Source organism: Lepidochelys olivacea, assembly GCF_965140295.1.
Source record: "Lepidochelys olivacea isolate rLepOli2 genome assembly, chromosome: 1".
Classification (NCBI taxonomy): domain Eukaryota; kingdom Metazoa; phylum Chordata; order Testudines; family Cheloniidae; genus Lepidochelys; species Lepidochelys olivacea.
In genome coordinates this window covers 38,127,180-38,231,241 of record NC_140411.1, presented here as the reverse complement: position 1 = coordinate 38,231,241, position 104,062 = coordinate 38,127,180, and the positions used below count along the sequence as shown (strand labels likewise).

At 43.7% G+C, this 104,062-nt stretch overlaps 1 protein-coding gene across 1 annotated transcript; it reads left to right on the top strand.

The window, feature by feature from the left end:
* The first annotated feature begins 23,105 nt into the window (after positions 1 to 23,105).
* ALKBH8 (alkB homolog 8, tRNA methyltransferase) lies at positions 23,106 to 102,085 on the top strand. Its single transcript, XM_084632811.1, has 12 exons — positions 23,106 to 23,161; positions 27,850 to 28,039; positions 35,830 to 36,070; positions 37,477 to 37,608; positions 38,516 to 38,611; positions 39,993 to 40,097; positions 42,449 to 42,519; positions 72,869 to 72,975; positions 77,187 to 77,338; positions 80,244 to 80,509; positions 99,405 to 99,554; positions 101,383 to 102,085. The coding sequence occupies exons 1-12, from the start codon at positions 23,115 to 23,117 to the stop codon at positions 101,950 to 101,952; spliced, it is 2,127 nt and encodes a 708-aa protein (XP_084488937.1). The 5' UTR covers positions 23,106 to 23,114; the 3' UTR covers positions 101,953 to 102,085.
* The last annotated feature ends 1,977 nt before the right edge of the window (positions 102,086 to 104,062 follow it).

Below are 104,062 nucleotides of genomic sequence, written 5' to 3'. Positions count from 1 at the left end.
CCCCCTGTGGAGGCCTGGGGCCAGTCCCCTTGGCCCCCCCTGCAGAGGCCTGGGGCCCCGCACACACACCCAGAATTGCTGGGGATGGCCCTGGGCCTGACCCTCAATTACACTGCTACAATCCCTTTATACGCCCCGAGAAGACCCTGCACATGGAGCCTCCTCAGCCCTTGTACAGCTGGCATAAGGGTGCTATGCCAGCCTTGCTCCAAGCTCCTGCATCTAAGGGACATATCAGGAGTATGAAGGGGAAGGATGGGGAGCATACTTCACTACAGCGATTCTGTTCTTCTTGAAGCCTGTAGGAAGCTGTGGGAACCAGAATGCAAGTTAAACCAACTCAGTGCTGCTCTAATTTGCACTGGTCAACACAATGGCTCCTGAATGGTTCCATGAATCTACAGGGAGCACAAATGTGACTTAGAGCCACTTTCTCGCACAACCGACCCCCCGTTTTTTCCAACTCATGGACGAAAATAACTGAGAATCAGGTCCAGTCTGTCACATAGGCCATCTTCCAGCCCAAAGAACAGCCTAAATCTCCCAAGGCAGACCTGCCATTCTACAAAATCTGGTCCCTAACATAGCAGATGTTGATAGGTAAACAGGGCTACTAGGATGTTCATAAAACTCCCAATAAGAAACAGAACACCCCGGCCATCTGTATAAAATCTTGTGCGCAGGAAATTTGTGGAATGTCTGCCTACACCTATGCACTTAGAAATGGTAAAAACCGTAAAAATAAACAAACACATTCAGCAGAAAAATACAAGTTCCCAGTAGTTGAGTAATGTCACGCTCTCCCAGCAATGGCTCATGGAACCTGCTGGGAGTCATAAGGAAAGAGCAAGGTCACCCGCAAGATTAATTTCTTATTGGAAAGAAGGTGACAGGAGCAGCAACAAAAGCATATACCAGCACAACTAGCTCAGATGTTGTCAAGGTTCCTCCCCCACTCTGAACTCTAGGGTACAGATGTGGGGACCTGCATGAAAAACCTCCTAAGCTTATCTTTACCAGCTTAGGTCCAAACTTCCCCAAGGTACAAAGTATTACACCTTGGACTGGCCGCTACCACCACCAAACTAATACTGGTTACTGGGGAAGAGCTGTTTGGACGCGTCCTTCCCCCCAAAATACTTCCCAAAACCTTGCACCCCACTTCCTGGACAAGGTTTGGTAAAAAGCCTCACCAATTTGCCTAGGTGACTACAGACCCAGACCCTTGGATCTTAAGAACAGTGAACAATCCTCCCAACACTTGCACCCCGCCTTTCCTGGGAAATGTTGGATAAAAAGCCTCACCAATTTGCATAGGTGACCACAGACCCAAACCCTTGGATCTGAGAACAATGAAAAAGCATTCAGTGTTTTACAAGAAGACTTTTAATAAAAAATAGAAGTAAATAGAAATAAAGAAATCCCCCCTGTAAAATCAGGATGGTAGATATCTTACAGGGTAATTAGATTAAAAAACATAGAGAACCCCTCTAGGCAAAACCTTAAGTTACAAAAAGGATACATAGACAGAAATAGTTATTCTATTCAGCACAATTCTTTTCTCAGCCATTTAAAGAAATCATAATCTAACACATACCTAGCTAGATTACTTACTAAAAGTTCTAAGACTCCATTCCTGGTCTATCCCCGGTAAAGACCAGCATATAGCCAGACACAGACCCTTTGTTTCTCTCCCTCCTCCCAGCTTTTGAAAGTATCTTGTCTCCTCATTGGTCATTTTGGTCAGGTGCCAGCGAGGTTACCTTTAGCTTCTTAACCCTTTACAGGTGAGAGGAGCTTTCCCCTGGCCAGGAGGGATTTCAAAGGGGTTTACCCTTCCCTTTATATTTATGACAGATGTTAATGTAAATCAAAAGCCAAAGCTACTTATTATTTCGGATGGGAAATTTTTGTTGTTGCACATTTGACTGCTGGGGACAAGGTTGACACAAACTGTGTATAATATGCCCCTATGAAGAACTTATCATGATTTTAACACCTACAAGCAATGTTCCTTCCTCATTGCCAGTGCCACTCAGCTACCATTAAGACACTGAAGTTGCTATTCAATTAGTTTTCATGGGAAGCCAGCGCTTATATAGCTTTTATTTTCTCTTTGTCAGGTATAAAGTAGCATTTTACATTTTGTAACAAATACAGCTAGTAATTGAAATATTTTAGTTGTATAATCTGTTACTTCAGATATACTATAAGAAGAAAATATTTTGTCTAACACTGAAGTACTCATAAGAACTGCAATAGAAGAGGGAGAGGAAGCAAGAGTGACGCTAGATGAGTGTAAATGCCTTCCTTCCTGGAGGGAGCATACGTCCCTCTGGAGATACATTTTCTTACTTTAGTTTTTTAAGCAAAGTCAATAGCCCCGATTCTTAGTTCCATTCAAACCCTACCACCTTTGCACCTGCCCTCATTCTGGGAGCTGGCAGGGGATTGCCCATCACCTGGCATAAATTTGAGCAGCTTCAGGGCTGCTTTAATTTACACTCAGCTGCCTATGGCTTCGAGGGGGCATTTTGTCAGCAGAGAACAGTCAGAGCACAGCTGGTCACACCCTCTTACTCAGTCATTCCACTGACACATTCCCTGTGTCAAGAGCTGTTTGCCATCCAGATATCCTTATTCCCTAGTGACCAGATCTGCTGTCTTTATGTCATAAGTAACTTAAAGAATCTTAATGCAATAGGCAACTGGGCCCAGTTTTATCATACATTTAATAGAAGTGTGCTGCCACATACAATGAAACTGCTGATAGTGGAGAAGCAGCAGCGGAATAAAGACAGCTGAACCGACAGCTCGTGTCTTTATTATTGCAGCAGTTCCCTAACTGTGAAAGACAGATTAAATTAAGGTGATGATCAAACTTCCCAGATTGAGGGAATGTGCTGCTTTAGCAAGTCTGTCCTGGTATCCCAGCCTGTTGAAATATGTTTTCTCCCAGTTTCAATCTAAACAGACATCTGACCTCGGCCCATCTGCCAATGCACAGCTCCTCCTCCTCTACAGCCACCCAACCCAAGCTCCACGTCAGGATAAACTAGGTGCAACTGTGCTTGGTCCTGGCATGGGACCTTCTAGTCAACAGCTGAATGCAGATGTGTGATGAAATTAAGGCACCCCAAATCCAGATCCCCACCTGATTGTAAAAGACTATGCTTTAGTGAATCTCACACCAGAGTGTGTACAATAATTCACTTGACAATAGCACTCAGCACAGAGAGAGCTGAGCCACAAGTCGTTGTTTGAAGAGGAAGAAAGGACACCAGGGGTCACTGCAGAGGAGAATGTATGGTCTCCAGGAGGCTGGTAGGATGACCAGGCACCCCATAATAAGGACCCTAACCATCCGAAGCTTCAGTTTAAAGGGTTCAAAGTAAACCCAACTCCTAGCTTGGCCATATACCCTAGTGACTGGCACTTGAATATAACCAGCCCCCCGACTCCAGCAGTGAAAGACTTCTACATTCTCCCATAACAAGTCCTTTATATTAAGGTTCTTTACTATTTGCATAGGCAGCTAGAGCTTTAGTTTACACCCGGGTAGATTGATTTAAATCAAAGCAATTTAAAATCACTGCTTTAAATAATGATTTAAATCAGCAATCAGGAAACCTTGATTTGATCATCGATTTTAATCTTGTTTTGCATTTGTACTTTTTAGTTATTTTCCTAAAAAAAAAAAAAAAAAAAAATTCTCATTAGGTGGTAACCATTAAAACATATTATTTGCCACTAACTATATCTTTTCCATAAATTTGGTGCTCTATTTTGCTACCCAGGAGGACACATTATATCTGTGAACATTTATTTAAGCAAATATATATCTTTACTTACATTTATTCAGATTCTTACTTTACTTATTTATTTAGCATGTGCATATTCTTACTTTCATAGGCGCCGACTGGAGCACCCACGGAGAAAAATTAGCGGGTGCTCAGCACCCACCAGCAGCCAAGCTCTCCCCTCTTCCCCCTGCCCCCCAGCGTCTCTCCCACGCCAGTAGCCCCACTGATCACTTCTCCTCCCTCCCTCCTGTCGCAAACAGCTGTTTCGGGGTGTGCAGGTAGGCTCCAGGAGGGAGGGGGAAGAGTGGGGACGTGGAGCGCGTTGGGGAGGGGGTGGAAAGAGGCGGGGCGGGAGAAGACCAGGATCAGGTAGAGGTGGGGTGGGATAGGGAGTTGGAGGAAGGGGTGTAGTGGGGGCGGGGCCTGGGCGGGGGGGTCGAGCACCCCCCAGGTAGAGGGGAAGTCGGTGCCTATGCTTACTTTTACATGTTTTATTATGTTAGAAAATGGTGAGTTATTCATTTCTTGTTTACTAGATTATGATTTATATTTTACTTGTGATTTTTGTCAAGTCCTCTTTGAATGGAAATTCATATTCAATTAAAATGCACAAACCAATATGTTCGTTTTTTATTAAATAAAGCTAGCGCTGTCAAGTGATTAAAAAAATGAATTGTGATTAATCGCATGATTAAAATAATTAATCACGATTAATCGCACAGTTAAACAATAATAGAATACCATTTATTTAAATATTTTGGGATGTTTTCTACATTTTCAAATATATTGATTTCAATTACAACACAGAATATAAAGTGTACAGTGCTCACTTGATATTTTTTATTACAAATATTTTCACTGTAAAAATCAAAAGAAATAGTATATTTCAATTAACCCAATACAAGTACTGTAGTGCAATCTTGTTATAAACTTACAAATGTAGAATTATGTACAAAAAATAACTGCATTCAAAAATAAAACAATGTAAAACTTTAGAACCTACAAGTCCACTCAGTCCTACTTCAGCCAATCGCTCAGATAAACAAGTTCGGTTACAATTTGCAGGAGATAATGCTGCCTATGTCTTGTTTACAGTGTCACCGGAAAGTGAGAACAGGCGTATGCATGGCACTGTTGTAGCCAGCATCGCAAGATATTTATGTGCCAGATGCACTGAAGATTCATATGTCCCTTCAGGCTTCAACCACCGTTCCAGAAGACATGCATCCATGCTGATGATGGGTTCTGCTTGATAACGATCCAAAGGCAAATAGGCCCAATGGCCTATGATCGGATGTTAGATGGGGTGGGATCTGAGTTACTACAGAAAATTCTTTCCTGGGTATCTGGCTGGTGAATCTTGCCCATATGCCCAGGGTTTAGCTGATCACCATATTTGGGGTTGGGAAGGAATTTTCCTCCAGGGCAGATTGGAAGAGGCCCTGGAGGTTCAATCCTAGAATATCAGGGTTGGAAGGGACCCCAGAAGGTCATCTAGTCCAACCCCCTGCTCAAAGCAGGACCAATTCCCAGTTAAATCATCCCAGCCAGGGCTTTGTCAAGCCTGACCTTAAAAACCTCTAAGGAAGGAGATTCTACCACCTCCCTAGGTAACGCATTCCAGTGTTTCACCACCCTCTTAGTGAAAAAGTTTTTCCTAATATCCAATCTAAACCTCCCCCACTGCAACTTGAGACCATTACTCCTCGTTCTGTCATCTGCTACCATTGAGAACAGTCTAGAGCCATCCTCTTTGGAACCCCCTTTCAGGTAGTTGAAAGCAGCTATCAAATCCCCCCTCATTCTTCTCTTCTGCAGGCTAAACAATCCCAGCTCCCTCAGCGTCTCCTCATAACTCATGTGTTCCAGTCCCCTAATCATTTTTGTTGCCTTTCGCTGGACTCTCTCCAATTTATCCACATCCTTCTTGAAGTGTGGGGCCCAAAACTGGACACAGTACTCCAGATGAGGCCTCACCAATGTCGAATAGAGGGGAACGATCACGTCCCTCGATCTGCTCGCTATGCCCCTTCTTATACATCCCAAAATGCCATTGGCCTTCTTGGCAACAAGGGCACACTGCTGACTCATATCCAGCTTCTCGTCCACTGTCACCCCAGGTCCTTTTCCGCAGAACTGCTGCCTAGCCATTCGGTCCCTAGTCTGTAGCTGTGCATTGGGTTCTTCCGTCCTAAGTGCAGGACCCTGCACTTATCCTTATTGAACCTCATCAGATTTCTTTTGGCCCAATCCTCCAATTGGTCTAGGTCCTTCTGTATCCTATCCCTCCCCTCCAGCGTATCTACCACTCCTCCCAGTTTAGTATCATCCGCAAATTTGCTGAGAGTGCAATCCACACCATCCTCCAGATCATTTATGAAGATATTGAACAAAACTGGCCCCAGGACCGACCCTTGGGGTACTCCACTTGATACCGGCTGCCAACTAGATATGGAGCCATTGATCACTACCCGTTGAGCCCGACAATCTAGCCAGCTTTCTACCCACCTTGTAGTGCATTCATCCAGCCCATACTTCCTTAACTTGCTGACAAGAATACTGTGGGAGACCGTGTCAAAAGCTTTGCTAAAGTCAAGAAACAATACATCCACTGCTTTCCCTTCATCCACAGAACCAGTAATCTCATCATAAAAGGCGATTAGATTAGTCAGGCATGACCTTCCCTTGGTGAATCCATGCTGGCTGTTCCTGATCACTTTCCTCTCATGCAAGTGCTTCAGGATTGATTCTTTGAGGACCTGCTCCATGATTTTTCCAGGGACTGAGGTGAGGCTGACTGGCCTGTAGTTCCCAGGATCCTCCTTCTTCCCTTTTTTAAAGATTGGCACTACATTAGCCTTTTTCCAGTCATCCGGGACTTCCCCGGTTCGCCACGAGTTTTCAAAGATAATGGCCAATGGCTCTGCAATCACAGCCGCCAATTCCTTCAGCACTCTCGGATGCAACTCGTCCGGCCCCATGGACTTGTGCACGTCCAGCTTTTCTAAATAGTCCCTAACCGCCTCTATCTCCACAGAGGGCTGGCCATCTCTTCCCCATTTTGTGATGCCCAGCGCAGCAGTTTGGGAGCTGACCTTGTTAGTGAAAACAGAGGCAAAAAAAGCATTGAGTACATTAGCTTTTTCCACATCCTCTGTCACTAGGTTTTTCGCCTTCCTCTGTAGCATGGGGCACGGGTCACTTGCTGGAGGATTCTCTGCTCCTTGAAGTCTTTAAACCACGATTTGAGGACTTCAATAGCTCAGACATAGGTGAGAGATTTTTTGCAGGAGTGGGTGGGTGAGATTCTGTGGCCTGCATTGTGCGGGAGGTCGGACTAGATGATCATAATGGTCCCTTCTGACCTTGGTATCTATGAAAAAGCTGATCAGACCAACACATGTTCATTTTCATCATCTGGGTCAGATGCCACCAGCAGAAGGTTGATTTTCTTCTCTGATGGTTCGGGTTCTGTAGTTTCTGCATCTGAGTGTTGCTCTGTAAGACTTCTGAAAGCACGCTCCACACCTTGTCCCTCTCAGATTTTGGGAGGCACTTCAGATTCTTAAACCTTGGGTTGAGTGCTGCAGCTATCTTTAGAAATCTCACACTGGTAGAATCATAGAATCATAGAATATCAGGGTTGGAAGGGACCCCAGAAGGTCATCTAGTCCAACCCCCTGCTCGAAGCAGGGGCAGGTACCTTCTTTGTGTTTTGTCAAATCTGCTGTGAAAGTGTTCTTAAAATGAATGTGTGCTGGGTCATCATCCAAAACTGATATAACATGAAATATATAGCAGAATGTGGGTAAAACAGAACAGGAGACATACAATTCTCCCTCAAGGAGTTCAGTCACAAATGTAATTATAGCATTATTTTTTTAACAAGCTGTGACGATGTGACTCAGCAGGGAGGGGGGAGTGTTGACCTGGGAATGTGCCCTGGGGATGGGAGACCTGAGAGCCTGTCACCTGAGCCAGGAGGGGGAGGGGGAGGTGACACCTCTGCCCAGGAATGTGAACGGAGGCTGCAGCAGGGAACCTGCTGGGTGGAGTTAGTTTCAGTTTGGGGCTGGGTGGAGGAACACAGGGAACCCCAGGGCTGGGGTCTAAGCTCCCTGCTCCCCCAGAAGGACGTGACTGAGTGGTCCTGGTTGTACCCACAAGCTCTGTTTTGGACTGTGTTCCTGTTGTCCAATAAACCTTCTGTTTTACTGGCTGGCTGAGAGTCTCAGTGGATCCCAGGAAGAGGGGTGCAGGGCCTGGACTCCCCCACACTCCGTGACAACTGGTGGCAGCGGTGGGATCTACTGCACCCCGTGAACGGCGCTTCCTGCAGTAAGTGACTGGGGAGCAGTAAAAGGAAGGGGAATTGACGGGGACCAGGCGTGCTGAAGATCCAGAGAGAGACGGTTTCGGGGGGCGGTTAACCCCTGGGAATGTGTGACCAGAGAGAAAGATTTTTGCAGTAACAGGGTCCCCCGGGGGATTGCAGCGAGCGGTCCCAGGGGCGGAGGAGTCTGCAGCTCGACCCTGGCAAAGAGTCGGTGACCTCAAGAAGGACTGGCACACGAGGGGCTTTTCCTGGAAACCGTGGGAAGCTGCCCGGCCTGCGAGTGGCCAGCAGGGAGATGTACGCTAAACGCCTTAAGAGCGACCTGGTGGAGCTGTGCAGGCAGAGGGGGCTGCGCATCGGGAGGTCCACCAAGGAACAGCTGATTGCCCAGCTGGAGGAGAGGGATCGCTTGGATGACCCGATCCCTGTCCCTGAGGGAAGCTGCCCGGGGGACGCAGCGTGGGCCCTGGGGCCTGACCGGGCTGGGAGGGGTCAGACTGCTGCTGAGGACATCCCGAGACCCTTCCTACCTATGTCTGGTGGAGGGGTTGGGGGAAGCCCAGCGAATACCGAGGGCACCTTGACCCCGGCACCCAGCAGGGGATCCTCCCAGCGGAGCTCCCCATCCCTGGAGCGGAGGCGGCTGGAATGGGAGAGGGAGATGAAAATGAGGGAGCTGGAGGATCATGAAAAACAACGTCAACATGAGGAGAAACAACGTCAACATGAGCAGGAGGAGAAGGAGAAACAACGTCAACATGAGCAGGAGGAGAAGGAGAAACAACGACAGCATGAACTGGAGCTGGCCAGGCTGAAGAGCAGTGGGGCCCCGGCTGCGGTGAGTGCGGGGGGACCCAAGACTGCAAGGAACTTTGATAAGTGCTTCCTGGCCCAGCGGAAGGAGGGGGAGGACATAGATAGCTTCCTGACGGCCTTTGAGAATGCCTGTGAGCTGCACAGGGTTGACCCTGCAGACAGGCTCCAGTTTCTCACCCCCTTACTGGACCCCAAAGCCGTGGAGGTGTACAGCCGAATGACAGGGGCGGAGGCAGGGGACTATGAACTGTTCAAACAGGCCCTGCTCCGTGAGTTTGGGCTGACCCCTGAGATGTACCGGAGAAGGTTCCGGAGTCAGCGTAAAACGCCTGAGGTCACCTACCTACAACTGGTCAACCGGATGCAGGGGTATGCCCGCAAGTGGACAGCTGGGGCCCGAGCTAAAGAGGACCTGCTTGACCTAATTGTACTGGAGCAACTGTATGAACAGTGCCCTTCCGACCTGAGGCTGTGGTTGGTGGACAAAAAGCTCGAGAACCCCCAGCACGCAGGGCAGCTGGCCGACGAGTTTGTGAACAGTCGGTCAGGGGGTAGCCGGGAGGAGTCCCAAAAGAACAGGCCCCCCCCGATGCAGAGAGAGGGTCACCAGGGGGCCTCCCAGCGGGGAAATAGGGAGAACCCCCTCCCAAGGGGAACGCCTGGCGTCGGGCCCCTCCGACCCGCTCGAGGGGACCAACGTGACCTGAGCTGCTATCACTGTGGCCAGAGAGGCCACGTACGGACCCAGTGCCCCGGGCTCAGGGACAGACTGAGCAGACCCAACCTACCCAGGGTTAACTGGGTAGGGACCCAGCTGGACGAGGGGCAGACGACCCAGGGAAGGGGGCCTACCAGTTTACCACCGGCCCCGGAGGGAAGAGTACCCCAGGCCAGCTCCACCAGAGGGCTGGAGGCTCTGGACTCAGGGTGCTCAGTTTACAGGGTGGGCGCGGGGCTGTCCCTCCGGAGAGAGTGCCTTGTTCCCCTGGAGGTTGATGGGAGGAAGGTCAATGGATACTGGGATACGGGCGCGGAGGTGACGCTGGCCCGGCCCGAGGTGGTGGCCCCAGATCGGGTGGTGCCCAACACCTATCTGACCCTGACAGGGGTGGGCGGGACCCCATTTAAGGTGCCCGTGGCAAGGGTACACCTGAAATGGGGGGCCAAGGAGGGCCCCAAGGATGTGGGGGTACACCACCATTTGCCCACTGAAGTTTTGATGGGGGGAGACCTAGAGGACTGGCCAAGCAAGCCCCAGGCCGCCCTGGTTGTGACGCGTAGCCAGAGCCGGCGAGGGGCACTGCGCCCTGACCTCGGGGAGGGTATCACACCGGAGGCACAGGACCCTACCCTGGTGGGGAGGGAGGGCCGAGGGGCACGGCTCAGAGAGGCGGAGGCCTCTGACCTGGCCAGCGAGAGGGAACCGGGCCCCATCCCTTCCCCAGCCGCTGAGTTCCAGGCCGAGTTGAGGAAAGATCCCTCCTTGCGGAAGCTCAGGGACCTGGCCGACCTTGGTGTGGTACGGACCATGAGGAGAGGCTGCCAGGAGAGGTTCCTGTGGGAGAAGGTGTTCCTGTACCGAGAATGGGCTCCCACAAGGGAAGTAGAGTCCTGTGGGATCAGGAGGCAGCTGGTGGTCCCCCAGAAGTATCGCCGCAAGCTCCTGTACCTGGCCCATGACATCCCCCTCGCAGGGCACCAGGGAATCCGGCGCACCCGGCAGAGGTTGCTACAGAACTTTTACTGGCCCGGGGTCTTTACCACGGTCCGGCAGTATTGCCGATCCTGTGACCCCTGTCAGAGGGTGGGGAAGGCCCGAGACAAGGGGAAAGCGGCTTTGAGACCTTTGCCCATCATAGAGGAGCCTTTCCAGAAGGTGGCCATGGACATCATGGGGCCTCTCAGCAGGACGACCCGGTCGGGGAAGAAATACATTCTGGTGGTGGTAGATTTTGCCACCCGCTACCCCGAGGCAGTGCCCTTAGCTTCCATTGAAGCAGACACCGTGGCCGATGCGCTCCTGACCATTTTCAGCCGAGTGGGGTTCCCCAAGGAAGTCTTGACAGACCAAGGCTCCAACTTCATGTCGGCCCTGCTCCGGTGCTTGTGGGAGAAATGTGGGGTCCGGCACGACTGGGCCTCAGCTTATCACCCCCAGTCCAATGGGTTGGTGGAGAGGTTTAACGGGACGCTAAAGATGATGCTGAAAACCTTTATGAACCAGCACCCGCAGGACTGGGACAAGTACTTACCTCACCTGCTGTTCGCGTACAGGGAGGTGCCCCAGGAGTCTACCGGATTTTCGCCTTTCGAACTGTTATATGGCAGGAGGGTGAGGGGCCCCCTGGACCTGATGAGAGACGAGTGGGAGGGGAAGGCCACTCCCGATGGAGAGTCAGTGGTGGAGTATGTCCTGATCTTCCGAGAGAGACTGGCTGAACTCATGGGCCTGGCCAGGGAGAATCTGGCCAGAGCCCAGAGGAAGCAGAAGGTCTGGTATGACCGTACAGCACGGGCCCGTGCCTACGCCACCGGGGATCAGGTGATGGTTCTCATCCCAGTGAGAAAGAACAAACTACAGGCCGCCTGGGAGGGCCCTTTCAAGGTCGTCAAGCAGCTCAATGAGGTAAACTATGTGGTGGAGCTGTCGAACCGGGCGCACCACCGCCGGGTGTACCATGTGAATATGATGAAGCCATATTATGCCAGGGGGAATGTGGTGTTGGCCGTGTGTGGACAGTGGGAAGAGCAGGGAGATGACCCTTTAGTAGATCTATTCCCTGGGACCAGAGCTGGTTTCCCCCTGGAAACAATTCCCCTCTCGGATCAGCTAACCCCTGCCCAGCAAGCTGAGGTCAGGGAGGTGCTGCATCCGTACCGACAGCTGTTTTCCAACCAGCCTGGACGCACTAATCTGACTGTCCACCGGGTGCAGACAGGGTCACACCCTCCGATAAGATGCTCCCCCTTCCGAGTCACAGGGAAAACTGCTCAGGACCTGGAAAGAGAGGTCCGGGACATGCTGGCTTTGGGGGTGATCCAGCCATCTGCCAGCCCTTGGGCCTCGCCGGTGGTGCTGGTCCCCAAAAAGGACGGGTCGGTCCGGTTCTGTGTGGACTATCGGAAGCTCAATGCCATCACTGTATCTGATGCCTACCCCATGCCCAGGCCGGACGAGCTCCTAGACAAGCTGGGAGGAGCTCGGTACCTCACCACCATGGACCTTACAAAGGGCTACTGGCAAGTGCCGCTGGATGCAGATGCCTGACTGAAATCGGCCTTTATCACCCCTCTGGGGCTCTATGAGTTCCTGACCCTGCCTTTCGGCCTCAAGGGAGCGCCGGCCACCTTCCAGCGCCTAGTGGACCAGCTCCTGAGGGGGATGGAGAGTTTTGCCGTGGCGTATATTGATGACATCTGTGTCTTTAGCCAGACCTGGGAGGACCACGTATCCCAGGTTAGACAAGTGCTGGACCGACTCCAGGGGGCTGGGCTGACTGTAAAAGCGGAGAAGTGCAAGGTGGGGATGGCGGAAGTATCTTACCTGCGCCATGGGGTGGGGAGCGGCCGCCTAAAGCCGGAACCAGCCAAGGTGGAGGTGATCAGAGACTGGCCCGCTCCCCACACCAAAAAGCAGGTCCAAGCCTTTATTGGGATGGCAGGATACTACCGAAGATTTGTGCCCCACTTTAGCGCCATCGCCACCCCCATCACGGAGCTATGCAAGAAGGGGAAGCCAGACAAGGTGGTCTGGACCGAGCAGTGCCAGGAGGCTTTCCGGGCGCTGAAGAAGGCTCTGGTCAGTGGCCCAGTTCTGGCAAACCCAGACTTTGACAAGCCCTTTGTGGTGTTCACCGACGCCTCCGACACGGGACTGGGGGCGGTGTTAATGCAGGAGGATGAAAAGGGGGAGAGACACCCCATCGTGTACCTGAGCAAGAAGTTGCTGCCCCGGGAGCAACACTACGCGGCCATCGAGAAGGAGTGCCTGGCCATGGTGTGGGCCCTCAAGAAACTAGAGCCCTATCTCTTCGGGCGACACTTCACTGTCTACACCGACCACTCTCCCCTGACCTGGCTGCACCAGATGAAAGGAGCCAACGCCAAGCTCCTGAGATGGAGCCTGCTCCTGCAGGATTACGACATGGACGTGGTCCACGTGAAGGGAAGTGCCAACCTGATAGCGGATGCGCTGTCCCGGAGAGGGGGCCCCGAACTTCCCCAGGTCACTGGTCAGCGTGACCCCGCTCAGTTCAGTCTCGAAGGGGGGAGAGATGTGACGATGTGACTCAGCAGGGAGGGGGGAGTGTTGACCTGGGAATGTGCCCTGGGGATGGGAGACCTGAGAGCCTGTCACCTGAGCCAGGAGGGGGAGGGGGAGGTGACACCTCTGCCCAGGAATGTGAACGGAGGCTGCAGCAGGGAACCTGCTGGGTGGAGTTAGTTTCAGTTTGGGGCTGGGTGGAGGAACACAGGGAACCCCAGGGCTGGGGTCTAAGCTCCCTGCTCCCCCAGAAGGACGTGACTGAGTGGTCCTGGTTGTACCCACAAGCTCTGTTTTGGACTGTGTTCCTGTTGTCCAATAAACCTTCTGTTTTACTGGCTGGCTGAGAGTCTCAGTGGATCCCAGGAAGAGGGGTGCAGGGCCTGGACTCCCCCACACTCCGTGACACAAGCATCATCAGCATAGAAGCATGTCCTCTGGAACGGTGGCTGAAACATGAAGGGACATATGAATATTTAGGATATCTGGCACGTAAATACCTTGCAACGCCAGCTACAAAAGTGCCATGCGAATGCCTGTTCTCACTTTCAGGGGACATCGTAAATAAGAAGCAGTCAGCAGTATTTCCTGTGAATGTAAACAAACTTTTTGTCTTAGCAATTGGCTGAACAAGAAGTAGGACTGAGTGGACTTGTAGGCTCTAAAGTTTTGCATTGTTTTGTTTTTGAGTTATGTAACAAAAAAATCTACATTTGTAAATTACACTTTCACAATAAAGAGATTGCACTACAGTACTTGTTTGAGGTGAATTGAAAAATCCTATTTCTTTTGTTTACAAATATTTGCACTGTAACAATAATAAAAAAAATAATATAAAGTGAGAACTTTGTATTCTGTGTTGCAATATAAATCAATATATTTGAAAATGTAGAAAAACATTCTAAATATTTAATAAATTTCAATTGGTATTCTATTGTTTAACAGTGTGATTAATCACGATTACATTTTTTAATCACAGTTAATTTTTTTGAGTTGGGGACCTGCATGAAAAACCTCCTAAGCTTATCTTTACCAGCTTAGGTCAAAACTTCCCCAAGGTACAAAATATTCCACCCTTTGTCCTTGGATTGGCCGCTACCACCACCAAACAAATACTGGTTACTGGGGAAGAGCTGTTTGGAAACGTCTTTCCCCCCAAAATCTTGCACCCCACTTCCTGGACAAGGTTCGGTAAAAAGCCTCACCAATTTGCCTAGGTGACTACAGACCCAGACCCTTGGATCTTAAGAACAATCCTCCCAACACTTGCACCCTGCCTTTCCTGGGAAATGTTGGATAAAAGCCTCACCAATTTGCATAGGTGACCACAGACCCAAACCCTTGGATCTGAGAACAATGAAAAAAGCATTCAGTTTTCTTACAAGGAGACTTTTAATAGAAATAGAAGTAAAGAAATCCCCTCTGTAAAATCAGGATGGTAGATACCTTACAGGGTAATTAGATTCAAAACATAGAGAACCCCTCTAGGCAAAACCTTAAGTTACAAAAAAGATACACAGACAGAAATAGTTATTCTATTCAGCACAATTCTTTTTCTCAGCCATTTAAAGAAATCATAATCTAACGCATACCTAGCTAGATTACTTACTAAAAGTTCTAAGACTCCATTCCTGTTCTGTCCCCAGTAAAGCAGCATACAGACAGACCGAGACCCTTTGTTTCTCTCCCTCCTCCCAGCTTTTGAAAGTATCTTGTCTCCTCATTGGTCATTTTGGTCAGGTGCCAGCGAGTTTACCTTTAGCTTCTTAACCCTTTACAGGTGAGAGGAGTTTTCCTCTGGCCAGGAGGGATTTTAAAGGGGTTTACCCTTCCCTTTATATTTATGACAGTGTTCCATGACTGTTTTTATGATATATGAATACCCTCAAGGATTCCTCTGGGAAGTTATGGTTTACAAAGAGATGGAGGAAAACAGAATGTTTTCTCAGCAAATAGAGTAGTGAGGATCCTTGGGTAAGGTTGCATAGCTTTCGGACTGCCTACCAAATCCTAATTGTTTGTGACAGAAATGGGTTTTGTCAGGTTAGTGCAAGAATTTGACTGCAGGAATAGAAGAGAATAATATTATTGAAAACCAGCTATTTTGCAAAATAATACTTCATGTCTCACTTTCCATGTAGAATAATGAGCAAAAGGAGAATGTAAAGGACCTGTGGCATGCAAGCAAGCCTTTGAAGGAGAGAGAATCATTTTCAGTCTTTGGTCTGCCCAAGAAAACACTAGTGTTTTCCAAATAAGTTGCTTGCAACTAAAATATTTGATGATGGGTATAAGAATCTGGACAAGCTACTCATGTTGAGGATAGTGATTTTGAGGGAAATCATTAGTTCACACTAATTCTGTAAACATCTCCTGACCTTACTAAGAAGTGAACTAATATACATTAATAAACCTGCCAGCTCATTACTGGATGTCTTCCTCCAGCTTGGCTGAGTTGGAGAGAAAGGATCTTCTAGGTAGTGGAAAGTCATGTGTTACCCAGTTCCGCTCCCTGTCAGTAGAGGACTCAGTAACCCCTAGAGCAGAAGAAAAGGAAGTACTAACCTGAGACCATTGAGGACTAGGCTTAGGAGAGAGCTAGAGGTTGTGTGTGAACAGGAGCAGCTGGCTACAGTCAGCTTCCTGGGAGTGGGGCTAGCGCAGAGGCTCTCAAACTGGGATCGGGACCCCTCAGAGGGTCACAAGATTCTTACATGGGTGATCGCAAGCTGTCAGCCTCCACCCCAAACCCCGCTTTGCCTCCAGCATTTATAATGGTGTTAAATATATAAACAAGTGTTTTTAATTTAGAAGGGGGGGTCGTACTCAGAGGTTTGCTATGTGAAAGGGGTCACCAGTACAAAAGTTTGAGAACCACTGGGTTAGGGGTTGGGTTTGAAACTGTTGGGTTCAACTTCATTGTCACAGTAATTTGAAGTAATTGTGCCTAGGGAATTTGCACTTTTTAGTTTCTAGCAGCCTTAGGCTGTGTTTACGGGAACCCACCGAGGGCAAGGGCCTCGTGTTTGGAGCACTGCCAACACTTGTGGCCAAACTTGTGGCACACAGAGCGTGCCACCAAACATCTGGAGGGGACCCCATACCACAACACTCACAGCGCCTCCTGCAGTGGGGTTGGTGTTGTACGTTGGTCTAGATTGTGGGTTGCTTTTTGTGCACTTGTGCGGGGTGTAATGGGGAGTCAGAACCTCCTGTATGTCCCAGTGTGGGCTACCCAGACCCAAGATCTGGGTGGACAGTGGTAAGTGAATGCTACACACCTATTACTCCCCCCACTGCCGCAGGTGGGCAGAGAGAAAGGTGGGAGTGGGGCCAACACCCTTTATGGCCAGCCATCAAGCAGTGCTCGGGTTTCTCTCCGCATCTAATCTTAATTTAAATCTTAATCATAAATCTTAATTTATGCAATAATTAAATGGGTTTTTTGTTTGTTTGTTTTAAAATTAAGTTGTTTTTCAGAAAAGCTTTCAAACTGGGAGAACCAGAGAATACATATGGTTGGCCAGCTATTCAGTAAGAAACTTTTTAAACTTATCTAGAGATCAAAACTAACTTCAGCTGGCCCACTCTTCCATGGCACCAGTACTTTCAAGTTAGGAATTTTGTTTCTCAGCTTTCTAGGAAAGTTGTTTTATACACAAAGCTAACTTTAATAGAAGTGATGGTGTCAATTCAGAAAGAAAAAATATATAAATATTTTATATAAATCTTTGCAGACAACTTCCCAAATAAAAAATGTCTCTATATGATATGCTGGGAAAAGGATCTGGACAGACATATTATCTCAGAGAAATGGGATTTGTTTTGGAAAAGAGGACCAGCAACCTCAGTCTGTAGCACAATAAAAGAATATTTCTTTAAGATACTGTTTCAATGGAACCTCACACCAGTCAGCTTAAATATATGGAATGGGGATAAGTGTTGGAGAAAACATGGTGAGAGAGGGTATTTTATACATATATGGCGGACATTCCCAGTCATTAGAGAATATTGGGATGCAATTCATAACCAAATATCACAAATTATTGAATATTTATTACCAAATTAACCTTTGGTAATTCTCCGAGAGCTTTCTAGCCAAAGTGGTCACGCAAAAGGAAATGAAGAATTAATCTCTCATCTGCTAGTAGCTGCTAAGCTACTGATGGTCTCTCATTGGAAAAAAAAATAAATAGTTTCAACTCCAGAGAAAGTATTCAAAGAATGTGGGAGATTGTCATGAAAAAATTAATGCACCAATCACATACCCAGCAAAGTAGACCAAAGAGAAATAGATATTTAGATATGTGGTTACCATTTATTCAATACTCAGACAAAGTACTTTCACCTACCCAAAAATCAGCACACCTGCCCATTTTATTTTTTAATATGAACATTTGATAGATATGCCTTGTTTGTAAAATATGTGAAATCAGAGACTTCACTCAATTTAATAAAATCACCAGAAAGAGCGTGTCATGGATAGTGTAAGGATGTTCACACTGCAATGTGGTAACACCCGATTAAACAAAGAGCTCAGATGACTACATTCCTGTACAATGGTTCTATAAACAAAAGTTCACTGTTGTAATGGTTGTTGTTTTGTGTTTATATTGCAAGGATTTGTAAACTTGTTAAAACTTCTAAATAAATAAATTGTTAAAACAAAAAAGCCTTCAGTATGAAAGTCTAGTACTGAAGAGCACGAACGCATAATCAACTTGACATGCAGCACAGAGCTCCCTTCATATCTTCCTGAAGAATAAGAGCCTTTGGCGTTGTAGCGATTCGTTATGGAGAATTTTACTATCCTGACTGGCAGCTGTAACATATTTTGAATTTAGGTCAACAAACATTTGTCAAAGCTCCTAACTACTGTATGAACATTTTCCTGAAACAATCTGCCTCTGTTTTGTCATTTATAGTAATACTCTTCAGCACTATTCTTTTTGGGTTGTTCTAAGCAAGTCTCAGGTCTTTTCTTATTTCTGATAATGGATTTCATTTCAGATGGCAAAAATGGTTGGCCTATATGCTACCTTCTTGTGTGTTTCTCTTTGACTGGGTTTGAAAATGACAGCAGGTATAGTGGGGTCGCATTGGGCTGAATTATGGCTTGGAGTGCCCACCCAGGCAGGGGAGTTAGAACCCCTTGCCACCCTTGTGTGGACTACCCATTGGGCCAAGAGCACAGATGTTAGTGGTGTTGCATGCTTCTTTAGTCTCTTATGAAGTGGGCAGGGTGTGACAGGGAATGGACAAGGCCCCCTGCCAAGGCACCTGCTAATGCAGCAGAGCCAGGGTGAAGAGTGTCATAATTTTCTGCTGACACATCAACAGCAATTTACTTCCCACCCCTAGAGCAAGGGGGAAACAAGAAGGAAATTGTGCCTCAGAAGGGAAATGTTTGCAGTTTTTCAATGAACTTCTAGAACAAAAAACAGATCATTTTTTGGTAGAATACCATTTTTGGTTTAAAAAAAAATACTGAAAAATGAACCAAAACCCCAAAATATTTACTGAAAACTGATTTTTTTTTTACCAGAACATTTTCAGCTTTTGAAAAACTGGAAAATTTTGACAAAAATGAATCTCTCTCTCTCTCTCTCTCTCACACACACACACATATACTTACAAATTGTTTTGGTTGAAAAGCCATTTTTTGTTGAAAATATCTTTAAATGAACTTTCGGCCAGCTCTAATCCCCAGTATTTTGTGAGAGATTTTGTGTGTTAGTCAGTGATAATGTAGGTGGACATATGCAGTTGCCTGTTTGTGGGTGATCACTAGGAATCTGGTGTCTGAAGGAGTGTCTGTGTTCATGGGTGTGGGTGTTACTATAAAAAAAGGGGCTGTGTGGTACCTCAGGGGTTAACTCTGTATCTCCTGGTATATGTGGTTCTGCGTTGAGTACGATATGGCATTAGTAATCCTAAGTAGTTTTTTGTATAGTTTTCATTCATGTGGAAAAAATTCTGCCATTTTTTACCAAGAGGTTCTTGATATGTTTGCAAAGAAGACACTGAGACACTTAATGCCAAATATGCACAATTTTGTGACCAATGTCAATCTTAAATAGACACTCCTAGGACAAACTATACAATACCGCTGTCTTCCTGTTGGCAAATGATCCACAGGAGGATGAAAAGCCATCTTCATCCAAAAGATGACAGAGAAAATGCCCAGAGCAACCAGCTGCTCCTCTGCAAGAATCTAGCTGTTTACACACTGCACAAATCCCAATCATCCTGTTTCTCCCAGCAGTACCTACCAGTCATGCATTTTAATGATCAGATTATGAATAAAAGGGTGTGTCACACAGCAAAGCAGGAGAAATGTGCTCCTGTTAATTCTCTCTGATCCAGAATTCAGAGATGCAAAGCAGGTGGCTAGAACCATGAAACCGAAACAACCTCTGGGCAGCAGGTATTTCCCACTTGCTGGAGATTGGCAGTGAAATGCCATCTTAAGTCATTAGAATCACCTTGTGAGTCATTTTTCAGATTTCAGCGATTCCATGCTGTAGCTCTCAGAGAAAATTCTACCCAAGAGAGTAGCTGTCAGCATTGCGTTTGGATGTTCTTCCCCCACTATTAACTTCAACTTACAAAGTGCAGTGAAAGGTTAACTAACCCTCACAACACCCTGTGAGGTAGGTGGTTATCATCATCCCACTTTTACGCATGGGAAAACTGAAGCCGAGAGGTCAGTGCTGGAATTTACGAACATTCATATGGGACGAGTGGCCTGCTTAGGTCCATAGGGGCATTAAGGGAATTTTCAGAAAAGCTCGTTAGTTGTGCACAAATCCTTGTGGTGCTCCACAGGGTGAGTGCTCCCTTAGGTTGGATTTGGGACATGGATAAGAGGCTGGCTGTTCATCTAGGATTTTCCAATCAGTACAAGTTCAAAGAAACTGTTTTAGCTAATAGAAAAGGAGTACTCGTGGCACCTTAGCGACTAAGGACATTTGTTAAAGACAAAAGACGTTTGTTAGTCTCTAAGGTGCCACAAGTCCTCCTTTTCTTTTTGCGAATACAGACTAACAGGGCTGCTACTCTGAAACCTGTTTTAGCTAATGTGTAATGGAGAAAGTGTTCTACTGGTTTGTGTGTGCTATACTGCCCTCTGCTGGCACGTCATTCCCCTCTGTAATGATCTGAGCTACTGAAGTGGATCCAGATGAAGTCTGATCTTTTGAAGGTGAAGATTCTGTGTGTGAATTCTATCTTTCAGCACTGTTCCATACCATAGATACAGATTTACTCCCACATTTACTGTTCCTCACACCCTTGGTGCTGTCTTACTTACATACACTATTCCTGTCAGAAATATTGAAAATGTAAGATGTTACCAACCATGCAGTTTATGAATATAAATTAATCCTCCACAGTTTAAAGCATGTGTTACATTTTTCTTGTGTCCCTCATTTTGGAATGCATTCTCCATTGAACAGCATGCAGTTGGCATTGGCCAGCAGAAGATCATATGAAATAGCAGGCCGATGCCTGAATGGATGAGCCTTTCCTAGATCACAGCAATTCTGGTATATAGCCATTGTCACCCCTTCTCTCCACATCCCCACCGGAGTTCCCTCTGCTGCAGCCAGCCTGTCTGGAGAGTCCAACTCCAGGAGTCAGGTACTGCTGGAAAGAGTAGGAAACACTCAGCCCTGCTACCACATTGCACTTCTCTCCTCTTCTCTGGCACAGTGCTGGAGGGAAGAGCTGCATAAAGGAATTTGGGTATGGGGAGACAAAACAGGTGATTAATTTTTTGGGGGGAGGCAGAGAGAAAATGGGGACAACAGAGAATTCTGGGAAGAGGAAAGGTAGAAGGCAAAGGTAGGCTGAAGGGAGAACAGAAATCAGGAGGAAGTGGACGGAGGAGTTTTTCTAAGAGGGATGGGACTAGGGATGTAAAATGTTAACTGGTTAACCGATAAGCATTAGGCTTACTGGTTAACTGACCTTAGCCATTAACCCCAGCCAGCCCAATGCTTACTGGTTAACTGGTTAACCAACCTTAACCATTAACCCTGGCCACACTGGCTGGCCCTCAGCCCTGCTGGCTGGACCCTGGCCCTGGCCGCACTGCTCCGGCTGGACCCCAGACCTGGCTGTGCCAGCTGGATCCCAGCTCTGGCCACGCCATGCCAGACCCTGGCTGCACTAGCCAGACTCTGGTCCCAGATCATAATGCCTGGAGATGGGATCCAGTCACAGCGTCATGGGACCGCCGTGGGTTGAGCGCACGGTGGGTTCACTCTCCAACCCCACCACGCTTAGAGAATCCCCTCCACCCTGCACTGGGAGAAGTATATATTTGCCTAGGCCAAGGCCAAGTGGTAGATTAATCCAGCCCTGGACGTGGTGACCCATCTAGAATCTTCCCATGATACACTGCTGGGTTGCCACCACCCACTTTTTGAGTAACACTTTAGAGGACAAAATGAGGAAAGGAAAAAGAGAACAGGAGGAGAAAAGAAAAGGTGAAAGGAAAGCACAGATGATTATGAAGAACATAAAATCCAAGAGGAAGGGAAAGATATAGAGAGAAGAGGGCAGAAATAAAGTTCCATTCAGACCATGTGAGACTAAAAATAAGAAGCTAAAATCTGATTCCTTCTGTGCCTTTTTATGCTGCTCCAAAGGGAGAAAGTGGGGTATCCAGTTAAGAAGGGTAGTGAAAGGAGAGGGATATCTCACTCACCTTTCCCTGCTTTCCCTCCAAACTCCTTCTGCTTTCACTTCCCTTACCCTGCCCCCCACCACTCCAGGCACCGTCGCCACAGCCTTGCTTTTCATGATGAAAATGTGGTCCCCAAATACATATCAAAACAGACAACACTGTGTTTGGGGATTTATATAATTACCATCTCTAAGGCACCTACCACCTTAGTATCTAGATGCCATAGACAACGAAGAGGAAAGAATCCTAGCTTCTGCGTGCAAAGATACTGAGTTTTCTGTCCCTGTCTTTCTCCGTTTATAGATGCTATCCAGATCAGTGAGGAACACATGCTCAAAATAAGAATTAACAAGGCTACATATTAGGATTCAGAACCTAGTGGGAAGTATATTTGGTTTTCTTTGGGGAAAAACAGAAGACTTTTCTGGTTCGAAATCAAACCTGCACTCTTAGGTGTTCAGTTTCTAAGCTAAAGATCTAAAGGCTAAGGTGTAGACTAGTGGTTTTTTCAACCTGTCGTTTGTGGACGCCTGGGGGTCCACAGACTATGTCTAAAATTTCCAAAGGGGTCTGCACATATGAAAAAAGGTTGAAAACCACAGGTGTAGGCCAGTGGTTCTCAACCAGGGGTCCGCGGCCCCCTTGTGCGGGGTCACAAGCAGGTTTCAGGGGGTCCACCAAAATAAACCAGAGAGCAGGGCCAGCGTTAAGAGTCACTGGGGGCGGGCCCAGGAAAGAAAGCCAGAGCCCGAGTCCCACTGTACGGGTCTGAAGCCAAAGCCTGAGCAACTTAGCTTCGCGGGGGGGGGGGGGGTGGCTTTGGCATGGGGCGCCTGGCAATTGCCCAGCCTACTATCCCGTAACTCCACCCCTGGCTTTTAATCCATTGCAGAATCAATGCAGAAAACCAGTTATTGTGGCCCAGGCAGGCTGTGGAGGTTTTATAGCATGCTGGGGGGCTGCAGAAAGAAAAAGGCTGAGACCCCTGGCATAGGTCGGCAGCAAAACCTGCCTCAGCCACGGCCACGGCCACGTCAGGGCGGGGGGGGGAGGGCGTGATACCGCACTGCCTCAGGGGTGCTGCAGGGCGAGCACGCGCAGGAGGAGACGTTGAAACCACACAGCTACATGGGGACGAGGGGGTTAACCGGGAAGGGACGCTGCCCGCCACGGGCATGACGGGAGCTGTAGGCAGTGAGGCTCATGGGAGTTGTAGTCAAGGTTTCCCCAGAATGGCTGCCTCCCGCAAGGTAACGCGCGTGGCTCCCTCTGCCACCTTCCGGCGGCTGCGCGGGTCTCAGCTGAGCTCCGGGGGCCACGCTCAAAGCTGGGCGGACGCCGCCGGCGAATGCCGTGTTAACGTGACCAGGAGTAACGGCCTGTTGTCAAACCCAGTCCCTGCGGGTGGGCTGGAGCTCAGGGTCTGTGCTGCAAGGGGCGGGGGGAGGGGTCACTGCGTCTGAATTTGGTCTGGCAGCAGCCGGTTCAGGGCCCCCTCAGTGACATGGATAACTGGGGCTTTAGGAGACCATTCATCTCTCAGCCCCCCCGCCCCCCCAGGGCAGAGTGCAATTCTGCTCAGCCTTGCCATGCTGCCACGGTGCTGTAGGAGAAGGTCAGTGTTGGCAGCAAGGTCCAGTGGATAGCCCACAGGACTGAGAGGGTGGAGACGTGTTCTAACCCATGCTCTGCCACTGATCTCTGCATGAATTAGGGCAAGTCGCTTCATTTTTCTGTTTCCCTTCCCACCAGTGCTTAATTTTTGCCAGGGCTGAGCCCCAGCACCTCTGAGCTTGCTGCAGAAGTTATGAATGTAAAAAAAAAATTGCTTGAGCCCCGGCACCTCTTGCGTTACAAATTAAGCACTGGTTCACACCCTTTCCTGTCTTCTCTAGTTAGCCTGTAAGCTCTCTGGGGAAGGGAACATTCTTATTCATAAACATTCATAAACATTCATAAACCAGTCGGAGAACACTTCAATCTCTCTGGTCACGCAATCACAGACATGAAGGTCGCTATCTTAAAACAAAAAAACTTCAAATCCAGACTCCAGCAAGAAACTGCTGAATTGGAATTCATTTGCAAATTGGATACTATTAATTTAGGCTTAAATAGAGACTGGGAGTGGCTAAGTCATTATGCAAGGTAGCCTGTTTCCTCTTGTTTTTTCCTACCCCCCCCCCCCAGATGTTCTGGTTTAACTTGGATTTTAACTTGAAGAGTGGTCAGTTTGGATGAGCTATTACCAGCAGGAGAGTGAGTTTGTGTGTGTATGGGGGTGGGGGGGGGGATGTGAGAACCTGGATTTATGCAGGAAATAGCCCAGCTTGATTGTCATGCACATTGTGTAAAGAGTTGTCACTTTGGATGGGCTATCACCAGCAGGAGAGTGAATTTGTGTGGGGGGGTGGAGGGTGAGAAAACCTGGATTTGTGCTGGAAATCACTTCAGATAAGCTATTACCAGCAGGACAGTGGGGTGGGAATAGGTATTGTTTCATATTCTCTGTGTATATATAAAGCCTGCTGCAGTTTCCACGATATGCATCTGAGGAAGTGAGCTGTAGCTCACGAAAGCTCATGCTCTAATAAATTGGTTAGTCTCTAAGGTGCCACAAGTCCTCCTTTTCTTTTTGCGAATACAGACTAACACGGCTGTTACTCTGAAACCATTCTTATTGTGTGTTTGTACAACACAATGGGGCTGAACCCAATCTAATCTTGACGGGTGAATAAATAATAATAATTTCTGGAATTATTATAATTAGTGACAGGTTGAGCCCAGATCAGACCTCTAGATCTAGCCAGTCCTGAATGTTGGGAGTCGGTTTTTAAAATACAAACCTAGATTCAAATTTTGCAAATGACCCCACCTTTATAAATGGGAGGTTCAAAGCACTGCAGACTTTGTGATATTTGCAGCCCTGATCTGTATCTGAAACTTGCATCTGGAGCTCATCTCCAATTATAATCTTTGACTTTGTAAATAAATGCAAAGTAGATTATGCAGAACTTTAGCGATTCAGACGGAAGTCCATCTTGTCACCCATTAGTGTTTCATGTCAGCAATCTTACACAATAAGGCCCTTATTCTGCAATATGTTTATGTAGACCTGCATTGAAGTCAGTGGACTTCCATACAGGTGCAGGAGTTGCCTTTCATTGCAGGATGGGGGTCTTAATGGTTAAAGGGTATAAAATAAGACTATTGTGTCTATGAGAAGTTATATATTGGACCAACAGTTAACTAATGACTGTGAAACTATATATGACATGTTATCATGAATACGCTACATTTTATAGGCAATATTAAAAACATCATCAAGACATTATGGAAATAATAGGTAATAGGATTTGAAGGATTGCTCCCTCTGCCCTCCTCTCTTCTTTTCTCTGTTTTATGTCCATTGTCTATCTAGGAATCTTTTTCCAGAAGTTCTGAGCACCTGCAAAGTGAAGTCAGTCACTTTATAACTGGGCATAGTGCTCCATCTGCTGGTAACTAGCATACGTAACTACAATCTAAATTAATCTTGCTGTTCTCTTCAGAAATTGCTCCTAAAACATATGGGGCCAGTCCAGGCTCTCCATTGTTGAGCAAAACTCTCCATTAACTCTTTCCATTAATTTCATTGTGGCATGATATGGATCATTATATTCACAGCTAAAACTGCTGGTAGAGCATGATTGTTCCTGTGTTTTTGTTTTAATTTTGATGCATTTTGAGGGGTTGTTTTTCAGTGCAAATGAGTTAAGGTCCATAATAAGGGGTTTGAGTCTCCATTGCCTTGTACCTTCTATGGTAATTTTGACCTAGTGCAAAGTGGGTAAAAAAATGTTACAAAATGGGAATGATAGAGTTTTTCACTCACCATGCAAAGGTCAAAGGGCTTGATTTTGTACCATTAAAGTTAATGGGAGCTTTGTCATTGTTTTCAATAGACATAGGACTGAGCCTTAAATGGATATGTAATGTACAAGACAGTGGAAAATCAGCCCCAATATGTGCAGGCAGACAGTGTGCAAGCTTTCCTATAGAGTCTGCCATACCATTGTCCTTAAATCCCAACCTGTGTTTGCCTTTGATATTCAAGTCCCTGGGCTGATTCTGGAGTGGTTGATTAGTGAATCAGACCAGAATTGCTCCAGCAATAAAAGAGGTCTAGTTTCAAGTCTCTCAGGAAAATTGTGTAACTGATTTCTCAAAATGTGTTCTTACAAAGATAAACAGAAGTTTTAACTTTGTTCTTATATTTTTCTCTGTGTTGTCCTTTCCCAAGTGAAAACTAAATTCACTGCACCTTTTGTTTAAGCAGGTATGAGTTTCCCTTGTCTTTACCTGGCTGATTCTTGTTTTCTTGTATTCTGAAATACACATTACAGGCATTGCTATGTTCCACGTGTTTCATTATTTTGTTTTGTTTTCAACTGCAATCTATTTCAGATAAGAAAAGTATTCTGAATTTGCAGTTTTCATAGGCAAATGTGAGCGCCCTTCAAGGGACATGGCTGTGGACTGAGCCCACAACTTCCTCTAGCTTTCTCATTCATAGGAGACCGCAGGGAGGGCAAGTGGTCATTTACACTAGTAAAACAGGGAGTACTGGGATGCAGAAAAGGCAAATCAGAATTGAGTATAGGCTAAAACTGAGATCTGTTATCCTTTGGAGTAGTCTCTTAAAGGAGACAGTGAATGCCCCATCACTCAGGACTTTTAAAATAGATAGGACTGCCACTAATAAATGTAATAATGGGGAATAATCACACACTGTTAGGAAGATGGATTAGGTAGCTTCATAGATCTTTTCTGCCTCTGTATCTGTGTTTCTGTGGTCATGTAAGTGACATATTTCATTAGGGAGTGCTTTTCCCGTCTGAACTGGTGCCCCAGCATGGTATTAAAGTAACTGCACCAGCAGAGAATCCCCTTTCTCAGTTCAGTTGTAAATGTGAGAACCTGGCTGTTCAAAGATTGCATGACACTACTTGGCAAAGAGGTCAAAGACAGAATGAGCATGGAAATTCTCCTACCCCCCTCAACCCTATGAGTAATCAGTTGAAACACATTTTCAGAACAGAGCTGTTGCTGCTGTCCCTGCTGGAACTTGTTGTATTGATCGAGGACATCACTTTCCAGTGCTGGCAATTCATTTTCTTTCACAAGCATTTGAATTCACCTTAGGGTTTAAGAAGCGGGGAGGGAAAGAGAGAGAATTGGTTTTTGGTTTTTTTTCAAAGGAATTTCTTCAGCACTGTTTCATTTCAGGGTTCCAAATTTGTTATTTCCATTTTTTATTAATTATAGTTCCCCTTAAAAACCATAGTGGAGGAGCAGGTAGGGTGAAAAATTAATGTTGCAAGCTTGTGAATAAAGGAACAGAATGGGGAAGAGATTAAACACTGAAATAAAAAAAACATCTGGCATTATATACTATACTTAGGACTCCCCTCATAGCAGCCGAGCTGGTTGGGAATTTTTTCTTCCCTAATATATAGCCTAGATTGCCCTTTATCTTGCATGAATCACCCCCCAGAAAAAAAAATCCTGTGGGGATGAATTGAAGGGGAAAAAACAGTCTCTGCATTCAAGTTAATTTTGTGATCCTCTCCCCCCATCCCCTCCAAAATTGTAAGCTAAATGAAGTTCCCCATTCCTACCTGAAAAAGGACTTGTGAGGGAGGTGAATAATCTCACCGAAACAGTGTGAACTAGGTGAATTTTGTTCTCCATTTTTCAAATGGGGGAAAAAATGGGACATTCGCCCAAGATCTGTGAGGGATTTGTATTCAACATGGTATTAGAACAGAGGTGTTATTAGTAATAGAAATAGTGGATTTTTTACAAAGGAGTTTTATGTTGTCAGTGGCTCTTTAAAAATTATTTTAAAACGGCCTTTGAATAAATGACATATTCATTTTTTTTTATTTTTTTTTTTTAGGAATCTTGAATGTTTTCTCCCGTCTGCTGTGGCCTTGTCTTTGCAAATCTCGAGTGCAGAAATGGACAGCACCGGTCAAAACAATCTGAAACGGAATAAGTCTGAGAAGAAATTATTGAGGAAACAGATCAAGGCCAGAAACACTTTAATGAGGCATGAGGGCATCGAGTGTGTATCGCACACCACAAAGGTGACGTGAGGTTCCAATTGTTATGTGAGCCTGATTGCACAGCTTATCCATATCCTAGCCTCCCCTATATACTGGCTAAAGTGCAGTTCTGCTCTGAAAAGTGACTGTGAAAAGGGCAGTGAGACTCCATGTCGATTGTTTCACATTGATTCCAAAGTAGAACTGCACTTTGGGCTTTGGTCAAAGCTCTTTGTCCATGGAGAAACTCCCAGTGACTTTAATGGTCTTTGGACTAGGTCTTTTAGGCTGAAAGGATAGTTCATGTGGCTGGGAAAAGTTCTGATAGCCATAATTATGTTACTAATAAAATTTGTTACCTTCATCCATTAATATACATGTTAGAGCTTCACATTCCGTTTCCCATATTACTTTCTTTGTCTCCTCTGCTTTCATTTTTGTGCCTTCATTATTCTTCCCTCCATGCTTCTCCACAAAGCATAATCTCTCTCCTTCAAACTCACTATTAAACCCCACTCCTAGAAATCTTTTCCAACACTAATCCGATCCTCGCTAGTAATCTCACTTCAGCTTCTCTTATGTAAACTGTCATCCCATGTCTTGCCCTGTCTGTCTCAGGGCTCTTCCTCATTCTAGTCTTACGGTTGCCATTGCAATCTTGGCAGTTGTTTTAAGGCAAATTGTTGGGCCTGGTTTACACTGAGATTTAAAACCATGTGAGGATGTAGGTAAATAATGATTTGAAAACCTAGTGCAGATGGCAAATTCTTTGGGGAAGGGACTGTCTTTTTGTTCTGTGTTTTTACTGCACTAGTACAGTGGAATCCTGGTCCGTGGCTGGGGCTTGTAGGTGTTACAGCAATCCAAATGAAAATAATTTAGTAATAATAGTCAGAATTTGTAGCTGAATTTAACCCAGAGACTTTGAAAATCCTCTGAACTTTGTGGTACAGCGACAATACACAGATGAGGTAATGAAGAGACTTTCCTGAAATTCCCTCTTCATTGAGACTTTGTTTGATAGGTTTCAAGCCAGAATGATTTTTTTTTTTTTATGTTTGCATTGTAAACCTCTGGAAAATGTGATTTGTTACAGTACACAAGTACTGACACTGTCCTGAGATTCCATAATAGAAATATCTGTCAGTAGTTATTCAGACATGTCACCTAGCACTCCTTGTTAAGATTTTAAGAGTACTGTCATCCTTTTCCATTTATTAAATCTTTTCCTCCCATTTTCAAGCCAATTTGCTCTCATTTGGAATAATTAGACACTATAATTTGAAACAACAAAACTTTTTAGGATCTGCTCTCAGAAAAGGTAATAGAGCATTTATAGAAATACTTTTAGAAAAAGATTGGCTGACTCATTCTGGGAAAGATGTTGAGGAGAAAAAATGTGTGAAAGGCAGATATGCCATTTTAGGCCAATAACAGCATATGCTTGCTAATAATTATATGAAGGCACCAATATTGACTGCATACTTAAGGTTGCATTTAGTTTGCCCTTAAAGGAGGACTAAAATCACTCTGTTTCACACTGAAATGATTGATTTACTAGCCAAACTTGGCAAAATAACTATTCAGAAGACAATTGGACTTTGTCTGTAATTTTTGCAAAAATATGGACAATCTTTTGCAGAGGAAATATTTTAAAATGCTTTTTTTGAAATTTTGTCATATTTTGTTTAGTTCCACTAGCAAAACAACCACACTCCCCCAACACACACACATTCTGATAAATCTTTGGACATCAGCTAGTTTTAGAGACAAGGTGGGTGAGGTAATATCTTTTATTGGACCAACTTCTGTTGGTGAGAGAGACAAGCTTTCATGCTACACAGGATGAGGACTGATAGGTCAGATATAGAGTGAGAGCTTTGTGAAAAACGTTCACCCACAGGTGATGTTGTGTTTTTGTCTTTTATTATTTTCCTGAGAGAGGGCTTGTCTACACTACAAAATTATGTTGACCTATCAGTCCTCAACCTCAAAGGGAACCTGCCCAATACTTTCAAAAGAGGAAGTTTAAATTCATAACTTTGCTAGACACTAAAAATCATGGTCTTAATAAAGACATTGGATTGATGTTTCATTATGACAATCTGTAACCCATTAACCCTCCCTTTTTGTCGTATTACTGTAGGGATGTTAATGGGCCACTTCACCTTGAATGGTCCCTCAGAATATGTGGTAATTGCTTATGCTAAACTATCTGTTGCACCTTGTATTTAGCTGCCATGCTTAGAGTACCTTTCCTGGACCTGATGAAGAGCTCTGTGTAGCTCAAAAGCTTGTCTCTCTCACCAACAGAAGTTGGTCCCATAAAAGAGATTTCCTCACCCAGTCTCTCTCATATCCTGGGACTGACACAGCTACAACAACACTGCGTATCAGCCACTTCTGAAATTCTAAAATTAAACACTCAAAAGGTGATTCCTCCTTACTCAACTGAACCTAAATAAACAGCGGGGCTGGCTCGCTCTCTTCCACCCCTGAAAGAGAGAGAGAGAGAGAGAAATTCCATATGAAGGAGTCTCAGAAGCTCAGCTATCAGCTCCATTTTCAGTCTGCATCTTTTTGTGATGAACCTGATGGCATGGGGAGACGGGGACTTTGTGGGAAGCCTGTGATTGAGGGACTCAGTCTGTGCTGTGGCATTAGTGCTTTAAGAGAGCCCTGGTACTACTCCTCAGTGCGCCATGAAGCAATGCTGGGGCAGCTGAGCGTATGTCTACACTGCAATGCAAGCCCAGGGTTAGTGGGACTTGCGTCTGCAGACCCTGGGTTTGAAAAGTCAGGGGCTTGAGTGTCCATGCTCATTGGTGGCCTTAGGTTTAGAAATTTTGAGTCAGGGCCCCACACTGGGGCACCAGCATCCATACTGCACTATGCAGACCCGAGTCCAACCAACCATATGCCAGAGTACTTAGCGTCCTCCCAAAATGTGGATGCTCTAGCCCTTGGTTCATGGTGCAGCATTGAAAAACTTGACAGTCCATCCCGCACATCACAGGAAGTTGTCACAGCCCGCCAACACATCCTGCCAAGCCATTGTTTTGACGTGCATGCTCCCAGCTACTGAAGCCAGCAGCATGGAGGAGTCACCATTTGAAGAACTTCTCTTGCTTGGGCTTCCACTCCTGTATCAGGAAACAGGCGAAGCGTCCATGAGATGCTGGTGCACATTTCAGCAATGTTTTGTGACCCTCCGAAAGCACCTGCTGGAGCTAATGATGGAGCAGGAGGAGGACGACGACGATACAGATATGGAAGAATGGTACTGGCTGGTACGACTCGCGACTCTCAGTATAGTTGCTGATGTCCTCTATGTAGACCGGTGCTACTGGAGTAGGGCTGCAAGCGCAGATTGGTGGGATCCCATCGTTATGCAGACCTGGGATGACCAGCAATGGGGTCAGAACTTTCGCATGAAGAAAGCTACATTCCTGGAACTTTGTGAGCAGCTTGTCCTGTCCCTCCAGCATCGTGAGACCTGTGTGCGGGCGACCATATTGATCCAGACGTGGATTGCTATCACTTTTTGGAAGCTGACTACTCAAGGCTGCTACAGGTCTACTGCTAACCAATTTGGTGTTGGAAAATCAACTGTGGGTAAAGTGGTGATGTAGGTTCTGAGATGATCAGGCAAGTGGTTTACCCAGCTGCGGTGGACAGAAACTATATTTGTGAAGTAACTGCTGGTTTTGAGAGAATGAGCTTTCCAAACTGCATCGGAGCCGTTGATGGGACTTGTGCTCCTTAGGGAGCAAATGAGTACATAAACTGCAAAGGGCACTATTCTGCTGTTACGCATGCCCTTGTGGACCACAGAAGCTGATTTATGGACACTAGTGTGCGATGCACTGGAAGGAGGAATCGTGATGCCAGGGTTTTCTGCTGGGCGGGAGTCTACCTTTATGGAGAGGTTGGGATTCTATTTCCACCAAAGGACATTGTCATAAATGGAGTTACTGTCCCCACTGTTATCCTGGGGGACCCCACATAACCCCTTTTACGTTGGCTTATGAAACTGTATCCTGAGCTCGGTACCTGGCAAAAGAAGGGTTAATCACACTCTGAGCAGGTGCAAAATGGTGGTTGAATGTGCATTTGGCTGACTGAAATCCCCCTGGCACTGTCTACGTGTTTGGATTCCAGTGTCATCAATGCTGTCCGCATCACTGTGGCTTGCTGTGCTCTTCACAATCTGTGTGAAGCCAAAGGTGAGCTCTTTGCCCCTGAATGGAACTATGGCAGTGATGGATTGCTGAATCAGTACACTCAGCCAGAAAGAAAGTGCACCTGTGACAGCTGCGGCAGGATGCACCCAAAGAACACAAATTCGGGATGTTCTGTGCTCCCACATTATGGGTTGGCATGGGCCAATGGAAGAGAGAGAACTGCATGTTTAGGAATGTTTTTCTACATCAGTGTTGACAGTAAATGTGTGTTGTGACAATACATCATTGAAATGTGTGTGAGGGGAGATATTGTCACTGTACACAGTGAATGGGGCATATTCATAGAATCATAGAAGTTTAGTGTTGGAAGAGACCTCAGGAGGTCATCTAGTCCAATCCCCTGCTCAAAGCAGGATCAACCCCATCTAAATCATCCCAGCCAGGACTTTGTCAAGCCGGACCTTAAAAGCCTCTAAGGATGGAGATTCCACCACCTCACTAGGTAACCCATTCCAGTGTTTCACCACCCTCCTAGTGAAATAGTTTTTCCTAATATCCAACCTAGACCTGCCCTCACATATTTTTATTTTGGATGACCTGACTGTTAATGTAATGGACGGGGAACTGTGCATTTTCATTATTGGTTGATTGTACCTAGAGGTACTGAAAAATTGTGTATGGCTATAACTTGCCCATTGTTCCTTACCCTATGGTTATCTTTATTATTCAAAACAAACATTGTAAGTCATGATGTAGTGATGGCAATAAACTCTCTGAATAAAATAAAAGCCTTTATTTGTGTTACAAAAATAGCAATATTAAAGCATTTCCAGGCAGGCAAGCCAACTGTGTTTGCCACCAAAGTATTCAAACTTATGGTACCCGAATAGCACATCTGTGAGTGGAGTGTGTTGGTCAGCTACTGCGGTGGCCCTCGAAAATATGCCCTTTCCCAAAATGTGCCTAGCTGTCTGGAGTTCCTGCTTCGGGAAAAGTTTGCAGCTATCAGCCCCTGGGATTGGGTCAAAATTCATGGGGGGAATCAACAAGATGCTGCGCTAGCATCTGTATGGCTTACTGTCTTCCCACAGCGTCTCATACAGGCTTTTATGACTGCATGCAAGCACACACCTTAATATGGACTCGCAGAGAACTCCACGGCCACCCCACCCCCTCCCAGACACATTTCCGGATGGCATACTTACCCTCCACTCCTATTTTGGACAAATGATTTTATCACCAATGGACTACATATTTAAATGGGCCACATTTCAACCCCCACCTGCACCACCACCACCTGGACAGTTCACTGTTTACAGGTGGCTCGTTACACTGTTGTATAAGTACAGAGCAGTGTACTCACAGGGAAAAAAATATAAAGTTCTTATTTTTATAACGCCCCAGCGCCAAAGTGCTGTCCGTGCAATCTGCCATGAGTGGCTACCCGCTGCAGCCACAGCTTGTAATAACTTTTGCATTGCTTCATAATCCGGAAATCCTCTCCATTCCTATATTAATCAGAACAAACATGGAGCCAGAAACTTACCAGGCTCTTGGGTTAATTTTGTTTCTTCCAGTTCTGTGGCAGGCTGCTGCTCAAGCTGGGGGGGGGGGGCAACAAAAGGCTCCTCCGGACCCAGGATATGCTGCAGCTGCTCCAGTGGCAAAGCGTCCTTGGACCGGTTCCAGCACCATAGTGACTTTGCTGGCCTGAGTCGGTGCCTGCTGGACTCTTCCATTCCTATATTGGATTCAGAGATCAGAAGTTCGCCACCCAGGCTGTAAGCACTATTGGCTCCGTTCTCGGTGCAGTACCCCACACCCAGTCAGACGCCTCATAAAAGGTGCAGGATGAAGGCGGGTTCTCAGAGGTGCAGTTCTCATCCCTGGATTGCCAGTAGTTGGTCTTGAGCTGCTTGATCCATTTTCTGGGTGGTCACTGGTCCAGTGACTTCCCAGCACTGCCAGCTTCTTCTCTATCTCTTTTTACACGTGGTCATTGCTAGTACTCCTACTAAAACACATCTTTTTGCTGGCCTCACATCAGAGATTCACCAAAATCTGACTGTGCTCTCGAGACCAGGAAGTGGCACGCTTGACAAAAGATGACTTCTGGTTGATGGCTGTAGCTAACGACAGAGAAGGTTTACTCTGTAGCTCAGTGGTCAGAATAAAATGGAAGGGTTAAACGCAGCCTGGCTGTACAAGCGGGGTTGCTTCCATTTCCTGGGGGTCAATTGGCTACTTTTGGGATAGAGAGGATAAAGAACAGTGTCTGATGGGTTTGTGGGATAGCATTGGCTAACTCTCACCTGAGCTGCATCCACATATGCAAAACGATGGAGTTTGGGCCCGAGTGCCAGTGGGACCTAGGCTCGAATCGACTCATCCTGCAAAGTCCTGGGGCCTGGGCCTGAGTCAGCCAGGCTTGTGTGTAAATGGAAGAGGGGTTTGAGCTCAAGCCTGGGTCTGAGCCCAGGCTTGCATTGCAGTGTAGCCATACCCTGAGTGTCGCTGCACTGAGACACTGGCACATCAGTGATGGCAACTCGTCCCATTGAGACTACTCCCGTGCATAAGTGTTTGGAGGATGAACTGTGGCCCTAACGCTGTATTTTGAATTGTGTAGCGGCCCCCTGGATAATGGGTGATTCTATTCTTTCAGCAGGATATATACTATATATAGAATATATATATTCACCAGTATATCTTTACTTTTAGCATTTTGGGGCATCCCCAGCAAGCTAGCATCAACTCAGAGAAGTACCCTGAAGGGGGTCTGAAGTTGGGTTCTGAGCTGATTCTGCTCAGCACTGGTTGGATGTTAGTCCCTAACATGGGGCATGAGGGATACCTCATATTGCTCTCAAGTGGCCTTCCTCCCCTCGCCCAATGAAAGAATAGCATGAGTGGGTTATGCTAATGAATGCATCAGACTCTCCTCAGACAGAGGAAAGGGTTACCCTTCCTTGGGGAAGAGAGTAAAGAGAAAAATGTTGAGGATGATGTTGGAGGCCACTCCTTCAAAAAAGTTATTGGGGGAGTTTAGAAATTGGCTGCTGAGCTCAGTTCTCTCTGAGTTCATTTGTGGGAGTCATAGCACTTGGCTGTCATGAAAAAAATCAGGTGGATACAGTTAATGCAATGGGATTTATTTTTGTTCCACCCTTTCAAGGGTATTGAAGGACACTTACAGCCAACTGTTGGCTATGGAATCTGCAAATACAAATAAATTCTGTAGCTGAGGGACAAGAATGTTCAGGGCATGTGCAAGGCACATGTCATCCCTGTATTGTAAATGTGTAGACTCCCCTTCCCACCGCCCGCACAGATACCTGTCTGCAGGCACAGTTGTGGTGTCTGTACACACAAACATGGGCATGTTATGTCTCTCTGAGCTTGAATGCTCTTGTTCTTAAAAGCCTGTCCCCTAAATGTGTGCTGTACTAATGTGCTCTGGGCTTCAGATAACCGCAGATTAATTGAAATAGAAACATTTCCTTTGGAAAATCAAACAGAATAATCACAGACCAATTTAGAGATAATAGCTTCATTTCTCTTTATGACACTTGTGTTTGTGAAATGCTATTTTCAAGTAAACAAATCAGTGGTGACCACTAACGTGTCTATTTAATTTTTTTAAATTAGAGCTTGGTCGTTGCCAATGGAGGTCTGGGTAATGGTGTGAATAGACACCAACTGCTCAGGCTAGTAGAGGAATGTGGATTGGTGGAAGCACTCTTAATGCCTCCAAATAAACCGTATTCATTTATGAAATATGGGTCAACAGAAGAAGCAAAGAAAGCCTACGACACTCTCAATGGGAAAGAGATAACACTGGAGGACTCCAACCAAAATGTTACTCTGTATGTTAACTTTGTGGAAAAAGGTATCAATATTCTGCTATCCCATAAAGCATCACTGTTCTTCCTTTGCTTTTCAGTTGTTTGTTATAGTGGAACTGTGGATGGAATTCTGGCTCCATGAGAGTCAATGGAAGTTTTGTCATGGACATCAGTGGGGTCAGAAATTCACCTTATTTTTTGAACTGTGTTTGGTGAATCATTCCTGGTTTTTGTCTTTTATTATATGGAACTTAGAGCAATCTGTGGATGCTTGAAACAATACTTTATATGGCTGAATAAATACATGTATTAAATATAAGGGTCAGCTTTTCCAGGAAGCTGAAAAGCAAAATTAATTGCCCAAAAGGATCAAACAATAATAGGAACAATAATCTACTTTCCTCATTAACTAAAGTCTAGGGAAAAAAGAGGGGTCTTGTAGCATACCCTGAAATCTGGTCTCTTGTAGACTGAGGTATGGAGTGAATGTCAGAACTAAAGACCTTTCACAGAAAATGTCCTGCTAGCAGCTCCTTCTTGTTTAATGCTAGGAGGCTGCAGCAGGAACACCTCCGTGAGCACATGTGGTCGTATCAGGTGGAGAGAGAGAGATGGTCTCTCTGGTAGCTTGGAGCCAAACCATTTGTTGCTGGAGAGGAAGGATAGTCTTTGTGGTGAAGATAATAGGTTGGGACTTGGGAGGTCTGAGGTCAATTCCCATTCTACAGACTTCCTGTGTGACCTTGGCCAAGTCATTTGATCTTTCTGCACCTTAGTTTCTCATCTGTAAAATAGGAACAATAACACTTGCCCATTTAGATGGTGAACTCTGTCTCTATGTTTGTAGAGCATCTCGCACAATGAGGTCCTGATCTTGGCCCCTAAACTCTACCACAGTACAGATAATTTTCAATAATAATTCATAGGGCTGTAAGATGGGAGCCTGTTACGTAAGTCATTTTCTATTAAGATAGGTGTTGTAGTGAACATTTGATCACATCTGGTTGCACAGCTACAAATGACCATCTTAATTTTATATCATTTCTTACATTTAAGAAACAGCATATAGCATTCAGACATGATACTTTCTTCACTGTACTCTATGCTTGTCAACCATGAGCAGTGACAAATCCTGAGTCCTGGCAAGATAAAATTGAATCCAACTAGAATCTCCCCTGAAACGCATGGGAAAGTTTTGACCTTTATTTTGACAGACAAATCCGATATTTTTTGAGAGTGGAAAACACTAAGTCTCTCGGGTCCTACACAGTGAAATTTGAGAATTGGGTTGTATAGCACAGAACATGGATTCTGATCCTGTTTTATGCTACCAAGGAGGATAATTAATTCAGATGATGATGATCTATCTAGGGTTTATCATTATTGATAAAAGAACACAAGGGGATCATTTTCCATAAGCAGTAGCACTGTTTTATTTTTATACCCACAGTGCATTGGGAGGACATTATACCTATTAGCTTGCCTCCAGGCCTGATGATGGTTGAAGAGCTTGTGTCTCCTGAAGAAGAACAAAAGATGTTGGAAAGTATTGATTGGACAGAAAATGAAGTCATTCAAAATGGTTAGTAGAACCATAGAAGGTGAGACCTTCAAAAATAACTGCAAATTGTCCTTTTGTTAAATTTAATTTCTGCACGAAGTCTGCATCTTGGACAATTTATTCCTTAAAATCATTCTGTATATTTAGTCCCTTTAAAATTGAGTTTTATATCTTATAGTTACATTTGAGTTATGCTCCTGCTTCCAGAAGCAGCTACTGTAGAGTCATTTCCTGACAGCGTAGTCAGTCAGTGAGTTTGTTCTGAGAATGCAGCACCTGTAATCTGATAGCCTGCCTGGGAGCTGGAGCTTTTGACCAAAGAGAAGTCAAAGAAGCTCCCTTCCCAGTTGCTCATGTAGTTTCAAATGAGCTCTGTGGAATAAATTTCTTAACAAAGCCAGTTATTTTTTCCAATTAGCTTCCATATTACAAAGTAACTTTTACTCCTTGACACAGCACAAAGCATTATATTAACTTTAGTTAGTGTGAAGTGTAACGATGCAAGGAAGTGAAAGTTCCTATTATGTCCATATCATGAGCTTGTTCAAAGTGTCAGCCATGGCTCAAGAAAATTGGTACTGTTGTCAGAGAGAGACAAACACACGGTCCAGGGACCTACAGCCTTTGCTCCCATGTGTAAGCATTGATGTCTGTGGGATTGCTGCTATGTGTAAAAGCATTTTTGACTTCAAAGAGAAGTGGTATTAAAGCTCTGTGTTGTTTTGTCACTCTTAGTACATGGGAAAGTTGAGTTGTATATTGAGGTTCAAAAATAATAGTGTTTTCAACTATTGAATAGTTTTGAGCTGCGCAGAGATTGTGTGGAATAGACAATAGGCAAATACCCTGCAAGCATAGCGAATTGTGTAAATTAATATATTTTACATATTTTAATATTTTTACATTGTTTAATTTTTCTGCTTCACAGCCCAGAAGTCTTTAAAACACAGAAGGGTAAAGCATTTTGGATATGAGTTTCGATATGACAACAACAATGTAGACAAAGATAAACCCTTGCATGGAGGTGAGAACTTTCCTATGAAAAGGCATTTTAAAATGGCATTTGTTTTAAAACTGTTTTCCAACAGATACACACAGAACCTAACTTCAGTACAGTGTAGTGTTCCAGGAAGTTGTATAACTAAAGCCTTGATTAAAGAAGGCACTTAAACAGGTGTGTAAATCCAATTAACTTCAATGGAATTTAATGACACGCTTAAACACCCTTCTTGAATAGGGATATTTTCCTGAATCAGTGCTGTAGTAAATCATGTTTTAGCATGCATGGATGGAACCCATTTTTAATCACTTATAACTTGGTATTTTTTTCAAACTTTTTAAAACAGTCATGGATGCCATTCTTCACTGAGGTCTAGCCAAATGTAGATTGTGAACTTCTAAATTTTGGTCACTTTTTTGAGCAACCGCTATATGAGGAAGTTGCCTGCTGCAGCTAAGGGTGGAGAGGGCTGGCAGCTGGGGAACAGCAGAGGGGCTTACCCATTGACATTTCAGGGCCAGAGAGTGAGACCGAGAGGAACTGTGAGAGGGCTGGTAGGTGTGAGGGATGCTCCCAGCAGAGAGGCCGTCGGGGTCCCAGCTGGGAAGAGTGGGCTTGCACTTTGGTTGGAAGGGCCCAGTGGCTGTCCTGGTACAAGGACAGGAGCAGGCTGCAGGTGTAGTAAGAGATGCCAGGGCTATGTTTTGCATGTGCTATTTGCACTATGCTGGGGGAAAACTGGACGATGATAATGGGACTTTTGTTATGATTTATGTGGACTGTACTTTTTTAATAAGATAACCCTACAAGGGCTATATTTGCCCCCAGAAAGATTCTGTGGACTATTTTGGAGGAGTCTGCAGGAGGGAAACTGAGGCAGGCATTCTGTCATTCAGCAGCCTGCCACAGAAGGGTGCTCCAGGCAGGGACTGCCCTAAGACAGGGTCCTAACTCAGCCTTTAATTTTGTGCAAAGCACTTGTGCACCTGGGTGAAATTCTGCACCCATTGGGGTGAATGGGGATTTTGCCATTGATTTCAATGACACCGAATTTGGCATCCAGTTATTTATGTTCACAGACAATAGAAATTGCACATACAAACAATGGGCCCAGTGCTGCCAGTCCTTTGTGTGTGGCGGGCTTCTAAGAACTACTTACAGTCTATGCAAGTTACACATGTATAGGGTTTGCAGGATTAGACCCACTATTTCCATGCACACATCATAGTGAGTACAATATTGCCTGTGTAATTGATGGGGTGCAGTGACTTACAAGCTCCATTTTGGCTGTAGATATTTTATCATATTTCTGTGTATTTTGTCCAGTTGTTAGATTTCTCCTTCACCAAAAGCAGAAAAAAAGAGTAGGAAAACATCTGGTTTATACTTCTGTTTGTAATAACAGGGCTCCCGGGAATTTGCAGCATGCTTCTGGAGAAGTGCTTGAAGCAGGGATATATCAAACATAAACCCGATCAGTTGACAATAAACCAGTATGAACCTGGACAAGGTAAGTGCATTTGCCCTTTAAAAAAATCAAACTCAATATTTTATCTAGAATTGAAAACAGAAAACCAACTACAATGGGTATGATTCGGAGACAGCACTTCTGCATCTGCTAAGTTCCACAGGGAGGCTTTCATGAATTGAGGGCAGTGTCTGGATGCAGTCTTCCTAACTTGGGAACTCACATTTAGAGATATCTTGGTACTGAAAATGAGTAACTGAGATTAGAATCTGGCCCAAGAGTCTTAGGCCAGGTCACGGAAGCTGATTATGTAATAGAAGAGTTGGTAACCTGGAGAGGTAAACAGTCCATGTATGACAGGATCAACCAAACCCATTTTTCACTCACTTCCTGAGATAAAGATTCAGGAAAATCACCTGGTCCAAGTATAACTGCAGGGCTTTCAACGGGCTGGCCAAACTCAAACCTTTCCTGCCATGTTTTGCCAAGCAACAAGAAACCCCCTTCTATAGGTACATATGAGAGAATCTTCAGGATGATGCAGACTGTATCCCCATGTTGGAGGAAGGGAGTGCTGCTCCAACAGTCTCTTCCAGACTCAGTAGGACAGAAGAGAGAGTTACTTCCACTCATGCATCCACAGGGTAAAGCATATGCTGTGCTTTTTACTGAATTCAGTCATCAAGGCAAGGTACCTGGCTTTGGCTTTCCAGTCTCTGGAATATATCTGGTTTGTCCTTATGAATGAAGGACAAACACTTCCCTTCCAGAATTAATCTCTGACAGTGTACTTATTATCTGCCAACCTAGGGTCTAGACATCTGACCCTGTTCGTTCACATATCTGACAGCCAGTTAAATTGGTATGGTTATGTGCTGCTGTCTGAGTTATCTGAATTAATTAGTATGAATTGTAATTTTCTTCCAGGAATACAGAATTTATATAAAACCTTTCTTAAGCTCTAATCATTTAGGACATTAATTAGCATACAGTATGTGCAATCCAGTACATTGATATAAATACTATCCAGTATCTGTACTGAGTCAAATTCTATCCCTACCTTCTAAGCTTTTCAACGCAGGGACACTGACTTCAGTTTTCAAAAATGATTAGTGATTTTGGGAACCTCAGTTTTTGGGTGGCTACCTTTAGATGGGCTTGATTTTTCTGAGGTCACTTTGAGAAAATCAGGCCACTATAAGGTATTTCAAGTTGAAGATCCAAAAACTCAGGCACCTGAAATCTCTATTCACTTTCAAAAATTCAGGTCATTGTCTCTTAGTATGTGTCTGTGCAGCTCCTAGCACAATGAGATCCTGAATGGAGTGTTTGGATGCTGCTACGAAGAAATAATAGATGCACATGTCTTATCAGGCTGACTTCAATATATTTCTGAGGGCAGAATTTCTACACTTCATATTGTAACCATGTTGTAATATAGTGAACTTCTTGTAAGATGCTTAACCTATGTAGTTCTGTATGGGATTAAGTACATTGCTCCTCTTGAAACTAATGGAAGTCAATACATGTGCACCTGGGGGCAAAATCTGGCTTCTGATATTGGTACTGTATATAAGACTGGTCAAAACAATTAAAACAAAACATTTTCCTGTTGGAAAATGGGATATTGTAAAAATCAAAACTTTCTGCAGGGAGAGATCAATTTTGACAGAAGTTTTGATCAGGAGAATCTAAACAAAATGTTTAATTTGGGGTCAGGTCGCCATTAATCTGTGTCAGGTTTCAGAGTAGCAGCTGTGTTAGTCTGTATTCGCAAAAAGAAAAGGAGTACAAGTGGCACCTTAGAGACTAACCAATTTATTTGAGCATGAGCTTTCGTGAGCTACAGCTCACTTCATCGGATGCATTAAGTGGAAAAACTCCGATGAAGTGAGCTGTAGCTCACGAAAGCTTATGCGCAAATAAATTGGTTAGTCTCTAAGGTGCCACTAGTACTCCTTTTCTCTTTTCATTAATCTGTGTGTCTGCCAGAGCAGCTGCAGTGCCATAGGGAAGTTATATTTCCAAGTCCTTTGTGTCCCCATTCTCCCCATGGGCCCTGCTTTCTAGCCAGACTATGTCTCCCATGATGCACTGGAGTCTCCCTGTGGCTGAGCTACTGCAGTGCATTTTGAAAACAAATGTTGATTTGGGATGAAAACAACTGTTGAAATATCAGAATTTCCCATGGGAGGGGAAGGAAATTCCATGTTTTGATCTGCTGTAGTACTGCACTACACATAGTAGGCATAAAAATGCACGAGGTTACTGTGTTATGGTTTACATGTGAACAGCTGTGAAAATGGGACTTAGGAGAAGCTTACATTAAAAGTGATGGTATTTCAATATAATTGCAGTGACTATTTATTCATTCTCTGGTTTTTGTGTTATAGGAATTCCTCCTCATATTGATACTCATTCTGCGTTTGAGGATGAAATAACCTCTCTCAGTTTAGGAGCTGAGGTATGCTTAATATTTCTTTTTATATTTTGATGGTACTCAAATGACATAAAAGTAAAGATCTGAGTAGATCTTAATAAAAGGTTCCATGTTTTACATGACGTTTTTTCTCAGTCTTTTGCGTCAGATGTCTGGCATGTTAACCTGTAACAATAGTGCGATACTTAAAGGGGTGAAATTCTGGCAACATTGAAGTAATTGCCGTTGACTTCAGTGGGGCTAGGACTTCACCATAGAATAAAATCTTCCATGAAACTGACTGTTTTAAACTACTAGAACTCAATTGTCCATTGCCCTTCCTCAGTTTTATTAGTACCTTCAAAACTCTCATATTAGTACTCCCGTGTATGTCTCTACCTCATTTCTTCCTGTACCATTTCCTCTTCTCTCTGGTCTGTCCAAGGCTCTCTCCTATTATTCCTGTGTTTATTACAGTAGCTCGTAGAGTTCCTATTGGGGTAGACACTGTACAGACATCTAGCTAGAGACAGTCCCTGCTCTAAAGAGCTTACATCCGAAACAGACAAGACAGACAAAGGGTGGGAAGAGAAACGGAGGCATAGAGAGGTGAAGGGACTTGCCAGGATCACACAGCAGGTCATTGGCAAGGCTGGGAATAGAATCCATGTTTTCCTGCTCCTAGTTCCGTTCCCTCTCCACACCCTTTTTTCTATTCTGCTTTGTAATTCAGTTCTTGTCACACTTATCACCGTGGTATGAGAGCATACGTACCCACTCTCTACTTTGTGCCTTCTGTGCTTGGAACAGCATCACAACAAACATTGGCTAAGTGCCAACCCCATTTTCCTTCCTGTCATTCCTAAATACCTACATGTTGCCGCCACCCAGTGCCCAGAGGCAAAACAATAGCAGGGGTTTGTTACCTGGTGTGCTTTACTTAATAATTATAACGGGGTGGAGAAACAGAAAAGTTTATTTGCAGCTGCAAACAAACTTTTCTGCTTCTCCACCCCGTTGTGATTATTAAGTAAAGCACACCGGGTAACGAACGCCTGCTGTTGTTTTGCCTCTCGGCACTGGGTGCCGGCAACAGCTTTTGGCGCCCAGCGTGGGGCAACAAGCCTGCAATTTAGCCTTGCCCAAATCCCTTCCGGCGGTCAAAAATTGTGGCAAAAACCAACGCCCAGCGCGCACCGGTAAGTTCATCGGGGGCCTCAAAAAAAACACAGTTTAATCAACCCCAAAGGGCACAACAGTGCAACGCACTCATATAGTAAAAAAACAGCTGTGGGCAACAGTAAAAAACCAGTCCCTTAAATAAAATAAAAACCTTTTAAAATCCAAATTATATGCTCTGTTAAAACCTAAAAACGCCCAAAGTTACCCTGTAAGTATAAAACAAAAACAGAGCACAAAAGATAAAGTACGGTGCATGCCCCTAAAGTATATTTTAGTAAATTAAGAAGTATTTAAATCAAATCCAATAACTAAAAATAAATTTAAGCAATTTTATACAGTTAACTGGCCTCAGTACCAATTAAAATACCAAAAACAGTGGCCTCCTGGAAAATCACTAAATCATAATACAATCCTCCAGTTACTCCTGTTCTGTCAACAAACAAAAAAGTAAAATAAGCATTCCTATGCTTACTTGTTTATAACCTTGTGGTCTCCTACTAATATTTTACAATACTGTAATTTAACCCCGATTGGCCCAGTAGCAATTAACGTCAGTCCCCGGACCCCCACCCCAAATGTAATGGCAGATCCGGTGTCTCCTTCGGCCCCTACACCCACGCAAAGTAAGGCTTCTTCAGCCCTTACACCCACACAAACTGAGGCTCCTTCGGCTCCTACACCCACACAAAGCAAGACTCAAAGTAAAATTCCTAGTAAAGCTCATAGTAAGGTTCAGCTCCATCTGCTAAACTATACCCGTTACTTACCAAAACTAAAATTGCCCATAATGCAATAAAAAAAACAAGCTGCTCTTACCATGCAGGTCTATACTCATGCACCTTTTAATCCTATAAACCTGGCCGCTTTCAAAGCACAGGCTAAAAAATTTTCTATCAACCCAAGCAAGTTTGTATCGGTTTTTGAGAGATGTCTTAGTAGCTACAAGCCAAACTAAAATCATTGTAATGTCCTTCTGCAAACATTATTAACTGAGGTTAAACAAAAACAAATCATAGCTAAAGCAAAAAAAAAAAAAAAGCAAAAAGGCAATATAACCAGGACCGTAACAATGTCCTAATCCCAAATAATCAGGTTCCCATAAAAAATCCTAGGTGGGACCCAAATAACAATCAAGCTATGACCCACCTCACCTCCTATAAAGAGCTGCTACTGTATGGACTCTGTCACGCAGCTGTCAGACAAAATAATTAAACTAAACCATATAAAGTAGTGCAAAACCCCCCAAAAAAGCCCTGGAGCCTTTTTGCAGCGCATTCAAAACACAATCCGACAGTATACCCATTTTTCAGTTCTTAATTTAAAAAATGCTTTTTTTGCCATCCCAGTTAACACCTCATCACAAAAAATTTTCTCCTTCAAATAAAAAGACCTTAACAAAGTTAAAAAGCAACTTTGCTAGACAGTGTTAGCCCAGGGGTTTAAAAATTCCCCCACCCTCTTTGGCCAGGCTCTGACCAAAAACCTAAAAGAATAAAATAATAAAAAAGCCCTCCTTTTGCAATACATAAATAATCTGTTAATTGCCACTGTGAGCTTAACTCCCTGCCTTAAAGCCACCGTGAGTCTCCTAAATTTTGTAAAACTCCAAAAATATCAGGTAACACAAAGTAAGGCTCAAATTGCTCTCCCGCAGATACAGTACCTCGGGTTCTACTTATGGCAAAAGAAACGCCAGCTTTCAAATAAAAAAAAAAAAAGCCATATGCCAAGTTCCTATTCCGAGTAATCGCAAGCGGCTCAGAGCATTTCTGGGGATGGCAGGCTTCTGTAAAATATAAATCCCAAAGTTTAAACTATGAGCTAAACCCCTGTACAACTGTATAAAAAAGCAAACCATAACCCCTTTCATTAAACCCCAAAGGCTGACAGGGCATTTAAAATCCTAAAAAAAAAGCTAATAAAAGCCCCAGCTCTAGGTCTGCCAGATCTCTCCAAGCCATTTCAGTTGTATGTACATAAACAAAAGGGGGTGGCCCTAAAAGTACTCACACAGCTGCTAAAAACATAAAATGGTCCGGTGGCATATTTTTCTAAACAACTAGACCAAGTAGCCAAGGGCTGGCCAGTGTGCCTGCAGGCAGTGGCAGCCACCGCTCTGACCCTGGCAAAAGCAAAAAAACTAACACTAAAAAAAACAATGCAGGTTTTTACACCACACATGGTACGCGCTTTACTGGATGTTAAGGGCGGCCTCTGGCTCACACAAGTGCGTATGGCAAGATACCAAGCAAAGCTCTTAAAAAACCCTGAGGTCACGCTGCAGCCTTGTCCATCCCTTAACCCTGCCACCCTCTTACCAAAAACTAAAAAACAAAAACATAACTGTTTAAAAATCATAAATGCCCAATATTCTAGCCACCCTTTAATTAAATTAAAAAAATGTGCCCCTCCCAAATGCAAACTATAAGTAGTACACTAATAGTAACAGCATAGTAATAAATAGGCAAAAAAGGGCGGGTTATGTTATTATAACCCTCAATGACACCATAAAAGCTAAAAGTTTGCCCGCTGACACCTCTGCCCAGTTGGCTAAGCTAGTGGCCCTGACCCGTGCACTCAAACTGTCCAAAAAAAACCAAGTCAATATTTTCACTGATTCCAAATATGGTTTTGGTGTGCTGCATGCTCATGCTGGCCTTTAAAAGCAAAAAAAAAAAAATGCTAACAGCCCAAGGCTCTCCAGTCAATTATGGGCCCCAAATTCTCCGGCTTCTAAAGGCAGTGCAACTCCCTTCAGAAGTGGCAGTAGTACACTATAAGGCCCATCAAAAAAAAAATCAAAATAAAACTAAAAATAATGCCAGGGCAAATAAAAAGGCAAAGCATGCTGCCACCCTGATGTCCCCTCAGACTAAAAACACCTATATGCTTGCCCTTATCCCATCAGTGGGGGAGCTCCCAACCCCTCATTATTCTAAAAAACAACAACAACAAAAAAAACAGCTAGCTAACAAACTTGGTCTCCAAAAAAAAAAAAAAGGCTTCAACCCCCCCCCCCCCCCCCAAAAAAAAGTCCTCTTACCAAAAGGCCTAATTCTTCCAGTATTACAAAAATTACATCAAACCACTCATGCTGGCAAAAAGGCACTTATTCAACTAATAAAAAAGTACTTCATAACCTCCAGACTCAAACCCCTGGCTGCCCAGGTACAGGCAAAATGCCTAGTCTGTCAAAAAAATAGCCCCCGACCAAGACACCCAGTACCACCAGCAGCCCTGGAACCCACTCCAGGCCCCAGACACGTGTGGCAAATAAACTTTACTAAGTTTCCCCGGACCCAAGGGTTCAACTATCTCCTTATTATAGTAAATAAATTCAGCAAATAGCCTAAAGTCTTTCCATGTCACAATTGCACTGCCAGGACAGTGGCTCTCAAGTTTGTTAAAAAAAATTATTCCTTGCTTTAAACTTCCCCAGTAAATAAAATCTAACAATAAAACACACTTCACGTTAAAAATCGTCAAAAGCATCTCAAACGCTTTACAGATTCCCTAAAAACTCCATACACCGTAAAAACCGCAAGCCAGTGGGGTAATAAAGCAAACCAATCAGACCCTTAAGCGACATTTCTCAAAAGTATGCCAGAAGGCCTCCCTACGGTGGCCTAATGCCCTGCCCCTAGTTCTGCTCCGCATCCGTGCTCTCCCAAAAAGTAAATTAGGGCTTAGTCCCTTTAAAATTATGTTTAAAAGGGCATGGCCTACAAATAATACACCGGTTGTGTCAAAAAAAAAAAAAAAAAGTAAAAATTAAAAAATGGGTTTCTGTCTCAGTATATGTGTTCCCTCTCTGCTGTTCTTTTGTCTCTTCACAGGTATACTAAAAATTCCCAGCCTCTACCCTTAAACTCGCCCATCCACTCCCTGCAGCCTGGTAATTCAGTGCTCGTACATACCTAAAAAAAACAACCCCCTCCAAAAAAAGTAAATAAACCCTATACCGTCCTGCTGGTCTCCCACACGGCAGCAAAGGTCAAAAACCACAAAAATTAAATTCATTATACCCGGCTAAAAGCGGTATCAACCCCCCAGCTAAAAAATAAACTGTGCATTCAGCCCCCTCCACTAAAAATCTTAAACTAAAATTACTATTTAAACAGCAGCCTGCCGAAAAAACAAACAAATAAATAAATAAATATATTTTATTCCCCCTCTTGGCCATGTGCCTAACCGCTACTTCTGTTTCAGGCATTGTACCCGTAAATACCTGGCTGGCACTGGCCCAGAGTGCAGTAAACGCACGGTGGCAAAGGCCATTAACTTAACCTCAACCGTCGTGGCCCAACTCTCACATAAGTTTAAAAAAAAAGACATCAGGGTATGCTACAAAACAGGCTGGCTGTAAACTATTTGCTTGTACACCATGGTCACCTATGCCAAAAGTTTGCTGGCATGTATTGCTTTAATATAACAAATTCAGGGCCATCCGTAAAAGCTAATTTACAACGCCTAAAACAGCTAGCAAAAAGCATTCATCAGTAAACTAAAAAAAATTGGCTAGGCTCTCTATTTTCTGGTTGGGGCCTTTCCCCGTGGCTAAGTAAGTTGTTTAGCCAATTATTTAAGTTTCTTTTCCTATATTAATCATGTTATGTTTACTGTGTTATATATAGTCTTGTATAAAAATGCTTATTTTACATAATTTTTAAAATTTTAATTTTATGCATAGCCCGCTAATAAATAAAAAAAAAAAACCTCAAATAATAATTTTTTTTTAGAATATTTATTTTTATTAAAAACCCCAGAGCATAGCCACTAATTAAATTAAAAAAATAAAAGGCCATAAGGGTCAAAAAAGTCTCCCTGCTAAAGGCCTAAGGGCTTCTTCTCAACCCCCCTTAATAAAATTCAAGCCTGGCCGGTTTAAATAAACTCTTTTGCTCTTAAAACAATGTTGCAGCCGCAAATAATACCTTATGGTATAAAGTTTGCTAACGCCAAGTTAAAAATAATAAAAAAAACAGTTACAAAGCCAAACAAAATGTGCTAGTTGTTTAAGTTACTAAAAATGCTTATTAAAAATTACAAAAAATAAATATTGTTGTAACCCATATAAAAAACAAAATATTTATATAAAATTTTCATGAGCTAATATATAGTGCAATAGCATTAAAAATATAAAAATATATATAATAACCTGCGCTAATGTGCAAAATTTAAAATTGTATTCTCCCTGTACCTTGTTTGCAGCTGCAAATAAACTTTTCTGCTTCTCCACCCCGTTGTGATTATTAAATAAATCATACTGGGTAACAAACCCCTGTTATTGTTTTGCCTCTTGGCACTGGGTGCCGGCAACATACATGTTCTGCAGTACTTACATGCATGGACACCCGCATATAACTCAACTGTGAACTACTCCCATTGCTATATTGTATTCTTTGGGGGAGGGACGTTGCCTGTATTCTAGCCATTGTTAGTTGCCACATACATCTGTGGTGCTGTGTAAATAGCAGCAACAATCCCAATGAGACCATTAAATTTATATAGCAGTGGACAATAAGGGTCTAATTTTCAGTGGGGTCTTGTGAACTAATGACTACACGTGTGGGTGATGTATGCTGTCACTTGCTCATTCAGGTACTAGTGCACAAAGAATGCGAGTATGTGCATCTGCAAAGACGCACCTGCACAAGTGGAGATTGAATGCTGATAATCAGGCCCTGGAGGTATGAAACCGTAACCCGATTGTTAGCCTGTGATTGAGTTGGTGCGGATAGACCGAGGGAGAGAGGCACAGTCATGCAATCTGAGCACAGAACTGGGAGTCAGGAATTCCTTGGAGTTCTAATTGAGGCTCTGACACTGACTTCCTCTTTCGCTTTGGGCAGGTCGCTTAGGCCCAATGTTTTCCACTAACTGTGGATGTCTCTCATGTCTCTAGGACCAGCTGTGAGTATAACATGAGGAGGATCAGTGCATGCTCCCCCATTTTGCCCAGCCCTGTTTTGGATATACCCCCTTTCCTCTAGCCATGGTTTATCTTCATGTCCATTCAGTTTTTGGCCTTGCTTTTGAGGCAGTAGTTTCTATTTTATTCTAAAGTGTTTTTACCAATGTGGGCATCTGGCTATTAGAAAGTCCTTGCACTGGAAATGGTTGGCTAGATGAGAGAGGCTCTGTATCCTCTTATCGCTCCCGTGACCAATCCAGTCCTACCCAATTTATTTTTTTTAATACACGCTGAACATTTAGATGTAAGCATTGGGAACAGTCTGTCAGAAAGGTCTGTTCCTGTACAGCCCAAAATTGTAATGCCTTTTCATGATAGACCGTTAACACACTTCTCTGATGGAGGTAGCCAAAGTGTATATTTAAGGGCTCGTAAAACAATCCCAATGGCCCATAAATTACTGCATTATTTGACAACCTTTCCTTCTGGTACCTAACTGTTTAAACTTTGGTAATACACATTGTTTGCATGTTTAGACCCTCATCTGCATTTAATATGTTAATCATGGCTGCAGTAGTACGCACTTAGCTATTTTAGCATTTCTTTGTCTGAGCCCAACAGTTTTCCCCCCACGTACAAAAATTATGCCCATTTCTGATGGCGCATTACATTACAGCATGCTTTTTGTACTCGTCTTTTGTTCTCCTTATCCTTTCACATTTATCTAGCACATTCACTGGGAAATGCAGTGTAGTTGTAGCTGTATCAGTCCCAGGATATCAGAGAGACAAGGTGGGTGAGTTAATATCTTTTATTGGATCCATTTCTATTGGTGAGAGAGACACGCTTTTGAGCCTCACACAGGTCTTCTTCAAGTCTGGGAAGGGTACTCCCAGTGACCCAGCACAATGCAAGGTGGAACAGATTTCCCAGACCTGAAGAAGAGCTCTGTGTAGCTTGAAAAGTTGTCTCTCTCACCAACAGACATTGATCCAATAAAAGCTATTACCTCACTCACCTTGTCTCTCTAACATTCACTGGCATGTCCATTTACATCTTTTAATTACATTAGCTCCACCTGAATAGTGTATGATTGAACAGGATTTATTCCTGATTTCAGCCTGAGTGTCATTCCCTGTTCTTCTTGGTTGTGACTTCTTGTTCCAGCTTGCTTTGCATCCCTAATGAAAAAAATTATATAATCATTGTATTGCTGATCTTCCCTTTATCCTTCTCCAAAGGAGAAACACCATACTTTTAAAAAAGAATTGCCCTAAAGCTTAGGCACTACCGTAATAAACTCGTTAAATACGAAGAAATAGACTAGGAATCTCTCTGGTCCACTGTTCTGTCTCTGAGCTGGGCCACTACTACATGCTGTAAAAGAAGGAAAAACATAATGTATTTGCATAATCTATGTTTGTACTAAGCCATGGGGCAATATTTCATTCTGACCTCTGCCTGATGAGCAACTTATACAAGCATGAGGTTGGAGCACCCTTCTAACTTTTATTCTAGCTAGCACAACTGCTGAATGTTATTTCCATTCATATAAATGGCTAATCTAGTTTTTTGAAATCCATCCTAGGTTCTTATTGCGTCCCCTTTCCCCCCATCACCATATTATCTGAGCGCTTCGCAATCTTCAATGCATTTATCCTCACAACACCCCTTTGAAGTAGGAAAGTGTTATTATCCCCATTTTACAGATGGGGAACTGGCGCATGAAGAGGCTATATGATTTGCCTGAGTCACACAGGAAATCTGTGATGGAGCAGGGTTTCCCAAGTTCTTGTCTAGTGCGTTAACCAGTGGACCACCCTTCCTCTCAAATCTACGGAGGTATTTACCTCAATAATATCCTGCCACATAACACCCAGTGTTCAGCATCTTTCCTTTTCTTACTGATGGCTGAGTCCATCCAGTAGGAAAGTTCTTCAGACCATTCCTTTCTAAGATCAACCTGTGCAAGTCTAATTTGTTTCTGTGATAAACTTAGTAATGATTTCTGCCTCCCATTCTTTGTTTAGAAAGCACAGAAAACCATTACCCATGCCAGAGGCAGAGTTGCGTTTGAGAGGACAGCATTTAGCAGCTCACGGAGCATGCACCTAAATGTTTAAAAAGTAATCTCCCAAAAAGGAAATAGGGAGCCTGATTTTCCTTTCTGTTGCACTAGTTTTACATGGTTGTAACTCTACTGGAATCCAGGGTGTGATGCTGCTGTAAGACAGGTATAATGGAGTAGGGAATTGAGCCCCAGCTGTTTTTCTCCCCTCCCTTTTATTGTGATTACACATGTCTTTATCATGGGGGGAAGGAACAATACAGAAAATAGTACTTGCCATTATTTAAGACAGCACATATTCCTCTAAAGAGGTTACAGGGCAGGCTAAACCCGGCCTTGAAGTGGGGAGGTAGGAGCTCAAAGAAGGGAGAGGAGATAGGTTTACAGAACAGCAAAGGAGAGCTGGAGGGATTAAAGGAGAGAAAGACAGTGACGAATTCTGAGACGTGCATAGCACCTTCGGAGAGGTGCAGAGAGTCCTGTCTCCCACTGAACTTCAGTGGGAGCTGAGGCCATTTGCAGCTTGCAGGAAGTGCTCAGCACCTTGCAGCGTTGAACTCAGCTGGAGTGACCCACATCTTTTGGGCAACTACAGAGGGTTGAGTGAGGCCACCAAAACATCCTGTTGGGCTTCCATAGGGCATACCAATCACTATATTCCCCTTGCCTTTAGGAGCTACTACAATATCAATAATAATAATGGGAAGAAGACGACTGAGCACTGAGTTCAATTTTCTTTTCTTTGCTGAGAAAATGTCACAATAGGGGGGGAAAAAAAAGAGAGAAGCTGAGGGGATAAAACGAATCCTGAGGATTTAACTGTTCCTCCTCCTCTTCCTGAAAGTGTCCATTGTTTGAACAAAATGCAGCGAAACAGGACACAGCAGCTCTTTTACAAATAACTTCCACTGTTTGGAAGCTGTTATTTTCTCTGCCTCCATACGAGGTCTCTAGAGATGCATAAGTTACAGCGTCTTATCAGAAGAGCATGGCTTCTATTTGAGGCTAGCTTTGCAATGATCTCAGAAGTCAAAGTTTAAGATTGTGAAAGGAGTTAGGGTTTCCTTTTGCAGACCTGCAGTGACTGTGAAAGGAACTTAATAATAAGATTTTCCCTCCTTGAACTTCCTGATACTGGTTTAATTTGACATTTAACACAGTATCACAAATGAGTCCCAGTTAGCTTGTAGTTCGTTGTTAAAAAGGTAGAAACATAGGAATTATGATATCAGAACAGTCCAATGGTCTGTGTCATTTGATGTCTTGTCTTTGACATTGGTGTATTCTGTATGCTTTAGAAGAAGGCATGCAAGTCCCGTAAAGTACCTAAATGTACTATTGTATAGAACACAGACTATAACTTTGTATTGCAAGACGGACGTTTTTCCTGACCTTGGATCTCCTACCCCAGTGGTGCAGTGCAGTCCCATTCCCCGTCATCCCAAACAGTGAAGTGGAACAGTCTGTTTGCAACAGGCCTCTTTTTTTTTTTTTTTTTTGGACAAGGGAAGTTTCAGGATGCTCAGCTAATCAGTCAGATTCATGGGTCAGGTTTAAATTGTGGTGCAGAGAGCTTGGTGTGTTCCTAAACTCCGCCAAAGTCACACACATCTTAGAATTTCTTCTGGATAGTCTAACTATGGCTATTAAGGCTCTCAATCTGAAAGGACAGATGTGGCTGTGGCTCTATCCAGCATTTTGGAAGCAGGGAACACCAGAAAAAGACAGGCCATAAAATCCTTAAAGATATTCATGAGCAGCTCTGGTCCAACGCTGATCCTATGGGGCATTCCGCTATTAACCTCTTTCCGTGCTGAGAACTGGGGCTGTTTATTTCTGCACTTTGTTTCCTATCTTTTAATCTGTTTCTAATCCATATGGGTAAAGACCTAGAAGTCGTGAGGACTTTGCCTCTCACCCTGTAGTAAAACCAAGATTTCTTAACAGCCTCTTGAGAGGGATTTTTATCAGAAGCCTTTTGAAATTCTAGATTATATCTAGTGGTTCTCATTTACCTGCTGCCTTGTTAACTCTTTCTAAGAATTCAAACAAGTTAGACAGACAGTATTTACCTTCACGTAAGCCATGCTGTCCCAATTTTTTTTTGCTTATCTTCTTTAGACACCTGCTCAGGTTAATGTTCGTCTGCCTTTTTGTTTCCTTTATTTGTCTTTCACTACAGGCATACAGTATTTTATGGGATTGATTGATTGTTCTAGTGGTAATTAAGAGAGTTTAAACAAAGTTATTCCCTCTTTACACTAACAGCATAACTGTAGTAAGTGAAATTGTTAAATAAAAGCAAACATTCTTTTAAAAAGTGTGTTAGAGCCTTTGCACCTCCCTGTAAAAATATCCTACTTAATATTTTAATCACTGCAGTTTAACCTTGAATAAAACCTAGGAGTTAGTCCAAGCAATTGTGCTTGAAATAGGAAGGGTCTGTCTTCACTGCATGAAAAGTCACCTAATCAAACCATTGTATGGATTCCCTTGAGCTTGCAATGAGGATAGCATGCCTTGCATCTGCATAGAACTGCCATCCCAGGCCTTTTACAAGCATTGGTTGGGTGCCTGGATTGGTGCAGTCTCCCGTGGTTTCTTTGCACTAGAGGGGGATGCCACAAGGGTTGCAGGTGCACTTGTTTATCCAATCCCCCTGAATGTATGCCACAACCTAGTAGCTCATGGTTGGAAGTAATGAAAAAGTTCCTGCTCCCATCAGCAGTTTTGGGCATCATGAGTAGGGCCCTACCAAATTCACAGTCCATTTTGGTCAATTTCACTGTCATAGGATTTTAAAAATAGTAAATTTCATGATGTCAGCTATTTAACTATAAAATTTCACGGTGTTGCAATTGTAGGTGTCCTGACCCAAAAAGGAGTTGGGGCGTGGGGTTTGCAAGGAGGGGGTTGCGGTACTGCTACCCTTACTTCTGCACTGCTGCTGGCAGCGGCGCTGCCTTCAGAGCTGGGAGCTGCAGAGCAGTGGCTGGCGGTGGGTATGGTATTGCAACCCTTCCTTCTGCGCTGGGCAGAGCTGGACCCTCAGTCAGCAGCCACCACTGTCTGGCTGCCCAGTTCTGAAGGCAGCAGTGCAGAAGTAAGGGTGGCATGGTATGGTATTGCCACCCTTACTTCTGCACTGCTGCTGGCGGGGTGCTGCCTTCAGAGCTGGGCGCCCAGCCAACAGCCACTGCTCTCCAGCCTCCCAGCTCTGAAGTCAGTGCAGAAGTAAAGGTGGCAATACTGTATCCTCCCTAAACTAACCTTGTGACCCCCCTGCAACTCCCTTTTGGGTCAGGATCCCTAGTTTGAGAAACTCTGATCTCCCTGTGAAATCTGTATAGTATAGGGTAAAAACACACAGAAGACCAGATTTCACGGTCTGTGACGCGTTTTTCATGGCAGTGAATTTGGTAGGGCCCTAATCATGGGATAGATGCTTTAAGAATCCCAGAATGCATTGGTGTAATCACAGTTGTAAGGCATCTGGAGTGGATGTGCCAAGCAATGCTGTTTTGTGAACATGCCAAATTGTTGTAGAGTCAAGTAAGGTAAACCGTTTGATGCAGCTTACATTCATGTGACGTTTTCTTTGAATATGTGTGGCCTATATGTCTATTACCAAAGCAATGTCTACTCTGCACTGAGCTTGGTCCTGATACAAAGCCTGTCAGAGGAAAGACTCCTATTTACTTCAAAGGGTGTTGAATTTGGCCCTCAGAGAAAGGGAACAAAAACGTAGTCCTCAGCTCTGCCTGGTGACATTTGACATATATTCACTATTTTTTAGGCAAGAAAGAATATTCTATTCAGAAAACATACTGATCCCAGTTTTTTTGTGTCTGACCTTCTCTTTTTTTCCCGTTTTTATTAAAGATTCCTCCCGTCACCTTCATGTCCTACTGTTGCTTCCACTTGATCAGTTATTATTTTCATCTTTGCAGGGCTCGTCGAAGCTCAGGTTCCTCTTTCATATAAATTGTTCAAATGGGACTCCATGCTGTAAATTCCTAATCCCCACCTCCCCATTCTCCCTCCCACGACATCTGCTTCTCGGCTAACTCCTCACTTTGCCAAAAGATAACTGCAGACACCCAATGTGAGTGACGACATGGCCAAGCATCTATTTTCATGAAAGCTGCTGCAATCTACTTACAGACCTTGCTTCACAGTGAGATGCTGTCAAGACAAGCATTCATACAGAATTGCCCCAAGAATTATGATGCTCTCGTCATTTCTGTGGGAACTGTTTGACAGTCATTTGCTGTGAAGCAAGACAGAAGCATCTGATTCTTACCTCACCCCAATCCCACCAACTATTGTATAAGGTACAAAGCCAAAGTTAAGCTACAAAAACATCTGAATTTTTAAAGGATGTTTTAAAAAAAATATTCTGCCCCCCCCCCCCATTTTGGCGAATAGTAGAGTGAGCCTTAGAACCTTTGTTTTCACTGCCTAGGGCCTCACCTGAGAGAGCAGCTGAGGAAATTTGGCTCTCACCTCTCTCCTCTGTAGGAGCTGGTGACATACCCAGGGTACAATCAGCACTGCTGCATAGCTGTCTCTCCTCTACGCCTTCTACGCTGCTGGACTGGTGAACAGCCAGTTGACCTGTTAATACACAGCCTCCAGCATGTAACTTGCTCCCAGCTACACTGTATTGAGTACTACTAGCTAGCCACTCATGAACTACACCGCAGAAGAGCACTAGTAGACTCTCTAGTCCCAGACTTTCCCCCCAGATATGTGCCTCTTGTATGGCCCAGCACACTACTGGACAAAACAAGCTCATATGAAGTCCTCATTTCATCAATGGAAAATGATATGCACCAGCTTTGTTATCCCAAATGGAGTTTCCCACACTCTTTACTCCATACACATTGGTTAGTTAAAACAGTGCAACAAGTTTATTAACTACAGAAAGGAGAGAGATTTTAAGTGACTACAAGTAATAAGGCATAAAGGTCAGGATTGGTTACAAAGAAAATAAACTGAATAAGCAAAGTGAACTTAAAAGCAAAAAGGTTTTTCTCAGCATAAGCTTTGCACTCTGCTGGCAGCCCCCACTCCCAGTTTAGTTCCTTAAGAGTCGTTGATGTCATGAGCAGAGATGAAGGAGGAGAGTGAGGTCAAGCATTGTTCTCCCCGCTTTATAATGCAATTCCATGTGCTAAAAACATCCTTGCTGAGTGATGGTGACAAACAGTCTCTTGTGGACTTGAGGTTTGAACTGCCTGAGATGAAATGCAAATTTCTTGTTCACGCCTTCTCTGCCAGAGATTGGCCGCTTAAGCAGGTGATAGTCCATTAACACCTTGCTGGGATGCCAGCGTCTTTGTCTCTGAAAACTGGTTTGGGCCTGCTTTTCTAACTTGGAATATGTTACAGGAATGTTATACAATAAAATCTTATAACTTCACATACAATGTTGGTGCACACACTTTGTTGGGACAATAATGTTCAGCAGATTATGAGCTTTCTAATGATACTTCACAAGGCATACCTTGTACAGAATTTGTCGTAATGCTGTAAAGTGGTGAACATAATGGTATAGACCAGGGGTGGCCAACCTGTGGCTCTGGAGCCGCATGCGGCTCTTAAGAGGTTAATATGCAGCTCCTTGCATAGACTCTGACTCCGAGGCTGGAGCTACAGATGCTGACTTCCCAATGAGCTGTGGAGTGCTCACTGCTCAACTCCCTGCTGTTCACCAGGTCCTGTCACCATTCCGTCCCTTCCCCCAAGGCCCCTGCCCCTTCTCTCAAGCCTGCCAAACCATCGCTCCTCGCCCTCCCCACCAGAATCTCCTGCGTACTGAAGAACAACTGATTGCGGTCGGAGAGAGGTGTGTGGAGGGAGGGGGAGGCACTGATTGGCAGGGCTACCGGTGCGTGGGAGGTGCTGGAGGGGGGTAGCGGATGGGGGCCTGTTGACGTATTACTGTGGCTCTTTGGCAATGTTCATTGGTAAATTCTGGCTCTCTCTCAGGCTCAGGTTGGCCACTCCTGGTAGACTGTCACAGAGCCCCTTTTCCTAACTCTCTTACTGCTCTCACCAGCAAACAATGAGCTTCCTGCCCCAGCGTTGGTGGACTCATTCCTCTTACTTGCGCATTAATTTTGTTCATAGAATCATCGAAGATTAGGGTTGGAAGAGACCTCAGGAGGTCATCTCGTCCAAACCCCTGCTCAAAGCAGGACCAACCCCAACTAAATCATCCCAGCCAGGGCTTTGTCAAGCCAGGCCTTCAAAAACCCTCTAAGGATAGAGATTCCACCATCTCCCTAGGTAACCCATTCCAGCATTTCACCATCCTCTCAGTGAAATAGTGTTTCCTAATATCCAACCTAGACCTCCCCCACTGCAACTTGAGACCATTGCTCCTCGTTCTGTCATCTGCCACCACTGAAAACAGCCTAGCTCCATCCTCTTTGGAACCCCCCTTTAGGTAGTTGAAGGCTGCTATCAAATCCCCCCTCACTCTTCTCTTCTGCAGACTAAATAAGCCCAGTTCCCTCAGCCTCTCCTCATAAGTCATGTGCCCCAACCTCCTAATAATTTTTGTTGCCCTCTGCTGGATTCTCTCCAATTTGTCGACATCCTTTCTGTAGTGGGGGACCCAAAACTGGACGCAGTACTCCAAATGTGGCCTCAGCAGTGCTGAATAGAGGGGAATAATCATTCCCCTCGATCTGCTGGCAATGCTCCTACTAATGCAGCCCAGTACGCCGTTAGCCTTCTTGGCAACAAGGGCACACTGTTGAATCATATCCAGCTTCTCGGTAATGTTACAATCTGCCCTGAGTAAGGGGTAGCCTGTAGCTTCACCACTGTAGGAGCAGACCAGAGAATGAATCATGACTTGATGGGTCACAGTCCATCTCCTGTTCCCTGCTCGGGGAGGGGAGTAAGTTAATTCACCACTTTTTCTGGAGCAGCTTACTTCTTCCCCATGCACCCTGGCTGATGTTTGGAGGAGGCAGAGCCAGGGCTCCTCCCATTCCCTGCTTCTCTCCTATCCCGTTTGTTCCCCAGGGAGAATATCAAGTAAGTACCGCCACTCTACTCCATGCACCCAGAGTTGAATAAGGGGTGGAGGGAGACTTAGTGATGTTCACTACAACTCCACTGAGCTGCTTCACCAGCCCCCAACCCAAGACTTTGGAAAGTGAGACAGTGAAATTGTAATTGGGAAGATACTAGGCTAAAAAAAAAAATTCCATCTGATATTGAGTGCAAAGGTACAAGGGGTTTTGAAAAATACACAGTACAGGTGAAATAGTTCAGGAACCACACCAAAAATCCACCTAAGAGAAAGTGGACTTTAAAAAAAAAAAGCATTGGAAATCTGCTGAGGGTTTTCAGGTCTTCTGAGAAACAATTCCAGCTTCTTATCAAACAAGCAAAACTTCCACAAAATTATTTTATCAATCTGATATTGAATTAGCAGAGCATTGTTGATTCTTGCCCATTGCCTCCAAGCCTTTTTGCTGTTTCTGTAGAGTGTCATTCCTGTTTTGTGTGCTGAGGCAGCATCATTTCATTTCCACTTTGTGGCTGCCTGGCTGTTCAGGTTTTAGTGTGATATACAAATGCATAGACGGAATTTTCCAGTGGAATCACCTCGCTTACTAAAGTGTCTTGTTATTCCATAGCTTGTCTTAGAGAATTCTAATTGTCTTCCATGTAATGGGGAGTATGACTATAGCTAGGTATCCTAAAATGTTTCGTACCTTTGGAGGAAGATCAAGTATCATGGAGCCTTTCCACTGGCTTCAGTGGAAGATGAATTGGATCTAGTTTCAAATGAGATTGAAATAGTACATCTGTATACTTTACAAATAAATGAAACTAGATCCTCTCTTTCCCCTCCCCTCCCCCATGCTTATCACTGATTATATTTTTAGGAATGGGTGTGATGGGTTGGGTCACAGAGACCCCTTGGGACTGTCACCTGATGGGCTGAGACTGCCTCTGAGCCTGTTTTCTCTGCCAGCTTGGGCCTCCAGAACCCTGTCTTGTTGAGCCAAACATGCTAGCCTGCTGCAACACAGACCCAGGGTCTGAACCACGCCCCCAAAACTGCAGACTGAACTGAAAACACTGTTGCCAGTGCTCCTGTTGCCAGCACTGTTGCAAGTGCACCTGTCTCCAGCACCTAGACACCCAGTTCCCAACGGGATCCAAACCCCAAATAAATCCGTTTTACTCTGTATAAAGCTTATACAGGGTAAACTCATAAATTGTCTGCCCTCTATAACACTGATAGAGAGATATGCACAGCTGTTTGCTCCCCCAGGTATTAATCACTTACTCTGGGCTAATTAATAAACAAAAGTGATTTTATTAAGTATAAAAAATAGGGTTTAAGTGGTTTCAAGTAATAACAGACAGAACAAGGTAAGTTACTAAGTAAAATAAATCAAAATACGCAAGGTTAACTTAATACAGTAAGGTTCTAGATACAAATACTAACTTCTCACCCTAGTTGTTATCTCAGGTACAATCCTTTTCAGACCAACGTTGTAGTTTATCGCCTGGGTCCAGCAATCACGCACACCCCCATAGTTACAGTCCTTTGTTCCAGTTTCTTTTAGGCATCTCTTTGGGGTGGAGAGGGCATCTCTTGAGCCAGCTGAAGACCAAAATGGAGAGACTTCCAGGGCCTTTTATATTCTCTCTCTTGTGGGTGGAAACCCTTTTGTTCTTCTGTGCAAAATCACAGCAACAAGATGGAGTTTGTAGCCACCTGGGCAAGTCACATGTCCATGAATGATTCAGCTTTTTGCAGGCTGATGTCATTGTTTACATGTTAGTTTGAACATTCCCAGGAAAGCTCAAATGTGGATTGGCGACTCCAGCGAGAAACTGCTGAATTGGAATTCATTTGCAAATTGGATACTATTAATTTAGGCTTAAATAGAGACTGGGAGTGGCTAAGTCATTATGCAAGGTAGCCTGTTTCCTCTTGTTTTTTCCTCCCCCCCCCACCCCCCCCCCGATGTTCTGGTTTAACTTGGATTTAAACTTGAAGAGTGGTCAGTTTGGATGAGCTATTACCAGCAGGAGAGTGAGTTTGTGTGTGTATGGGGGTGGGGGGGATGTGAGAACACCTGGATTTGTGCAGGAAATAGCCCAACTTGATTGTCATGCACATTGTGTAAAGAGTTGTCACTTTGGATGGGCTATCACCAGCAGGAGAGTGAATTTGTGTGGGGGGGTGGAGGGTGAGAAAACCTGGATTTGTGCTGGAAATGGCCCACCTGATGATCACTTTAGATAAGCTATTACCAGCAGGACAGTGGGGTGGGAGGAGGTATTGTTTCATATTCTCTGTGTATATATAAAGTCTGCTGCAGTTTCCACGATATGCATCTGATGAAGTGAGCTGTAGCTCACGAAAGCTTATGCTCTAATAAATTGGTTAGTCTCTAAGGTGCCACAAGTACTCCTTTTCTTTTTCCCAATGTCTATTGTTAGTTAAGTACTCCCAATTACTTGAATAGTCCCTTCACAATATGTTGGCCAAACCTCCCTTATGTGTTTCCTACAGTAAACACTTCAAATACAAGCATAGAACCAACACTCATGACTTCAGATATAAAAATGATACATGCATACAAATAGGATGAATATATTCAGTAGATCATAACCTTTGCAAAGATATGTTGCAGTGCCTATCTACCATAAAGCATATTCCAGTTATGTTATATTTACACTTAAGCTTATTTCCATAAACATATAGATTGCAACGTCACAATGGGACCGCCTGTTTTAGGGAAAAATATGAAATCCTACTTGTGAGCCCATAAAAGTTGTAATGGAGCAAAACTTAAAACAGCTTGTAATTTAAACTACAGTAAGTTTTATACAGCTGTGTATGTAGCTTTTCTCTCTGAAGCCCTAGAATCCAAAACCTCTCTTGGAATGTAGCAGTCTACATCTGATCTTAGAGATATCAATTTTGTTACCTGTTGGTGGACATGTAGTGGGATTTTTTAAAAAGAAATCTTAATTTCTGGAAGAGCCTTATCAGAAATTATTTTCGTTCTCCTTGCTGTTTTTGGAAGATCAGTACATGGTGCATGAAATGAAACCCCTGTTGCCTGCCATAAATTAACAGTGAACAAGCTGAACTTTAGGGCATTAGAAAATCATTATCTTTAGCTGTTGCATTTCAGTAATATTTCAGTTCTGGAATTCAATAAAGAAAGCTAATTTAATCTCATCAGTGACGACATTCTCTATTGTTATAGGAGTCTATTTTAGAACGGTGGTGAATTTCATTTAAAAGTTCATGCATACAAATAAAGCCACCATAGGATAAAATTAGAACCAGTCACAATTAGTCTTTAAGAAAAGAAACAAGCTTAATTTGTTAAGCCCATAGCATGGCATATTGCCTCTCATGAATTTAAATTGGTCTTTGATACGATCTGAACACATTGTAGCAAATGGAGTATAAAATCGATCTGCCTTTGCACTGTCTTTTTAAAGCTGAGCAGTTTGCATGCTACAGTATCTTCTGTGTCCATTTTCGTAATTGGGGTCTGTTTCAGCAGTGTTTAGACTTTTACGGGTATATCCTCAGCTGGTTTAAAATATCAGAGCTCCATTGACTTTGATGAAGCTCTGACTGTGTGTGTGTGTTAGTTATATGCCAGTTCCTTTTTGAAGTGCACTCCAGCTGGAGCTATTAAACCTGTGTTCAGAGTCACAGGATGGGAAGGGGTTCTGAGCCCAGGGAGAGGTGTGGGGAGTTAGGTGTGGATTCCCAGTAACAAGGGAGGTTGATGAGCCTACGGAAGCCCATTGCTCCAGCATGTGGGGAATTTGACTAGAGCTCTTGTCCTTTTGATGAGGGAAGAGGAATTGTTGGAAGGAGCCAGGGGTTGATTGTGAGGCTGAGAGAATGGGTGGTAGGGGAGAGAAGAATGAGCACCCTTCCTTCCCTGTTCCTTGTCTGCTTTCTACCATTTTATCTCCGCCCCCACTACCAGTGCCCTCCCAAGGCAGCTGCTCCTCATCTTCCCCTTGATACCCCAGTTTTTACTTAGAAAATCTGGTCATACCACAGCAGTGGGAAGGGTTCCCTGCTGCTTACAAGGTCACACACACGCTGTTTTTTTCAATACACCAACCATTAATGCTGGTATGGATACAGCTTATCTATTCATCCAATCTTTCACTGCAGGGCTGGGGATTTTAGAGTGGGTAGGTCAGGAGAACTCTGTGGAGAGCATTGATTCTGTTGGAGATGAACATGGTTTTATACATTATGTATGTCTTTGTTATAGGTCTCTTTATCTCTGTTTTTTTTGGTGATTTTTCTTATTGATTGTCATAAAGAAATAGACAATGAAAAGTACAAAAAGGTAAATGACGTACAGCTTGTATGTATTTCCAAATGCTTCCCACAATTTCCGATAGAATCATGCAGTTTTACAGCTCATCAAAACTGTGAGACCAGAAAATACTACATAGACGTAGCACATTAGAGTGGGGGTTACGGTAATAAAATAGAAGATAATACATGAATAGGAGAGGAGGGAAGGAAGGGGGCTAGGTGAAATGGACATCTGCCATTCTTTGAGTATCTCAACTTTTTTATCCAAATGTATCTAGAAATTGGGTTCAAATTTCTTTGAATTCATATAATTGAATTCCGCATTGATAAGCTGTTCTTTCTTTGGCTGTCAACACTTTTATTTTGATTTCTAGATAAATATATAGGATAAAATCTTCTCCCCATTTGAAGTCAGAGGGAGTTTTTGACTTCGGTGCGGCTAAGATTTCACCTATGGAATAAAGGATGATTTATTACTGTTTGTATTATGGTATAGCCTAGTGGCCGGGGCCCCATTGTGTTAGGCACTGTGCAAACATATAACAAAGGCACAGTCCCTGCCCCAAAGAGTTTGTAATCTAAGTGTAACAATATAGACAACAGGTGGATAAAGCAAAGTATAAGGCAGAAGAAAATAGAGATAGTCTGACGAGAATAGTTCAAGGAAGCAATGAAACAGTATTGGTCAGCATGATATCCAGTGGTCTCAGCATACCAGCTGCCTAGCAGTTATGGATTTTTCTTTTACCTATTTAAAATGTTACATTTCACGACTTTTCATGCATCTATGGTAGTTTTTGAGACGTGGAGAAGAGCACAGCTATGGCAGGAAGTGGATAAAGCAATCTCCCCAAATAAATTTAAAGAAATCTATTTCAAAGAAAGTCATGCTGTGTTTAAATTATACTTCGCTGCCCTGTGAGACAACATTGGCCAAGAAGATGGCTTTCATTATTTTTATGGTCTCTGTAAGGCATGTGATTTTGGTTGCTAAGGAATGACTTTACTTTTGTGTGGTGTAACTGTTTTTGTATATATAGGGCCAGATTCTGGGCCCCCGATATGTTCCCACTGCTCAATGCTGCAGCACAAAGAGGACATAAGGCTGCCCTACCAGGCCGCTTGGTGATTCCTGTTGCCTAGGGGTATCCCTAGATGCTATCCCACCCATCTCTTGGAAGGGGCATGTGAGGGTCAGGAAAGTGTGTGTGTGACTTGTGCTCTGGTAATACACACCTTTTGAAACAGCTCCTGCGGGGCCATTACGAGCTGGAGTCAGAGAAGTGTTAATCTCTTTACAACCACAGGTTCAAATCCGGGCGAGGTCAGTTTAGCCTTTTGTCCGGCTGAGGTATGGACATTGAGTACTATGCAGTTTACTGAGTGGGAGTTTCAGATGCAACGTACTGGGAACATGGTGGTGTGGCTAGAACAGTGCCAGGGGATGGGGTTGCAGTTAAGACAGGGCAGGCAGAACAAATCTTTGCTCTCCTGGGAATCAATCCAACTGGACCCCTTGTTTACAAGGCCCAAAATTCATTCCTTTCCCCCAGCTACCTCTGATTCCTATGCTAATGTGCGGAGGGCAGGAGATTCAGACTCACAGAGGTGGGGAAGATAGGGAATGTTTCCAGAGCTGTCTTTGTGGAGAGAGGGGACTCAGTTTTCCGACTAACTGGGAGGAGGATGAATCTTCAGTATGCTCTAGCCAGGGCCATAAAGCAGAGGGGACGTCCTCACTCTCATGCTGTTATAGCAGATACCACATGGCAGTGGTGCAGTAGCAGTAAACAACAAATTAGTATTTCATCCTATCCGTGGTGCGGGGGTGGTTCCTCACATGCCCCAGGCTACCTGTTGCTTCAGGTTTGGCAGCATTTTCTGAACCCACCAAGGCCCATTCACCACATTCTTTGTCCAGTGTTATTGTCAGTTTAATTATTATTCCTTAAATTGCCTGTAGGACCTAGTCGGGGGCCCAGTGTACTGGTGCTGTACAAATTACTAAAAACAAAAAGACAGTCCTTGCCCAGAAAATGCACAAATTAGAATTATAACAAGGTTCGGGAGGTGGACAACCAGATGGGTGGGGTGAGGACAAGGTTACAGCAAAGATGGATATATTTGCGTACATTTTGTAGACAGTAAGATGGCAGCTAACAGGTGTTGGGCATGTTTTCTCTTAATACACACACACACATTCGGACACATTGGGCAGGCAGTAATTTTTGCAAGGAAAAAAAGGCGGAGTGGGGCTGGGGCTGGGGCCAGAGCTGGGCTGGGGGCGGAGCGGGGCTGGATGGAGCTCTCTCTGCACCCCCTGTGGGGGCTGATCCAGGCCCCACTGCATCCCACCCCTCAGTGTTCCTCCGCACCCCTCCTCCCCAGGGGTTGTGCCCCACAGTTTGGGGACCACTGCCTTCAAGTGGTAAAATATTGCTAAGAAAAGCTAGGTCAGTAGAAGAAATAAATTGAAAACTAAGCCGTTAAACTTTTAGTACTCAGAAAGCAAGTGGCCAAGCGCAGTTAGAGAGGCCCTTCATTAAAGGGTGAGAGTGGGAAGTTAGTGAAATGTAATAAACTAGATACTGCTGAGAACCTGACTGTATCTTTGTTTCAGTAATGACCGAAGGAGCTGAAGGTCACATTCTGGGGCTGGATCACACTTTCCAGAGGGGATTAGGTTATAACTGTGGCGAAGGAGAGAGCGAGCCAATGAAATGATTTACCTCTCCACTACAGGTACAAAATTCTAACATCAGATGCTTTGAGGCTTAGCACAGGGAGCCGCTTATGTAATTGGGAAGCTGAGAAAGCAGGAGGGCCTGACGAATTACATTCCTGCATGCTGAAGAAATAAGAGCCTTGGAAGGAGAGATAGTGAGAGTCTTTAGCATTGCAGAGGTGGTGTGTGATTGGTTGGATGGTTTGTTTTTTAGTAGCCTACTAATGATGTGGAAGTTTGGAGAGGATGAATGATTGGTGAATGGCAAGCAAACACATTAGGAAGGACTGCAGAAACATGGGCTATTGCAATGGCAGACCATCTGATGGAAGTGACTTCAGAGATTAGGAATATACTAATACTCTGAACTTCTACCTCACCTTCCAGCCAAACCTCTCAAAGCGCATTACCAACATGAGTGAGTTCAGTCATGCAGTATGCCTTTGAAGAAAGGAAGGAGTGTTGATGCTCATGCTACAGATGAGGAATACTGAGGCCCTGCGAAATAAAGTGACTAGCCCAAGGCCAGTGGCCAGTATTCACTGCTGCAGTCGGATACCACAGAGCGCAGCAGAGTGGGGGCGGTGAGGGAGATCAATGCAGCTGCCTGTTCCTCTGGGCAGTTCTGCATTAGGCCCAGCTGCAGCAGCTCGTAACCACTCCCAAGGACCCATCTGCTAGCTGCGCACAGACGGAGCATTCAATAGGAACCCCCCGTGGGGAAGTTGCAGCTGCCTTCCATTCCCCTGGCACCACCCGAATCATGCAAAGGGAGCCGAGCAGACAGAGAATCTGTCTCACTGAGTCATTTGCTGGGCACAGAGTCCAGGATCATAGTATCCTGCCCTGATCATTAGCTATGCTGCCTTTCTTATGGTTATCAAGCAGATACTGGCTGTATAAGATCCTGAAAAGAAACAAATGAAATGATGCCAATAATGTATTTGAGACGATAATTAATGGTTTGAAAATCAGTATAATGGACTACATTTAAGAAGACGGGTTAACAAAACAGGGTAGTATAAGCAACACATTGTGACTGATAGATGAAGCAAAGTATCAAAAGAATGTTATACGTTTTGAGGGAAAACTGAACACAGTTTTTGGTGAAAGAAAATCTGTTACTTATCTGACTCCCATCAGCATAGTATCTAAGTTGTTAATATGTTCTGGCATAAATCAGATAAAGTGTTTGTCTGATTTTGTGTGTGTGTCCTGAGATTTTGAGGGTGAGAAGTGAGGAGGCATATCAACTTCGTCATAGTTTCATATTTCAGAGCACATTCAGATTCTGTGGTCATGTGTGCACCATAAATACCTGGATAGATTAGATAACATGTTTTTCTAGATCTGATATAATTTAAATGAGTAGATTATTTTGGTGAAATGACACCTCTCTCCCCCTGTTCCCCCCACTATATTCTAGTGCTACTCAGAATTCTGGTGCTGAGAACTTGTGTAAGCTGACATTTAATGTGCTCTTTGCATTTAATCACAAAGCACAGTACCAACAGTAATATTTTAGGCATCAATCTTTTGAGTGACTCTGTGAAGAGAGACTCCAGCACTCACATGGAATCCCATTATTTCCCTGGAGCGTTGTGTGGGCACAGGGTGTCTGTTCAGGCAGACTTATTTGCAGGATTGGGTCATTTAGTTTCACAGGAGCCTTATGAGGTAGGCATTGTTTTACATTTTGAGAAACTGAGGCACAGAGAGGTTATGTGGCTTCATAGGCGCCGACTCTGTGCTCTGCGTCCACTGACAGCCAAGCTCCCCGCCCCCCCCGGCCTCACCTCCTCTGCCTCCCAGCGCACTGCGTCTCCGCTTCTCCCTCCCTCCCTCCCAGCATTGCTGCTGCCAAATACCTGTAGCAAGCACTTGGGGGGAGGAGCGGGAACATGGAATGCTCAGGGGAGGAGGCAGAGAAGAGGCGGGGCTGGGGTGTGGATTTGGGGAAGGAGTCAAATAGGGGCAGGGAGGGGTGGAGTTGGGGCAGGGACTTTGGGGAAGGGATTGGAAGGGGACAGTGCAGGGGCGGGGCAGGGGTGGAGTTGGGGCAGGGCTAGGGCAGAGGTGGGTTGAGCACCCCCCGGCTCCAGAAGAAGTCGACACCTATCTGTGGCTTACCCTATTTCACACAGCAAATCAGTGACAGAGCCTGGAATAATATTCCATATTGTCTGACTTCCAGCCCAGTGTTTTAGCCACTAAACCATCCTTGCCATAAAGTTTTAGATTAATATTGAATATGAATTACACCAGAGTCAAATCCCAGAAAAATGGAAAGTTAGTCCTTCACAGCCAAGAGTGAAGTCCTTTTTGCCATTATGTAAGTCCAGTTGCATCATTCCTTATCCACCTCTGGACAACGACTCCCTTTCTAGAGTCCTGGACAATTTTTCACTTCTGTCCTCCTTGCCTTTCATGAAATACAACGTCAACTCAGAGGCAGCACAGAATTCTCGTACTCTTTTTTTTATTTTATCTCTTTTTCTCTTTTTCTTTTTCTTTCTTTGAATTTTGCTATATTTTATGTAATAGGAAAAGTGTTCAGGATGTAGGCGTCTGCTTTGCTTTGATGTTTAGCCATCTTTGAAAGCTGTTTACTGATTCATTTACTCCATCATCATGAACATTATCCCTTAAATAACCCAGGATCATGATGTGGTATTTACCTCTATAAGGGGAACTATTAGCAACTTACGCATCTTTCAGATTTTTGGTGTGTGGAGAGACATTTTTTTTTCCATAGAAAAGATTGTAAAGGGTGTATAAGATCAAAGCATCCAGAATTTTTATCATCAGCTGCCACCCCCAGTGAGGCAGCATGGGCTAGCTGAAAATTTGATCTTTATTGACTTTGCCACCTCAGAGAATAAAGATAATGGGTAAAAAACAAAAATAGTAATTGGAAATAGCTCCTGTGTAGCAGAGCTGTCATGAGGCAGATTGATTCAGTGGTGGCAGAGTAGCTTTATTGATTGTGAGTCCTTAGTGAATTAAAAAGAGGACCAAATGACTTAATCTTTCCTTTTTATGTGTCTGACTGTAACAACTGAATGTTCTGATAGAATAAACAACACACACAAGTATGGGAATATTATCTACTTCAGTCAGCAATATTTCTTTCAGAGACGAGGAGAGAAGTCATCAAAAACTCAGCAGGGTCAAATGTTCTTTACTGTACTAGAGTCTAAGAGTGGCAGAAATTATGTTGTTTCGGTTTTTAAGTCTTCAGGTCTGATGATTCTAGGAGGAAAAAAGAAACACTAACAGGAATTACAGTCACTTCTCTCAGATGTTCATAGTGTGTTCCTAAATTTTGGCTCTTAGTCTGACCCTCAGATATGTTGCTGAGACAAAAAAAGTCAAATTATTATTTGCTCTAGGTGCATCCAATACTAAGCTTTTATTGTTAATAAATACGTTTTGAGAGGGGTTTTCATCTGAGGATCTCCAGTTGCTTTCACAAACAATAATTGACTGTGTCTCCCAACATGCCTGTGGAGTATGTGAATATTCTACCCATTGTACAGATGAGTAAACAGAGGCAAGGAGGGCCAGATTCCCATTTATCCTAAGGCCACTTTACAATGCTGTGGCAGTGAGAATCAGGCCCAGTGAGATTAAGTAACATGCCCAATGTCCCAAAGAAAGCCAGTGTCCTGACTTCCAGTCCCCAGTTCTCAGCCAGAGACAACTCCTGCCCTTACTGTCGGTATGTACATTTAGTATAATTGTTCTTTGCCAAGTAAATTAATCTTTTATCAGTAACTCTTGAAATGTAACTGGTTAATCCATTCTGGAATGGGCACTGGCTATATGCAATAAGGGTGTAATTCAGTCAGAAGGGGAGAGCCCCACAAGGCTTCTATGCTATTAAATAGTCTCACATTTTCCCTCCACAGAGAAGGGAGTGAGCGGAAATAGAGCAGCCATGCAGGGGCCTCAATGCCAGGCCTGAATAAGCTGATGAGCAAGGAGTACAGGGAGAGGCTACTGGATCCACATGTATGCTGATCCCATGGCCCAGTATCCTCACATGAGAGGCATGAGGAACCAAAGCCATGGTTCCAGTGCATAGGCTGAAATAGAAGCAATAGCAGGGCGGTGCTGCAGCTCTGTGTCCTGCCTGTGGTTTTGGAGGCGGATTCTGCCCCATCCCTGTTAAGTTCTCCGCACAGGACCTGATGACTTGAGCTTTAAGCAAGTGCAAATTTCATCTCAGACCATCTCTCTGTCATCTCTTCCTGGGTGACTCTGTCATCTTATACTTAACATGGCCCAATGGAACTCTTGATCTTCTGTCAAAACCCTGCCCTTTTCCTTCTGTCAGCAACGTTGCCATCCTCTTTGTTATTCAGGCCTGCAAACTGGGCCCTATCCTTTGCTTTGTCCAGTTTCTGCTGCTGCTTCCTCCGCAGCGTCTCTGAGGGCTGGACTACACACAGACTTACACTGAAATGACTGAATTGGTTTCAGTTCACACCTTTTGTTATTTTGGTGCACACCAGCATGTGGGTACTCTTACTCCAGATTGAAAGGGTCCTATTTCGATTTTGCTTCAGTCGATAAAAACCAATAACAACAAAGGAGTGAACTAAAACTGATTTCACTGCAAGTTTGCTTGTAGACCAATCCTAAAATGCAGCTTTCGCTCATTGTCCTGGCAGCTAAAACTCTCTCATCCAGTTCTTCATGTTCTCCTGCCTTGACTACCTATTCTCTCTCGCCTCCTAACATCCACATGCCCCATCCAGTTAACTCAAAACACAGCTCCCAAGATCCTCTGCCTTGTCTGTCGTTCTCAGTGTGTCATCTCAGGTGTTTTATCCTGCCCCGCCCCATGCCTTTTTCAGCTAGTTAAAGCTTCTTATTCCCCCCCTTAAGGCCCTTCACAAGTCTGCCCGTCCCTGCTTCTCTGCTTTTATCCTTTAGCTAGTCCTTCCTGCCCCTCTTTGCTCTGCCAGTGAGAGCAGCCTTAACACTCCATGTGTCCACTTCATGCCACCCTTTATCCCTGGAATTACCTCCCCATACAAAGCCAATGGCCTCTTCCTGCGCACGACACACTTCTCCCATGATGCCTACAGGAAACTGCCAATTGATAAGTGTGAGGGTGGGGGCAGGTGGGGGTTGCTATTTAGTTATATGTATAGTTATGGTTCAGAACCATCGAACAGTGCAACACAGGTGACCTGTAGCCATGTAAGCTTATTCCTATTACCCTCCTCCTCCCTCCGCTTTCAACGCTATGGTTTGTTAAACTCATCGTTTCTTGTCTCAGCTTAGATTGTAAATTCTTCAGGGGAGGGACCATGTCATTGTATGTGTTCCTACAACCCTTGGACAGTGGTGCCTTGATGGCGGGTGCTACCACAACATGAACAACAGTGAGCTCTTCCTATGTATTTAAATGCCATTATAGATTTTCCCAGTGTTCACTGGTGATGATGTATTTTAAAGAAAACTATTTCAATTGTTAATTGCAGCATTTGAAGAAGAGCATACATATGAGATTCCCTGTCTCACATTTCTTTCTTTCTCAGCTAAATGACTGATCACTGTACCATTTCATCTTTACTAAACTTCTGTACATCCATAGGCTGGACACAGCTCAATTTGTTTGGATTCAACATACTATAAAAAGTTCTTTTTTAAAAAAAATCACACACTTGATAGGTTACAAATGAGGTGGCAGCACTGTCCAGTGCATGACACTCGTCTCCAGCATAATTGGAGACATTGCCTCTCATATGTTTTGGTCCTCCTTTCTTTCAGGGTAAGTCTTCCCTTAACTAGTTTGTTTAAGGGCCATCTATCTGCCCTGCTCCTTGTCTTCCTCATCAGGGACTTCCCCAGTTTGGAAAATGTGTACCAACAAATCCAGGGAGTAGGCAGCCAGGAACAAAACAGTGTTGCCAAATCTCATTATTTTATTTCAAATTTCATGATATTTGGTGCCCCAGTCTTGGAGTTGCTTGATTTTGTGGAATCTTAGCTTTTAGTAGGGGGGAAAAAGCCTCTTATCCACAACCTTAAGGGTTAAACTTGAAAATCTGACCTGAGTACACCTTAATTGTTCAGAGACCAGAAGGTAAATTAAATGAGGAAGGGATGTCCCAGTGGTTAGGGCTTTAGTCTGGAACTTGGGAGACGTGGGTTCAATTCCCTACTCTGCCACAGACTTCTTGTATATGCCCTTTGGCAAGTCTCTTAGTGTTTCTTTGCCTCAGTTTCCTATCTGTAAAATGGGGTGTCAAAGTTTGACTCAGACTCACAATTTATCAGACCACTCTGTTTTATTAGCAAAGCTGCTCTGCTAATACATTTAGAAGTGAGCCCCCCGAGAGGGGCTTGTGTCTCTTAATTTATACAGTTTTTTGGAGAACAAGTTACAGAGAAGTTACAGACAAAAGAAGAAAAAGATTTTAGTCACCACCCTTCGAGATCCCTGAGACCAGTCAAGTATCTTCAATTACCTGCCACCCTTAACAATCTCCTTTAACAGCTTCCAGTTAACTTAACTAATTGCCCTTCACACCTTCCATTCTGATGCTTGCTTCTTAGACGTGCTGGCTCTATCTTAATTGCTTCTCCATTCAAAAGCTAACTGTCCCTACGTGTGCTCCCTCAGATACTTTGTAACATGTTTTGGCATGCCCTCTCATATACAATGTATCCAGCATGTCCCCTTATACAACGTTATACTTATACAATGTTATACTTCCACAGGGGATAATACCACTTCCTACCTCATAGGGGTGTTGTGAGGATAAATATTTTAAAGACTGTGAGATGCTCAGATGCTGCAGTGAAGGGGGCCATATAAGTACCTACGATAGAAAGAATTAATTTTTTAAAGTTTGGAGACTTAAAAAAACAAAAACAAATCTCATGTTTTTTGGGCCTGCCTCAGACTTCTGAATGCTTGAAGTTAGCAGTAGTGAAGGGTGGAGATGTTAAGGGCTGTGGGGAGAACTTGAAGCCCTTGCTTCTCAAGAAAGAAGTGGCTGTTCCATGGAGGTACACCAGTTCACACTGGCTGAAGATCTGGCCCAGCATGCTTTGTTTGTCTGCAGGTGCCATGCCCTTACAGGGGGCTGCATAAGTACTAATAATTCTGAAGGATTTTGTCTTTGTTTTTAGATTGTGATGGATTTTAAGCACCCAGATGGCCGTACAGTGGCGGTTATGCTTCCTCAACGGAGTTTACTGGTGATGACTGGAGAATCTAGATATCTGTGGACTCATGGGTAAGTGCGGAAACTCCTATAATGACTGCATTACTTACATAAAGTGGGAGGTGGCTAGAACTTTTTTTCGCCACTTAATGTACTATATTTAAATCTGTTCTGAAGGAAATTGACTTGATGTTAATGTTATCATTAAATATACAGGCCACGATTCTCCCCTCTATTCAAAGTGTGCTCAGACCAAGTGAAAAAGCAGGGGACTATAGGAAATCATTTGCTGCTTCCTGATTCACAGCTGCAAAGGGGTAGCCCTGACTTTCACCACTGGCATAAGATTGCTCAGGGACCTTATGCTGGTGAAGGATTGGGTATAATAGAACTCCAGTTTACACCCCACCTTGTCCAACCCATGCCTGACCCCTGACACATCTCCCTCCCCTTCCCTATGCCTGGGTTTGGGTGGGAGAGGGGTTTGGTTCAGGAGGCTGTGGACCCACCTCTGTCCGCACAGGGATTGGGCCCTTCTACCAGCTGTGTCCAATTGGGTTATGGCCACTTTTGGACTGCTTATACAGCACAAAGTGGCCTTAACAAAGTGCGGTTCCTGCAGTAGGGATTTCCTGATGAATACATCTTGAGGTGTTATTTATTATAGAGGTTAAAGACAAACTGTTAAAATCATGCACAACTGGGAAACAAGTATGACAGGAACTTGGGAACATAGAAATAGGCATATGGGATCAGCTCATTTGTCTCCCTAGTCCATCATACTGAATGCTCTGGGCAGTAAAGCCCTTTCTTTATTGACAGAATAGATCCAACATGTAATATGAGCTTCTTGCACTGTCCTCTCTCAACCTTCCTCTGCAGGGATTATCTCTAGCCAGGGTTAAGAATACAGTTCACTTACCATGTCAGCTCCCTCTCCTTATTGCTGAGACTTCCAACAAGGATGCCAGTTGTGGTGGATTTTGTGCTATGGACACATGTCAACTAAGAACCAGACTGAGATCGCCAGTTCATTTCACACGTCTTCAGATGATCAGTGTCTTCTAGGTCCACGGACTTGGGACAGATTCAAACCAGGGATCCCAGGACTTTTTCTCCTTGAGGCAGTAATTCCTGGCCAGGCTTTTATTCACCTTTCCTAAAAATGCTTTGTCCTACATTTTCAAAGGGAGCCACATATATTTTTTGAAAAGGCATTTGTGGGCCAGATCCTCAGCTTATGCAAATTGGCATAGCTTCATTGATTTCAGCATATGCTTAGGAGGCAAAACACCCACCTCATATATCTTTCTAGTTGTGTTTGCTCCCATTAGTTTCTTTGCTCTCAAATGCCACTTGTTGTAATCAATAGAGCAATGTCCGTTTGCACCATATGAGGATCTGGCCCTTTGTGTCTAAAATGGACACTTTTAACAGTTGGTGCTTCATAGTAAAGAAACTAAGGAGAGTAGACACAACTAGACAGACATTTGGTGTGGTGTGTAGCCTACCAGTGAAGCATGCAATTGCAGTCTCTACAAAATTAGATAATTGCTATGGAAGCAAATGTAGTCACTTCATTTGCAAATATAACTAATCATGATGTATTTAAGATCATCTGTATTGCTTTTTATCTACTTCTTACAAATCAAATTACTGAGAGCAAGAGGTTCAATTTTGAAATCATTCTGGAAATGTTTTCATTGCATGTACTTGGAGGCCAGGGAAATCAGAGGCTTCATTTAATCCTATTAACATTGTACGTAGGGAAAAGTGTCATTTCTTGTTTCTGAGAGCAGCATAGGGTTAAGAAACAAATTAGACAATATCGGAAAGGAGATATGGAGGACAAAGTACTCATTTTGCCTTGTCAATACAATTAGTCTTGCACTTCCTTCTGGGTTTTTCATTTTGGTTCCAATGGGTATTTTTTTTGGTTGAATACAAATGCGTAAGTTGGTACAATGGGCCACCACATGACCCCACAATAGCGGTGACTTCAATGGACCTAGGCTGACGTACATAAGCTGGCCATGCAGTTGGAGCTGTGCATTCTCAGAGGCTCCTCCCTTCTGGCTTACAGGTAGCTGCTTCTCTATAGATTCCAGGTGTCCCTGGACTGCCTTATTAAGTCTTCTATTCCCAGCCCTGTCTCATAACTCCTTTCTAGATCTGTGGAAGATGCAGACAGGGAGTTAATTTGCTGCATTCTGGTTTTCAGGCAGGGCCCCCTAGTTTTCTCTCTGTGGAAGGATACAAGAGGCCACTTCATTGAACATACTGATAGGGGAGACTGTGTACATTGATAAGCAAGAGGTACTCCTGGTGGAATTCTGCGCATCTGCGGATGAGAAAATTCGTCTGTCCCGCATAATTTTGTATTTTCCTGCATAAAATACGTTTTGCCTAAGAAGTGCTGCAGTTCTGCCTTTTGCCCACCAGAGGCCGCTGTGGTGCCAGAACAGCGAGTTGCCTTCATGCAGGAAAGACTTGCTCACAGCTGCCACCCAGTAGTACTGGAGGCATCTCAGATACTCAAGTATGAGGGTAGCTGAGGTATCTCAGATATCGCTGTGTGGTAACTGTTGGAAATCCTGCCCCCTTAATGGAGACCACTCTATATAGCATGTGTAATGCTCGTGGATTGCATGTTGCATATTTGTAATTAGAGAAGCAAGAGCGCGTTAAATAGTATGTTGGAATAAAGTTTGTAGCAGGATCTGTTTAAGAATTGCCCTCTAAAAATATAATTAGTTATAAGTAAGACTACGTTTTAGTCACGGGTATTTTTAATAAAAGTCACAGGCAGGTCACGGGCACTAAACAAAAATCCATGGCCCGTGACCTGTCCATGACTTGTACTATTTACCCCTAAATAAAACTTGGGCCAGGGTGTTGTGGGTGCTCTATGGGGGGGTGGTCTGGGGTCTCTGTGGGTGCTGGTGAGGTGGCGTGGGACCCTCGCTGGTGCTGGAGGGGAGGGGACCGGGCGGCGGCGCATGGCCCGGAACCCTTGCTGGTGCTGGGTGTGGGGAGGGTTGGCGGGGCTGGCAGGCTTCCTACCCAGCTCTGCGCAGCTACCTGGAAGTGGCTGGTATGTCCCTGCAGCTCCTAGGGAGAGGGAGGGCCAGGAGGCCTCCACATGCTGACCCTGCCACAAGCTCCAGCTCCGCTGGTCCAATTGGTGGGGAATCGCAGCCAATGGGAGCTGTGGTAGCGGTGCCCCCAGGAGGGGCAACTACAGGGATGTACTGTCTGCTTCTGGGGAGCCCCCCACCCCCGAGGTAAGCACCGCCCCACACTCCAACGCCCTGCCCCAGCCCTGAGCCCCCTCCCACATACATATTGCCCTAGCAGCCGTCAGTGTGGCTGGCCCAGGGGCTGCACTGGCTTCTGCAGAAGTCACAGAATCAGTGATTTCAGTGACAGACACGCAGCCTTAGTTATGAGTGTTATAGTTCAAGGTCACTGCACCTGTATTCCCCCTCCATGATCCCTCACAGGTACCCACTCTGGGCTTCCAGCTCCCCAACTGTCTCCTCTCCTGGGCAGAGACCCGTGTCTCTCTCCCTCCAGACCAGAGTTCTTCCAGGCCGCATAGTTCCCTGCCTACCCTTTGGTATTCCCAGCAAGCCATACTGCCTACACAGGCCAGTGCCTGCACGTTGCTTTCTCTTTGAAGGCTATAAACAGTGTAATTGCCATGGTTAAGTTACCAGTCAGCTCTTTATAAGCAAGCACATTTATTCTGAAGGTAAACGTATGACAGAAAAACATAAAAAACAATAAAAGAACATACATAAGCTTACCAGAAGTCACTGAACAGAAGTCACTTACCAGAAGTCAACTCTAACAAGGGCTCTGGTAGGAGTCAGTCTTCAAACCCCACAAGGGGGTTTTCCTGTGGTTACAAGTTCATATCAGCCTTAGCTGAGAATTAGCACACTCGTGAATAGTGCAATCTTTCCTTTGTTCAGCTTGGGCCTCTGAGCTTCAGATTCCATGAGAAAGAAATCAGACATTGGACTCCTCAGGGTATTGCTTCAAAAGGCTGGGTTTTTGCATAGCTGGAAGCAGGGAATTTGCATTCACCTGCCCCTCAAGAGGGTACATACAATCCTAGCTCACAATAATCATAAACCATTCATTTAGTACAATGGACCCCAAAGCTACTTAAATTAAATTCAATGAGGTCTCTCAAGGATATGGCTGGAAATTGCTCCATCTGTCACAATGAGCAGTTTGCCCAGTGCAGATTAAATAATCACTTTATTTTGTATTAGGATCACGCCTCGAAAGTTTGATATTGTTCATGCATCTGAGCGACAGAAAGTTGGATCAGTCACTCCTGATGTTGGAGATTTGACATTAAACAGGAGGGGAACAAGGACATCGTTTACTTTTAGGAAAGTGAGGCGAAGCCCTTGCAATTGCAGTAAGTGTTTTGGGTTGATCATTGAATCCTGTGTGTTGTCCTTTTATCGGACCCTTAAGCACAGTTATTTGAAATCTTATATAATGAATGTTTTGATATAATTTCTATGAACAGTCTTCACATTCAAAGCTTGCATTTTCCTTAGAACAAAGCCACAGAACAAAGCTTATTGGGCACTGTTTCCTCTTAAAAGCAATATGATACAGTATCAGTGAATGGATACTTTTTCCCACATACATCTCCACAGCAGGAGAATTTTGTCTAACATAAGAATGGCCATACTGGGTCAGACTAATGGCCCATCTAGCCCTGTATTCTGTCTTCTGACAGTGGCCAGTGCCAGGTATCCCAGAGGGAATGAACAGAACAGGTAATCATCAATTGATCCATCTCCTGTCACCCATTCCCAGCTTCTAGCAAACAGAGGCTAGGGACACTTCAAAGTATGATTTTGTATCCCTGCCCATCCTGGCTAATAACCATTGAGGGACCTATCCTCCATGAACTTATCTAGTTCTTTTTTGACCCCCGTTATAGTCTTGGCCTTCACAACATCCTCTGGCAAATAGTTCCACAGGTTGACTGTGTGTTGTGTGAAGAAATACTTTCTTTTGTTTATTTTAAACCTGCTGCCTATTAATTTCATTTGGTGAACCCTGGTTCTTGTGTTGTGAGAAAGAGTAAATAACACTTTCTTATTTACTTTCTCCACACCAGTCATGATTTTATAGACTTCTATCATATCCCCCTTAGTCATCTTTTTTCCAAGCTGGAAAGTCCCAGTCTTATTAATCTCGCCTCATATGAAAACTGTTCCATATCCATAATAATTTTTGTTGACCTTTTCCATTTCCAATATATTTTTTTGAGATGGGATGACAATATTCAAGATGTGAGCGAACCATGAATTTATGTAGAGGCAATGTGATATTTTCTGTCTTATCATCTATCCCTTTCCTAATGATTCACAACATTCTGTTAGCTTTTTTGACTGCTGCTGCACACTGAGAAGATGTTTTCAGAGAATTATCGACAGTGACTCCAAAATCTTTCTTGAGTGGTAACAACTAATTTAGATCCCACCATTTTATATGTATAGTTGGGATTATGTTTTCAAATGTGCATTATTTTGCATTTATCAACATTGAATTTCATCTGCCATTTTGTTGCCCAGTAACCCAGTTTTTGAGATCCCTTTGTAAGTCTTAGTTACATCCAAAGCAGTCTACAATCTTGAGTAGTTTTGTATTATCTGCAAATTTTGCCACCTCATTGTTTACCCCTTTATCCAGATCATTTATGAATATGTTGAATAGTACTGGTCCTTGTACAGACCCCTGCAGGACACCACTATTTATCTCTCTCCATTCTGAAAACTGACCTTTTATTCCTACCCTTTGTTTCCTATATTTTAACCAGTTACTGATCCATAAGGGGACCTTCCCTCTGATCCCATGACAGCTTACTTTGCTTAAGAGCCTTTGGTGAGGGACTTCGTCAAAGGCTTTCTGAAAATCTAAGTACATTATATCCACTGGATTCCCCTTGTCCACATGTTTGTTGAACCCCTCAAATAATTCTAGTAGATCGGTGAGGCATGATTTCCCTTTACAAAAACCATGTTGACTCTACCCCAATAAAATGTGTTCATCTATGTGTCTGATAATTCTATTCTTTACTGCAGTTTCAACCAATTTGCCTGGTACTGAAGTTAAGCTTACTGGCCTGTAATTGCCAGGATCGCCTCTGGAGCCTTTTAAAAACATGGCATGACAGTAGCTATCCTCTAGTCATCTGGTACAGAAGCTGATTTAAATGATAGGTTACATACCACAGTTAGTAGTTCTGCAATTTCACATTTGAGTTCCTTCAGAACTCTTGGGTGAATCCCGTCTGGTCCTTGTGACTTATTACTGTTTAATTTATCAGTTTGTTCCAAAATCTCCTCTAATGACATCTCCATCTGGGACAGTTCCTAAAAAAATAACATGATTGCTCCTAATCAGCTTGACTCTAGTCAGGTTCTATTTTGGGGCTGATCTGGCCAGACATGAAAAGTAAGATAAATGAATGTCGGAAGATCCTGATGGGAGGCTGCCATCTAAAAATACCAAATTGATGCTTTCTAGAGGCTTGAAGCCCATACTCCTTATTGGGTGAAATTAAGGGAAAGGCCAAGACATGGTCCAATGGTGAGGGCACTCTCCTTGGACTTCAGATACCTAGATTAAATTCTCTTCTTCACCACAGACTTGCCTATGACCTTGGGCTAGTCAAGTAATTTAGTCTCTCTGTACCTCAGTTGCCCATCTGTTTAAAAAAAAAAAAGGGAGGGGGACAATAATACTTCCTTATCTCATAGGGGTGTTGTCAGGATAAATACATTAAAGACTGTGAGGTGTTCAGATACTATGGTGTCGGGGACCATATAAGACATCACAACACATATGCATCACTTAAGCCCTCAAAATAGGGATTTAAGTGGTGTGTACGGTGTAGCCCGTGTGTACAGTGGTGAATTTCACCTTTAAAACTTACACGCTGTAGTAGAGGCTCTATGACAGTAAGCACATGATCTTCGACACGAGTGGTAATGTATCATTTTGGATGCAAAAGCTGGTGGGAATCTTGGATAACATGACAGATGATCATTTTACAACAAGCTTCTAGTAAGCTAGTACGTTGACTAATATATTGGCTGTTTGTTTTAAAGTTTTTCAGACTTTTACAATTCGATCTGCAGTTCAGCTATATTGACAGATGTCTTTTACAAAGCCTTCATTATATTCTACGGTTTTAATGGATTTTTTATTTTTCTTTTTTTTTTTTGTTTGTTTTCCTATTAAGTAAATGTAACCAACAAGTTAAAAGTTTCCTATCTGGATTTTTTATTCCTGTACCCTAGTTTACCCTTCTGTATGTGACAGTCAGCAAGGCCATCAAAGAGAGGAAGCACCCTCATTCCATGACAGTGAGACAGAAGCCCCAAAGCTGGAACAAGAGTACGTACACAAGGTGTATGAAGAGATCGCAACACACTTCAGCAGCACCAGGCATAGTCCGTGGCCCCAAATTGTTGAGTTTCTTAGGACTTTACCAAAAGGCTCTATAGTGGCTGACATAGGTTGTGGAAATGGGAAATATCTCGGAATCAACAAGGACTTGTACATGGTAAGTCACTGATGTTATTTGTCTTCTCTTATTGTTATTTGTGTTACTGTGATACCTAGGACTCCAGTCATGGACTGGAACCCCATTGGGCTAGGCACTGTACAAACACGGAATTATAAGATGCTCCCAACCCCAAAGAGCAATTACCGATTGTCCTAAGTTTGCACGTTCCATTTGTCGCCTTTTCTTTTTGGTTTACAAATCAAAGTATGTCATAGTGGAAAACTGTAGTGAATAATTACAATGGTCTGTATTCACCACTGCTGTGAAAAACCTGCTAAAGGGGCAAATGGTCAGACAATTCCAGGTGTCCCAGTAGATTTTCCACTTGGAAGGTGGGTGGAAGGGATGTGGGACATGTCTCTGAAACTGCAGTACCAATAAGATCTCCAATGTGTATCTGCAAGGTGTGCCCTCTGTATACTGCACCATGGTCCTCTTTCTCTGGCAACATGGCTTACTTGGGAACTGAGCTGCCATTGGCTGTCCTCGTCATGACTGCACACCAACCCTCACCCCTACACAAACACATGTTGAGTGTATTCAGAAGCAGCCACAGACAAGAAAGTGGATATTCAAGGAGTATCAAGTTCAACACAAACCTCCAATTAGAACTCTACCAAGTTTTGAGGGGAGCCTGTAAAGTAAAGTGCTCACCAGTCGTCTTCTCCCCGCAAAAACCCAGCTGCGTAGCACACTCAAAGAGGGCTTCTGTGAGTTCTCAGGGATGAAGGGAGCTGCCAGTAAGCCACCATGCTCCCCCACTTTGTTTTTTGTGACCTTTCACCCCTTCCTTATGCTCTTTTGTTTCCTTCTACATTACACAGTGAAGGGGAGCATTTGACTCTGTGCAAGTGATACATCTTTATCTAACAAATATCAAAAAGCAGAATTGTTAAAAAATATGCCAGAGAGATGCATCTGTATAAAAATATCCAGTTCCCACGTATGCTAGTAGATAGCAGTAGAGTGCCTCTTGCTGATGGAACAGGGTATGACATGAGATCCCCGTAGTGTGTAACATCCACTAAATCTCTCCACAGATGCACTTTGCTAGAGACAGAAGCTAACACACGGGCATAATTTATAGTCAGTAGGTACCACACCTTCTGTGGATTTTATTATCCGTGGTATTTATTTCTAATGTGCCAAAGTACTCATGAAAGAAGCAAAGACAAGACCCCCATGAAGAGCTTGTAGTCTAAAACCCCATTTGCACATTTGGGGCCTACGTTTCAGAATAAACAAACAAGGAAAAAAGTGTAAAATAAAAGGGCATCATTCAAACTCTTTCAGCCTGGCATGCATAATAGGGGCAGCTGTAGGCAATTTTCTGCCCAAGGTGAACTTCCTGCAGCATGGTTCTCCTGTCTCCTTGTTCATCTTTTCTATCCATGTTTTATTCTTTATCAGTTTATTTAATGTAACCTTTGACATTTTGCATGCTATTCAGTAGTCATTTAAAAAACCCAAACATACTGGGCCAGATCCTCATTGGTTAAAATTGGCATAGAGCCATTGAAGTCAATGGAGCTACACTGATTTATGCCACCTAACGATCTGGCCTACTTGGTCTCCTACATGTTATTGCTTCTGTTCCCGTTTAATGTCCATTCTGCCCAATAAATCTTGGTGTAACATTTCTTCCTTGTTTCTCTTTTCCTTTCTTACCAGTTTTTGTGGTGTATAAGTTTTCCATCGCCCCTTTTTCTCTTCTTCTGACCTTTCTCCTTTCATTGTTGTGATTGTGTTCTTGCAGTTTTTTGTCTCCCTTCAATCACTGTTCTTTCTCTCATCTTCCTTATCGATTCCTTTCTCTTTTCCCATCATCAAAGACACCCCCATCACTAACATTCACTAATCTCCTGTATTCTGTCACTCAACTGTATCTTCTACCCTCTGGCACATCCCCACACACTCACTCTCCTCCCTTCATTAATAATAATGAAAGTCTGACTTGTTTATCTATCTAGGAGTTTGTCCTACTATTTATACTCCACTATAAAACATAAGCTGTTTGTAATACAGCTGTTTGCATTACTGATGTTACAAGCCAGAAAGAACTGATTTATAAGCAGGCATGTTTATGCCTGACCCCTCTAGCCTGAAAATAATTATTAGTCCACTGGTATGTCAAGTACATTGCAATCTTTCATTCCTGACTGAGCGCTCTCCAGAAAGAAAAATCTCCACATCTAACTAGAGAGAAAAAGTTCTTCAAGTGATGGTCCCTCTGTGTATTCCACTCACGGATATGTATGCACACCGTTGGGGTCAGTTAGTGGCTTGCTCCTTCCAGCTAGTGATGTCCACATCAGTTTTCCTAAGATACACTTTCAGTGTGTCTTTGTAGCATTTCCTCTGACCCCCATGGGATCACTGACCCAGGGTGAGCTGAGAGTAGAGGACTTGTTTTGGGAAGCGAGAGTCTGGCATCAGCACAGGACGTCCAGCCCAGTGAAGTTGGTGCATGAGGATCATTGCTTCAATGCTGGTGACATTGGCTTCAGCGAGGGTGCTGACATTAGTTCAGCTATCTTGCCACTTTACACAAAGGATTTTCCAGAGGCATAGTTGGTGATACCTCTCCAAGCACTTGAGGTGCTGTCAATAGGTCATCCAAGTTTCCCATCCATGGAGGAGTGTAGGAACAACAATTGTCTTATCGACCTGGATCTTGATGTCCTGCCGTAGGTCATGATCTGTGAAAACTCCTCAGATTAAATTTCCCAAAGGAAGCACTTGCACACTGGATCCTGTGCTGGATTTCACAGTCGATTTTTGCATTTTGAGAAAGTTGGCTACCGAGGTAGCAAAAGTGCTCAACTGTCTCCAAAGTCTGACCCTCAATGGTGATATGTGGTGGATCATGTGCAAGGCCTGAAGCAGGTTGATAGAGCACTTTAGTCTTCTCAATATTGAGTGAGAATCCTAGGCTTTGGTAAGTGGACTCGGTCCATTTACTCACCAGACAAAGACACCATCAATGCCAGAATAACAGTCCTGACCAAGGTCATGGCTTCTCTTGCCTGGTGCACAACCCACCACAGATGCTTCCCTCTTAGGTTGGGGAGCCCACATGGACAGTCACACTGCACCATGCACCTGAACCTTCTTGAGAGGCCAGATGCATCCCAACCTACAGGAATTAAGGACGGTACATCTAGCCTGCAATGCATTCCTTCCACTCATCTGATTCCACCATATCCAGATGATGTCAGACAACATGATGACTATCTTCTACATAAACAAAAAGGGGGGGACAGGATCCCTTTCTTTGTATGTAGAACCAATAAATTTATTGAATTAGGTACATTAGAAACCACATAACTCTCTTGGCAGTATACAGTCTGATGTGCATAACTCCCTATAGGACAGTCTCAGCAGATATTTTTACATGGAACACGAATGGGGGATTTATAATTCTGTCCTGAACAAGATCTTCATTCTGTGGGGACATCTTCACTTCACAGGTGAACAAGTAACTCCCCCTGTACTGCTCCAGAGTAATGCTGGGTCAGGGCTTCAAGAGCGATTCCCTTCTGCTACCTTGGATGGACCACCTCAGATATACCTTTCCTCCCATCCCATGAACACCACAAGTTCTGCCAAAGATTCGTCACAATTAGATTCCTGAAGGGACTCATTAGAACTTTCCCACCAGTGGTGAAACCAACACTACAATGGGATCTTAGTATCATCCTTTCAATACTTACAGACTTCCTTTTGAACCAATAGCTACTTGTTCCATGTCCCATCTCTCAGTGAAAGTTGCCTTCCTAGTTGCCATCACATCAGCCAGAAGTCTGAGTAAGCTCGGAGTGCTCATGGCAGATCCACCATATACCACTTTTCATAAAGAGAAGGTCTCTCTGCCTCCACCTAAAATTCACCCCTATAGTAATTTCTGAGTTTCACATGTATTAAACCATCCACTTACTGGTATTTTTTCAAAACCTTATGCTTCTGGTGAGGGAAGAAAGCTTCAATCTCCAGTCATCTGACATGCACTAGGGTTCCATCTTCAGGTAAAAAGCAATTAGGAAAACACCTAGAGTATTTATCACCTTAGGGTAACAATCAAGATGTCAAATACTGTCTGTGCAGAGACTCTTTAAATGGACCTCGGACTGCCTCATCCTTTGTTACCAACTAGTATGTATCCCCCCCCCCCCTTGAAGGGGATGAGAGCCCACTCCACTAGCATGCAAGCAACCTCTACAGCATCTCTATGAGATGTATCTCTGCTAGATATATGTAGGGTGGCTATCTGGAGCTCTATCCATACTTTTGCAAAGTGTTATGCCTTACTGTAGATGCAGCTGTGGGACCAGCAGTACTACAGACCTCTACTGCAGATACAGCTGTGGGACCAGCAGTACTACAGACATCCATGCCATCTGAATCCTAGCACCTGCCTCTGGTTTGACTACTGCTTACTAATCTCCCATGTGTGGAATACACATAGGGACCAACACTCAAAGGAGAAGAGGAGGTGACTTACCTGTCACTGAAGGTTCTTTGAGATGTGTATTCCTGTATTCCTACCTGTATTCCAGTGTCCACCCTTCGTCCCCTCTGCTGAGGATCATGACAGGATTCATGATAAGAGAAGGAACTGGAGAGGTGTTGTTCCACACTGCCTCTTATGCCCTTGTTAGGATTCCCTCCCCACTCTGAACTCTGGGCTATAGATGTGGGGACGCGCATGAAAGACCCCCTAAGCTTATTTCTACCAGCTTAGGTAAAAAACTTCCCCAAGGCACAAATCCTTCCTTGTCCTTGGATGGGTACTGCTGCCACAACCAAGTGAGTTAGACAAAGATTCAGGGAAAGGACCACTTGGAGTTTCTGTTTCCCCAAAATATTCCCCCAAGCTCCTTCACCCCCTTTCCTGGGGAGGTTTGAGAATAATCTACCAACCAAATAGGTAAACCAGGTGAGCACAGACCAGCCCCTTGGGTTTTTAGGACACTAAAAACCAATCAGATTCTTAAAAAACAGAACTTTATTACAAAGACAAAAAAAGTAAAAGAAACACCTCTGTAAAATCAGGATGGAAGGTAATTTTACACAGTAATAAGATTTAAAACATAGAGGATTACCTTTTAGGGAAAACTTCAAAGTTACAATAAACCTCCCTCTTAACACAGGGAAAATTCACAAGCTAAACAAAAGAGACTCTAACGCATTTCCTTGCAATTACTTACTATGTCTGTAAGTTTAGATGAATCATTCAGTAGGAGCTAGATGACTTGCTTGATCTCTCTCTTTGTCTCCGGAGAGGACACTCAAGCCCAAAACAAAAACCTTACCCCACAGATTTGAAAGTATCTTCTCACCTTATTGGTCCTTTTGGTTAGGTGCCAGCCAGGTTATCTGAGTTTCTTAACCCTTTACAGGTAAAGGAGGGATTTTATGCTACTTAGCTGTAGGTTTTTGACAGCCCTCAGTTCAGAGCAAGAGGAAAACAATTGCACATGTGAAGACCTATGGGCACATCTTACTAAAAATCTCTGGACTCAGGCACATGGTGCACATGTGGACTCAGGTGTGGAATACAGATCGGGACAACACATCTCCGGTAACCTCCAGTTACAGGTAAGTCACCTCCACTTTTTCAAAGACTCAGGTCAGCTGAGCACAGGACGGACTCTGGTTTGTTCTAATAGCTAAGGGGTGGGCTATAAGGAACAGATGTCACAACTGGGATGTGGATGGTCTGACCTACTAGTCAGAGCTGGGGTTGGGAGTCAGGTCAGGTCTGATACCAGGATGTCAGTGTCTGAGACAGGCCAGAGGGCAAACAGAGGTCAGGAGGCAGGTAGGGTCAGGTTACTGGGAGATCGGCAGTAGGAGCAGGTATCTCAGGGGAACAGTCAAAGCAGGGGGAGTCCAGTTGCATGGACAACTTCCTGTTCCTGAGCTGGATTTATATAGATGCTGTGAACCAATCAGGACACCTAGCAGTCTCCCAATTGGATTCCAGGACTGGGGTCCTCTGTAAGAGTTCAGTTCCTATTCTGACAACAGTTAGCCACTAGGCTAGCCTAGCAGGCCACTAGGGGCAGGTTGGAGCTTGGTAGTGCCGACATGCCCTGTGGATCAAGGATCAAGACTCACAGTCACTGATGTATATTTTGCAAAATTAACAGATGACACAAAATGATTAAGGGTAGTCAAGGCTAGATACGAATATGAGGAACTTTCAGAGAGACCTAAGAGAGCTTGGTGACTCAGCAGCACAGTGACAGATGCAATTGGTTGACAAATGCAAGATAATGCAGATTGGAAGAAATAATTTAAACTACTCATAAGTGTTATATATTCTAAATTAACTCTAACAATTCAGGAAAAACACCTGCGTGTCCTTGGGGACAGCTCAATGAACACATCTCAGGGCATGGCAATAGTAAAAAAAAAGCCAACAAAATGTTAGATTATGTAAAAAATGAGAGAGAATTCTAATGAAAATAGATTCATAGATATTTAGGTCAGAAGGGACCATTATGATCATCTAGTCTGACCTCCTGCACAATGCAGGCCACAGAATTTCACCCACCACTCCTAAAAAAGACCTCACACCTATATCTGTGCTATTGAAGTCCTCAAATTGTAGTTTGAAGACCTCAAGGAGCAGAGAATCCTCCAGCAAGTGACCCGTGCCCCATGCTACAGAGGAAGGCGAAAAACCTCCAGGGCCTTCCAATCTGCCCTGGAGGAAAATTCCTTCCCGACCCCAAATATGGCGATCAGCTAAACCCTGAGCATATGGGCAAGATTCATCAGCCAGATACTACAGAAAATTCTTTCCCGGGTAACTTGGATCTTACCCCATCTAAAAACCCATCACAGGCCATTGGGCCTATTTACCATGAATATTTAATTACCAAAACCATGTTATCCCATCATACCATCTCCTCCATAAACTTATCGAGTTTAATCTTAAAGCAAGATAGATCTTTTGCCCCCACTACTTCCCTCGGAAGGCTATTCCAAAACTTCACTCCTCTGATGGTTAGAAACCTTCGTCTAATTTCTAATCTAAATTTCCTAGTGGCCAGTTTATATCCATTTGTTCTTGTGTCCACATTGGTACTGAGTTTAAATAATTCCTCTCCCTCTCTGGTATTTATCCCTCTGATATATTTATAGAGAGCAATCATATCTCCCCTCAACCTTCTTTTAGTTAGGCTAAACAAGCCAAGCTCCCTGAGTCTCCTTTCATAAGACAAGTTTTCCATTCCTCGGATCATCCTAGTAGTACTATAATGCCACTCTGTAAATTAATGGGATTCCCTCCCTGGAATACAGTGCTCCGTTCTAGTTGCCCTATCTCAAAAAAAGACATAGCAGAAACATAAGAGGTCTAGGGATTGGGGATTAAAATGAATACAGGCATCGAGAGACTATGGTATGAAGAGAGACTGAAGATATTAAAAGTGTTTCATTTGAGGAGATCAATATGGCCCCAACTCTGTTCATGTTTAAATCCATGCATGTTTGGGGTCCAGGAGTAGGTAGATCAGGCACTTCTGTTTACCCATTTTCATAATGTGAGAGCAAGAGGCCGGACCATGAAATTGAAAGGTGACCCTATTTAAAATTGATACACACAGTCCATAATTAACTTATGGAACTCATTGCCACAAGGTACCACTGCTTAACAGGATTCAGAGTAGGATTAAATAGTTCCATAGCTAATGAGAATTTTTTTTTATAAGTGATATAAACCTCCAGGCTTCAGAACATAACCCCTATCACCTGGTGTTTAGCTTAGGAGGATGTTTATCCCGGGGTAGTTTATGCTATAAATGTCCATTAAGGTGTTTTTATGCACCTTCCTCTGAAGTGCTTGGTACTGGCCACTGTCTGGGATTGTATACTGGACTAAATGGAGGGCTGTTCCTATGATTGTGGGAGCATACCAGGAAGTTGGACATGCATATATTTTGGTTTGTGCCCATAGTTTATTTTGTGGGTGCAAATTTGTGTGAGAGTTAGGCTCAGCCCTTCTGAAAATATTTGTACCTGTTTCCCTGAAGCATTGCTGCACAGTCCCACAGGAAGTAGTTTAGAACATGGGGCAACATGTAAGCATTATCTTTAGTGGCAGGTGCCGTTGGGGTTCATTATAGACTGGTGCTTCATTATAGAATTATTGTGCTGGATTCGTCAGCATGCTCTGCCCTTTTTACTCCAGGGAGAGGATGCAGCTGTCCCTTGTGTCCCTGCTGGTGCTTATTGGGCTTTTGCAGTGAGTATGTCTGAGCCCGATCACATTTCATACATTGTTTTAGCCCCATTGACTTGGGTCAGATATGAGTGTGAACTGAAGGGTGGGGGGGAATTTGCAGAGTACACTTGTTTTGGCAGGTGAAGTATCAGGATAACAGGATTGGTCTGTAGATACTATTACTCCTGGGGGAATTCTACACCACTACGCAATGCAGAATTTTGCAGAAATTAATGTTTTTTGTGCATAATTTCCTTTCCCCCACAGAAATGGGCTGCAGTGTTGCTGGCTACCACCAGGGGCCACTGGACCTGGCAGAGCCCAGCTCGCACATAGAGGACACTGCTGAGAAACAGGAACTGGGTTGTCATAGCGGTTTCTTTAACTCTCAACTCCAGGGAGAATTTTTGTGTGTGTCTGTATTGTTTCAGACATACTTGCTGACAGGTATTTTGAAATAAATTACCAAAATAATTTAAACCTCGGTGATTATGTAGTGTTATTTTGAGAAATAAACTTTGCAGAATTTTAAAATATTGTGTGCAGAATTTTTAAGTTTTGGGCACAGGATTTTTAATTTTTTGGTGCAGAATTCCCCCAGGAGTAAGAAACAGAGAATAAAATCTTTCCTCCATTTTTCTCCCTTGACTGAGGGAGGTATTTGACCCAGCGTTTTTCTCAGTAATTGTGGTCTGCCCTTACAGGACAATACTTATTCGTTCCTTTTAAAAGGTCTCTCTGTATTCATAATGCCTATTCAGAACTCTCAGCCCAGATACTCTAGGACAGGATACAGTGACACATCGCTGAGAAATTGAGTTATTTTATTAAGGCACACAAATATATCAATGCTACTGTGCCGCCTGAAGTATTTTGACCTGCAGATATTGGAAAGTAAAGAGAAGGAACTGAGACAAGTATTTTCTGCGTGTAGGCAGTGTGCTGTAGAGGTTTCAGTACATTTTTAGAAAGGGTACTTTTAAATAGCAGCTCTAACAGCAATTCAAAGTTAAGGTACGTTTCACGGTGTTTTAATCTTTAGGCACTGTCTGAAAATGTCCCCACAGCTGTCTGTGCTATTGTGTTTGCTTGACTTTCTTTAGCTGATTACACAGAGCCTTGTCTAGGCAGGTATTATTGTGTGACAATGGAACCAGCATGAATTCAGGCACACTCAACAAAACCAGCTATGCTGTAATGGCTGTATTATTCTGTTACAATAGAGGACACCAATTGCATGACAATAAGAAACTCAGGTGAAGAATTTTGAGTGAGAGATGGAATCAGAGCCTCATTTAGTTAGGACAGAAACTGACAGAAGATTGTGCATCTGATAAAATATGAGATCCCAGTGTTTTTTTGGCTCGCATGGGTATTTCATTGTTGTAGTATATGCAAAGGAGCCAGAGGAACTGATTTTCACCAAACAATTCCCTGGGTTTTTTAGCTGGCTTTTGTTACATTTATGTCATTGTTTTTAAGTACGACTTTGATATCTATGTCTAGGGCTTTTGTTTTCTTATAATGCCGTATTTCAGCCTAGACCACTACAATGACCTAAGTTCAAAGCCCACTGAAGTCAATACAAAGACTCCTATTGAATTCAGTGGGCTTTGGATCTGACTCCAAGTTTTCAGCATGCCAAAGCAGGGGTGGTCATGTGTGAATGCACATGGGAAGGTACAGCATCCCCAAAGAGCTACAGCATAAGCTTCAAGGGCATTGTAGCCTTGCATTTTCAGAGTTTCCATTTTTAATTGGGATGACACATTGATGGAAAGTGCAAACAAACAGTGACTATGTGAAAGTGTATCAAGTAGACCTTGGCAAGAATATTGACATTAATGAGAACTGTGGTAATACATAAGATGTAAAATGGTGGATTTTAGTGTAGCAAATTTGCACTTTTGTAGCAGCCCCTGTCCAAGGATCTCAAAGTATTTTACAAACTTTAATTAATGATTTACTTAATTTAAGTATTTACTTGGCACTTATATAGCACTTTACCTTTTCTGCAGGGAGACATGGGTCTCTTTCTCCCCACTCCTTTCTCCCTCCCAGTCTAGGATCAGCCAGGATTTGGAGTATCACATAAAATGTGCTGTTTTTTCAGAAAGGGGAGTAAAAGGTTTGGTGCATTATTAGTGCAAGTTGGTGGAAGTATCAGGGCTCCATTGGTTATGCTGTCCTCCCAGAGGAGATGGCATTTCAGTGAACCTGGTGACATGTGAAAGCAGATAGGAAGAACTGACTTACAAAGTATCCCTGGAGCCAGTTCTCTGTGTTGGGTAGTGGTCAGACAGTGCTGACTAAACACTGGGCAGGCAGTCTGTTCTGGGGAGCCTCCATTGCCCTGCTCTCTCAATAAAGAGTAACTGAAGGGGTGAAAGATCTTGAGGTGGGGTGGCTGGGGGCTGAAGAGCTCCAAAAGAACAGGTGAGCAAGAAGCACAAAACAAGTGAACATATTGATGTATATGAGTTGATTCTGATATTATGCTAGTGAGAGATGAACCTCCCGTTTTAGACGCAGCATATTATTTCCAAAGGCATCTTGGTTCTGTGCAGTAGAAAACAAAACACTACGTGAAAGAAATCCTAAAGGTCTGACTCAGACCAGCTAAAGCAAGGGAATTTTTCTCTCTTGCTGTGGCTGTACTGTCGTCTTTCTTGCTCTGTGTGTGTGTGCGTGCATGTGCGCACACTTGCTAGAATGTAATTTGGTTCCTCAAGACTCTCATGCTATTAGTTATAGCTGAAATGTTTCTCTCGGGAGCCATATAATTTCATTTGGTGGTTGGATTTCAGAATTAGATGTTGTTCTCTCTATCTGCGTCTGATGAGTTGAATCAATCAGGTTCCAAGAGACTGAAATGAACTAATTCCACTAGGTGGAGTTAGTTATAATGAGGTAAAGTACAAAGAATATATATAATGATGGGATACTATGACATACCGGGGCACAATCCAGATTAATGAGTAGCTGTGTCACCCTGGCTCTGTAACCTGGGGTGCCCTTTACAGTGCCTTGCTACTACAGCCTCCAACCTGGACTGCTCACAAACAGCCTCTGGCATGTGTGTCACTCCCAGCTATGTCTGTGCATGCTGTAGCCAGCCAGTCTCACTGTGACTCTTACCAGCCTGGGCTATGTGGTAGGGTGACCCCAACATACCCCTAGACCCAGATCTTCCCCCAGAAATGTCTGTCCTGTACTGTCCAGCCCTCTCCTGGACAGTACAAATATATTAAATCTGCTATTCCTTTAAAGGAATAATATGCCATTTTATTATTTTAAATAGCTATCCAGACACTTCAATTTAAACACACTGGCTGAGAGAAAGCAATAAAACAAGTTTGTTAACTACAAAGAGAGAGAGATTTTAAATGAGTACAAGTAATGAGGCGTAAAAGTCAGAATGGTTACAAGAAAAATAAAGATAACATGTTTACTAGTATCTACTTAAGAAACTAACTGAGTTGCAAAGCAGACTTTCTTACCACATGCTCCAGCAGATTACTGACCAAACTCTCAGGTCTGGACCCCTCCAGAGTCCAATGGGTGTTTCCTTTTGTCTTCTCAGGTGTGACGAATGAGGTGATAGGGAGAAAGAGAGAGGGGTGTTTTGGGGTGTCTGCCCCTTCTTTTTATAGTCCTGCCCCGCTCTGAGAAGCATTTCCAGCTGGGAGCAAGGCTACAGGCAGTCTGGTGAAGAAAGGAAACTCCATGCTGTTTCTTTGCTAAGACGTAGATTTTTGTCCTTGCTGCCCCCTTCCTTGCCAAAGAATGGCCGCTTAGCAGGGAATGGTCCATTAGCCTTGTTGACACCTGGCTGAGGCGTCAGCTTGCCCTTTGTCTCCGAGGAATTGGTTTAGCCACTTCCCAGACTTATCTGGGAAACATACTTCAGTCATGTTTTCAGCTTATGTTCATAACTTTATATACAGCACTGCTATGTGCATTTTGCTGTATCATTGATCAGCAAGTCATGAGTTTTTAAATGATACCTCACAAGGCATGCCTTGTACAGACATTATTACAACAATATGTGGGGTGTATTCTGTCACAGCAACATAATAGTGTTTTTTCTATCTCTACCTAATCTTGGCTGAGGACTTAGCCTCTCCCAGGTTGTGATGGCATTAATAGTGTCTTTATTTAGCATCTTTTGTCCCCATGTTCCATTCCATATGACTTTACTAACTATATGCTATTAGAATCCTTTTACTCACCACTGAAATGCAGCCATCTCTGGATGAAACCATGGCAGCTGGGCTGCTAGAAGTCCAGTAGTGACAGTAGGGGCTGCCAGAAATGCTTACAAATCACTGCTCTTCCCATTTTTCTCAATCCCCACGTTCCTTCCCTATAACTTCCCTTTTATTCTTCCATTTCTCTCTTCGGTCTAATGGGTTACATGGTCTGCTCCTTAGCAGCACTGCTCATCCATAGCCCACATGTGGCAATTTAAGTGACTGAGAACTTGTTTATGATGGGGTTTTACCTGCCCAGCTACAAACCCCAGTGCAGATATGATTTTTGCCAGTGCAGCTTATTCTGGTGTAAAACAGAGTTGGATATGCTACTGTAAACCATGTCTACGTTAAGTGGCTTGCCTTGGTGGAACTGTATCACAGACTGAAATTGCAGTGTAGCTGAGGCCTTAGAAAATCAAGGAGACCCTGAAACTGCAACTAACGAGTGTCTAAAGATTACAACCCTGGAAGTATTGTGCAGAAATGCAATGCTTACATTAAGTGGTTTTTTGCAAGCTACGAGAGAGAAGCAGCAGCATCCATTGTGGAACTCCCTGTGGGCCAGTGTTCTATTCACAAAGAATAATGGAAAAAGGTAGGAATGTGTGTGCCACAAAGGCAGCCATTAGGGGATTGCTGTCTAAAATAAAACCACTTAAACCTGAGATGCTAGCCTCCTTCAAGGAAATAATAAAAGGTGTAAAACTCCTGGCTGCTAGCATGATTAGACTTGAGCTATGCTCAACTGAACATTCAGCTACAGTACCTGACACAGATAAGAGACTTCAGGTGGTTCCAAGCAAGGAGCTTGATTTGCTGAAATAAGATTGAAAGGATTCCCAAAACGGATAAGAAAAGGGGGAACCTTAAAAATACACAACTTACCTAGGGATGTGATGGATTCTCCATCACTTGAAATATCTAAATTGAGATTTAATGAATTTCAAAAAGAGATGCTTTTGCTCAACCAGAAGTGCTGGGCTTGATGCAGGAATCACTCGGTGAAATTCTATGGTCTGTGTTTTGCAGATCATTCTAGGTGATCATACTGGGCCCCTCTGGCCTTAAAATGTATAACTATATATGGAAATGCTGCAGAGAACTCCTGGGGAAAGAGGAAGAAACTCCTATGCATGTAGACTGAGCACGCCATGTCCTGTGGACACAGCTGCAAGGTCTTGCCATGGGGATATGGTTATCTTGCTGCGTGAGAACCAGGGTCATGGCTGGTCTGTCAGCTAGCAGCAGAGAGCCTCTGAGCCTAGGCTCATGGGAAGCAACAGCCTCAGGCTCCGTGGGGTTCATGCTGTTGTGATAAAAATAGCTGTGTAAATAGCGCTCTTAAGTTGTGGCTCAGGCTCTAAAGTCCATCCCCTGCCCCAGGTTTCAGAGCTCACGCTGCAGCGTCTACACCGTTATTTTTAATACAGTAGCGTGAGACCCAAAAGCCTGAGTCTCTCGACCTGGGCTTGGAGTCTCACTGCCACAGGCTGCGTGGACGTACCCTTAGTGAGAATTGTTAGAGAAGGACATGCCCTGCTGAAACTCTGGGGAAAGAAAAGGAAGGTCAGCGGCATTACCAAAACACCTGTGTCAGGTCAACGTAAAAATAGCACTGGGGTTTCCCCCTAAACTTTGGTTTTCCTACAGAGATTGCATTTAAATTCTGAGAGATGTGGCCGAGGGTGAAAAATCCTGGAAAGAGCTGGGGTTCCATCGCATAACGCGCCACAAGAGGAAAGAAATGAGACTAGCAGAAGTGGTAGCAGGTCAAGCCCCAGAGGTCTTCCAAAGAGAGCATATAGTGAGAACCAGAAGAGGAGAAGGATAAACAGGAGGTGAAGATGCTGGCTGAGGAACTAACCAAAGACTCCAGGGATTTCCAGGACTATTATTAGTTATCTAGGCTGTGATGGCTCAAAAAATGGGTTAGGTGCTGCACAGACATGCAAGAGGAAGACCATTCAGTAACTTACCATTGTACAGCTGACTGATATCTTCACTCATTTTTGTCAGGTTCCTACCACATTTTTGGACACACAATAATAATTCCTTCCTTTCCCCACTGTTGCAGAAAATAACAGTGAAGACAGCATCCCTTGCTGAACAAAACAATATTTAAAAACTTATCTTGACAAAAACTAAAATGCTCCCTGTTATACGTAGGGCATTTTCTTAATTATTTATTTTATTTTTAATCAGAGAGCAATGTAAGGGAGAGGGTATGCTAGATGATAATATGGGACACTTCTCTGACCCTAAAATTGCTTTGTGAACATGAAGCTTCACCATATCACTCTGATGGTGAAGTGATATTTTTCCCTAGCTCACTCCAGCAAGTCAGTGACGAAGCTGGGAACAGGAGCCCAGAGTTCTGACTCTCTGTCTCTGGCAGTAAATGCCAGACAACATCTCACAAGACAAAACTGCCTTTTCACTATGGAAAAAAAATACTCATAAAAATAACGGGCCACTCCATTGAACTCACCCAGTTTACACTTGCTGAGGATCTGGCTCATTGTTTTTAAAAGACGTAAGCCAATGTGTATTTGTTTTGAAGTGATACAGTATGTGTATAGTTCTCACACTGTAACATATAAAATTCTGGAATATCGTAATTATTCTTTGATAACTATATATAAAAAATCATCCTGTGCTAATCCTAGTAAGGATCTTAAACTTGCTTAACTCCTGTAAGAGACAGATTTATGGTGGTTCTCTGTGTTCAGTACTTATGCATATACACACAGGTTCTATCATAATTACATTAAATACAATGTTATATTAAGCCTAGTGAACCTTTTGTAGATCCACTGTGCATTGTAACCAACATGTTTCAAGGTCTCCTTGATCATCACAAGATACAGTCTTTTTGTTTTGGGAAGTGGATTCACTTTAATAAGTATGACATTATAAGTAAGCCTGACTTCACAATTATTTCATATAATTTAGATGCAAATTAGGACCTGACATTCTGGCTGTCATGTGATTTGTTCTTCTCAGTTAGTTTCAGTTCACTGGATTTCATTAGTGTACAGTGTGGTTTCTTTCAAGGTCATTTCTGTGGCTTTTATTTAATTCACACTACCAAGCCCATTTCTACTGTACAAGTGTAGGGCCAAATTGTCCTTAGGTGTGAGTGGGTGTATTGTGGGATAAGATCCTACTGCAGTCAGAAAGTGATTAAAGAGCTCCTCTGAGCACAGTCAGTCCTAGCTGGGTATACCTGTGAGGCCTGTCAAACGTGGAGGGGGCAGCTCCTTAAAAGGGAGGATCCAAGTCATAGGCACTGACTCCATGGGTACTCCAGGGCTGGAGCACCCATGGAAAAAAACCCATCAGCTGTTTGGTGGGCTTTGCTGATCAGCTGTTTGGCTGTGGATGGGAGGGGCCGGAGCAGGGGTGGGAAGAGGCAGGACGAGGGTGAGGCTTTGGGGGAAGGGACGGAGCAGGGGTGAGGCCTCAGGCGGAGCAGGGGTGTAACACCTACCTGGACAGAAGATCCAGGCACCTGTGATCCAAGCCCAGTGCAGGGTGGCACTCAGAGGAAAGCTGGAACCATCCAGTGTAGGTAACTGGGCATGCTCAGATTCTGCCAGCCCCTGTAGGAATTTGCAAAGAAGCCTTAACTGTATTCTCAAAAGCTAAGCTATATTGAACCCAGAAAATGTGATGGTATTATGGATAACTCAGCTGTTTCTTACACTCTCTCTCGATATAGTAATTTTTACAAATTAATGCAGCAGAGATTTTTTTAAATTTAAACTATGCTGTCACCTTTAGTAAATTGATTAGTCAGAACACGTGGTTTCAAAAAGAAAAAGAGTACTTGTGGCACCTTAGAGACTAACCAATTTAGCTGTAGCTCACGAAAGCTTATGCTCAAATAAATTGGTTAGTCTCTAAGGTGCCACAAGTACTCCTTTTTGAGAATACAGACTAACACGGCTGTTACTCTGGAACACGTGGTTTGCTATTCTTCTCCCATTCCGCCTGACTTAGAATTCTTTTTGTTTCAAAGAAAACAAACACTGCCAGCAAATATTATTTAGGAATCTTGTTTTCCATTATCTTCCTATTGATGATTATTTAAAACAAAAATAAATTTAATATTCCCAGCCAACATGCATTTGGACTATATTTTGGTAACATGACTATTAATTTCAATACAGGTGGCAGACCTGGAAATCAAAGAGATGCATGCATCACTGCAGGATTGTTTTACAGAAGGATTTTGCTGATCGCGGATTTATTCTTTTGATGTAAGGCATGTAAAAGGATGTTTGTAGATGCTGTTTCTCTTCACTCTTGACTTGAATGCAAAGGGAAGTACAAACTAAGTAAATACCATATTATGAAATCTGCCCTAAGACTGACCCTGTGGCCCATCTCCCTTGGTATATACTGTGACTCTGTTAAAGTTACACAAGGGCTGAACATTCAATTCTAACCCTTGTATTTGTGATGATATTTTGGGGCTGGGATGTGTATACCTACACATTTCACATTTCCGTACTCAAACAGAAACTACGAAGTGTCGATGTGTATTGAATCTTTATAGCAAATACTATAGCGACACGACTGGCACCACCAGAGTTAGAGCTGAATTGCTTTGTTCCATTAGAAAATCGAACTATGGGGAGTTCAGTATTTTAGCTGTTTAAAATTTTATCAGACAAAAAGGTGGCATCTGGGTGCCAAATCCTGGCTCCAGTGAAGTCAGTGAATGAGAGTTTTACCATTGATACTACAGTTGACCTGTTGGATATTACCCACGTTTTTAAATACCTAAGGGGTTACTAGTCAGACACAAGGTGCAGAGTGGTTGGATTATAAGTAGCCAATTAACAGTTCCTGTGGTGAAGGACTGTGTGCAGCTACATAGGTACTTCTCCCTGTGTAAAGCCAACAGCTGGAAGGAAGAGGAAGAATATCAGGAGCAGGACAGAACTCCATTCCCCCGTTCCTGTCTACCTGAAGGACCAAATGTCAGTAATGTAAGTTGGAGCAGTGTCACAGAGGCCCATTGGTGCCAACTGGCAAAGGGTTTTCTGTTCTTTTCAAGCAACTCATGTCTCAGATACGATAAACTCACAACACTTAATACACCACTTCCATGGTATTTATCCATACAGGACAGCATGTGAGATCTCTACTGAAAACTTATAACTTATCAATATTCATAATCATTGAAAGATGCATGTACAGTAATATTTAAGGCATAATGTAACTATATTGAAATGATGCCTTATAGATTTGGAGTAAAAGTTAGTCACGAGGGAATCAGATGACTTGGTGATGGCCCATTTAAGCAGAAGGGAGTTATCACCTCTCTGTGGTTAGTCTGTGGTGGTCTAGCTTTGCCCCATTTCTGAATAGTGAATGGAAAATCACAAAAGACAACTGCAAACAATTGAAACCACTTTGAGGTAAAAAGGGAACATTATACCAGACCAGAAATCACCCTGGTTGTGAGTAAAGACAAAAGACTGATTCATTATATCACAGGGTGGAGAAAGACACTTTGCATCCATTCACTGAGGAGATATCTTGGGGGCGGTGGTGTCATGAAAAGTTGGATCCTGGTTCCTGAGAAGCCAGCCAGCTCTGCAACAGACTGAACTTTTGGGGTGGAGAAAACCTATTTATTAAATAGGAAAGGTCATTAATAAGCACAGACCCTAATTTGCGTTGTATGATTTTGTTTTCTGTTGTCACCATTTGTTTCCATCTCTCTTGTCTAGTAGAATCCCTGTTCTTTCTTAAATAAAGCTTCTTTTGTTATAAGTGCTCACAAGTGCTGTGCATTATACAGGATATATAGGTGATATAAGGTAAAACTGGTAAAGTGGGGTGCACTGTTCCTTTGAGAGCAGGGGATGTGGGATTTCTGTGAGTAGCCAGTGTCGGGATGGATATCACAGGGGAATATTTCAAGGGAACTGGGGCACATCGATTGTTAATCTGGAAGGTAAAGACGGGATTGGCATAGCCCTGAGGAGAGTGTTTGAGTGCCTGGCAGGCTGGTGGTGTTAAGGAGCAAACCCTCAGCTAGCACAGGCAAGGCTCCCTCATGCTGGAGGCAGGAGGTAACAAGGTGGTTCATAGCCTGGGTACCTTGAGAATTATCCCAAGCAGTCCCAAGGCTATTTTAGCTCATGCTTTTCAGAATCAAGGGTCCATAAGCAATAATTGGAGAGTTCAGTACCCCACAGGCCAATTTTAAATGAGCAGCAACAAAAAAAATAATTTGGACTATTTTTTTTTCTCCCTTTAACTAAAACTTATTTTTTTTACTAAAATGTATCCAGTGTAGTGTCTGAACAGAAGAAATTGATGGAGCCATTCCTGTAACTATCTTCCTGTGAAAACCAGCAGTTTAACAATACCCTTTCTGTTACAGATTGGCTGTGATCGTAGCCAAAACCTGGTGGACATCTGTGGAGAAAAGAAATTCCAGGCGTTTGTTTGTGACGCATTGTCTGTGCCAGTTCGAAATAGTTCTTGTGATGCCTGCATCTCCATTGCTGTAATCCACCATTTTTCTACAGCAGTAAGTCCACTCACATCTGTAGATCTCACAAGAGGTCACCAGCTTGTCACACAGGAAAGTGAATGGCAAAAGAGGATCTCAAAAGAGGAGAGAATGTGGGAGTGTAAGGAAATGAGAGGGAAAGAAAAGAGGAGAAAGTACGGATAGGGAGGATGAAGGCCTGAGGGGATGGATATAGCCACTTCATCCCTTCTCATTCCTTTCTCTTCTTGTCTCCTGCAACTCCTTCCGCCTCAGAAACTTCCAACACTTTCCCTACTCCCTGGCATTAAAAGGATCATAAGGTGAAGAGATGTTACACATGGGGTGGTTGATAAGATTGGGCTGTGCTGCATCTTGATGTTGTTATTATATAGATTTAATATTTGTTTAGATTATTTAGAATGTAAGCTCTTTGGGGCAGGTATCATCTCTTTGCTCTGTGTCTATACAGTGCCTAGCACAATGGGGCTGATGCCTCTAGATACTACTATAATACAAATATAAATAATAGTAATAATTTGTATTGCAGTAGCTCCTAGAATCATCCTTCAGAGATTAGGGTGCACGCACTGGACACATCAAGTAGAGTCCCTGCCTCTAAGAGTTTACAATCTAAGCAGATGATGAGAAAGATGTGAAGAAGACAGACAAAAAGGAAGGAGGACACAGTAGACAGAGAAATGACTGAGTTTAGTATGATGATCAGCAGGCAGAGCACACCAGCTAACCTGACTCACGTCTGCTCCTCCTGACAAATTGTCTTCATGTGATTTCCCCTCCTTATCAGCTGCCTTTGCTTCTCCAGTCACTTCCCATTGCTTGCTGGGTGCTGTCCTAGGTGATAAGGTTGCAATAGATCTGTATTACAACTCAAAGACTTCCTTAGACATCAGAATCTGCAGTGGTATCCCTGTCCCTGTCATTTTCCCACTCTGTGCAGACCACCATGGTGGTATTCCACTTTCTCTTAAGAATTTGGTTTGATTGTATAGTCATCTATGTTTCATTTGCTCTTGTTACAATTAATGACATTTGAGAGGAAGACTCTGCATTACGACTCAGGAGATGTTGATTAAATTCCTGGCTCAGTCTGAGATTTTGTGCCTCAATTCTCTCTCTCTAAAGTGGGGATCACAACACTTTGTCTGTCTTGTCTATTTAGATTGTAAGATTTTTGTGGCAGGGACTGTGTGTTTGTACAGGACCCAGCAGGGTGGGGCCTGTATCTCAATTGGCGCCTCTGAGTGCTACTGTAATAAAAATAAATAAAATCAATACAGCTGATGTTACCACATATTGTAGACAAAAAGTAGTTCCCATGTAGCTTTGGTCTAGCCCATGTGAGTAGTGGTTGACTACTTTATGAATAAAGAAAAGGAGTACTTGTGGCACCTTAGAGACTAACCAATTTATTTGAGCATAAGCTTTCGTGAGCTACAGCTCACTTCATCGGATGCATCCGATGAAGTGAGCTGTAGCTCACGAAAGCTTATGCTCAAATAAATTGGTTAGTCTCTAAGGTGCCACAAGTACTCCTTTTCTTTTTGCAAATACAGAGTAACACGGCTGTTACTCTGAAACCTACTTTATGAATGAATTACTCCCCTGCCCCCTTACTCATCATCACCCACAAGTGAGGAGTATGCTCACTTCTGTCAGGCTAAGAACACATAACCAAAGAGTAGGATGGAAAAAAAAAATCTCTAGTCTGTTTCGTACCTGGGGGTAGAGCAGGGAGGAATCATTTCTGTTCATTGCAGCAGTGATGTTGCTGTCAGTTCCATTACGTTGTGTTCCTGCTTATGTACTAACTGCATATGTACTCACTGAGTCTTTTCATTACTAGGAAAGAAGACTGGCTGCTGTCTGTGAATTAGCCCGGCTCCTAAGGCCTGGCGGAAAGGCACTCATTTATGTCTGGGCAATGGAACAAGAATACAACAAACAGAAGTCAAAGTACCTTAAGGAAAAGAGAGCTAGTAAAGGGAAAGAAGAGGAAATCAATACTGATGTGGCCTGGGGATTGTTCTGTGATCAAACGCATGACAATGGTAGCCAAGACTCAGCATGTTCTGACCAAATCCTTAATGACTCTAAGGATAAAGGCGGCAATGCAAAGCAGGTAATTAACTCCAAGCTGCCTGTTCATACTAACAGAACGTCCTTTCATTCTCAAGATGTGCTGGTTCCCTGGCACCTGAAAGGGGGCACTAACAAGAAAGGGGAATATGCCAAAGTCCTTCAGCTTCCAGCTGGTTCTAAGGAATTGCAAGAATTCAGTCCTGTTTTCCACCGCTATTATCATGTGTTCTGTGAAGGAGAACTGGAAGCAGCCTGCAAAACCCTGGATTGCATAAGAATTCAAAAGAGTTACTATGATCAGGGAAACTGGTGTGTGGTTCTTGAAAAACAGTAACCCGCTGAAAGAGACGCTATTTTCAGCCTAAATCTTTGCGTGTGGTAGTACTGTGCAGAGGCATTTTAAAACCCATCCTGTAGTTGTTACTGCCTTTAAAATTGTACAATAAACTCAGTTATTTTAAGACATTAGCCAAGGTTAGATACTGGTAGTTGTCTCCTTGTGTTACTAAAATTATAGTAAAATTTGGTATTAACAGAGAAATTCATTTTACTTTTCACAATAGGAAAGAGAGAAGTATTAACAGAGAAATTTATTAAGTATTATAATTATAAATTAAGTATTAACAGAGGAATTTATTTTACTTTTCACAATAGGAAAGAGAGAAGGGGTGAAATTCTGACCGTGTGAAAGTCAGTGGCAAAACTCACATTGACTTTGTGAGGCCAGGATTTCATCGAGGGTATATAGTTTTAAAGACACATGGCCTGATTATCCACTCTGTTATGCCAGTTTTATGCCAGTGTAACTGAACTGACCTTGGTAAGGGTAGAACACTGCAATCCACCAGGGTAGTACTAGAGCAGAGAACCAAGGCCATTATCAGGAAATTAACTTTGGTGTAACATTATTGGTTGGTGAAGTGGAAAGAAAGTGCAGTTAGGCACTTTGGCAGAAGATGTTGATAGGACACCACACTGCTAATTTCTCATTTTCTTAGGCTTTGTTTTTAGTAATGTTTCTCTTTAAATTCTCCACTATTGACTTTCCATTGGTGCAGCTTTAGTGTTGGGAGCCCGAATGTAGACTGCCTGCAGGCATTTTAACCACTGTCATCTCTAGACTTAACAATCTTTTCCCGCACTACTACTGTTAGTGGATCTGCAGTGGTAGAAACTGTAGGCAGACCCTTGGAAACCTTTCACTCAGCATCCAAATGCTACAACTCAGTATTTCAATAAGACTAAGAGAAACTAGCAATGGTATCCCAACAACATGTTAAAGGTAGATGTGAGGAGACCTGATGGTGTCAGTCCCTAATGCTAGGATGTTGGTCGTAGTAATATTTATGTTATGATGGTAACTAGAAGACCCAACTGGGCTTAGGGCCCCATTGTGTGCATTACTGTACCTCCTGAAAGAGTTTTCAGTCTACATACACAAGACAGACAGAGGGTGGAGGGTGGAGCAGAAACAGAGTCATAGAGAGGTGATTCTATGAAGTGAGCCACCCAAGGGGACACAGTAACAGAGGTGGGAGTAGAACTGAGGTCTCCTGAGTCCCACTCCAGTGCCCTAACACTGGAGCACACTGCCTTTGTAACAGTAGTATTTGTGCTATAGGGTAGCATGGGCTGTATCCTGTCTCCAGAACACACCCTTAACTCCTTTCTTTCCTAGTCCAGTTTGGGGTTTGTCCACCCCATCACAATGAGTAATAGTTGTAATCTGTGAAATTCATGGCTGTTTCAGGATAGTCTAAAGGTGTCTATACATTCTAGGCTGCTGCCATGGGCAGCTAGTATTATGATCCCTCACACTAATCAGAGGAGTCATTGGGACACCTACAGCAATACTGGTCATTGGGGTTAATATTTAGCCACCAGGGCAACTAACTGGGAGAGCGACGTGATGACACGAGAACAGGTCTGACATCCACCCCACAGAGGCCAGTGCAACGCGTGTATGATGTGGGATCACGGACACCTCGTTACTCAACCTGGCAACACTGCCCGCCCAGGGTGAGCTGGTTTTTTGTTTTGTTTTGTTTTTTGACTGGTGAGTAAAACCATGTAATTTCTTTTCCTTCTCCCTCTTGTGGTAAAAGTTTAGGTGAGCAGATTTTCCGTCTTGGCTGGTAATTTTTTTTTTGACAACTTTTGCAAGCTGATGCCAGTGAGAAATTCACAGAGTAGTAGGATTATGACAACAGAGGTAGCTGCCTCTTCTCCTTCATTTTTCCTTTCCAATTCTCCCCTTATTGCCTCCTTCATCTCTCCTTTTCCCTTGCTCGTCTCCCCTTCCTCCGTTCTCTCTTTTTCTGTTCCTCCTTTCTTACCTTATCTTTCTCCTATTCCGTTTCCCAGCCCTTTGTTTAGGCCAAGATGTAGGTCTCTAGACGGCAGCCTGTGCATATATACATTTGAACGTAGCTGCTAATGACATT

Coding starts and splice junctions, on each gene's coding strand:
- ALKBH8 (XM_084632811.1), top strand. CDS start 23,115: ATGGGAGTTGTAGTCAAGGTTTCCCCAGAATGGCTGCCTCCCGCAAG. Junction 23,162..27,849: donor GAATGGCTGCCTCCCGCAAG/GTAACGCGCGTG, acceptor TTTTTTTTTTAG/GAATCTTGAATGTTTTCTCC. Junction 99,555..101,382: donor TCCACCATTTTTCTACAGCA/GTAAGTCCACTC, acceptor TTTCATTACTAG/GAAAGAAGACTGGCTGCTGT.